Source organism: Lontra canadensis, unplaced genomic scaffold (assembly GCF_010015895.1).
Source record: "Lontra canadensis isolate GAN:19392208 unplaced genomic scaffold, GSC_riverotter_1.0 scaffold110, whole genome shotgun sequence".
Classification (NCBI taxonomy): domain Eukaryota; kingdom Metazoa; phylum Chordata; class Mammalia; order Carnivora; family Mustelidae; genus Lontra; species Lontra canadensis.
Genome location: NW_022631104.1, coordinates 1,480,447 through 1,612,340, shown reverse-complemented (window position 1 = coordinate 1,612,340; position 131,894 = coordinate 1,480,447). Strand labels below are relative to the sequence as shown.

The 131,894-nt window shown below is 59.9% G+C and overlaps 10 protein-coding genes and 1 pseudogene across 15 annotated transcripts; 6 read left to right on the top strand and 5 right to left on the bottom strand.

The window, feature by feature from the left end:
* Positions 1 to 10,252: 10,252 nt before the first annotated feature.
* Positions 10,253 to 12,705, top strand: GP1BA (glycoprotein Ib platelet subunit alpha). Its single transcript, XM_032840104.1, has 2 exons — positions 10,253 to 10,302; positions 10,544 to 12,705. The coding sequence occupies exon 2, from the start codon at positions 10,550 to 10,552 to the stop codon at positions 12,671 to 12,673; it is 2,124 nt and encodes a 707-aa protein (XP_032695995.1). The 5' UTR covers positions 10,253 to 10,302; positions 10,544 to 10,549; the 3' UTR covers positions 12,674 to 12,705.
* A 1,896-nt stretch (positions 12,706 to 14,601) lies between these two features.
* SLC25A11 (solute carrier family 25 member 11) lies at positions 14,602 to 17,452 on the bottom strand. The gene is made up of 8 exons (XM_032840107.1): positions 17,212 to 17,452; positions 16,506 to 16,658; positions 16,219 to 16,425; positions 15,949 to 16,039; positions 15,769 to 15,859; positions 15,590 to 15,689; positions 15,459 to 15,510; positions 14,602 to 15,350 (listed from the first exon to the last, which is right to left on the bottom strand). Exons 1-8 carry the CDS (start codon positions 17,304 to 17,306, stop codon positions 15,195 to 15,197), a joined length of 945 nt encoding a protein of 314 aa, XP_032695998.1. The 5' UTR covers positions 17,307 to 17,452; the 3' UTR covers positions 14,602 to 15,194.
* An 803-nt stretch (positions 17,453 to 18,255) lies between these two features.
* On the top strand, positions 18,256 to 22,093 carry RNF167 (ring finger protein 167). 2 transcript variants are annotated; one of them, XM_032840105.1, is made up of 9 exons: positions 18,256 to 18,389; positions 18,468 to 18,548; positions 19,701 to 19,826; positions 19,933 to 20,020; positions 20,210 to 20,300; positions 20,516 to 20,621; positions 20,748 to 20,841; positions 21,403 to 21,483; positions 21,590 to 22,093. In XM_032840105.1, exons 1-9 carry the CDS (start codon positions 18,306 to 18,308, stop codon positions 21,889 to 21,891), a joined length of 1,053 nt encoding a protein of 350 aa, XP_032695996.1. In that variant the 5' UTR covers positions 18,256 to 18,305; the 3' UTR covers positions 21,892 to 22,093. The 2 variants fall into 2 exon arrangements, with proteins under 2 accessions (XP_032695996.1, XP_032695997.1); XM_032840106.1 differs by lacking the exon at positions 19,701 to 19,826.
* Positions 22,094 to 22,607: 514 nt separating this feature from the next.
* On the bottom strand, positions 22,608 to 25,334 carry PFN1 (profilin 1). The gene is made up of 3 exons (XM_032840108.1): positions 25,043 to 25,334; positions 23,499 to 23,691; positions 22,608 to 22,899 (listed from the first exon to the last, which is right to left on the bottom strand). The coding sequence occupies exons 1-3, from the start codon at positions 25,172 to 25,174 to the stop codon at positions 22,802 to 22,804; spliced, it is 423 nt and encodes a 140-aa protein (XP_032695999.1). The 5' UTR covers positions 25,175 to 25,334; the 3' UTR covers positions 22,608 to 22,801.
* Positions 25,335 to 26,391: 1,057 nt separating this feature from the next.
* ENO3 (enolase 3) lies at positions 26,392 to 32,343 on the top strand. Of its 3 annotated transcripts, none has more exons than XM_032839919.1 (12): positions 26,392 to 26,419; positions 28,298 to 28,384; positions 28,638 to 28,733; positions 28,913 to 28,971; positions 29,171 to 29,240; positions 29,566 to 29,699; positions 30,523 to 30,745; positions 30,852 to 31,049; positions 31,228 to 31,429; positions 31,806 to 31,914; positions 32,041 to 32,099; positions 32,188 to 32,343. In XM_032839919.1, the coding sequence occupies exons 2-12, from the start codon at positions 28,300 to 28,302 to the stop codon at positions 32,255 to 32,257; spliced, it is 1,305 nt and encodes a 434-aa protein (XP_032695810.1). In that variant the 5' UTR covers positions 26,392 to 26,419; positions 28,298 to 28,299; the 3' UTR covers positions 32,258 to 32,343. The 3 variants fall into 3 exon arrangements, with proteins under 3 accessions (XP_032695810.1, XP_032695808.1, XP_032695809.1); XM_032839917.1 differs by lacking the exon at positions 26,392 to 26,419 and adding an exon at positions 26,825 to 27,049; XM_032839918.1 differs by lacking the exon at positions 26,392 to 26,419 and adding an exon at positions 27,539 to 27,646.
* Positions 32,344 to 33,108: 765 nt separating this feature from the next.
* Positions 33,109 to 36,683, bottom strand: SPAG7 (sperm associated antigen 7). The gene is made up of 7 exons (XM_032840080.1): positions 36,527 to 36,683; positions 34,405 to 34,472; positions 34,093 to 34,181; positions 33,897 to 33,981; positions 33,693 to 33,782; positions 33,454 to 33,610; positions 33,109 to 33,347 (listed from the first exon to the last, which is right to left on the bottom strand). The coding sequence occupies exons 1-7, from the start codon at positions 36,609 to 36,611 to the stop codon at positions 33,238 to 33,240; spliced, it is 684 nt and encodes a 227-aa protein (XP_032695971.1). The 5' UTR covers positions 36,612 to 36,683; the 3' UTR covers positions 33,109 to 33,237.
* Positions 36,684 to 37,252: 569 nt separating this feature from the next.
* On the bottom strand, positions 37,253 to 51,119 carry CAMTA2 (calmodulin binding transcription activator 2). Of its 3 annotated transcripts, XM_032840077.1 has the most exons (23): positions 51,002 to 51,118; positions 50,202 to 50,296; positions 49,904 to 50,007; positions 48,737 to 48,804; positions 48,522 to 48,657; positions 47,921 to 47,992; positions 47,584 to 47,737; positions 47,175 to 47,309; positions 45,714 to 46,648; positions 45,001 to 45,127; positions 43,431 to 43,565; positions 41,716 to 41,831; positions 41,029 to 41,213; positions 40,662 to 40,740; positions 40,343 to 40,565; positions 39,975 to 40,249; positions 38,919 to 39,115; positions 38,512 to 38,695; positions 38,304 to 38,375; positions 38,167 to 38,187; positions 37,822 to 38,009; positions 37,545 to 37,619; positions 37,253 to 37,439 (listed from the first exon to the last, which is right to left on the bottom strand). In XM_032840077.1, the coding sequence occupies exons 1-23, from the start codon at positions 51,004 to 51,006 to the stop codon at positions 37,376 to 37,378; spliced, it is 3,645 nt and encodes a 1,214-aa protein (XP_032695968.1). In that variant the 5' UTR covers positions 51,007 to 51,118; the 3' UTR covers positions 37,253 to 37,375. The 3 variants fall into 3 exon arrangements, with proteins under 3 accessions (XP_032695968.1, XP_032695969.1, XP_032695970.1); XM_032840078.1 differs by lacking the exon at positions 38,167 to 38,187 and having other exon boundaries at positions 47,921 to 48,007; positions 51,002 to 51,119; XM_032840079.1 differs by lacking the exon at positions 38,167 to 38,187.
* Positions 51,067 to 51,660, top strand: LOC116856499 (annotated as a pseudogene).
* Positions 51,661 to 51,996: 336 nt separating this feature from the next.
* On the bottom strand, positions 51,997 to 56,666 carry INCA1 (inhibitor of CDK, cyclin A1 interacting protein 1). The gene is made up of 6 exons (XM_032839975.1): positions 56,201 to 56,666; positions 53,831 to 53,944; positions 53,577 to 53,616; positions 53,126 to 53,319; positions 52,547 to 52,712; positions 51,997 to 52,352 (listed from the first exon to the last, which is right to left on the bottom strand). Exons 1-6 carry the CDS (start codon positions 56,482 to 56,484, stop codon positions 52,206 to 52,208), a joined length of 945 nt encoding a protein of 314 aa, XP_032695866.1. The 5' UTR covers positions 56,485 to 56,666; the 3' UTR covers positions 51,997 to 52,205.
* An 872-nt stretch (positions 56,667 to 57,538) lies between these two features.
* Positions 57,539 to 77,520, top strand: KIF1C (kinesin family member 1C). Its single transcript, XM_032839846.1, has 23 exons — positions 57,539 to 57,735; positions 59,310 to 59,430; positions 59,679 to 59,811; positions 60,244 to 60,320; positions 60,704 to 60,883; positions 61,439 to 61,504; positions 61,881 to 62,059; positions 62,146 to 62,257; positions 62,375 to 62,452; positions 62,580 to 62,645; positions 62,733 to 62,808; positions 63,208 to 63,286; positions 63,479 to 63,624; positions 64,487 to 64,656; positions 64,819 to 64,898; positions 65,012 to 65,087; positions 68,761 to 68,840; positions 69,601 to 69,695; positions 72,366 to 72,449; positions 72,780 to 72,966; positions 73,077 to 73,149; positions 74,568 to 75,185; positions 76,819 to 77,520. Exons 3-23 carry the CDS (start codon positions 59,706 to 59,708, stop codon positions 77,506 to 77,508), a joined length of 3,318 nt encoding a protein of 1,105 aa, XP_032695737.1. The 5' UTR covers positions 57,539 to 57,735; positions 59,310 to 59,430; positions 59,679 to 59,705; the 3' UTR covers positions 77,509 to 77,520.
* Positions 77,521 to 95,939: 18,419 nt separating this feature from the next.
* ZFP3 (ZFP3 zinc finger protein) lies at positions 95,940 to 104,843 on the top strand. Its single transcript, XM_032840099.1, has 2 exons — positions 95,940 to 95,980; positions 103,320 to 104,843. The coding sequence occupies exon 2, from the start codon at positions 103,328 to 103,330 to the stop codon at positions 104,804 to 104,806; it is 1,479 nt and encodes a 492-aa protein (XP_032695990.1). The 5' UTR covers positions 95,940 to 95,980; positions 103,320 to 103,327; the 3' UTR covers positions 104,807 to 104,843.
* Positions 104,844 to 131,894: the final 27,051 nt, after the last annotated feature.

The window sequence follows — 131,894 nt, the reverse complement described above, 5'->3', positions numbered from 1 at the left end:
AGTGCGTGCTCTGCTCGGACTAGAAGCAGCGGGACTCAGCCTTTTAAAAAAAGCCGTGGGTGCGTTTCTCTGTGTAAATCGTGACTCCATTTCTAAAAGTCTAAAAAAAAAAAAAAAGTAAGACGGACTGTTGCAGGGCTCCGCAGAGGACTAGCTCCAGGAGCAGACCTGGGCGTCCTAACGGTGAAGAGACCCTTTGAACAATCAAATACTCACAGGGACTGTCCGCTCACCGACATCGTGGGGCAGGTTTTGAGGGTCTTGTCTGTGTCTATGGAGGATGACAGTTGTGAAAGACACGAAACAGACACAATTCCTATCGTCCCTCCTCTCAGCGATGGGCGCACACCTGCGACACACAGGATGTGTTTTGGGAAAGGTTTTTGTCTGATCTCCCTGCCCATCCGTATTTTCCTTCCAAAAGTCCCCTCAGTCCCGTGCTGAGATCATGAAAAAGACCCTTCCTGAGAACTAGTCATCACGGACGTTTCTCCTGCCAACGTCAGCGGTAGCAAAAGAGTGGGTATACAGTGACGGTAGACGATTCAGTTCTGCTCGGGGGGGGGCGCCTGGGTGGCTCAGTGGGTTAAAGCCTCTGCCTTCAGCTCGGGTCATGATCCCAGGGTCCTGGGATCGAGTCCCGCATCGGGCTCTCTGCTCAGCGGGGAGCCTGCTTCCTCCTCTCTCTCTGCCTGCCTCTCTGCCTACTTGTGATCTGTCTGTCAAATAAATAAATAAAATATTTTTTTTTAAAGGTGAAATGTTTTTGACAGTATAATGGTCCATGAATGGCCACATCAGTTCTGAAAAATAAAAGGGGACGGGATCACCCCAGCAGATCTTAAAACACCCCCACGAAGTTCTGGCAAACAAGCAACGACAAACAAAAACACAAAACACACAAGGACACAGGGGGCCTTGCTTCGCAGCTGACAAGCGAGCGGTGGGAAGCCGGTCAGAGTGGAGAAGCCACCCGGGCACACACAGAGCGTGGTGGCGGCGAACAGTGGGGTGACGTCTGCAAGGGCAGGTGGGATCACAGACGGGGTGAGCCGCTGCCTCCCCCGCGGGGGAGCAATGCAGGAAGAAAGCCGAAGAAAGCCGCCTCCCTAAGACATGCCACGACACAAGGAAAGGGCAGGTGGAGGAAGGACTTTAAATCAGCGGGAAAGCTGCGAGGCTAAGAGAGGAAAACGTGGGAGAGTGTTTTGCGACCTTGGAGTGGGATTTTCTTAAACAAAACACCAAGACCACGAACCATGAAAGGAAACACTGATGGCCTGAACACATCACAATTAGGAGTTTCTGCTCAACAAAGGACATCACGCACGCGCGCGCGCGCGCACACACACACACACACACACACACACACACAGATCAGGCTGTTTGCAGAGCTCGGTGGGACCAGTTTCCCTCCTGGAATTCCCAGATCCGGAGCCATCGACTCCACCACGGTCCCCCTGAGGGGCACATCCTTAGAGCCCAGGAGACCCCCGCAGATGGCCCGGTTAGTGGCTTTGCCAGAAAACACTGCATGGGAACATTCCACACCAGACAACAGTCAGGACGGTTCCTGTGAAGTGAAACCTGCTTCCCAATCACAGGTTTGGTTTTTAGTCCAGTTCTGCCAGTTATGAGGAAAAGGAATACAGTTAAAGCACCTAGAAAGATTTTGGGGCACCTGGGTGGCTCAGTGGGTTAAAGCCTCTGCCTTCCGCTCAGGTCACAATCTCAGGGTCCCAGGCTCTCTGCTCAGCAGGGAGCCTGCTTCCCCTTCTCTCTCTGCCTGCCTCTCTGCCTCCTTGTGATCTCTGTCAACTAAATAAAATCTTAAAAAAATAAAAATTAAAAAAAAAAATAAAGCACCTACAAAGATTTTTTCAAGCTTCCCGGAAATGATGGAACCCCACGAGGGTCACTGAGGGGAGCCACAGTTTGCAGGCCAAAGTCTAATCGGGAACAGGGTATTTGCGCTGGATCCAAACATCTCCCCACAAAAGCACTTCTTAGCAACAAAAGGAAAAACAGGATCTTGATCGTGGGAAAGCGCACGGGGTCCACCTTAACCACTGGCAGAGCGAACCTTGCCAGAAATAGGTCAAATTGACATAAAGTGTTTGCTGATATGATTGGCCCAAGAAAGCCACAGTCCCCACCAGAAACACACACCCCAAGTCCAGCCATGAGAGACGTGGGACAAACGGAGGGAGATTCTGCACAGTTGAGGGAACTTCCATGTAACTACTCGACTGTGGCTTTCGAAAATGTCAAAGTCCAAAGAATAAAGACAGTTACAGGAAACCAGAGAGCTGCGGTCTCCAGCGGGATCCTGGGCTTGGGTGGGGGCGGGGGGGGCTTGAAAGGACATCTTTTTGGACAGTTGGCAAAATGGGAACGTGCACTGTAGATCAACTTCCTGAATTAGCAAGCGTACTGCAGTCATGTCAGAAAATGTCCCTGTTCTTAGGAAACACACATGGAAATGTGAGAGGCAGAGGGACACGATGTCTCCGCATTCGTCTCAGATGGTTCAGGAAAAAACACTTGAGAGAGATAAAGCCAATGAGACAAAATGTGAACAAATGGTGAGTCTGGGCCAAGTTGATACAGAAAATTAACCCTCACATGGCATGTTTGTTGCCGATGGTGAGAAACTGAGAAGTTGGCCGTGGGAAGGTAGCCAAAGCCACCGGGGAGATTTCCGCTTCTGGGAGGTGGGAGTGGATGTGCTTTTCCCCTGTGTGGCCCACTGAGTCCAGCTAAACTCCAGAACATTCTGTATAAACACGTAGGTGAAGGAGTCAGCAATTAGAAGCAGGCACAGACAAAATAATATTAATAATAATAATAATATCCCAACAAAAGCCTGCTTGCTCTAGCCAAAGGACCAGGGGAGGGGTAGCCTAACAAGGCAGACCTTGGACAATAGGGGGCACCTGGGAGCTCAGTGGGTGAAGCCCTGGCCTTCGGCTCAGGTCATGGTCCCAGGGTCATGGGATCAAGCCCTGCGTCGGGCTTTCTGCTCAGCGGACAGCCTGCTTCTTCCTCTGCCTGCTGCTCCATCTGCTTGTGCTCTCTCTCTGACAAATAAATAAACTCTTAAAAAAAAAAAAAGAACTTGGAAAATCGCCCCTCTATTCCTAACAAATATCACAGACCAAAGAGTGAGCCTAGATTTCCACCCTCCCCGGGCTCGTTATGAGGTGCCCCAACACCCCTGCTGGGGTCGGGGGGCTCGGGGTGAGGCAGCCGGTGACCACAGGGGAGCCTGGGTTTCCATCCCAGGCCGTTGCAAGGCACCCCTTCCCCTCCCCACTGCGGGGCCTCAGTGGAGGCAAGGCAGGTCGGGACTGGTACTCATCTTTGCACTTAGGAGGCCACAGGGAGCGCCTGGGGAGCTGGGACCCCCTACCCTCACTCCAGCAGGTGCCAACAGAACCTGAGGGGGGACCTCAACCTCTAACTCTGCCTGGCAGTGCCTTTCCTCGCCAGAGCGGTGTCAGGAAAATCAGGTGGATCAGAAAGGTTTTAGACCCAGACTCTCATAAAATAACACAAAAATGGCCGTGTTTCCATTAAAAATACGTATATATCATTTCTCATACCAAGAACCGCAAAGACCTCAACATGAATGGCAGAGACAACCAGCCGCTGCCAACAGGCGCAGGGCGGAGGTGTGAGGGTTCTGGAGAAGATCTTAAAGCAGCCAGACCAAAATGCTCGAATGAGACATTATGGACGCGTTTGAAGCAGATGCAGACCTGACTTCGGCAAAGGCATGGAAGGTCCGCAGACGAGCCAGAGGGAGACTGTGCAGCCAACAGGCAGGACAGTTGACATTAAAGCTCAGGGTGGGGGCCCCGCAACACAACGGAGGGAACAGAGAAATGAATCAGGGCGCCAGAAGATACAGCTACGGAAATCACCCATTCCGAACAACAGAGAGAAAACAGACTTCAGAAAGGTGGGGTTTGGGGGCTCCTGGGCGACTCCATTGGTTACGCGTCCAGCTCTGGATTTCAGCTCAGGTCATGATCTCAGGGTCGTTGAGATCGAGCCCTGCATCAGGTTCCTCGCTCAGTGCAGAGTCTGCTGGAGATTCTCACTCTCTCTACCCTTCCCCCTCCTCGTGCTCACTCTCTCTAATAAATAAATACAATAAATCTTAAAAAAAAACAAAAAAAGTAATAACCCAAAGATAGACTCCCCAAAATAAACACGGAATGACCCTACGACCAGCAATTGCGCTTCTGGGCATTTCCCCAGGGAAACGAAGACGGATGCTCACACAAAAATCTATACGCTGATGTTTAAGGCAGATTTATTTGTAACAGCCGACAACTGGAACCTTCTGGGGGTGAATGGTTACGCCGTGCTCCGTTCACGCAGTGGACTACCGCCCAGCCACAAGAAGAAATGTGCTACCGCTGGGTGCTCCGAACCACAGAAAAGTGCTGGGTGGAGAAAAGCCAAGTCCCCAAGGTCATACACTGCACAATTCCAACATGACAAGACTGCAGAACCGAGGGACAGAGCAGCGGGTGTCGGGGGAAGGAAGGGAGCTGAGTGTGAGTGTAAAGGGGCCACAGGAGGGACCCTTATGGTGAGAACAATGTCCATCTTAAGGTTGTGATATGGTCCTGTGGGTTTGCAAGACGTTGCCAATGGGGGAAACTGGATGGAGGGGCATGCGGGAGCCCTCCCTGTCTCATTTCCTATAACTGCACATGAACCTACAATGGCCTCAAAGAAACGCTAAGTGTTTGAAAAGCTACCTGAAATTTAAAAAATTCCTTTGCATGCAACTCTACTTAAAAAAAATGGAAAATATAATTTTTACCTCTTTTTTTTTAAGATTTTATTTATTTATTGGACAGAGAAAGAGATCACAAGTAGGCAGAAAGGCAGGCAGAGAGCGGGAATGGGGAAGCAGGCTCCCTGCTGAGCAGAGAGCCCGATGGGGGACTCGATCCCAGGACCTCGGGACCACGACCTGAGCAAAAGGCAGAGGCTTTAATCCACTGAGCCACCCAGGCACCCCTAATTTTTACCTCTTAAAGCTCATTATGTTGCAAGTAAATATCCCAATACCAACTTTTTTTTTTTTTTTTAAGAAATAAGCAGATTTTTGGCTCACAGAATGTCACAATTAGTTCGGTACAACATCTTTGTGATGCCAATGGTTTTTTCCCCACTTTTTTTTTTTTTTTTAATGCCTTTCCTGACATTAGCTTCATCCTAAGACCACATTCCCCTTGGGATCACAAGCCCGTCCAGGGTTACATATCTCCTGTCCACATCTAGAGAAAGCGTGCCTTCTCCAACCCTCCCACAGAAGTCACGGGCCCCCTTATGAAAGGTACCTGCTTGCCTTCTGTTTCCGTGCCTGGACCAGTCTTGCCTGACCACGGGATGCTCTGACCTGCTTCCGTCAGGCTCCTGGCTTGGGCCCTGGGGCCTGGCTGAAGTCCGCTTCTGCAGCGGGAATAGAATCATTCCCACCAAGAACCCTAAGGATGGAGGCAGAGTGATTTTTCAAGAGGTAAAAAAGAAATCTGAGTGGACCTTGAGTAGGTAGGCCTCCAGCTAATGTCTCCTGCACAAGCTCTTTAAAAATGAACCACAGGGGCACCTGGGTGGCTCAGTGGGTTAAAGCCTCTGCCTTCGGCTCAGGTTATGATCCCAGGGTCCTGGAATCGAGTCCCACATTGGGCTCTCCACTCAGCAGGGAGCCTGCTTCCCTTCCTCTCTCTCTGCCTGCCTCTGATCTCTGTCAAATAAATAAATAAAATCTTAAAAAAAATAAAAAAATAATAAAAATGAACCACAGCCAGAACACTGAATTGGATTCTTTGGCTGAGATCACCTCTGCCTAACTTAGTGTGACAGAGACTAGGTGGGAAGAAGCGGGACTCACTGGGCACAGGTGAGTGCGGACAGTCCAGGACGGCTCAGGGATCAGGCAGCAATGGGGCCTCAGTAGGAGGAACCGCTCTATGCTTTTCCTGAGCACTTTGCTGAAATGAATGCTGCCCAGTTCTATTTTCTCTTGCCTGTCGCCACACTCACCATTTGAAATCCTAGGACGAGAACAGTCGTCCATGATTAGGTTACAGCCAGGAGCTAAACTCGGGTGGTGACAGGAAGTAGGCAGTGGAAGGAGCTTCCGAAAGACATTTGGGTTTCCAAAGTGGGAGGGCAAGGTGCCTGCTTCTCTACTCCTGTCAAGTCTGTGCTCCTCTAGGGAGAGGTGACCTCCCAAAATGAAACTGGGGTCCTCTTATCCAAGAGGAATGGATGCTGAATTTAAAGAATTACACATATTCCCCTTAGGTATTACGTGATAAAGTATGTTAAATGGATCAAAGAATTGTTCAGATGAAAAGTATTGGGGCGCCTGGGTGGCTCAGTTGGTTAAGCGACTGCCTTCGGCTCAGGTCATGATCCTGGAGTTCCAGGATCGAGGCCCACATCCGGCTCCCTGCTTGGCAGGGAACCTGCTTCTCCCTCTGACCTCTTCCCTCTCATGCTCTCTTTCTCTCTCATTCTCTCTCTCCCAAGTAAATAAATAAATTCTTTAAAAAAAAGAGAAAAGTATGAATTAAGTGGATTTTCCTGAAAAGCAAGAAAGATTGAAAATAAGGGAACTAAGATTTCAACTCAAGAAGGTAGGAAGAGAGCATGAAAATAAGCTCAAAACATGAATTATTATTAAAAGTGGAAGCAGACATTCATCATCAAACAGAAAAAAAGCCAGCAATTGTCTAGTAAAAGTAATCAATCTGGTTCTTTGACTAGTCCAATAAAAGAGACTAATCTTTGGCAAGTCCAGTGAGGGAAAAAGAGGAGGTGGGGAGAGGGAGAGAGAGAAAAGACAAGGGCTCATAAGCGCAAAATGGAGATTTTAACAAATGATAAGAGTAAACATATTCAAACCTGCCAAATAAATTTGAATAGCCACATGCAAGATATTCTATGAGAAACTACCAACTACCAAAACTGACTCAAGAAACCTCGAAAGACCAAAAATCATAGAAATTGGAAAGGTAGTCCAGAAGCTATCCCCCAAATGGCATCCAGTCCAGATGGTTTTATAGGTGAATTCCACCAACCCTGCATTGAATGGAAAATCCCTGTGATCTCTAACTTTTCCAGACAATATAAAATTTTCCAACTTAATTATTAAAGCCAGCATAACTCTGGTAACAAAGCGAAACAAACAAACAGAAAAAGACAAAGCCCCTCAAAAGAAATCTACGAGCCACTTCTATTTTCTAACTTAGATGGAAAAACCTCTAAGTAAAATATGAGCAAACCAACATAGTATTGAAAGAATAATTCCTGGGGCACCTGGGGGGCTCAGTCATTAAGCGTCTGCCTTTGGCTCAGGTCATGATCTCCTGGGATCGAGCCCTGCATCGGGCTCCCTGCTCGGCAGGAAGCCTGCTTCTCCCTCTCCTCCTGCTGGTGCTCTCTCTTTGTCTGTCTCTCTCACTCTCTATCAAATAAATAAAATCTTAAAAAAAAATTCCTATTGGCCAAGTAGTGTTCATTCCAAGCATTCAAAGATGCAAAATTAGGGGCACCTGGGTGGCTCAGTGGGTAAAGCCTCTGCCTTCAGCTCAGATCATAATCTCAGGGTCCTGGGATCGAGCCCCACATCAGGCTCTCTGCTCAGTGGGAAGTCTGCTTCCCTCTCTCTCTGCCTCTCTACCTACTTGGGATCTCTGTCTGTCAAACAAACAAATAAAATCTTTTTTTTAAAAAAGGCGAAATTAGAAAAAAAAATTCAGAATGTTGCCATGTGAGGAATGTGAAACACAGATCACGCAGATCACATCAGTAGGTTCCAAACCAGAGGAATCCATTTTCTGCGTCTGCAAAAGCCTTCAATTTAGCAATGTTTGGAGCAGCCAAATCGGGCTCCTATACAGAAGCTAGTCACCAGACTTGGTTTCCCAGACTTCCTTGCAACCAGGTCACAGGCGTATGACTAATCTGAGTGACACCCAGACTTTGAACGGGAGCTGGCCCCACAAAGGAGGAGGGGGGTCCGGGATCCCCTCTGCGCAGGGAGGTCGTGGTGACACGGAGTCTCCATGGCTCAAGCAGTGTGGGCTTCGGGGACCTGGTCTTGGAGCAGGAGCAAGGTTCTGCTCACCCGACTGGTTCTCCCACTTCTGCTCCGGGCTCCGCAGTTCCCAGTCTGGTTCTCTGGCTCTTACTGGGAAGTCTGTGAACGCTGAACAAATAAATTCCTTTTCATCCTAAACTCGCCAGGACATTCTCTGTTGCCTACAAGGAGAAACCCTAATACCAGTATATCAACAATCAGCACCCCTAGGGCCCCACGCCCCCTCACGGCCTCTCTCTGCAGCCTCTCCCTACACTTCCCGATGCTCGCGTCCTCGTGTCGCCCTCATTCTCAAGGACTTCTTGTGGTCAGCAAAGTATATAAATGTCAAGTGTTTGGAGTAACTTACATTTGGTTCAAGTGTCCCCAGTGGGGAAGTGAGCAGACAGTGGCAGACTCACGTGGTTGTATGATGTCCCTTCCAGGGGACCGGAGGGGGGACATTTTAATCATTGGAAGGGGTGATGGACCAACAGACACAGTGGCTGATTTGCTGAAACAGGGCACCTCACTTGGTCTCGGGAAGTTTGGTTCTGTTTTCAAGTCATCTCTACACCCAACGTGGGGCTCGAACTCATGACCCCAAGATCAAGAGTCACATGCTCTACCGACTGAGCCGGCCGGCCAGGACATGAGTGGGCACCTTGTGGGCGCTGGGCATCATTCCCCCAGATTCGAGCCCCTGCTGCAGCGCACCCACCAGAAACCCAACCCCAGCTCCTGTCCTCCCCCGCTGCCCTCTCCCACCCTTGCCCCCTGAAGCCTAAACTGCTAGCCTAAACTGCTGCCCAGGTGCTGGGCAGTCTTAAAAGGCTTTCCAGGTAAGTACAGGTTGGGCACAAGGTGTGGAAGGGGTGAGAAGACAGTCCAGGCACAGGAAAGAAAGAAAAGGGTCTCCCGGAGTCAAAGGTGGAGTGGAGTGCTAAGAGACGGGGCTGGACACGTGGGCAAGGGTCAGATCACACAGGACCTCGGAGGCCAGGTCAGGGAGGCCCTGTACGCAATTCTGGAAGACCACTCCGGTCGGGGATGGGGAGAAGGGAGGTCAGGGAATCAGGAAACCAGCTGGGAGAATGTTGCCGTGAAGCCGGAGAGAAGAGCTGGTGTCCCAGACTTGGCATGGAGGCAGCGGGGACAGAAAGCAGCAGATTTGGGAGAGATCAGGAGGTAAAACCAGTAGGACTTGGTGACAGGTTGGATGGGGGGTGAAGAAGGGAAGGGGCAAGGATGACCGTCAGGGATTCTATTTGTACTGCCTGAGTGGCTGAGTGCCGGGGAGGGGGGTGACTGTGCTGTTCACGGGGTCGGACAACATGGGCGGGTCAACTATTTGGAGAGATGATGAGCTTAGCTTTGAACATGTTGTTTCAATGCTCTTGGGACATCCAGGGAATCCAAAATGCAGAGGGACCTGGGTGTTCCGGTCTCCGGAGAGGGGTCTGGGTCAGAGCAGAGGTGAGCCACTGGGGCGGGTGTATGGGGTTTGATAGCCAGGGAATAAACGAGGGCAATGTTGAGTGTTCGTGGAGCACAAGAAAAGGAGAGAGCCAAAGACCGAGCTCGGGGGGGAGCCTGGCTTTCCACGAAGGACAGAGGAAGGGGAATCTACAGAGACTGAGAAAGGCCAGAGAAGTCAGCGGGAGATGAGTGGCGTGAAAGCCAAGGTTGGAGAGGCTGTGGGTATGCAGTGCAGAAAGCGAGTAAGATCATAATGGGAAGTGTCCGGCAGCTACAGAGGGGTGGGGGGCGCTGGTGACCTCGACCACAGTGGAGCCAGTGGGTTGGGGGGACCCGTGCTAGAGAGGGGGAAGGTGGAGGGCGGTCAGGGTTAAAATTGGCAACTGTGAAGGGGAAGCAAGTGGCAGCCAGAGACTGGGCTCGGGGGTAGTTGGAGGAGTCCGCTCCCAATCCACCCCATGGAGATGGGAAGTGGGAGAAAGAGAGCCACAGGGAGGGCTGGGGACGGTTGTGGAAGGAGGTGATAAGGGCCTGTGTCCGGGAGGGCCACTGTTCCCGGGTCACAGGGGGGAGTCCCTATCGGGCCGGCATTTCCTCCCCATGCCCACCCCCTTCCTGCCCCTGCCTAGGCTCTCTGTGGAGCTGGAAGAGAGCAGGGCAGTCACACCCTGTGAGCAGCTCTGTGCCCTCGGAGGTCCTTCTGCCTGCCTGTAAGCTTGAGTTGGGGCCAGGGGTAGAGGCCGCTGAGGCACGAATAAGAATCTAGAACGTGGGGCCGTGGGGCCGTGGGGCTAGCAGTTTAGGCTTCAGGGGGCAAGGGTGGGAGAGGGCAGCGGGGGAGGACAGGAGCTGGGGTTGGGTTTCTGGTGGGTGCGCTGCAGCAGGGGCTCGAATCTGGGGGAATGATGCCCAGCGCCCACAAGGTGCCCACTCATGTCCTGCCGCCCCCAGGTCCCCATGCCTCTCCTCTTGCTGCTGCTCCTGCTGCCACGCCTGTCGTACCCCCAGGAGGTCTGTGAGGTCTCCCAGGTGACCACCCTGATGGAAGTGAACTGTGACAACAGGGGCCTGAAGGTGCTGCCCGCGGATCTGCCGGGAGACACGGCCATCCTCCACCTGAGCGCGAACCCCCTGGGCGCCTTCTCCACGGCCTCCGTGCAGTCTCTGACCCGGCTGGCGCGGCTGTACCTGCGTCAGAGCCAGCTAACCAGCCTGCAGCTGGAGGGGACGCTGCCTCGGCTGGAGAAGCTGGTCGTGTCCCACAATAAGCTGAAGAGCCTGCCCTTGCTGGGACAGGCACTGCCAGCCCTCGCCATCCTGGACGTCTCCTTCAATGAGCTGACCTCGCTGTCTCCCGGCACTCTGAGAGGCCTGGGTGGGCTCCGTGAGCTCTACCTGCGAGGCAACAAGCTCAAGACTGTGCCCCCGGAGCTCCTGCGACCTGTGCCCCAGCTGGAGAAGCTCAGCCTGGCCGACAACAAGCTGAATGAGCTGCCCCTGGGGCTCTTGGACGGGTTGGGGACCCTGGACACCCTCTACCTCCAAGGGAACTGGCTGCGCTCCGTACCCAAGGGCTTCTTTGGGAATGGCTTCCTGTCTTTCACTTTTCTCCACAACAACCCCTGGTCCTGTGACTGTGAGATCCTCTATTTTGCTCGCTGGCTGGACAGAAACTCCGACAAAGTCTACTTGTTCAAGGAGGGTGAAGACGCCAAGGCCATGACTCCTGACGTGGCGAGCGTGCGATGCGTCAACGTGGCCAACACGCCCGTCTACACCTACCCAGGGAAGGGCTGCCCCAGTCTTGGGGATGAGGATGACCTAAGCTACGATGACTACGATAACGAGGAAGAGATGGGAAAGGTCTCTGCCACGCGGGCTGTGGTCAAGTTCTCCACAAACACCAGAGCCCACACAACCCAGTGGGCCCCGCTGCACTCAGCATCCACGGCTCCCCCATACCGCCACGTGCCCCATCCGCCTTCCACCCTCGCGTCTGTGAAGAACCAGAGCCTGTTCCCCACCACGCCAGAGCCCAGGACGCCCACCGCGCCCCACCCCCCACCCCCCACCACCCTGAAGCCCACCATGTCCCACCCCTCCACCATGCCCCGGCCCATGACCTCGACCATCCCAGGGCTCATCACAACTTCTACCACGCCCCCGACCGCCCCAGAGCCTACCACGACCTCCACCATGGCCCCCACCACCCCACAGCCCCCCATCACAATTCCTACCACCCCAAGGCTCAGCACAACTTCTACCATGCCCCTGACCGCCCCAGAGCCTACCACAACCTCCACCATGGCCCCCACCACCCCACAGCCCCCCATCACAATTTCGACCACCCCAGGGCTCAACACAACTTCTACCACACCCCCAACTGCCCCAGAGCCTACCACGACCTCCACCATGGCCCCCACGGCCCCCACCACCCCACAGCCCCCCATCACAATTCCAACCACCCCAGAGCTCAGCACAACTTCTACCATGCCCCCAACCGCCCCAGAGCCCACTACCCCCACCACCACCCCAGAGCCCATGACGACTCTAATTCTCTCTGAACTGACCACATTCTTTGAGATCCCAAAATTAACCTCACTCCCTACCATTTTGGGATACCCGATAAGCCCCTCATCTATCCACCTCCCAGGGGCCCACGAGGGGGTTCGAGGGAATCTGGAGAGCTCCAGAAACGACCCTTTGCTCAACCCTGACTTCTGTTGTCTCCTCCCCCTGGCCTTCTATGTGCTGGGTCTCCTCTGGCTTCTGTTTGCCTCTGTGGTCCTCATCGCACTGCTGGCCTGGGCCAGGCATGCAGAGTCACGGACCCTGGCCACGGCCACACACACGACACATCTGGAGCTTCAGAGGGGAAAGCAAGTGACCATGCCCCGGGCCTGGCTGCTTTTCTTTCAAGGGTCCCTCCCTACTTTCCGCTCCAGCCTCTTCCTGTGGGTACGGGCTAATGGCCGCGTGGGGCCTCTGCGGGCAGGACGACGGCCCTCGGCCCTTAGTCTGGGTCGGGGTCAGGACCTGCTGGGCACAGTGGGCACTAGGTACGCAGGCCATAGCCTCTGAGGGTGAGCGGTTTGGGGACCTGCAGAGGCTGTGATGGCTTTTCTCCTCAGATCTAGGTGGGGGGGGGTGGGCAAGGAGTATGGGGTCGTGGGGGGAGGCCTTTGTCACTTTTCCTTTACCAGAAACCTCCTCTTCACAGCACACGCACAACCTCGGCGGAACAGCAGGGGTGGAGAGGAGCGGGTGGGTCACAGAACAAAGCTCCCGGGTTCCGGGACCACTAGGTCATTACTGTCACCTTGGGGGAAGTTTGAGGAAAAAGCAAAGGGAACAGAGAGGGATTCTCGCACGCATACAGGGGAGGGAACTGGGAAAGTGCCGTATCGAGAAGGGGGCCCTGATAGTCCCTGGGGAGCACAAACATGGTGGTTTCCTTTTCTTTCCCCGTTGGGCATTTCCTAGTTTTCCACCCTTGTATGGGATTTGCAGAATAAAAAAATTACCAAAAAACCCGTGTTTCCTCCGGAGACCAGAGTGCCCGCGGGGCCTATCACTTGCACAACTGAACCCCCACCTGCCCCTGCCCGAGTTGGCTCCCTCACCCACAAAAGCGCACCCGTGGCCTGGGGTGCCCCCTCTTCCTGGGGGGCCAACCACCAGGCCACCGCGAGCACTAGTACCAGCTCTAAACCCTAAGTCTTCCTGGAGCGGCCACTCCTGAGGCGCACCGGCCCCCTGGCATCCAGGAGCCAGGTGGGCACCCGCCCCACGCCTGCCTGCACCTGCCCAGCTCAGCGCCACCACACCGGGTCCTACCGACCACTGAGCCGCCCCGGCCAGGCGTCCTGCTCACACGCTGGATCCCACTTCTCTCCCGCTGCCCACCATCCGCCATTTTCCCTCACCACACAGAGTGGGCTGTCTTTCCTGCGGGGTCTCCAGCCCAAACCAAGGCTGGCCCCGTTCTCTGGGGCCCAGAGAACAGGAGTGAGAGCTGAGCCTTCCCAGCTTAAGACCCCCCACTTCTCCGGATGGCACGAACCTGAAAACCCACCCACCTCTGTCCTGCTTGGAAGCCTCCCGTGGGCACAGCACAAACCACAGCTCAGCCAGCTGACTTCTTACAGCAGATGCTTCTACCGCCGTGCTCCCGGGGCTGCAAGCTTCGAGATCACCTGCTCCCTGCACTGCCCCCCACCCCAGGGGTCCCCTCCGAGACTTCACTCTCTAGTCGGGCAGGTGTGCCGCCCCATCCATCCGACCGCCACCAGCAAGGCTCTCTCCTCCAGCCGGGCCAGGGCCCCAAGTTACCCTGCCGCGGTCCACTCTCTACTCTCTCCCCCACTGCCCCTGGGCCATCTTCCCCTCTGGACTTAGAACCCCTTAAGGACAAGGCCCAGGCTCCCGGTGTCTTAGAGTGGCTACTGTGGCCCAGGCTGACAAGCGTCCAGAGTAGATAAGAGAAGTGGCAGACACTGGAGGTCCCAGCCGGGGCGCTGGGCTGCTGGGCTCCTCCTCTCCTCCTCCTGAGGTGGCTCTGCCAAGGGGACAGCTCCCACCTGCCGCCTGCCTGTCCCCTGGCCTGGCTCAGAGGACTTCGGGCCTCACGCTGCCCAGCCCTCCTTCCAGTTGACCTTGCTGTGCCCTCTGATGCCCCACGAGAGTTTTGGGCTCCTTGAGGCAGGGCCTGGGAAGCACACATCAGTCTCCGTGGGGTGGAGCTCAGATCAAGTCTCTGGCCAACGCCCCCCCGCGCCCCAGATTCCCACAAGCCTCCTGGCCCTGGGCGTCTGCCCCCCCAGCTCAGCCTGCTCCCTCCCCTGCCTGAGTCGCCAGGCCGCGGAGGCTCTCCTGGGGATCCTGTGAGATGAGCCTTGCCTCTGAGCGAGTGGCCGGGAAGCAACACGCGGGGACTGCGTCTCGGCTGTCCTTACCTGTCGGCTGCCGCTGCTGCCGCCACACCAAAACCGACTGACCTGGCAAGTGCGTAAAATGGGCAAGTGCCTTCTCTTTAATACCTTCTCTTTAAAGCTCCAGCTGCTGTGTTCCGGGGGCCTCCACCTCTTTGTCCAGCTGCCTCCCCTCCCACCACCACAACTATCCAGATCTGGGGGTGATGTCATCAATCCAATTTATTGATCACGTCCTCAGTGAGGTGGAGGGAGGGTCACGTCCTCCAGCTGCAGACCTTCTGGCCATCCTGACAGCTTCTGCCGCCTCCTGTCCCCTCGCCCTGCCTTGGTTTACCCACCGAGAAGGGGGAATCTTCCGCTGTCCTACATGCCCTGAAACTAACGCCCAAGAGGAGGCCGGAAAGCTCGAGGCAGCTTCCCAGCTCCCCCAACCGCCGACGCACAGCCAGGGGCAGAGAGATCATGAGGATCCGGACAAGCAAGGCAGGGGGACGCAGGGGTAGGACAGACCAGAGTCCTTTGCCACAGAGGAGAGAACCACACTGTGGAGGACAAATAAATAGAGGGGCCCAGGGCAGTAGAGTCCAGGCCCCCAGGGGCGCACTGACTGCGGGAGCAGCAGGAGAGCGGGAGCCCTGGCACCCCGGGCCCCGGGCCCCTGGCCCGCCTCAGCCACTGAGAAAGACACGCTTGTAGGCCTTGTTCATCTGCTCCAGGAAGATGAAGGTGAGGACGGTGTGTGGGCCCAGGCGGGCGTAGTACGGCGTGAAGCCCTTCCAGAGGCTGAAGAAGCCCTCGTAGCGGACAACCTTCACCAGCACGTCCTGCACAGGTGGGCAGGGCGTCGAGGCTAGGACCTGGCTTCCAAGGCCGTGGCCGGCTTCCCCAGCACCCTCCCTGCCCTCCCAGAGCCCCGAGCCCCACTGCCTCACCAGCCCGTTCTTGTACTCCGGCTTCCCGTCAATCATTCTCATGTTCTGGATCCTGCAAGAGAGGCAGCGGCGTGAGAGACACACAGAGCGGGGCCTCTCATCTGCCTCCGGGAGCCGGCCCGCACACTCACCGGGTCTTGACGATGTCCACAGGCATGGAGGCAGCCGTGGTGACCAAGCCGCTGATCATGCTGGCGCAGAAGTGGCAGAGGATGTTGTCAGAGAAGTAGCCTGGGGGAGGCAAAGCAGGGGTGGCGGTCAGCGCGGAGCCGGCCGGGCCAGGCTGGGGTGCCCTCGCTCCAGGGCTCACCTGAGTCCAGTAAGAACTGCTTAGACTGGGAGTAGGAGGCGAGCTGGGCCGCGTTAACCACAACAGCGCGAGCCATGGTAGGGATGCAGCCCTGTGGGGGGTGGGATGGGGGGGGTGTGGTGTCAGAGACAGCCAAGAGCTGCCCCCTGCTCCCCCAAAGTCTCCGGCCCCTTCACTCACCCTCCATAGCGTGGGGACCCCCTCCTCTCGGGCGATTCGGATCAGAGCATTAAACACGTTTTTGTAGCCACGGCGCTGGTCAGGAGGAAGCCTGGTGAGAAGGCAGGGAGAGGCCAAGCTCAGGATAGCCCACCCTGCCCCACAGGAGCAAAGAAAGGGGGGCCAGAACATGGGCGTCACTGCTCTGCTCCAGACCAAGGATAAGGAGTCAGTACACTGACGCTGGATCCCAGAAAACGAAGCTGGTGCAGACTCAGACCTGGAACTCACCGGCCATCGGCGGTCATGCGGATAAGAGCCACCTCAGCAGGCGTGCCCACGAAGGCACCCGTCGCACCTGCCGTCATGCCGATCAGGGCCTTTAGCAGAAAGCCAGGCGGCGTGCCGTCCGCCCCAGTCAGGCGCTCAAACAGCACCGTGTAGATGCCGAGGCGGGTGGTGGTGTAGGTGGCCTGGCGCAGCAGACCAGCCGACAGCCTGGGGAGTGAAGAGGTCAGGGCATCAGGCCAGGGTCTGGAGCTGCCAAGCCGCCCTCTCCCACCAGCACTCCCCCGTACCCAGTGTAAATGCCCCTCAGCCCCTCCGCCCTCAGGATGCTGGTGAGGGCATGGAAGCTGGTCTTGTACTCCCGCGTCTTGGCTCCCTCCCCGCTCAGCTGCATCCGATTCTTCACCAGGTCCAGCGGCTGCACAAACACCGTCGCTCCCATCCTGGAGGAAGACAGAAGCGGAGTCCAGAGCCTGCTGGAACCTGGCAAGGAGGGGCCACCAAGCTCCACGCCCACCCCGTGATTAAGTAGGTGTCCAGAAATCTGGTGGTTATGTGTTTATGTGTCCGCCTGTGCCAAGAGCCACGGGTCTGAAAAAGTCCAGTGGCGGGGGGGCATGCAACGGCAAGTGCTCCACTCCGCTCCAAGGGGTCAGGCATGATCTGGAGCGGCCTGCAGCCCACCCCAGAGAGGAGGTGGGCGCTCGTGACCTGGGAATTCACGCAGCCCAACAGGAGCCGGGTAAGGATCTGGTGCCCCACAGGACCTGGTAGAGCCGGGCACCGGTCCGGGAAGCTCAAGTGGCCCGACGGGTCGTGCAAGGAGCCTGCACACAGCCCAGCAGGAGCCTCGCAACGGGGGAAAAGGAACTGGCAGCCCACCAAGGACCTCGGCGTACGCCTGGGACCGCGCTGGCCCCGTGCCGACCCGGGTCCCCGCCACCGACCCGCAGCCGTCCCTTCCTCCTCCCTCCCGACGCCAGGGCCTGAGCTTACCCGGCCAGACCCCCAAACAGGAACTTGACGGACTTAGGGGACGTGCGGGGCTTCGCGTCTACCCCGCCGGCCCCGGGACTCGCCGTGGCCGCCATCGCCGCTCAGGGGCCCTCGGCTCCGGGTCCTGTGCGCGAGCGGCCCCACTCGCGCCCAAGGTGACACCGCGCGCGCAACAGAGCCGAGGGCGCGCGCACGCCCCTCCGGCTCTCGGGGCCAGCCCCAGCTGGAAACCGGCGCAGGCGCAGGCGCGCGGCGCAAAGGCCGCCGGGAGCAAGTCAGAGCCGGAGGCGGAGCTTCAAGGAGGTGCTGCGGGAAGGGGTGTGGCTGGTTTAGGAAGCCGGAGTCCAGACGTACTTTTCGCTGAATTGGACTCGCGGGAAAACAGTGTCAGGAGATCTCGCGAGACAGAATGAGCTAGGGAAGCCGGCGGGAGCAGGGCTCTCTCGCGATAGGAGCAGCAGGCGTTCCCCGGCGGGAGGGACAGCGTGGGGAGGACTCTCGCGAGACCCGAAGGTGCCGCAGCCGCGGCGGCGGCGGGAGAGGGCGAGAGGTTTGTTAAATCGGACACCTCCCAGGTCCCGGGCATGGGGGGGAAGGACTGGATCGTTCTCTGGGGTGCGGCGCTCGCTGCATCTGCAGATGCACTCCCTCCGCCCTGACCTTCCTCCGAACGGCCCTTTTAGGACCGGAAGTCCTTTCTCTCGAGCGCCCAGGGCTGGAGGCCGCTGGACTCCTTCCCGGAAGCCCTTCCCCGGCCGCGAGGACGCCGGCGCACCTGCCCGGAAGTCCCGCCTCCGTAGCGCCCCCGCCCCGCCCGAAGTTTTCCTGTCACCTGTGCCTGCCGCCGTCCCCGTTCCCGGTCTTGTCCCTGTACCCGCGAGCGGCGCATTGAGTGCCTCCCGCCCCGCCGCGCTGACCGGGCTGGGCACCGCACGCCCGCACTCGGGGCCCCTCCCCCGCGCCCCCATGTAGCTGGGAAGCGGGGCCTGGGGGCGGTCGGACCCCCGGGATCCTGAGGGAGGGGTGGAGGGCGCAGAGCCCCGCTTCTGCTCCTGCTACGGGGCGCGGCCCGCCCGGCCTCTCGCGCCACTGCCATGCGCCCCGCGGCCTTCCCGCTTCCTGTGGTGGTGGCCGCCGTGCTGTGGGGGGCGGCCCCGGCGCGGGGGCTCATCCGAGCGGTGAGTGGAGGGCCGGGGGCGGGGCGGGGGCGGGGCGCGGGGCCGCGGCGCTGGGGAACACGGCTCTCTTGCCCGCAGACCTCGGACCACAACGCCAGCATGGACTTCGCGGACCTGCCCGCTCTCTTCGGGGCCAGCCTGAGCCAGGAGGGCCTGCAGGTGAGGGCCCCCCCAGATCTCTCTCTCTCGGGGAGGGGCTTGCGGAGCCTCGCCCCTGCGGAGCCTGGAGCCGGTCCGGGGTGGGTCCAGAGTCTGGAGTAGGCGGAAGACAGAGTCCCCCGCGGGCGCCCTGGAGGGGCGGGGACGAGGGCGACGGCGGGGCAGAGCGCCGCTTCCAGCGGGGTCTTACGACGTCGCGCAACTCAGTGACCTCCCCGCGGCTTGATTTGCTTTCCTGGGAAATGGGGCGAGAGGCGTTTTCTCAGGGTTTTGGGGAAGTCCGGTGCCGTAAGCAGTGCTGACCTGCTTCACCGTGAGGACAGCCGGCCGGCGAGTACGCCGGCGAGCACGCCCGGCCCGGCGTCCGTGCGCTGGTTCGTTAGGTGGTGGTGGATCACTGAGCGCGAAGAAGAGAGGACACGTGTACGTGTGGGAACCTTCAGGGTCGTGTCGGCTCTGGCCCACAGCTCATGAGCTGGGTAGCATCCCCTGTGGCAGGCAGGAGGAGCTTCTCGGAGTTGCGGGGGAAGAGAGAGGCTTTGGTAGGCACGAGGTGGCAGGACAAGTAAGTTACGCTCGGTTTAGAGCTGAGTGTGGCAAGACTCTCTCCAGCGGATGGCCTGTGGCCTGTCGGGCAGCTGGCCCTGCGAGTTCTGACCCGCTCGTTCCAGACGGGCTGCTTTCGGTGCCGTTCCTGGGGGAGGCTGGAACTAACTCAGGAAGTCAGTCTGGGTCCCGGGCTTAGCACAAGTGGCTCCATTTGGGGCCTCTGGCCGTTTTCTTAGCAGAGGGGACTGTGTTTTGTGGGAGTGTGTGCTGGAGACGGGGGTGGGACACGGAGCTGGAGAGAGAGTGACTTGGATGAGTGCAAACTTAGTTTATAATCTGAGAATCTGAAAGGCAGAATCTGAATTAGCTTGGTGTGTGGGGTAGAAGCTCCCCCGGGACAGGGAGAGGGATGGTGGGAGGTCTGGCCAAGGGGTGTCGTGTGATGTCCTTGCTTCTTGGGGAGGCAGACTTCTGACTTAGGTAGGACGCTCTGGGGTGAGGAAGTGAGGGACGGCGCATGCGCAGCACGGGGCAGCCAGTCTGCTTGGTGGGGCCCGTGGGGCGGTGAATCCAACTGTTGTTTTCCTTCTCTTCCTTTCCCAGGGCTTCCTTGTGGAGGCTCAGCCCGCCAATGCCTGCAGCCTCATTGCCCCTCCGCCCCCAGCCCCGGTCAACGGGTCAGTCTTTATCGCACTGCTTCGAAGATTCGACTGCAACTTTGACCTCAAGGTTGCTGAATGCGCAGTGGGAGCTGGGAGCTGAGGGTGACAGAGGTACCCGGCACGAAGGGAGGCAAGGGCCACAATGGCCCCTTACTCCCTGCCTTGTCCCCCAGGTCCTGAATGCTCAGAAGGCGGGGTATGGTGCAGCGGTGGTGCACAACGTGGGCTCCAACGAGCTTCTGAACATGGTGTGGAACAGCGGTGAGGTTGCGGCACCTGGGCGAGCTGGGTTTTCGCTAGAGCTCAGGCTGAGATGTGGGTGGTGTGGCCGCCAGCTTGGGAGAACAGTCCGTCCTTGGGGCAGGGTAGAGCAGGAGAGCCGAGCGCCAGGGTTAGCGCTGGAGCGGAGCGGAGGGCTGGGTTCGCAGCGTCGTGCACTGATCCCCGCAGAGGAAATCCAGCAGCAGATCTGGATCCCGTCTGTGTTTATTGGGGAGAGGAGCTCCGAGTACCTGCGTGCCCTCTTTGTCTACGAGAAGGGGTAGGACGCGTCCCTCTTTCCCCCTCTGTCTTCAGCCCTTCTGTGCCCACCTGGAGCCCACGCCTCCGTGCCCTGGCCATTCAGCCTCCAGTCCTTGTCACGGTGCCTCGAGACTTTCCTCCCACCTCCCGTTCTCGTCCGTGGGCCCCATCCAGCATGTTAACTTTGTCCCTTTACTTTTCCTGCTCCTCTGATCCTGGCCTTCTTTTTCCCAGGGCTCGGGTGCTTCTGGTCCCAGACAACAGCTTCCCTCTGGGCTATTACCTCATCCCCTTCACAGGCATCGTGGGCCTGCTGGTTCTGGCCATGGGAGCGGTAATGGTGAGTAGCTCGGGGTGGGGGACAGACAGCAAGAGCTGCAGCCTTTAAAGCCAGACTGGGTCTGTGCGTGGGAGGTTGGGGAGGGGGCTTGTACTGGATTTGCCCTGTTTTGTTCCCCTTCCCCAGGTAGTCCGTTGTATCCAGCACCGGAAGCGGCTCCAGCGGAATCGACTGACAAAAGAGCAGCTTAGGCAGATCCCTACCCATGACTACCGGAAGGGTGAGGGGCTCGGGCGGAGGTGGGGGCCTTTCCCACGGCTCACCTGGTGCTGAAGGAGCTGGAGCTCAGGAGACAAGGGGCAGGGATGGCAGGTGTCAGCCTAGGATGCCGGCTTTTTCTTTCTTCACCCGCATGCGCGGTGAGGTTGGGACAGTAGAGCAGGAGGTGGAAGGCACAGGTGGTTAAATGCAAGAGTTGGGGGGAGAGATGGATGACGGCCCTTGCCGGGAAGGGAGCTGAGAGCAGACAGACGGAAGCAGTGGGGAGGAGTTGGTGTGAGAAGGAAAAAACAGGTAAGGAGGGGTTGGGTCTCCAGGCCCTGGAGCCTCCAGTGCCCATATAAGGCTAAGCAGAAGCCCTGCCCCCCCACTTCCGCCCCTCCACTCCCTACCTCCCCACCCGTACACCTCCCCCCACAGAAACCCACTTCCCTAACCCCAGATTCTTTGGGTTCTACTGTGGCCAGGGAGGGTATCTGGAGGGTTCAGCGGCACCACTCCCAGAGTTCTCGGGGGCCTTGGTCCAGGATGGCTCAGAGACAGGACTTTCTTCCTGCCTCAGGAGACCAGTATGATGTGTGTGCCATCTGCCTGGATGAGTATGAGGACGGGGACAAGCTGAGAGTGCTCCCCTGTGCTCATGGTGAGGCCCTCCCCTCCCGGCCCCGCCCCGAGCCTCCCGAGCCTCCCAGCCCTGCCGACAGTAGGTGCCTCACCCCCCCCCCCAACCTCCCCCCCCCCCCCCTCAGCCTACCACAGCCGCTGCGTGGACCCCTGGCTCACCCAGACCCGGAAGACCTGTCCCATCTGCAAGCAGCCTGTGCACCGTGGTCCGGGGGACGAAGACGAGGACGAGACTCAGGGGCAAGAGGGTGATGAGGAAGGGGAGCCAAGGGACCACCCTGCCTCAGAGCGGACCCCGCTTCTGGGCCCCAGCCCCACGCCGCCTGCCTCCTTTGGCTCCCTAGCTCCAACTTCTCCTGTTCTGCCGGGATCTTCGACAGATCCCCCACCTGCACCCCCTTCCTCTTCAGCTGCCATCCTGGTCTAACAGTCCCCCGACACCCCCCCCACGCACCCCTCCCATGACCTATTTGCACAGCCCCTCATCCTCGCTCAGTCTTCTGTGTTGAGGGATGGGGGGCATTTCCACCCCAGGTTTCTCCCTCCCTCAACCCCATCCTTTTGAGGGGTTGGGTCTGGAGAGGGACTGGGTCTTCACTTACTGGGTCAATAAAGTTTTTGTGAACTAAGGAAGGGTGAGATCATTCTCACACACATGCACTCCTTTTTGGGGAATCGACCCCCCCTTTTTTTTTTTGCCATAAAGGGGCAGAGGTGTGCTGAGAGAGAACCTGTAGCTATGGGGACAACCCCAGCAGGCGATTACTGTGACTCAGAGAGGGGGAGCCCCACCCACATGGGGATGACTCAACCGGCCCTGCCTTGCCCACAGGCCTAAACCCATTCTCTGGTCTGGAAGACTCTCCCATTATCTACCAATTCAGCTAGCACCTGAGGACTTAGGACTCGGAAATGCCACCGAGTAAGGGCTAGCCCACCCGGGCAGGTGGACCCAGGCCGGTGCTTACCCCAGGGCAGGACTCGAGGAAGCCCAAGTTCCTAGACCCTCTCATGCCCTCAACCCTCTTCTAAGCCGAAGGGTCACAGGGACCATCCTGACACCCAGGCCAAACCACACAGCACCTTGTTAGTAGAATCTTTTTTATTCAGAAAAAAAAAACCCAAAAAACAAAAAAAGTCTTCCAACCACACACAGGAGGGGTTTGGGTAGGGGGAGGTGTCTGTCCATCCAGCCCCAGCCCCCAGCCCATGTGGTTTTGGCAGCAACAAGGGGTGTGGGGTAATGGCCCAAAAAATAAAAATGGTATATGTGTGTGTCTGGGAAGGAGAGGGGTGCAAAAGCCGTGGGGAGTGGTGGGGGGTAGGGAAGGACGAGGTCAGTACTGGGAACGCCGCAGGTGGGAAGCCATTTCATAACATTTCTTGTTGATCATACCACCATGGACACCTTCTTTGCCCATCAGCAGGACTAGCGCTGGAGAAAAGAGAAAGGAGGCTGGGACCCAGGTGTCACAATTCCACCCCCTGCCAGCTGTTGAGCAGCTGTCCAGCCCTGGGGCTGTAACCCAACCGCCTCTCTCCCAGCACCCCCCCCAACCACAGGCAGGCTGTCAGTCACTCTGGAACAATAGGGCTTTTCAAGAGGGGGAAATCAAGCTTGGAGCTGGAGAGGCTCCGCTAAAATTCAGGGGCTGAGGCTGGCAGGTTGGTGACTGGGACTCATGCTAGAAATAACCCGGTGGAGCCTGCCACGCCACATCTTAACAAAAGAGTTCAAAAGACAGAGCTAAATGCCAACTTCTGGCCACCCTGTCTACCTCTCCCAAGAAAATAGGGTTTCCCCTCTGAAAAGGTTCAGGGGCAGGAAGGAACTTAAGAGGTAATACAGTTCGACTTCTTTACATTTTTGAGAGGAGGAACTGAGAACTGGAGGAACCATCCAGAGTCCCAGCATCAGCAGGCTGGTGTGATCCCCTCATACTGGGGAGCCGCACAGAAGAAGAACCCAAAAGACCAACAGGAGGTACAGGAGGGATCCCAGAGCTGGGAGAAGGTTAAGAGCCAGAAACTCACTCTTGGCAGTCATGGTGACAGTGATGTTGAAAGTGGGGGCTCCACCAGTGCTCTTGGTACGAAGGTCCATGGTGAACTCCCCATCCTGCAGCAGTGAGTCCCGGATAACAGAACATTTCTGGCCCCCAAGTGTCAGCCCGTTCACGAAAAAACTTGACCGGTCTTTGCCAACCAGGACACCAACCTCAGCTGGCTGGAAGGGGAAAGGGGCAGCCATCAGGTTAGTACAGCAAGGTTCCCACCGGCTTCAAGGATCCACCCACCCTCCACATCTCCCCCCAAAGGAGCTCTATGTCCCCTGCTCTGTGCACATCTCCGGGATTTGAGAACCTCTAGAGGGGACCTGCTGAGCGACGGGGCAAACCTAGGAAATGCTTACAGAAAGAGACAACACGTTCCTCTGGACACCTCGATCTCACTTAATAGGAAAAGCAAACCCAAGAAATAAATGGAACCAAAAGCCAGGGAGCAGAGTGGCCCGGCATGGAATGGGGAGCCTTTGGATGCACACCACTCTCCTTCAGGAAAAGCAGAAGCGAAGAGGGGAAGGGAGGGGGCGGGCGAAGCAGGAGAAGCAACTTTGCCCTTATTTGGTCAAAGGTTCTGCAGGAGTTGCTAGGGGCCCGGACGCCTGGGTCTCCTGGTGACTTAGGGTGTGGGTCCAGGTAGCGGTGCCCCGAAAGGAGGAAGCAGATCCCCGGGGCCTTTCCGGGGAAACTGGAAAACTTGGGAAGGGGGCGCGGGGCCAGAGCCGGCCACCCCGCAACCAGGTCCAGACACCCCAGGGAGCCTCTCCCCCTCCCCCTAACCCCCCAAACCCCCACATCCGGTCCCCTCCCGCCCGGAAATCCCCTTCCCCCCCCTCCCGAACTTCCGCTCCCCCTCCCCACTTCCGGGCAGCGCGGACAGGGAGGTGGTGATGGGGCCGGCAGCCCTCATCCCTCATTCCTTCACTCGCGCGGCCTCCAACTTCTCACAAAGTTCCCCCGCTGCGGGCCCCGCCGCATGGCGGGAAGGGCGGGCGCGGGGACTTACGGGACGGGCCTCCCCGGAACGCGGGGCGCACAGCCGACCCCGGGGGGCGTGGGGCGGCCTCGCCCTCTCTCAGGGAGCCGGGAGCGCGGGGAGCCCCGGGCGAGCGCGGCGGCCTCCCGCGGCCCGCACGGGGAACAATGGTGGTGGGGCGCGAGCCGGCCGCCGGAAGCGGGGCCGGGGGTCCCCCCAACGCCGCCCGGTGCCCGCGCCCGCCCCGCCCTGGCCGAGGCGGAAGTGGGCCTCCGCACCGGGCGGCGCGCCCCTCCCCGCCCTGTGCCCCGGATGTAACGCCCCGTCGCGGGCAGCGGGGAGCGGGGAGCGGGAGGGATGGGCGCCGCCGCCCCGGGGCGCGGGTCTCGGGGCCGCGGGGGGCCCGCTCACGTGCGGCCGCCATCGGCGCCGCCTCCAGGGCGAGGACCCGGTCGCGGCCCGCGCCCGCCCCCACCCGGGTCCCTCCCTCTCCGCGTCCGCGCCGGCCGGTGCCCCGGGGCGCGCGAGCCTCGCACTACCGTGATGTTGACGAAGGTCTTCCCGGGGACGGCGGCCCAGACGGAGGGCGAGTCCTTATAGCCCACGATGGCCGCGTCCTGACAGGTCCCGTCCGCCATGAGGTTGTCGATGTAGGCGTTCCACCCGGCCATGGCGCTGCTGCGGGGGCTGCTCTCGGCGCTGCTGCTGGGGCGGCGGGCTGGGCTCGGAGGCCTCGGGCTGGCGGGCGGGGGGAGGCGGAGAGCTCGGGGCGCGCGCTGCCGTCCGGACCGCGGCTCCGCTAGGCTGTGCAGCAGCCCTCGCACCGCCACTTCCTGCTCCTCCCCCCCCCCCCCGGATTTTTATTTGCAAAGGGCGGGGGGCGGGGCCTGCTCCCCTTTCCCTCCCTCCCCCCCCCCGCCTGCCCAGAGACCGAACTTTGCAAAGGCGATTTTAAAAATCCCTCCCCCTATTGCAAAATTTGCAGAGTTGGGTGGAAAGCCCTGTGAAAGGATGGGGGGCGGCGGCGGCGGGGGCACTTAGGGTCAGGGCTCGCCCCGCTTCGCCCCGAAAATCCGTGAGACGCCGGTGTCGGGGAAGGCGGCGAGCCCGAGGCGGGCAGGGAAATGAAGGGAAGGCGAATCGGCGAGCCGCGCCGGTGGAGGCGGGTGCGGGGCGCGCAGGGTTAAACGGACCGGCTCCCCCTTCCCCCACCTCCGCCCCAGGGCAGGAGCGGCGGCAGCTGCGCGTGCGCCTGCGCCTGCGCGGGGCCGAGCCGGGCTGGAGGGCGCGGGGCGGTTGGGGCTGGCGGCCCGGGGCGCGGGCACATGGGGACGCGCGCGGGTGCGCGCGCGACGGGACCCCCCGCGGAGGCGGGCGGGCCTGGGACGTGTCTCCCGCCGGGCGGAGAGGGCGGGGGCGCGGCGCGCGCGGGCCCGCTGCTTCCCATCGGTTTTATTCAGTCCAGAAGTGCGGGAGCTCAGGGGGAGGTGGCCGGGGCCGGAGTTGAAGGCGCCCACCGGGGGCCACTCGTGTCCCCAGGATCTGCCCGAGGGGCACAAGCCGGGGCAGCTCCAGCCCCCAGGCAGTCCTTGGTCCCGCGTTCCGGCCCCGCCCGGCCTCTCCCCCAACACACACACACACACACACACACACACACACGGCCAGCAGTTCGGGTCACCGGCTGTGCCCCTTGGCCCGGCGCGGCAAAGGTCACTGAGCGCGGGAGACGGGGGCGGGACTACTTTTCCGGGCGGAAGAACACCGGGGGGTTGCAAGATTTGCAACTTTTCCGAAAAGGGGAAAGTCCCCTCCCGCTCGGGCCCCTCGGGTTCTTTCTTCTTTTCGGTGAAACTTGTGCTGAGAAGTCGTGCGCGCCGTGGCAGGGAGGGGCGGCCGGGGTCCCCACCACTGACCAGGTGAAGCCGCCCGCGCAGCCGCGGGGCTGGGCCGCTTCCGGCCCTGGGGGAGGGGCGCCCCGCCGGTCGCCCCTGGCCACCGACGCCCCCCGGGCCCGTTCCTCGACAGCCGCGCGACTGAGTCACCGGGCCGCCGGGTGGGGCCGCGCTCGGGCACGTGGCGGCTCTCCTCGCCCGCCGGCTCCTGAGCTCTGGCCCGCCGCGCCCGGAACCCCCGCTGGAGCACTCCGGGAGGGCGCGGCCCAGGCTGGGGCCGTGGACAGGGCGGGGGAGGGTCGAACCCCCAGGGGCCCGCGGGCCCGGACCTGAGCTGCGGCCCCCCAGATCCGCGCCAGGCTCAGAGGCGCGCAGGGGCCACCCCTCCTCCCGCCATTCATTTTGCGCCCCGCTGAGGAACCTCATTCACGGCTGGGCTGGGGCCGCGCCCCGAGGCGCCCGCCGTCGGCCGGGAAAGGGTCTCCTGGCTGCCGCTCCGCACCCGGGGCGACAAGTGCTGGCCCAGCGCTATCAGTAGGGAGCCACGCCAAGTCTGAGGGCCCATCTAAATTCGGCTCCCTTACCCCTCCCCCACCCCCTAGCTGGCGCGAGCCGGGGTGGGGCCCAGAGAAGCCGCCATGAGAACCCTGAGAGGTGAGACCCTCTCGCCTTCCGAGTGGGAGATTCCATTTGAGATCACAGCGCTTGCCCGGGACCGCGGCCCCTCCTCCGAGGGAGGGCAGAGGCGGCCGGCGCCTGCCCAGTGAGCTGAGCATGTGTGGATGTCAGTCCTGCAGCCCCTCTTCCAGGCCCCCTCCCCAGCCCAGCAGGGTTCAGGTTACCCCTGGCCTTTACTAAAGGGCAGTAGTCCCTCTTTAACCTTTGCAAAAGGGGAATATAATCCTGGTGAGGGGAGAGACCCCCGATCTGAAGGCCCTTCCCTACCCCTCCCCAGGGCTGGAATTAAAAGTTGGGGCTTTTATCGGGGGACAGAGAGGAAGGAGGGGTAGTCATTGACCTTTGGGAAAGGGGCAGGTGCCCGGGGCGGAAGGCTGCTGCTTTCGGCTGTAGTGGGCACTTGGCTGCCAGCCCAGGGTGGAGGGGGAGGATGGAGAGGGGGAGAGGCGGGGCTGGCTGGGGCACAGGGTGCTTAGGGGATAAATGCCCAGCCTGAGAGGGGGTGAGCTGACACTGTCCCAGCTGCCACCTAGACTCGGAGCTCACCCCGAACCCCTCTCGAAGACATCCCAGGTCTGGTGAATCCTCCAGTCCCAGAGGATGGGGTGGGGAAGGGTGGTGCTGGTTTGGACAAAGTGGGAGAGCTGTCAGCTCTCTCTTCCTCCCAGGACTGGGGGTGCTTGAGAAAGACATGGAAGGGTTGGAGCAAGCAGGATGGGGGGTGCTCAGGGCAGCGCGAAGAGAGGTGGATGAAGGAGAGTGAGGGTTGGAGCCGGATGGGGACTTTGGGGTCTCCACGGATTTGGAGGAGACCAAGGAGCAGGAAGAGGAGAACCAGCATAGCAGGAGAGGGTCTGAGGGCCAGCAAGCTCGGTCTGAGGGCCAGCAAGCTCGGTCTAAGGACCGAGCGCCCCAGCAGACGGGTGAGGGAGAGGGCCTCAGGGCACCTCTGCTGGCCACAGGGGTCCATGAGGGTCCCGGGAGCCGTGCAGAGGGCTCAGTTAAAGGAGAGGCCCCTGGATCTCTAGGATAGGGGTGGAACAGGAGCTGTTCTGAGGGGGGGGAGGGGGCTGTGCCAGCCTCTTTGGTCTGTGACCTTTTTGTGGGATATTTTTAGCTCCCGCACCTGCCTTCTTGGGGTGGGGAAGACTCTTAAAGGGCAAGGGATTTCGGGTTCCTTCAGGGATCAGCTGTCCACATGCAATCACACCTCCTGTTTTGCAGCCATGGCCATGCAGAAGATCTTTGCCCGGGAAATCCTGGACTCCAGGGGCAACCCCACAGTAGAAGTGGACCTGCACACGGCCAAGGGTAACACAGGCCCCTGGAGTGGCTTTGCCTCAGAAGATCCTGGCCCCAGGGGTTCTTGCCTCCCCCCCCAGTTCTGCCCCATATCCTCTTTCTCTGGGATCACCTTCCCCAGAGTTCTTCCAGCCTGGCTCCCCAGGGCGGAGAAGCAGGAGTCTCCCTCTGCACCGGCCCCTGGCCCTGAGCTCCAAGAGCATACTCTGGCCCTTTGAGGGTGCAGGGGACCGTGTGTGACCTTCCCCTTCAACCTGCCCAGGCCGATTCCGAGCAGCTGTGCCCAGCGGAGCTTCCACGGGCATCTATGAGGCCCTAGAACTGAGAGATGGAGACAAATCCCGCTACCTGGGGAAAGGTGAGGGAAAGTGATGGGGACAAGCCTCCGTGTGCGGGTGGGGTCAGGACCTGGGCACTTAGCAGCTTTGTGGGGTATGGAGGACTGGAACCCAGCACTCTTGAGAAGTTGGGATCTGCGGGAAGAGGCCTGATTGAATCAGAGTTCTGAAACCCTCCCCCCGCCCCTGGCTTCTTTAGGGGTCCTGAAGGCCGTGGAACACATCAACAAGACCCTAGGTCCCGCTCTGCTGGAAAAGGCAAGAGGGAGCTCGCTGCCCACCCCTATGTCTCTACCCCGCCCCCCCACAGCTCAAGCCTGGGAGAGGCCTTGCTTCGCCAGACCACCCGTCCATCGTCTCCCCCAAATACCTGTACTTCCTCCCACAGCATATGCCCTGACTCCTGACAAACATGACCTCTGCTCTCCTCTCCCCTGCCCCCAACCTCTTCTTCCAGAAACTAAGCGTCGTGGATCAAGAAAAAGTTGACAAGTTTATGATCGAGTTGGATGGGACGGAGAATAAGTGTGAGTGGAAGGCCTGGGGAAGGGATGGGATGTGGCAGGGGTGGGAGGGACCCTGGGCTGGAGGCCTGGTTGGGATTACTTCTGCATCCCACGATTTAGGGCACACCGTGGCTGGCTGGATTTGTACTCACTCCACAGGCATTTCCTGGTGCCTGCCCACCGCCAGGCCTGAAGCTGACACATTCCCCTGGGGTGGGGGCTCCTGGGGGAGACCGCTCTTAGCACACCCTTCGGGCCCAGTGGTTTGGCCTTCCGATGCTCCCTGGGGTGACCCCAAGCCATGGGGGAGAAGCCCTCACCCTTTTTTTGTGCTTGCCTCCTCTAGCCAAGTTTGGGGCCAATGCCATCCTGGGCGTCTCCCTGGCCGTGTGCAAGGCTGGTGCGGCGGAGAAGGGGGTCCCTCTCTACCGGCACATCGCAGACCTGGCCGGGAACCCAGACTTGGTCCTCCCGGTCCCTGTGAGTGCAGCTGCCCTCGCCCCAGGCCACAGTGACAGTGACGGGGCCACCCCATCCAGGGAGCCGCGCAGCAGGGGCCCCTGGAGAGTCTACCTTCAAGACCCAGCTCCAAAGAAACGGTTTCCTGAAAGGGAACCTCTCGGGCTGCAGCCCGGCCCCTCCCTCTTTCCCACAATCCCAGCCTCCCATTAAGCCTCTCTGCTGCTTTCCCTGGACCTAACCACCACCCCCCCCCCACCGCCCCGTGTTCCTTCGCATTCCAGCGCTGGGCTTGGTGCTAACTGGGGTAGCTCACTGTGCCCTGTACCCCAGTCCGCGGGTCAGACGGACAGCGGCTTCAGCCGAGGGTCTGGCGTCTCCGTCTCCTTTAATCTTTATCAAATCCAGGCCCCTGGTTTAAGCCTTCCCTGCCCAGGCTGTCCTGGAGGCAGCCGGCTCTGCCTGTTTGCTCACGGATCTTAGAGGAGGTTGCCTAACCGCTCTCTGCCTCGCTTTCCTCGTCTATAAAGCGGGGGTGATGACAGGGTCTCGATAACGCAGAGAGCGAGCTCACGGACCCCATGGAAGGCTCCGCAGCGGCGCCACTGGCTGTCACAGACCAGGCGCCCATGGAGGCCTTGTTTCCAGTCTGTCTGATTTTGAACTTCAGACCCTGCGAGAAAGCGGGTGGTACTCCCATCTTGTAGAAACAAGGAGAGAGACCCTGAGAAGTCAGAGTGCTCACTCTAGACCCTGCGGCTGGGGATTCAGGATGCCAGGCTTCCACCTGGATCCTCCCAGCTGGCCCGGGTCTGAGCTGCCCTCCCTTCCCTCCCCATGCCAGGCCTTCAATGTCATCAATGGGGGCTCGCATGCCGGCAACAAGCTGGCCATGCAGGAGTTCATGATCCTGCCCGTGGGGGCCAGCTCCTTCAAGGAAGCCATGCGCATTGGCGCTGAGGTGTACCACCACCTCAAGGGGGTCATCAAGGCCAAGTACGGGAAGGATGCCACCAACGTGGGTGACGAGGGCGGCTTTGCACCCAACATCCTGGAGAACAATGAGGGTCAGTGTGAGCGCTCTGAGGGGCAGAGCCCCCGTGTCCCAGCGGAGGAGGGGCTGCAGGGACCGCAAGCCCCGGACCCTCAGGTCCCCTGTTGCCCCTCCCCCAGCCCTGGAGTTGCTGAAGACGGCCATCCAGGCAGCCGGCTACCCAGACAAGGTGGTCATCGGCATGGACGTGGCGGCATCCGAGTTCTATCGCAACGGGAAGTATGACCTCGACTTCAAGTCCCCCGACGACCCCGCACGGCACATTACTGGGGAGAAGCTGGGGGAGCTGTACAAGAACTTCATTAAGAACTATCCTGGTGAGAGCCCCCTCCTGCCGCGCTGGCGCTCCTGCCCGGGACCCCGGCGCCGGCCCAGCACAGGGACTGGGGCGCCTCCACGGCTCCTAAGGCCCGCCGAAATCCCATCTCGGCTCTCCGGGCCTGTGCCCCGCGAGGCCCCGCTGGTCTTTAACTGGCTCTCCCCCCCACCCCGCAGTGGTCTCCATTGAGGACCCCTTTGACCAGGATGACTGGGCCACCTGGACCTCATTCCTCTCGGGGGTTAACATCCAGATCGTGGGGGACGACCTCACAGTCACCAACCCTAAGAGGATCGCCCAGGCCGTCGAGAAGAAGGCCTGCAACTGCCTGCTGCTGAAGGTCAACCAGATCGGCTCCGTGACCGAGTCCATCCAGGCGTGAGTGCCTCCCGGCCCCCGGGCGGCCGCAGCCTCCCTCAGCCCCGGCTCTGCCTGTCCAGCTTCGTCGGATGTCCCCCAGCTCCTGCCCCGTCCCACCCTCCCGGCCCCAGAGCTTTGCCCCAGCGACCCTGCCGTGCCCCACTTTCAGCCCGTGGGGTTCCTCCCCCAGATCCTGCCCTTCCTCCCCACCAGTATCTCAGGAGCTCATGCTCGAAATCGAAATTCTCCCCTTCTTTCCTGCTTCCCAAGGAACTTAGTCATTCCCTTCCCCGCCAAGAGCCCACTGCCCCAAACCGAAGGGTAGAGCCCCACGGTGCCCTGGGCTTTCCCTCTGAGGCCCCGGTCGATCTTACCAAGTGTCCTTCCTGCCCAGCTGCAAGCTGGCTCAGTCTAACGGCTGGGGGGTGATGGTGAGCCACCGCTCCGGGGAGACCGAGGACACGTTCATCGCCGACCTCGTCGTGGGGCTCTGCACGGGGCAGGTACGGTTCCCAAGTGTCTGACGGGCTTTCTTGGGGTCCCCGGATTCCTGCCCGGGTTGGACGCCCCCGCATGCCGCTCCTACCGCCAGCCTCATGCAACCCTGGGAACCCTCCTTTCCTCCCCAGATCAAGACGGGTGCCCCCTGCCGCTCAGAGCGCCTGGCCAAGTACAACCAGCTCATGAGGTATGGGGGGTTGCGCAGCGGGCCCGGATGTGGGGGGCCTGGGCTGGTGGGGTTGGGAGGTGCAGCTCTGACTTGGCCTGCCTTCTAGGATTGAGGAGGCTCTTGGGGACAAGGCTGTCTTTGCCGGACGCAAATTCCGCAACCCGAAGGCCAAGTGAGAAGCTGCAGGCTCCGAGCCCCACCCCCGGGACCCATCCAGGCCTTCAAGCCTTTCCCCGTGGAAATAAATGCTGGTGGCAAACAAGACAGTGGCCTGCTCCTTGGTGGGACAGAGGGGATGCCAGTCTCTGGGTTGGCCACGACAGGAGGTAGAGAGGTGGGGCAGGAGAGGAGGAACACGAGGGTGACCTGCGGGGACCCAGAGGAAGGGGAGAGACGGGCTCACACTTCGGAAGGAGGCTGGGGGGAGCAGGGTGGGGGCCGGGGGTCTGAGCGCCCCGTGAGGGGAGGCTCCCTCGGATCTGTCTTTCTACCCACGGGGCGCACTGTGGGTCCAAGTCCAAGGGCTCATGCTCACGAAGCTTTCACCATCGGGCACCCTTGTAGACACTTGACATCTATGAACCAGCGCTGTCAAAGGGTTACGTTCCCCCCCCATCCTACGTGTGAGGAAACCGAGGCACAGAGAGCCTCTCTGACTGGAGGGGCCAGGAGTCAAAGCCACGGGCCCTTCGTGCTCAGCGAGTACACTCTTTCAATGTGATCTCCTGTAAACCTCTCCCAGGAAGGTGGCGGCGTCTGGCCGTCCCTGACCGGCACTCGCATTTTACACAGTTCGACCTAGAATCCTCTTCCTCCCTGGGACCCACCTTTCTCTGGCCAAACAAACCGGGACATTGGGTCAAACAGTGTTTATTGAACGTAAAGTCATCCCAGCCCCACGAGGAAGAAAATTCCAAGGAAAAAGGGGAATAATACACGTTAAATACCCACCTGCGTGTTCGCACACACGCACGCACACACACGAGCACACGCACACGTCCAGGCTCCAACAGTGACGCGTCAAACACAGGCCCCCCAGCCCAAGAGACGTCGTCAGAGGTGGTGCGGGGGGCGGGGGGGCTCCAGGATGGGTTCTAGTAGCAGCAGCCTGTCCCCCCTGCCCCCTGCCCTGCCCTGCCCCGGGGAGCTGCGGCGCCTAAGAGGTGGGTGGCAACTCTTCCCCACTCTGGCGCAGCCGCTTCTTGGCCCGGATCTCATTCATGGCCTCTTCGATGGAGCGCGTGTCCCTCTTGTTGGCCACAGGCACTGCGGGGTGGGAGAGGAGTGTGGGGAGGACCCAGGAGCTCTGCTTCACAGCCTCCCCCGACCGCCCACAGCCCTGTCCCGGCCGCCCGCCCCCACGGGGCCTCACCACAGCCATAGGTCTTGTTGGCCTGCAGCATGTGGGCTGCGTCCTTGGCCGCCCCCTTGCCAATGAGGTGGCTGTACTTGTCCTTGTAGTCGCTCGTGGGGCTCACCACCACGGGGCCCTGCTGGGCCGCCTCCTCCTCCTGCCGCTGGGCCAGCTCCTAGGGGTGCAGAGACGAGGCACCAGCGCTCAGGGGCCTGTCTCCAACCCCTCCCAGGGCCGGGCTGCCGGGCGGAGCTCACCTTCAACTTCCGTTTCTCCTCGGCCTTCTGGGGGTCCCACTCCTCGCCACGACGGTAGGAGTCCAGCTCTTCGTCGGAGGGCGCAAACTCCTGAGGATAAAGGAACCACGGGGTCAGGCTCCACAGCCAAGCTGCATCCGGCCTCTCCCCCTGGGGGGCATAGGCTGGAAAGGAGAGAGGAGGGCGGGCACTTGGGCCTTTCACCTTTTTGAAGATCATGACATAGCGACACTCATCATCTTCCCCGAAGGAGAAGGACGTCAGGCCAGCCACTTCCACCACATCGTGTCTGGGAAGGGAGGCCAGAAGGGAGAGTCTGGAGGGCCGCTGGGGCCCAGCACCCACTTCTCGGGGGCCCCCGTGGGCCCATTCACGCCTCCCCCAGCCCAGAGACACTCACAGGATGCTCCTCTCTATCTTGTTCATCGGCTGGAACTTTTTCTTGACCTGGCCGCTGTCTTGGATGAAATCTGACACCTCTTTCTCCATCTTGGGAGACAGAAGACGAGGACGTGAGCCCACGGCCCCACCCCAGGACCCCTTTCCCGAGACGGGCCAGCGGGCCTCGCCCCCTACACCTTCCCCAGCCTCCATGCCACTGGCCTCCAGACTTCTCACTGCACACATCTGGGAAAACCTGAGACCTCAAGCTTCCAACCCTAACTTCTAGAAGTCCTCCCTGAGGCCGCCTCTGCCAGCCCAGCGGGCTCACCCTTTTACGGAACTCGGCTTTCTGCTGCCTGTCTTGCTCCTGCAGTTTCTTCAGCCGGGCAGCCTGCTCTGGGGGGGAGAAACGGCAGCATGAGCCCGGGGCTGCAGCCAGGGGTGGTGGCGTCTGCGAGGCCTCACACGAGGTCTGGCGTGCCCTGGGAGAGCTGGGCAAGTGTTTCTTCCCCAGACGTCCGTGCACTCATTCTGTGCCTGGCACAGACACTGGGGCGAAGCCTGCCCTTCAAGAACGCACGCTTTAGTGGGAGTGACAAGGAGGAGAACCATGCTTGACCCCATTTCCCAGCCCCAGTGGGGAACCCGGTTCACAAGCATTTATTTCATGCCCACGACGCATGGAGACCTGAGACCGCTGGGGCGCTGAGAACAGAGGCAGCACTGCCCTCCAGGAGCTTCCCATCATGCTGTCTCCCCAGGAAAGGGGAAATTATTGAACTTCCTGTATTCTGTAACACTCCTGATTCTCACTTGCACCGACAGGAGGGTGCCGCAGTGGCTGGTCTGACACCCAGCTTCTTTGGGACTGCGGATGTCCCAGGTGAGCTGCAAGGGTGCTCCCCCAACTCTGGTCTTGGTGCCTCCTCCCCTCTGTCCTGCCACTTGGAATCCCCTGGGCTTCCGGCCCACCCAGCCCACAGGCAGGGATCCGAGGCCCCCTGCTGCCCCATACCGCTTCCCGTTTGCCTAACCCCTTGGTGCCTGTGCACCTGTGGTTCCTCCTCATGCAGACCAAAACCCACCGAGAGTCCGAGCTGTCACTGCCCCCCCCTGGGGCCCGAGCACGCTTGGGTCACAGACGCACTCTAGCGTGCGCCGAGAAGCTTCAGTGCAACGCCTCATCTGCCTGCCCGACGGACTGGGAGCCGCTGCAGGCAGGGACCCTGTTCAGGCCCCGCCAGTCCTTCCGGGTGGACGCGGCCGGGCGGCCTGGGGGCTCCCCTCTGTCTCATCTCAGAGCCCTATCCCCAGGGCCCCTATGTTGACCACTAACTGCTCTAACTGGCCTGCGGGTCTCTCCCTGCGTCTGGGGAGGTGGCCTCCGACTAAGGTTAAGAACGTGAGCCAGAAACAGCGCAGTTCGCCAGTCCCGGCCGGTTTACGACCCCACCGCTTCGGAACCCTGGGACCCCAGGCAAGCGACTGGACTCTGCACCTCGGCTTCCGGGTCCGGCCGCGGCCGCCAAAGCGCCCACGTGCTGCCCGCCCGGAGGCCTCGAACACGGTTCTCTGCCCAAAGGGGCAGGCGGCTCCCGCCCCGCTGAAGGTCCCGTCGGCCCCCGGACTACGCCCTTCGGGGGCTGTCAAACTCGGGCGTAACCGCTCCGTGCGCTGTCCGAACTGCGCGCTCCCCCACGCAGGGCGCGGGCCCCAGCCCGCCAGGGCCCCTAGCGCGGCCGCTCCGGTGCGCCCCGGCCCGCTCGGGGAACCGGGCGGGGAGGCGGCGGCCACTCGGACGGCCGCGGCGCCCTCGTGCCTCCAGCGGGCAGAGCGGCCCTGCAGCACCGGGGACCCGGCGACAGCCCACGAGGGAAGGGCGGCGGGGCCGCGGGAGGGGCTGGGGAGAGCAGTAGGAGGGGCGCAGCCCGGCAGGCCCGGCCACCAATCGGAGGCGCCGAGGGCGGGGTGCGCCCGAGGAAGGTCGGGCCAGACGTCGTAGGCGGACCCCGAAAGGGGGGCCAATAAGAGCGAAGAGGCTGCGGACCGGCGTGCCGCGGGGCCAATCGCAAGGCGGTTGGAGTGTGGGCCGCCAACACGCCCCCCCACAGCCCACAGGCGGGCCCAGGAACGGGTGGGAGGGGGCTGGAGGCAGCCAGCCAATCAGACCCGGACAGCTGCGGACGGGCGGGCCCGCCGGCAAATTGGAGACAAGGACCGCGGAAGGCCAGTAAGAAAGAAGGCAGGAGGCTGGCGCTGGGGTCCGGGCAGCCAATCACCGGCCGCTGAGGACAGCGGGCGGGCCGGCAGCCCTTTTAGGGACTCCGGGGATCTCCGTAGGGGCCTGTGAGGGGTCTTTCAAGGTTGAGGAGGCGGCAGCGTCCGAAGGGGCGAGAGTGCGGCCCTGAGAACTGGGCGAGGAGAGGCGGCTGTGGATTTGGGGTCCTCACCTCGGGCCTTGCGCCGAGACTCCTGGTCCCCGAGGCTGGGCGGCTTCTCCATGGAGCTCAGGATGGAGCCCAGCAGGTCCGCCATCTTGGGAGTGACTGCGGAGGGGCGGTGCGTCTTAAAGGGAAGGGCGAGGCGCCTTTAAGGCCGGAAACACGTCGGAGGCGGCACGCTCCGCGGCCCCGCCCCGCCCGCCGCGGCCCCGCCCCCGCCCCCGCCCCCCGGCGCGCGCAGACAGAGGCGGGAGGCGGGCTGGTGCAGCGGAGTTTAATGGCAGCGCGTGGACACCGAGCCCATGCACACGTAGACTTGCTCGTGGAGCCGGCCGGGCCCCGCCGCGCCGTGCTCGCTCGCGCGGCGCCTTAAATAGACTCTTCACTCTCTTCTGTATGTTACAGTATGTACAGGCCCCTTTCCCGGGCGCGCGGGGCACCGGGCGACCCCGCCGCGCGCCCCCCGCGGCCCGGGCCCGGGCCCCCCGGCAGCCGAGGGAGGGGACGCGCCGACGCGCGGGGTCGGGCGGGGCGCGCGGCGGGGGAGGAGCCGAGGCGGGCACATTCAGAGACGCGTCCAACGAATAAATAAGGCAAGTCGGGAAGGGCCGAGGCGGGCACAGGCGGAGGGGGAGCGCGGAGAAGGGGCAGGCGGGGCTCCGGACGTCACGGCGGGAGATGCTGGGAGGCGGGGGCGCGGATGTGCGGGGCGGGGGACGCGGAAGCGGGGTCGCGACCCATGGGGGAGACCTAGGGACGGGGACAGCTGCCGACAGGGGCTCCCCTCCCCGGGAGAGGCCTCTCGCTGTTGAGACTGCCAGAAGCGGCCCCCAGAGCGCTGGGGAAGGCAGGGCGCAGTCAGGTGGCCAGTCCGGGCTGGGGGAGCCCTTCCAGCTCCTGGTTCTGCTTCAGTTCCCTCATCCTGCAGAGACAAGGGAAAGGAGTCAGGAGAGCAGCGGGGGGGCCGCCGGGAGGCTGGCGCGGGGGCGTACAGGTGCCCCAGGGACCCCGCCGGAAAAGGAAGCACCTGTGTCGGCAGCGCCGCAGGAATCTCATGATCTTCCGGGCTGCCTGGTCCTGCTTCTTGGTGAGGAAGGAGCCTCTGGTGGCAGAAGAAAGGATGAGGCGCCGTGGCACACCAGCATCCTCGCCCTCAGCTCTGTGACCCAGGATGGAGACGCAGGGGAGGGATGTTGGGCTCAGCACCCCCAGGGGCCCAGCAGGGAGAGGCAGGGGCGGGATGCTAGGCTGGGAGTGGGCGCGGGGCAGCGGGCCTGGGCGTGCAGGGCTGCGGGCGGCCGTACTTGTTGCGGGCTGGCAAGCTGCCCGTGGGCCGGTGGGGAGGCCCGGGCCGACGTCGGTAGGAGCGGTAGTGCTGCTGGATGAGCACAGCCGCCCGGCGGCTCTGCTGGAAGCGCTTCTGTTCGTAGTAGCTTCGGAACTTGCTCTGGATCAGGATGGCCGCCTGGGTCATCTTCTTATAGAGTGCAAACTGCAGACACGGAGGGGCAGGGGCTGAACTGCAGGAACAGAGCCCCGAACCCCTGCGGGTCACCCCCAGGTTCAGCTGCTGTAAGCTTCTAGTCCACACACTCGTGGGAAGCTGAATCATCATGGACAACCTCACACCCAGACCTCAGGCCTAATACCTTAAGCGCAATCCAGGTCAGCTTGTGGAGAGAGAAGGGGAGTTAGGGCTTCGGCAGGGCCCCGCGGTGGGGGTGGGGGTGGGGGTGCGTGTGCACTGGGTGCCTGCGGGAGCGCCGTCTGGAGACCCAGCTCTCACCTGCTTGTACTTCCGGTAGCAGCGCTGGATCACAGCCGCCGCCACCTCCTGCTGCTCCTTCAGCCTCCGGCCCTGGGGCGAGACAAGGGAGTCAGCACCGGGACCCCAGTGCTCACCTGACCTGTCTGTCCTGCCACTGGCCGGGAGCCCAGTCTCCCCACGACTCGGACTGCTGTCATGCACACCCTGGGACCCCCAGCCCTCTGACCTTGTACTTTCGGAAGGCCGTCTGGATGACGCGTGCGGCCTCGTACAGTTCCCGCTGCTCGTGATCCGACAGCGTGAGCAGGGCGAAATCACTCTCCATCTTGCCGCTGGCCGAGGCAGACAGGAACTCTGCCCAGGAGGGGGCTGGGGGGACAGCCGGGCGCCCACGCTCAAAGGGCAGTTCGCTGTAGGGAAACGGGGAGGGAAGTTACGGGGAGGGAACCACTGCGAAGGCAGAGCTTGGCCAACGGTGTGGAGAGGGACTTGGGAGCTCCCCAGCCGGTTCGGTCTCTCCTCAAAGGCCCTGGCGCCTGAGCTGCAGTGGAGCTCTGGCTCCAGGAAAGGCTCCTTCCCTGCTCCCATCCGCCCTGGACACATCTAGATGCTGCTCTCTCCTGGGCTGGTCACCTGGGGGGGCCTGAGTTGGGGAAATGGTCCACATTCTCCAGGTAGCTGGCCAGCCAGGACATGGTCTCGCTGAGCCCCAGGGCCCCTGTCCGCTCCCTCGTGGGCACTCCGGCCTCGGGCAGCCCCACGAAGTCCTCTCGCTTTATCCGCTCTGGCGTTGCTTCGATGATCTGCTTGGCCAGTGAGATCATGTCCACCTGCATGAGGGAGAAGCTGCTGAGTCCCCAGCCTCCCCCACTGCAATGGTGCTCCCAGCCAGCCACAGCTGTAGCCAATGTCCACCTCTTGTCACTCCCGTCGCCAGCAGAGCCTGAGCCCTCGCAGGTGGCTGTCCCGGCTCCCCACTTCGCAGATTTTTGCATTTATACTCCCTGGGCTCCCGTGTGGGTGCATGGCGGCCCTCTGTGTGGAGACGTCGTGGAAAACAGGACAGGAAGGCCCTGCTCCAGACAGGGATGCAGGAACTGAGCAGACGGAGCCCCTGGCCTTCCAGGCTGACTACCCACTGCCCCCCGCTTCCGGGCAGCCCCCCAGCACGCCCTCCCCACGGGCTTGGCCAGGCCCACAACCCCAGGCCCTGGAGGCCCCCTCCATGGCCCTGTGCACTGCTCTGGCCGCACGCAGCGCGGTTCTCTGTGCTGTTGTTGAAGCTGTCGGGAACTTTGGCAGCCTCTCTGGGGCAGGCATATCCTGGGTTCGAGCAGCCCAGGTGCCGCCAGCCTCCAGGATCCTCCTGTCAACCCAAGCCGCCCTCCCTGCTCCTCTCTCTGTCGTGCTGCCCAGCATCCCCGAGGACCCCATGTCTTCATGGATCAGGAGGGGCGGCTCCCCAGGATTTTTAACCTCTGATGCCTTGTGACTTCGGAGTCACAAGCTCTGAGCGGTGCTAAGCAAAGGGTTCCTGTGCCCGTCCCCAAAACAAGGGCAGCCGGCCCCTTCTTCCCAGCTGAAGCCAGACACTGCTTCTGCTCTGCGGGATGCTCGGTGTCTGCGCCACACCCCCCCCCACCACCCCGCACCCCTCACAGCTCCGTCCATTCGCAGACAGTGGCGTACCGGGATCACGTCCACGGCCGGCGGGCCGTCTGCTTCCTCAGGGGCAGCCCCACCTTCTGGGGCTGCTGGAAGAGGAGGCGGGGAGGGGGCTGGCCCGTGGGGGTTGATTTCACAGTCCATGAGGAACAGGGGGGCCTCGGGGCCACCGGCAGAGAGCTGGCCAGGGACAGTCTCGGAGGCCGGCAGAGGACTACCATCCGGGGCGCTGGAGTAGGCAGACGTGACGGAGAAGGTGCCCTCCGACAGCTCCGAGGGCGAGGAGACACTGCTCAGCCCTGCGAGGGGAGGGGGAAGCCAGGGTAGGGGGTGCCCGACCATCCTCCTCCCACCCGCAGCCTCCTCTTAGGAAGACCAGGGACGAGTCTCACCAGTGTCAGGACTGGAGGAGGGTGGCGACAGGGCGAGTGGGGGCTCGGCTGAAGCTTCCTGTCTCTGCAGTTCCTCGAGGCAGCGGGCAAGGCGCACGTGACCCCGGGAGTGCGCCACGGACAGGGGCAGCCGGCCCAGGGAGTCTGGAATGCTCAGCGCCTGCCGGTTCCAGCGGAAGAGGAGCACCGCGGCTTCCAGGTGGCCCAGGGCACAGGCCCACATCTGCAAGAGGGTGGGGAGCAGGAGGTGAGGCCTGGGGCCCCTGGCTGGGTCTCCCCTGTGAGACCCGTCCCCAGGCAGCAGCTCGCATGCGCTCACCAGCGGGGTGCAGGAGAAGTGGTCCACGTTGAGCGGGTCAGCCTCTTGCTCCAAGTCCAAACTCCCTGTCCCCACGCTCCTGGAGGATTTGGGACAGGGACACCGGAGCCCGGTCAGGGTAAGGGCAGGTGCTGTGGGAGCATGCTGTCCAGAAGCACCAAGATGGGCAGGGGGTGCTTGCAGAGACACAGAGCAGGAGAAGCCCCAACACTCAGCGTCCTAAGTCGTGGGGGGCGGGCGCAGTGTTGAAATTCCTGGAGTGTGAGCCCTCTCCCGGCCCTTCTAACCACAGTGACCGCAGCTCCCTCCTAGCGGGGCTCCAGGTGGCCTGGGCCCTCCCTGGTCGCCTCCCCGCGGCCCCGCTCACCGCCACTGGCTCAGCGTCTCGATGAGGCGTGCGTAGCCCTGGGCAGCGGCCAGGTGTAGGAGGCTCATGCCGCGGAAGGGGCTCCCGTGGGCCAGGCACTCAGGGCCCCTCTGGGTGGACCGTGGGATCATGCTCTCTACCAGGACCACCACCCGAGCCTCGAAGCCAGGCCCCTGGCTTTCATCCTGTGGAGAAGACCCCTTTAGGCAGGGACCTGAGCATCCGGCCCCTGGCTCGGCATGGCCTCGGCCGCCCCCACCTGTCCTCTCCCCTCCCCGTCCAGGCTCCCGCCACCCAGGCCTCCCCTTCCGGCTCCTGACGTCCCCCACATCACGGCTCGCTTCCTCCAGCAGCTGCGGCAGCCGGACCTCACACGGCCTTGCCCGCGTGTGCCCTTCACGCCAGCTGCGGTCAGTGCCATGCCTGCAGACAGCCCAGCCACGTCCTCAGAGACCCGGGCCCACAGGCTCCCTGTCCCCTCCCCCACCCGCTTCGGATCAGAAATAGTCTGTCGTCTACGGCCTGTCATGCCAACAGGACGCCCAGAATAGCTGCTTCTGCCACGGGGTGACGTCAGGGAGGAGGAGGCTGGGGACAGGAGGGACAAATGAGTCCCACAGCAGAGCCGTTTGCTCCAGTGGGACCCTCCTCGGCTTTCCGCCCAGACCTCCCTCCCTGCGGAGGTACCTGGATCGGAGGCACGTCAGGACCACGGCAGGGAGCCTGCCCAGCTGCTGCCATGTCCGCCATCCGCTTCTCCATCTGCTCCAGCCGCTCCAGAATGGACATTCGGAACTGGTTGTCTGAGGGGAAGAGGTATGGGAGGCTGAGAGGCAGGTGGGCGCGGGGACGCCCACGCCACCATGGCTAGACCCGGGAGGTGAAGACGAGGCACCACGGTCTTTCTTCTTCACCAGAACAACAGCCCCTGGGCCCCTCACCCTGTGTACAGCCCAGCCAGGATGCAGGCCTAAAACAAGGACCTTAAGCGCTACCCACCGACCGGGAACTGGAATCTGGAACCAAAACCCCGTTCTTCAAGACACAGACGGGGCAGGGGTCCCAGCGTGCGACCCCGAGCTGCCCCAGGTCACTCACGCGTGCACACGCTCACACGCACACACACCCAGCCCTCCAGGTGAGCCCTCCATCAGCTCTCCCTGCCCCAGAGCGATCTCTGTCCCCCGCGCTGCGCTGAAGGATTCCGGGGCCCCTCCTGTCGTCCACTGCCCAAGTGAGCTCAGGGCTTGTGATTTAAGAAGCACCACCCCCTCCTCCCGGCCCCCCGCAGCTGTCCAGAGAGAGCATGGCAGGGCTTGGAGGTGACAAAGATGGATCGCCATGTCCATCCTCCTCTTTCTCCCCCACCCGGGGCACAAGAACGCATGCACGCACGCACACCCCAAGCCATATCTGTTCCCTCCTGAGATCACGTGAGGACAAGGAGGGGAGGCAGGAGGGGATCAGAGCCACAGGAATACAGGTACCCAACGGGGTGGAGGTTGGAGATGTCCTGCTTGAGAGGCAGGACAGAAAGGGCTCAGGCCTGGAGCTGATGGCGAGGAAGAGGGTGGACGGTGAGGTAAAGGGCAGAAGGGACAGAAGAGGAAGATGTGGCAAACGAGCACCAGGAAGGAGGGGGGCAGGTGAGGGCGTGGGGCACAGGGAAGCGCGGGGAGGGAGGAGACCCCCCAGGGGGAGACAGGGTGGTAGGGCAGGGCTTTGGCAGGGGCCCCCCAAGGCTGAGACAGCGGGGGGCAAGGGCCCCTGAGGCAAAGCAGTCCTGTGACTGAGGGGGGCGGCGCAACTGAGAGAAACCCAGAGAAGGGGGACCCCCGGCTGGACGCGTGGGCCGCGGGGACACGGTGCAGAGAGCCCCAGGAGGGAGAACCAGGACAGGAACACGTGGGACTCTGTGTAAGTACGTGTGTGCACACGTGTGTGTTTCTACAGGAAAGCGTGTTAGAGCGTATTAAAGGTGAGCATCACAGGGCAGTGACATGGTCAGTCTTCTACTTCGTGCCTGTTACCCCAGATTTCTTGTTACCCCAGATTTCTTATTGCAAACACCTACCTCAAAGGCAGAGGCAGAAACAGAAAGGAAGTTGAAATCATGTGCCCCAGTACACGTGCAAGCTTGTGCACACTGACCCCCACGCACACTGCTCCAGACCCCGTCCCCGCTCCCACCTCCTGGCCTGGCTCCGTCCCATTTTTGGGGCAGAGAGGACAGGCCAAGAGCTGGGACAGAGATGGCTCCAGGATTCCCAGGGGAGGGGATGGGAGGGACACTGGCTGCCCCTTTAGAAGCATGAAGCAGGAGCTGGGAAAAGGCCGCTGGAGTCCTGGGGTGTCTAGGAGTGCGCCCCACTCCAGTGCTGGGCCCCACACGGGGTACTTACCGTCCAATGACAACCAGTCAAGCTGAGTACTTGGCAGTGACAGGAACCGGCGGGCTCGATACTCAAAGAGCACAGAGGTGGAAAGGGGCCCCTCCCGGCCTGCCACCTGCAGAGACACCAGCCCCACCTCATGGGCTGGGGGGGACAGGGTCAGGGACACAGGCTCTCTCCCTGGCTACTTCTCTGGCCCTGCATGAGAGCCACACAGGACTGTTTCACAGTCGGCTCTGCTGCACCCTTGCTGGAGGCAGGGACGCCCCTGGCTGACGTGGCCTTGGCGCCACCTGGGGCCGGCTTCCCATCACTCAAGAACTTAACACCTGCTGCGGGCTGGGCCCGGGGTGCCTGGGATTGCAGACCCTGCAGCTAAGTCCACGCCCAGGCCTTGGGGGGCTGAGGGTCCACAGATGCCCCAGCTTAGGAAGCAGCTGGATCCCCCAAGGTCTGGGGCAGGGTCATGAGCCTGTTACCAAGATTGGGGAGAGCGAAGCAGCCGCTCACCAGCAGGGTCCAGTGAGAGCTGTGTCTGGGCTCTCCATGTCTATGGCCTTGACGAAACCACCAGGCCCTGGTCCCCAGACTGCAGGCTGAGAGGAGTTCCAGCACCCAGCCTCCCTGGTCTCCCTCTGCCTTTCATGCACCCCTGGACCAGGCTGTCACGATAGGGCACACTCCCAGACAACCAATCTATCCCCGGTCACTCTGGTGGTCCCTGCGGCCCCAGAGCTGCACTGACTACTGGGTGCAGGTAAGGAGCAAAGCCGGGGACAGAAGGGCAGAGGCGAGCCTTGGCAATGATCTCTAGACCATGCTGACCAACAGAGCTTGCCTCCATGACGGGAACGTTCTGGATTGGCACTGTCCAGCAGGGTAGCATGAAGCCACATGTGGCTACTGAACCTTCAATATGTGTTTGCTGGGGGCGCCTGGGTGGCTCAGTGGGTTGAAGCCTCTGCCTTCGGCTCGGGTCATGATCCCAGGGTCCTGGGATCGAGCCCTACATCGGGCTCTCTGCTCCATGGGGAGCCTGCTTCCTCCTCTCTCTCTCTGCCTTGCTTCTCTGCCTACTTGTGATCTCTGTCAAATAAATAAATAAAATCTTTTTAAAAATCTTATTAAAAAAATATGTGTTTGCTGTGTTGGAGGAGCTGAATCTCACGTTTTCATTCATTCTACTGAATCTCCATGGGCCCACGTGGCTAACCCTACCATACTGGACAGTCCAGGTCTAGGAGACAATGTCCTTTAGTCCAAAACTGATCGAGGGAGACCAACGTGTCTCCCTTCTCATGCTCCGAGACTTCCCTGCACTGGAACTAGAAACCAACTCCAAGCAGCCAGAGGGCCTGGAGGGACAGTGGAGGCCCGCCGGCTCAAATGGCTGACCTCCCGGGAGGTCGGCCCTGGACCTGAGAAAGATTTCTCCAAGACTGACAGTCTGCTCAGGACTAGACTGCTTACGCCAGAGCCTAGACTTCTGACACACAGCCGATTCCTGTGCCTGTGGGGGAGCACGGGGCTCCCCTGCTCGTGAGTCAGCCCCTCCCCCGGGCAGTCCCCACCCCCGTACCAGGACAGTAGCAGCGTAAGACCCCGGGCTGGACAAGCGAGGCCGGCACAGCGATGTGATCGAAGACACAGGAGTAGTGCTCGGCAGCCTCTGTCCAGGGGCCTGTGATGAGCACCTTGACGCCACCCTGCAGAGACAAAGCCCAGAGTCCTGTGACTGGAGCTCGGCTGGGCGTTCATTTATCCTGACTTCAGACCCCGAGGGAGCATCTGCGATGCGGCAGGCCCTGTGCTAGATTCTGGGGTACAGGGATGCGGCAGGACCCAGAAGGGTGAGGTCAGCTAGCCTGGTCCCTCCTCCCAGCACTCCTGCTAGGAATAGGGAACTCACTGCTTCCCCCAAAGCTGCCAGCTGATTGGTAGATAGCGGTCATGGGCCAAAGCCCTTGCCTTGGGCTCCCACTGTCCTCCCACCGAGGCTCCTCCTCTAGCTCTCTGGGGCAGCAGAGAGCAGAACTTCACTGCAGGGGACAGACCTTTGGCTTCCCCAAGTCCACATCGAGGGCACCTGGGGGACTCACGGCCACACCCAGCATGTGGGGGGTGGGGCCCGGGAGGCAGGGAGAGGCTCCCTGGAGAGACAAGGGAAGCACCTACGCTCTGCTCTGTCTATAGAGACAGGTGGGATGAGAGCAAAGCCGCCACGCAGACAGGGAAACGCAGGTGGCAGCACTGGTGAGCGGGATGGAGGACGGGCTGGGGCCCAAGGCTCACCTCCGGGTAGGACCACTCTGGGGAGAAGTCCGTGATGGTGTTAAGAGCAGGAGAGAGCTGGGCGGCTGGGGCAGGGGTGCCTGAAGCCTCGTCGCTGATGAGCTCCCCCATGAGGTCTGGGAATGATGCAAGACTGAAGGGCTCCAGTTCGCTGGCCCCAGCAGCTCCTCCAAACAAGGCCTCCCCTCTACTTCCCCTGCCTGCCGGCTCCAGGGGGGCGGGTGAAGGAGGGGGTGAAGGAGGGGGTGAAGGTGCGGGTGGGGTGGCCCCCTGGGCCTTGAGCTCCTCCCCACTGCCATCATCTTGAATGAAAAAGCGGTTTCCTCTTCTCCCACCTGCTCCTGGCGGAGGAGGGGGACCCTGAGCAGCTGCCTGGGGCTCCAGGGCAGCAGCAGGCTCTAGGGCAGGGCAGGGGGTGTGGGCGGCCTCTGCCTCTGGGAAGTCTGGGCTTACCCCCTGCCCCCCTCCGTATGTCTGGCCCCTCTGGGGGCTGTTGAGGAAACGATCCGGGTCAAAGGCAGGGCTGGGAGGAGCCGGCGGGGCAGAGGCCTCCGAGCCTACAACCACAGCCAAGCTCATGGGAGGCCTAGGATCCGCCTGGGGAGCCAAGTGCCTGGCGGGCGTCAAGCCCCCGGTCCGCTGCTCCAGTCCCGTCAGGAGGAGGATGGCAGTGCCCCCTCTCGATGAACCCCCTCGAGAGGTGGGAGGGCTAGGTCTGATCTCTAGGGGTTCTGCAAAGCCAGAGGAGGAGGAGGAGGAAGAAGAAGAGGAAGGGGAAGTATGTGCCTTGGGGAGCTCTGGAGGAAGAGGGGCTATCAGCGGAGGGGGTTCAGGGGGATGGGGGACCGAGGTCAGGGTTAACGCTCGGGGCTCCACTTTCGGAGAAATGATGCGGTGTTTCGTGCTGCTGCATTTGTGAGTCAGGCTTCCGGAACCTGCAGTGGAAAGGGGCGGGAGGACCATGGTTCTCTACCACCAGGACCATCCCTTCCCAGCAGCCTCCACCCAGCCACCGGGCACTGGGTCCCGCATGGGAGGTGTACTACCGACTGTGGCCACTGGGAGGCAGGAGCGGTTGCGCCATGTTCCCCCTGCCGCCCCACCCCCCACCCCGCCCGGCCCAGTTAAACAGGAGAGTAGGGGCTCTGGGGGGCGAAGTTAGAGAAGCAGGTAAAGGCCTGAGGGACACAAGCACACGGCAAACGGAGTACCAGCGAGAGATAAAGCTAACTCTGGGCGTCAACGCTCAGACTGTTGCAGCGGGGAGCTGCAAAGGGCAGCAGGCAGATGGCGTCCGGGTTAGGCCTGTGCGCCCAGACTGGAAGGCCTCTGTGCACCCGCCCCTTGGTCTCAGATATGCAAAAGACACACAAACCAGCATGCAAATCCTGGCAGGACTGAGGTGCCGGAAGCGCCCTGCAGCCAGGCGGGAGCACAGTCCCAGGGTCAGGGGTCACTCACCGAGGCCCCCGCTGCACAGGCAGGCATGGGTTCGCGGCGCAGGCTTGGTGGGGTGCGTGTCCAGGATCTGCTGCACCAGCTGCTCTACAGAGAACTCCTCCGTCCCGTTCCCACAGCTCCACTTGATGCCATGAACTGGAAGACCGTTGGCGGGGGGGGGGGGGGGAAGGGGGGCGTGCTGGGGGACCCGAGCACCAGGGACTTCCGGCGAGCAGCCACAGCTCACCAATGTCCTCCAGCCCTTCTCCGTGACTGCAAGACCTCAGGACACGCCAGAAATCCTCATGTCCCCTCCGGGTAGCACCCCCAGCTCAAGGGAGCCACTCACCCCACGCTGCTGGGTACAGAGCCCTTCTGCCCCCAGGGGCCCGCCCCCGCCCCCCCTCCACACCCCCTGGGAGACCCTTACACATGGGCTTCAGCTGCCCCAGCAGCTCCTCCCGGGACCACTTCAGCCACTCTCGCCGGTCGCTGCTGATGGAACAGAAGATGGGGCTGCAGCCCTTCCCGCAGTCCTCCAGGGCCGGGACGTTCAGGTAGTGCACAAGCACTATGTCAGGGTTCTGGAGCACAGGGGCACACACGGGGCACGGTGGGGTTCCGGCTCTCTTCCCAGGCAGCTCCCCCCACCCCCCAGGCCCTGCGCCCTCCATCCTCCAGCAACCCCCCCTCCATTTCCCGGGCTCCTCCTCCCACTCAGAACCCAGTGGCCCTCAGCCCATCTCCCAGCCCCCAGCCCCCCTCACCTGCAGCAGCCAGTAGCAGCGCCGATGGAATGTGGGGACGATGGAAGAGTGAACGTAGCAGCCATAGAGACACTGCCAGGAGACAGGCTGGGGTGGGGGGAGGGCCCGTCTGCTCCCCGACTCTTCCTCTGTTCCGTCCCTTTGCAGGAAGCCCCATCTTTCCACCAGCGCCTCTTCCACCCTCGCCACCCCCACCTGCACGCCACACACACCCTCCCCATCTCGGCACTCGGCTGGGGTTGAGAGGAAGGAAGAGTGGGGCCAGGGCCTTACAAGGCGGGCCGACCGGACAGGTGGGAGGGACTGTCGTGAGGTCAGAGAGCAGGGCGAGGGCACACTGGAGACCAGGAGCAGTGAAACCCCTGTGCTCAGAGGTTCAGCACTTGAACCCCTGAGGGAAACGGGCCTGGGCGGCCCCCGGGGGAGCCCAAGTCCCGGAGAGCTGGCTGGTCAGAGGGAGGCAGCGCATGGCTGAGGCACCCCCGGGGCTGAGCCCCGGGAGTGAGAAGGGAGGAGCGGCCCGGAGGGTGGGAGGAGGGGGGCCGGAGCCCCGCTGAGGACGGAGGAGAGCAGCCCAGCTGCCGCTGCACACCCGCCTCACCTCCATGCCCTGGACCTTCAGCTTCATGTGGTCCTCGCGCGTGGTCTTCCCATCCCTCCGCTTCTTCCACAGGTAGCCATCCTTACGGTACTTCACCTTCTTGCGATTGTACAGGATGATGGAGCCGTTCCGAGGCCTGGCGAGGGGAGGGCTGGCCTGAGTCCCGCGGCGGGAATCCCGGGCCGGCCACCACCCGCCTTCACAGACCCACTCACCTTGTCTTTGGGGCACAGGACAGCCATTCGTCATGCTTCTCAAAGGTGATCAAGTAGGATGCGATCTCCTGTAGGACGAGGGGCGTTCAGCTGGGGGTCCCCGCATAGAGGCTGGGGCAGGTCCCTCCACTCCTCTGAGCTCCAGGGGCTCGTGGAGGCTCCCAGCGAGGACTGCTGCCCTCCTGGGTCCCAGGCTCCATCTCAAACCTGAGTCTAATCTCTCCTTCCTCCCTCTCAACCGCAGCCGTCCAAACCCTCCATCCTCCATGCATTTGATTTTGCTTTCCAAATCCCATTTTTGTGCCACTTCCTGGTTCAGAAAACCTCAGTGGCTTGACACTGCTAGGAATTCCGAATTCCTCAGCCTGAGTCCAAGCTTCTACCAAACCAGGGACAAAGCCAGCACCCGCTCCCACCATTTACCCTTATTCTGCCTGCCAGACCAGTCGCGGATTCTTCTCTGATCGTGCCCTGAGCCGCGAGCTCCTGAGTGTTCATGTCCCCCAGACCTGAATGCCCTGCACTCATTTCTCTGAGCCTGGACACCCTAGTCATCCCATGGACCACATCCCTTCCCGGATCTCCACCGAGCCCTGCTCCCTGCCCTGGCCCTTCCTACATCTGCAACAATCACACCCACACGTGCCCTCTTGCTGACAGTTCTCATCTAACAAAATACTCCAGCCGATGATGACTGAGCGCCTAGGACACACGAAGCATCGTGTGTGTTTGTGTGTGTGTGTGTGTGTGTGTGTGTGTGTGTGTCGGGGGCGCACGGAAGGTGTGTAGCACGAAGACCGTGCCTCCGTAAGGAGCCAGCCTCAGTGGTGGTCAAAAGCAGAGACTGCAGACTTCACTGAACCCCACGAGGGAGACCGTTTCCTCCTGCCAGCACAGGGGGAGCAACAAGGTCTGCTCCACAGGGTCGCTGAAGGACTTAGGTTGGGGACTTAGCACAGCACTCAGCTTGGGAAAAGTATTCTTTTGCTGCCTGCTATCACTTTGACCCAGGCAGATGTGCCAGTGAGTGCCTACAAGATGAGGTCCCTATACCCCTTCCGTGACCCCCAAGGAGCTTAGGGCAACTCTCTGCACTTAGGAAGACCCCCATTCACCCTCCTCCAGCGCACGTTGCCAGGCCCTATGCCCCAAGGCTCCCTGGAAAACCTCATTTGTATTCCAGCGAAGCCGCTCGGGAGGCAGCAGTGGACAGCGAGGAAGACACTCCAGCAGCTTCTTGGGGAGAAAGATCTTCAGGCGGTGGCTGTTCTCTAGAGACAACCAGACGGGAGAACGCAGTGACACCCTAGGCAGCCCAGGGCAAAGGGCTGAATCCAAAGCATAGGGTGGGGCGGGGGTTGGAGGGAAGGATCTGGAACCAGGACAAGGAGAGCAGGGACCCAAGAATTTGAAGATCACCATAGCCGGAAGAAAGAAGGGCTGAGAACCTAGGCTGTGAACTCACCGGCAACCTCGGTGGTGTCCTTGGTATTCATGGTGAGGGCTCCAGGGGGCAAGGTCACCCCCGGCCTGAGGGGCCGGGGGGAGGGGGAGTCTGTGCTGGGAAGGGAGAGAACAAGGTCATGGCATAAGCCCCCCCCCCCCCCCACCCAGGATAAGAAGACTGAACTGGGAAAAGGGGGAAAAACTGGGTTGTGATGTCCGAGAAAGATGAGGAGGCAGGGGGAAGGGGTCAGACTGAGATGTGAGTAGAGCTGAGCATGGAGGAGAGGGAGAACCCAGGCCCAGGTGCCAGGAGCCAGCACCAGTGGGGAGACACCAGGGACACTGCCGACAGTCATCAGGAAGAGACCGGTGCGGGGCGGGGGGGGGGGGGGGGGGGCGGGGCTGGCGCGTCCCAGGCCCTACACCAGGGACTCTCGGAGACCTTGGGGCTACGGTGGGGTCCGGGCGGGGGGCGGGGGGCTGGCACTCGGGTACCTGGTCTTTGGAGATTGGGTCAGCAAAGGGGAGCCTGGATGCTGTGGGGAGGGCAGGAGGGCCGGGCCTTACAAGACACACCCTGGGTTCCTCCTCAATTTGATATTTGCTGAGGGAAGGGCAGATCTGACGACTGGTCGCAACCTCCTCCCTGTCCTCCAGGTTGGTCACGGCCGGGCCGAAGCCCGGCCGGGTACCCAGGTCCCGGCTTTCCACCCCCAGGACAACCCATCCTCCACCGGAGGCTCACGGCCCTCCGCACCCCTCCCCCACCAGCGCTCTGCCCAAACGCCTCCGCTTCCCCCGACTCCGGGCCCAGCGTACCCCATCCACACTCCGGCTCCAGCCCGAGCCCCCACCCTCCCGCGGGAGCAGATGGGAGCTGGAGGATGCTCTCCGCGCGGGCTCCGGGCGCCGGGCTCTGCCAGGTGTCCGCGGTGGGGCGGGGGGGGAGAAGGCCCGTCCGCTCGAGCTGCGTGCAGGGCAGCCGGGTCGGGGTCAGGACTCCGCCCCAGGGCGCAGGTGCGCAGTCCCGGCCCGGCAGGCTGCCAGGCTGCGGAGCGGCCGGGCGGGGGTCCCCGGAGAAGCCCCGACGTGCGAGGGTCCGCCGACCGCACGCACGCAGCGGCGCTCCGGAGACGCCGCGGGACGGAGCCCACGGGCGCGCGGCGTCCAGGACCGCGCCGGGGCCCGGGGCGCGGGGTCCCCGGGCGGTGCGGGCGCCGCAGGTCCGCCGCGGGGCCCTGCGCGTTGCGGCGCCCCCTGCCGCGGGGGAGGAGGACGGGAGCCGGCGTGGGGGCGAGCCCCGAGGAGGGGCGGGGGTCCCCGCGCCGCGCGCCCGCGGCCGGGCCGGGAGCGGCGCCCCCTGGCGCGGGGGCGGAGAGGCGGGCGAGAGGCCCCGGCTCTTACCTCCCGGGGTCCCGCGGGTGACGGCGGCAGCGGCCATTCTAACCCACACCGACCCCCCCCCCCGCGCCTGCTGACAGCAGCGTCCGACGTCACTGCGCACGGGGCGGGGCCTCTCCGTTAAGGGGATTGCGGGGGGGCGGGTGCAGCCGGGCAGCCCGGGGCGGCGGCCGCGGGGGGGCGGGGCGGCGCGCCGGGGGCAGGCTTCCGGGGTCCCGGGGTGTCGGGGACCCCGGGGCTCGGAGGGACCCAGCCCGACTTCACTTTAGCTGCGTCCTGGAGGAACGGACGGCGGCCTCCCTCCCCGCGAGCCTCTCCATCACTGCTCCCCGGGCAGAGAGACACTCCGGGCTCGACTCGCTTTCTTTTTAATGCCAGAACAGAGGAGGGGGCACAGGGCCCGGGATCCGGCCTGGGGGCTGGGGGCGGGCAGTCGGCCCCGGGAAGACCCGCGAGGGGCGGGTTGACCAGAGAGGCCGAGGGGGCTGGGGGTGGGGGCAGCTGGGAGACGCTAAGGAGGGGGAACGCCTTGCTGTCACAAGTCGGGAGCTCCAGGGCCGCAGCCAGCCTGGGGCCCGCGGGGCGGGGGCAGCGGGGGGCAGCGGGGGCACGGCGTCAGTCATCACTCCTCAGACCGCACCTCCATCCCCCAGGGCTTGCAGAGGAGCGTCCTGCTAGCCCGGACAGCGCTGTAGGAGGCCAGGGAGCCCAGCCGCCTGGGGAAGCAAGACCCGCCCTGGGCCAGGGGGCTCCAGGGAGACCAGAGCAGCTGTAAGGTTGAGAATGGGAAAGGCTGTCTCTCCGGGTTTTCTAGCCCCCAAGCCCAGGCACCCCGGCCCCTCTGTGCTTTGTTCCTCTCCAGGCCAGCCACCTAACCTGGGGCTCCTCGCTCCCATGTCCCTCCACGCAAGACCAGACAGCCCCCTCCCCCCTCCTCCACCCCACCAGGTCCCTCCGCCAGACCTGGGGCTGGCCACTGGTGAGAGGGTGGCCATCTTCCTGTGGATAGGCAGCCCTCTCCTCTTCCAGACCCCGGTATTGGGTGGCTCTGGGGACTCCACCGCGGTCATGGGCAAGAGCCAGGGGCTCAGATGCAGCCCCAGAGCTGCCCCACTGGGCATTTTTCCGTCTGTGGGGACATGAGGCTTGGGAACGAGGTGCCTGGAGGCCAGGCTTCCTGTGTCTCTACTCTTCAGCCCTCTGCCCTAGAAATACTTCCTGCTGTGACCCAGGGATGTTACCACTGGACTTCCCCTCCTCCACCCCCAGCTTCCTGCTCCCCTCGGATGGGAGCACCCTGCGTCCAGGGACTCACAGGTGACCTGTGGCTGCCCACTACCATCCAGTTACGTGGACGCCTTTCCTGTCTTTGGTGACCCATTTCCACTCCTTGGGGCTCCTGTGGCTTATCCTCCTCCCCCAGGTCCCTCCCTGTTTGTACAGCTTCCAATTCCTTAAGGCTCTCAACTCCTTCCTTAGTTCAAACCCTCCTGCCCCCAAGCCCTGCTGGGCTCCCAGAGCCCCAGATGTCTCTCTCCTTACTCATTGATGAGTCTCTGTCGCCTCCTTAGATCCTCCAGGTGATAAGCGACTGCCCTCACCCGGGCTGGGATGCCCCCAGGTCCCTGCTGCATTCCTGCCAAAGGGGGCCTCCTTCTCTTTCTTCTGCAAAGCAGCTCCGGTGGTGGGAGCCCCTCAGGGGGGTACAGGCCAGGCTGGGAGCATCCAGTGGCTCTCTGTGCCCAAGAATGGGGGGAAAGGGGCTAGAGGGCAGAACTGGGCCTCTCAAGGGAGGGCTTGGACTGAAACAGGGAGTCGGGGTCTTGGGAAGCCCAGACTGTGGAAACGGGGACTAATGCAAAGAAAGGACGGCGTGGTCCGTGCACTGGTTGGGGGACAGCAGAGAGAAGAGGTGGTAAGGTCGGCTGAGGATAGGATGGCAGTGGGTACAATTTAAATCAAGGATCGTTTAAGGGCACAACGTTTGTCATACCTGCAGGGGTGGGGTGTACTGTTCTTCCATCCAGCTGGGGCTGAAAGCCACAAAAGGGGAGCTATGTGCAGAGGACACCCCCATCTGTATTGTTTCTCTGACCGCTCTCCCAACCACGTGTCCACCTGGCAGTAGGAGCTATGGTGGCCATCGGCCAGTGGGCCAGCCGTCCCCAGACAAGGGCTCATTGCTGTAAGGCTTAGTGCAAAACTCTACAGCCTTACTTCCTCCTTTTCTTTTCTGTGTCTGCCCACCTGGGCTTTTGGCTAAGGTTCTCCCAGAAGAGGTCTCCGTATCGCTGAGGCATCAGTCTGGGGCTCTGGGAAGACAAGCCGGGGGGTGCCGATCGGCGGACCACCCTGGAACACCTGAAAGGAGGAAAAGGGAGGCTCGGGGCTGGCTCAGCTCACCCCTCACAGCGTCCACTCAATTCGGGGATTCAGGGGTCCCGCCTTTCCATGGGGCCGCACGGCTGCCTGGGCCCCTCCGGCCACATGCTCTCCTAGCCACTGCAGCAGAGGAGGTGGTGAGATCTGATTTGCGAGATGAGACTGGCAGTCTTGGAGCCTGGATCTCGCCCAATCTCAAACATCTAAGTACCCCAACCAGAGAACATCACGTTTCGCTGTTAAAGAGGAAGGCCCCAGCGCTCAGCTGACGTGACGGGGCAGGTTCCCTCCAGTAGAACCCTTGTTCGCTTCTGCTTTGTGTCCCCTAACTCACAGAAACTGCTCTCCTTCTGGGTAGCAAGGGGTGTGAGAACAGGGCTCAGCACTTCCGAAGTCCCCAGAATGGATGCCAGCTGGTCTTCTGCTCCCCAGGGGAGTGTCCTAGGGCTTGGCCTGGACCCTCTGTCTTCTCATCTCCATCTCTCCTTATGGGACCTCACCCAGGCCCATGATTTTACGTACTACCGATGTGCTAACAATACCCCAAGTCCGTGTCCTCCCCTGGACTCCAGACTTGCACGCACATCTCCCCCCAGCCTGCCCCACCTCCCGGGAAGGCACCCCAGATGGCCAGATGCTGAAGCCCACAAACCTGGTTTGCCTCACTTTCCCTCAGCTCCCATATTCAGTTCATCAGCAAGTCGTGTCAGTTCTACATCTAAAATACACCCAGATTTTAATTAAAAATAAAAAAATTTAGGGCGCCTGGATGGCTTGGTCAGTGAAGCCTCTGCCTTCAGCCTGTGTCATGATCCCAGGGTCCCAGGACTGAGTCCCACATTGGGTTCCTTGTTCAGCAGGGAGCCTGCTTTTCTCCCTCTCCCTCCACCTGCCACTCCCCCTGCTTGTGCTCTCTGTCAAATAAATAAATAAAATCTTCAATAAAATAAAATAATTAAAAAGTAAAGTTTCATTTAAGTAGAAAAAAGGAGGGGGAGCTCAGCTGGCTCAGTAGGTACAGCATGTGATGCGTGATGTCAGAGTTGTGAGTTCAAGCCCCATGTTGGGTGTGGAGCTACTCAAAAAATAAATGAATAGATAAAAATTGTAAAAAGTTTCATTTAAATTTCAGAAAGATGAAATATACAATAAAGTAAAGTAAAATACATCTGATTTGAGCGCTCCTCGCCCATTCTGCTTCCTCCACCGCTATTCTGGCTCATCTGCCCCAGCCCGGACTATTAGGGCAAGGGGCTCCCCCTGCTCCCGTCCTCACCCGGCAATCATGTCTGCTGCCCCTAGCAGTGTGAGTAACCCTTTAACCACGGTCGTGTGAAATGACGGACGGGTGGAGGTTTACTTCAGAGTAAGCCGAGTGGGAGGCGGCTAGATGGTGGCACAGATGAGCAGATCGTGCCCGGAACCGTGATGTCGGAAGCTCCCAGAACTCGGACCCTGGCTCCAGGACGTGTGTTTCTCTACTTTGCTTTTTGACATTTTTCACAACAAAGAAATCGGGGAGGAAGGAAAAAGCTCTGCTTGTGTCATCTCCGTGCTGAGACCCTTCCACTGACTTCCACTGTCCTTAGCATGAAACCTGGACCTTTCCTGGTGGCCTGGGAGGTCCTGCAGACGCTGGCTGGCCCCAAATGCCGACGCCGGCCCCAAATGCCGACGCCGCTCTCTACTCTTCCCTGGGTCACCCAGTTTCAGTCTCGCTGGCGGGCTTCCCGGTCCTACAAGATCCTGCTCCTCTCTCTTTCGTGCCCCCCCCCCCATTCCTTCTTCTCCCCTCGCCCCGGCCTGGGCTCTTGTCAGACCGGCTGATTCCCATCTTCAGAACCGAGTTCAGACTCCGGTCACCAGAGCCACCTTCCGCAGCCGCCCCGTCCAAGTGTCTGCAGAGCGCCTCGGTTTCCAGCACAGGTCACTACTTCGTCTCTCCTGACACTCTAAGGGAAGTCACACTCGTGTTGGGACGTGCTGTCTCCTCCGCCCAAAGGCCAGCTCCGTCCATCCGTCCCGCGTCTTTCTAACCCGGGGGCCGGGCTTGACATCGCAGCCGGGACACCACCGTTCGGGACGGGACCCGTCGGCGGGACAGCCGAGAGCGTCGTGCGCCTGCGGAGACCAGGCTTCGAGCCCCGAGTCCCTCGTCGCGCTCCGGCAGGGGGGGGGGGGACGCCGGGTGCGCACCTCCCTCCATCCCCTCCCCACGGGGTGGGGACGACTCACTTGGCAAAGGGGATGAGCTTGTGTCCGTCATCCCGCACGGCCGGACGCGTGGCCGGGCCAGGTCTCCTCGCCGGTGCCGGCAGCATCGCGGGAAACAGTCGTCGCGCACCGCCCGGCGGGGCGGAGGCGGCCGTGAAGCCGTCGAGGGCGGGAGGAGGGTCTGCGGCAGGATGAGAGGGGGAGGGTCCTGGGGCGTCGGGGGCGCCGCGCGCGATCTGGGGCAGAGCGTGCACGCGGCGCGGAGACCGCGGAAGGGGTCGGACGCCCAGAGATGGCCGGGCCATGGGCCCTCCCGAGCGAGCGAGGTCCGGGGACGGCGGGGACGGCGGGGACGGCCGGACTGACGGAAGGAGCCGGGCGTCGGCGCGGAACCGGCAGTGCGGCAGCGAGGCGACCGAGGGCGGCCGGCACGTCAGGTGCGAGGCTCGCGCCGCGGGGGACCGGGCAGAGTGGGGGCGAGCGGGGCAGGGGCCCCGCGCACCGGGAAGAGCGGGCAGGGGTGCGGCGCGCAGGAAGAGCAAAGCAGGGCGCCGCGGAGGGGTCCGAGCAGGCGTCCGCGCCCCAGCGGGAAGCTGAGCTCAGGGGTCTCAGCGGGCGCCGCCGCTCTCCGGGGCGCGTGTAGCCCAAGGGAGTAGGACAGCACCCCGCAGCGGGCCTGAGCGACCAGGGCTGGCCGGGGGCCGGAGGGGGTGGGGGGGCGGGGTGGGAGGGGATGCGCGGCGGTGAGCGGAGGCCCGGCCTGTGGGGAGGGGGGCCCGGGCCCGAGACGGCACCCAGGCTGAGGCGGCGGCCGGCCTACCGGGCAGGGGACCGGGCAGCGGACCGGCCGGCGCCGCCGCCCGTTGCCGGCCCAGGCACCTGAGGCGGCAGCGCGGCGGGTTCTAGAACGCCCTGCGGGCGCTGAGGAGAGACGCGCCGACTGGAGCCGGAGGCGGAGCCGGCGCGCCGCGCACGCGGGGGCGGGGCCTGGGCGGGGGCTCCCCTGGGCGGGGCGCGACGGGCGGCTCCGCCCCTGGGCGCGCCTCCGACGGCGGCGACGTGCGCGGGTCCGGGGCCTGGGTCCCCTCCAGGGCCCGCCCCCTGCTCCCCCTGCCCCCCACCTCACCCCACCCCGGCCCGGTTCCTCGCGCGCCGTAACCCTCCCGCCAGCCAGCGTCCAGCGCGCCTTTCTGCGGCCGCACCCGAGGCGCCCCACAGTGCGAGGGCATTGCCCCTTTAACAGCCGTTCCCGGGGCGCTCCCGGGCCCCAGTCGGGACGGCGCGCGCCCGCCCCCCGCGTGCGCGTGCCCGCCGGTCCCCCGCCCCTCGCTCCCGCCCCAGCTCGCGCTGCCCGGGCGGGCGCCGGCCGCTGGCGCCGCTGCTGCTGCCGCCCCCGGGGCGCGAGTCCGCCGCCCGCCGCCCGGGGACCCGGCGAGGGGCGGGGGCAGCCCCGAGCCCGCTCCCGATCGCCGACCGCCGTCTCACGACCCCCCCGCCCCGGGAAGGTCGCCCCCGTGCCCTCCGCCGAGCCGCCCGGGGAGCCCCGCCGCGACGAGGTGAGCGCTGGGCGGGGGAAAGCGGGGGAGGGAGGGGACGCCCGCCGAGGAATGTGCCGGGCTGGGGGGGGCGGGGAGCCGGGGTCCCGGCCGGCCGCGGGAGCCGGGTCATGTGCTGTTTGTCCCGCGGAGGCGCAGAGAGGTGCCAGGCCCGGGGCGGCCGTCGGGCGGCCGGCCGGGAGGGAGCATCGCGTCCGCATGGCCGCCCGCGCAGGCCGGGACCGGGGTCGGCGCGGGGATCACCGGCGGGCTGGGGGCAGGTGCCCCCGGCCGACCCTCGGTCGCGTCACCCTCTTCCCTGCCCCATGAGCCGCGATGGCCTGACCACGCCGCGTCCCCGTCGTCGTCCCTGCCCTGGGCAGGGTCTCGGGGGTCAGGGCTGCGCTTCCCGACACGGCCTCTGGGATCTGAGCTCCTCCCTTCCTGTCCTGGGACACACCAGCCCTGTCCCCCTTCCCGTGCCCTGCCCGGGAAGGCTGCGAGGTGAGGCCCAGCGGCCGGGCGTTTAGTCCTTGGGGCCACAGAAGGGGCCCCCGGCATCCCCGTCTGTCTTGCCGGCCTCCACCCTCCTGCCCGTGGGCGTGGGCTGCTCAGCCTCTCCTCCCAGGGTGTGAGCACTGGAGCTCCCACATTCCTGGGCTCTTGCCTGGCACCTTCCCCAGGGCAGTGGAAGCCATAGGGCTGGCCCCAGGCTGGGGCTGGGACCTGCCTGCCTCCTTGTGGGGACACCGCAGTGCTTCCCTGTGCCCCAGTAAAGGCACAGGTGTTTTGCAGGGATCCCCCAACAGAGGAGCCCTGGGGGTTGGTGTGGATGCAGGATGTCCCCACCCTCCCCTGCCCATTGTCCAGGATCCTGAGGAGGAAGTGCTGGGGGCTGGGTGAGGGGTTTGGGGCCCACAGCCACGGTGGATCCCAGGCCTGGGCTGTACCTGCAGCCCTTGAACTTTGCCCACTGGCAGTTCCTCCCGGTGTGGAGGCTGTGGGCTCCGGGTGGGAGCTGGTTTCTACTTCTTGGCTGGCACTGTGGGGGAATTTCAGGGAAGATTTTATGTCTGCAGTTTTCTTTTATGTCTCTCCTGGGTTCCCAGTTTGTGGTGTCGCCCCAGAGCTGCTCTCCCTGTCTAAGACTTCTGTCTTTGCTATCTTCTGTGGCTCTTTCCTTTTGTCCTTCCCTTGTTTCGTCTATAGTATTACCTGGATCTTGTTTCCTCCTGTCTTGTTTGTCTTCCTTTATTGCTGTCTGTGATTTTCTGTCTCTCTGCTCCCTCTGCCCCTCCTCCAGCCACTGCCAGTGTTTCTGCCTCGGCTTCCCTCTCTCTGGACTGCCCTCTGTCCAGCCTCTCTCTCTCCCCTCTCTCTGGGTGTCCAGTGCACTTGTGAGTGACGAGGAATAAAAATATCGCCGTCCCTGCCCTTGGGTTCACATTGCCTTCAGCCACTCGGGAGGGACCGCCGTCCTCCTCTTTCCTATCCTTGCCCCCTGCCCCTGCCCCTGTCCTTGCCCTCCAGCCCTGGAACCCCGACTCATCTCTGGAGCCACAGGTGCCTCCTAACCACTCTTCCCCCACAACCAGGGTTTCCCCCACAGCCCCAGCTGGTGTGGCCAGGCCCCAAAGGTAGGATGGGGCTTCCCCTACGAGGGCCGGTGGCAGCCAGAGCTGATACAGCCCCCCTGGTCTGGGGCCAGGACGCCAGGTAACTGGGGGATGATGGCCCAGGTCCTGGAGAGCTGGGGTATGGCCGGGGAGAGAGGCAGGAACACCGTTGGGAGTCCCTGAGGAGAGTGATGTTTGGGAGGAAGGCCAGAGGGCCAGGAGCTAGGTCCTGGAGGGGCCGGGGAGCCGGGGAAGGGGGTGGAGACGCCGGATCCCGGGAGAAGACGCGAGGCGATGTCTGGGTGCCCCCGGCGGGCTCTGACCACTTCTCCTGTCTCTGTCCTTCAGCTGAGGAGGGCGAGAGTCTCGGGAAGCATGGCTGGGGCCTCTGTGAAAGTGGCGGTGAGGGTTCGGCCCTTCAACGCCAGGGAGACCAGCCAGGATGCCAAGTGTGTGGTCAGCATGCAGGGCTGCACTACCTGTGAGCGAGTCCCCGGGGCCGGCTGGGCACGGGCGGGGCGGGCGGGCCCACCACACTGGTCGGCTAGGCCGGACCGGGAGGACTGTCCTGGGTGTGGAGCAGGTGCCAGTGCAGAGGGCGGGGGCAGGGCCGGGGCAGGGTCAGGGCAGGCTGGCCTTTCCATGTTGCCAGCCGGGGGGGTGGGGGGGATGTTGGCCTGGAGCCTTCCATTGCCCAATCCGGGGAGGCAGCCCCGGTGAGGGGCGGGTCCTGGGAGCCAAAATTAGCCTTGGTGGCTAGAGGGGGGTGGGGAGTATTAAAGGGGAGAGATGAACTAGCACAGAGGTAAGGGGCGGGATGCCTGGACTCCCATGAAGGGACGCGGGGGAAATGGGCGGAGGTCGGGAGTACCTGACCCTGGCCTTCTTGCTTTTCCTTCTGCTGCCCCGTCAGCCATCACCAATCCCAAACAGAGCAAGGATGCCCCCAAAAGCTTCACCTTCGACTACTCGTATTGGTCACACACCTCGGTGAGGTTGCTGGGGTGAGAGGAGAGCTCCGCAGCGAGGAATGGGGGTTTAGGTCCCGGGGAGGGGGCCTTGCTGGGAGATAGGACCTCCGTTGGGTGCGTTGGTGGTGGGATGGGAGGACTGGAACCCTAGGGTGGCAGCGAGAAGGACCCTTAGGACGTGACTGGGACCAGGATGGGGCAGGAGGATCCCTCGGGGTGGTCAGGTCCGGCAGGAGGCTGCACAGGGTCCCGTTGTGGGCGATTGGAACCGTGCGTGGGGTTTGCTCAGGGCACGTATGACCTTTGGGTGGTCAGCAGCAATGGGGCGAGACTCTCAGGAGCCAGACCCCGAGGACCGAGTCATATAGGGCTCCTGCTGAGTCTCTGCCCCCACCTCCCTAGGCCGAGGACCCCCAGTTTGCGTCTCAGCAGCAGGTGTACCGGGACATCGGAGAAGAGATGTTGCTTCACGCCTTCGAAGGCTACAACGTGTGCATCTTTGCATACGGGCAGACCGGGGCTGGGAAGTCGTATACCATGATGGGGCGGCAGGAGCCGGGGCAGCAAGGGATCGTGCCCCAGGTACACACCCGCGGCCTGGCAGGGCGGCGGGGGCCGGGCAGCTTCCCCTGCCCCCTCCGGACCTTGGAGCTGAGACCTGGGCCTCGGAGGCTGTTCCGATAGGGGATGTGCTGGGGGCGAGGGGTGGGCAGCTATGTGGACTTCCCGGCCCTTGGGGAGGGGTCTTTGCCCCCATCGGAAGCAGCAAAGCTTCCTGAGAAGAGCCCAGGCCTTGTTGCCAGAGAATCCTGGGTTTGGAGCCCGGTTTTGCCACTTGCAGCCGTTTTATGTCGTGTCAGACTTCTCTGTGAGCGTGGTCCCCCCGCAGACACGTGTACGATGTAGAAAAGGCAGATGTGGATAACTGGGGGCTGACCATCATGCTCCCCGCCCCTGCGGCACAGCGGCCTTGCCATCTGATGTTGGGGTGTGCTTCCTGCCTCACCGCGTAGTAGTTGGTGACCCTGGGCAGGCATGAACTCCTTTGAGATGGCTTTCCCATTTGTATGGTGGGAACACCTGCCCCCTCAGGGCCGTGGTGGGGTTAAACAGCAGCTTCTCTGTGTCTCCTTCCAGCTCTGCGAGGACCTCTTCTCTCGCGTTAATAAGAACGAGAGTGCTCAGCTCTCCTATTCTGTGGAGGTGAGCCGGGGTCTCAAAGGGGCCCCGGGCAGGGGAGGGGCAGCAGGGACAAGGCTCCCCACAGTCTGAGGACTCAGGTGTGCTCCTCAGGCCCTTCCTATCACTCATGGAGGCTTGAATGTGTTCACCCCTGCAACCCACCACTGCAATGACAGTGACCCCCCCCCCCGCAATGATAGCGACAACCCCCCACCCCAACCTTGGGCTGTCGGGTCAGCGAGCCTGTGTGTGCCGAGTGCTCGGTACCGTGCCCGGGCGTGCGGAGTGCTGGTGTCCGCTACACGCCAGCAGCCGCGTGCCATCCCAGGAGCCGGGCGCGGGTGTCCTTCCCGCTTCGCTTACCAGCCCTGCCGCTCATTCGCCTCCCCCTGCTCAGGTGAGCTACATGGAGATCTACTGTGAGCGGGTGCGAGACCTCCTGAACCCCAAGAGTCGGGGCTCTCTGCGGGTCCGGGAGCACCCCATCCTGGGCCCCTACGTGCAGGACCTGTCCAAGCTGGCCGTGACCTCCTACGCGGACATTGCTGACCTCATGGACTGTGGAAACAAGGCTCGGTGAGGCCAGCGGCTGGAGCGTGGGGAGAGGGAGTCAGGCCAGGCAGGTGAGAGGCCGGGTGCAGTGACCACTCCCTTTCCCCCAGGACGGTGGCCGCCACCAACATGAACGAGACCAGTAGCCGCTCCCACGCTGTCTTCACCATCGTCTTCACGCAGCGCTGCCACGACCAGCTCACTGGGCTGGACTCGGAGAAGGTGGGGCTCCTCCAGCACAGGCTGCCTGCCCTATTCCCTTGCCGGGCATCCCCCTGATCTGCCCTCCCTGCCCACTGCCCACACCCTGTCACCTCCTGCCCTTCCCTCCACCCCCAGGTCAGCAAGATCAGCTTGGTGGACCTTGCTGGCAGCGAGCGGGCTGATTCCTCCGGGGCCCGGGGCATGCGCCTGAAGGTGAGGGGGCTTAGGAGGGACGGCTGACGTCAGTGCTGGGCGCTGCGGGTAGTGCTTCTGGCTTGGGGGAGGCAGAGCGGAACTGGGGAGGGGGCCTCCGTTGCCCGCATTCCTCATCCCTCTCTAGGAAGGTGCAAACATCAATAAGTCCTTGACGACCCTCGGGAAGGTGATCTCGGCCCTGGCAGATCTGGTGAGAAGGCAGCTGGGCAGGGAGCGGCTCTGGGACGGGCGGGGGGTGCAGGTGGGTGGCTCATGCTGATGCCCCCCCCCCCCCCAGCAATCGAAGAAGCGGAAGTCGGATTTTATCCCCTACAGAGACTCTGTGCTCACCTGGCTGCTTAAGGAGAATCTGGGTGAGGAGCCCCTCGTCTCGCTCTTTACGCCCCCACCCCTCTCCCAGCTTTGATACGTCTGACAGGCCCTATGCCACCCCTAGAATCTCAAATCCCACAGTCGTCCCCTGCGGGGGACATTCCTTGACAGATGTCCCAGTGCTGAGGCAAGCCACGGCCCTCTCTGACCCCGTGCCCACCGCTGGCTTCTTCCTCCTCCCGCTGATGTGTCCCGAAGATGTAGGAGGTGTCCTTGACCACACCCCTCCCCACATCTGACTGCCTGCGTCCGTGGGAAAGTTCCATGACTCCTAGCTTCACCCCATCTCGGATGGTGACCCCGTCAGACCCCTGACCCCAAGACCCAACCCGCCTATCCTTAGGCCGGACCAGCCTGAACTTTCCGCATCCCTCTTGCAGGTGGGAACTCACGCACGGCCATGATCGCGGCGCTCAGCCCCGCAGACATCAACTACGAGGAGACACTCAGCACCCTCAGGTGGGGCTTGGGCGGGAGTGGGGCGGCCAGGTCGGGGCCCGGAGCTTGGAGGCTGGCAGCTCGGAACCCGGGCCAGGAGATAGGCTGGGCCTTAGCCGGACCCAGTGCTTACCAGTCTGGGAGAGGGAGGGAGATGGGCTGCTGACCCAGGGGTGTCTGGGCCTCACCCAGCCTGCCCGCCTCTTTCTCCAGGTACGCCGATCGCACCAAGCAGATCCGCTGTAACGCAGTCATCAATGAGGACCCCAATGCACGGCTGATCCGAGAGCTGCAGGAGGAGGTGGCCCGGCTGCGGGAGCTGCTACTCGCCCAGGGGCTGTCGGCCTCGGCTCTGGGAGGTAGGGGTTCAGGGAGGGCCACTCAGGGACGCCCTCGCGAGGGGCTCAGGCTGGAGAGGGCCGGCCGAGCCCGGGGCTCTCCGTACACCCAGCGGTGTGGGTGCAGATACGCAGAGGGGCCATCGCAGGCCTTCAGCCGTTCCAGAGCCAGGGGGACGGACTCTCTGGGGGCCTCGAGGACTGCTGCAGTGACAAGTGGGGATAGACGGCAAGCCCTGCGTCTGTGGCTTAAGCAGTAAATCAGGCGAGGGAGGCCTTGGGGGCCCTGCCTGTACAGAGGGTCTCGTGGATCATCAGAGGTTCCGCCGGCTATAAGCGTGACGACAGTCTGTGTCACAGACGCCAGGTGGTATCCTGGTGAGGGAGTGCCTGACCCATGCCAGCCACGTCCCATGTGGACTCTGCATCCAGTCCCTGGGCCTTCCCACCGCGGACAGTTGGCGCCTGAGGGGCACGGTGGGGCAGGGGGCGGTCTGCTCTTGGGAGGAGCAGGGTAAGGTAGACGTGACATTTTCCTCCTGCATCTGGAGGGAATGCTTACAGAAGGGAGGGCAGTAGAGTCTTTCTTAACCAGAAGGCACCCGTGACGCGGGCAGATCGCGGCTCCCCGCAGCCGAGAACATTCTGATGGTGGGAGTTGCCTTGCGGCCATGTTCAGTAATGAGCTCTTCGTGCCTGGAGGAGAACAAGCAGACACCGGGTGCCCGTGGGTCAAGGGCGCAGTAGTGGAGGGCCCCGCTTGGCTAAGGTTGACCAGATATCTTTCGGAGTCCATAGGGGTGGGGCCCCACGGACAGCTTCTGTGCGTCTCCGATGAGCTCCATATCTTTTCTGCCTCCTCTGACTTGTTTCTTCCCGGCAGGCCTGAAGGCAGACGAGGGGAGTTCCGGAGGGGCCCTGCCGGCTTTATCGTCCCCTCCCGCCCCAGCTTCCCCCTCACATCCCCCTGTGCACAACGGCGAGCTGGAGCCATCGTTCTCCCCCAGTGCTGAGCCCCAGATTGGGCCCGAGGAGGCGATGGAGAGGCTGCAGGTGGGCGGGCGGGGCTGGCAAGGTGGGGAGCCGGGGGCTGCTGGGGTTCTAGTTCCCTGAGGCTAGAGTCAAGAAGGAAGGAGGAATCCCGGCGGGAGGATGGCCCCTGTGGCGGGTCCCTGTCCCCAACTGCCCCAAGCCCCACGCGTTGTGTGCCCCCAGGAGACAGAGAAGATCATCGCAGAGCTCAATGAGACGTGGGAGGAGAAGCTACGCAAGACTGAGGCCCTGAGGATGGAGAGGTACGGGGGTGGGCGGCTGGGGCTCTGGAGGGGGGTGCCGGGGAGCGGAGGTTGGGCCCTGCGGGGAAGGAGTTCACGGGCCCCCGTAAGACCATTTGTTTCTCTGCTTCCAGAGAAGCGTTACTGGCCGAGATGGGGGTGGCCGTCCGGGAGGACGGGGGAACCGTGGGCGTCTTCTCTCCGAAGAAGGTGAGTGAGGGTCTGCTGAGGCCCAGGAGACGCTGGAAGGGTTGGTACAGAGGCTTGGGGGGCACGGGGCGAGCCCCAGCGCTGATCTCAGTGTTTGTCCCACACCCGCTACCTCCTGCGCATGGTCCGGCCTCCCTGCCAGAGTGGGGTCCCCAAACTGTGTCCCCAGGATGCCAGTCTTGTCAGGCACCTGTGGCAGGAGCTGTAGGGACCGTGGACGGATGCTGGGATCCCTGCCCGTCCCTGCCCTACGGGGGGCAGGGGTTCCAGAGCTGGTTAGAATTTGTGTTCATGGATCGATGTGAGCTCACATGGAATTCATTTCTGATTGACAAGAAACAGGCTGTAGGGGTTACCCCAGGGGCAAGGGGAGGATGTGGGAAGCTAGGGCATGGGCTGGGATGGCCGTGTGTGCGCTGCCACTCTACTGTGTCACATTTTGTTCTCTGTGCGTGTGTTATGTGCTCAGACGTGCAGTCAGATATGTGCTCGTGAGAGAGTGACAGGAAGATGATGCTGTAAGGGGACAGGCAGGGACACAGGTGCTGAGCTCCAGGATGCAAGGGTCCGTGCCGCTGGAGACACGTGGAAACTGGCATCCTGGGGACACAGTTTGGCACATGGGCCCTGGGGGCCGCACAGGATGTGGGTGACAGGCAACCGCCGGGGTGAACATCACGGCCGTGTCAGCCGAGCAGGGCACCTCTGTCTCCAGCCTGCCGTGGGGTGGGTGCCCAGGGGAAGGAAGGAGGCAGGGTGGGCGCAGTCAGCCTCGCTGGAGGCAGGAGGGGCCCTTGGTCTTCACCGGCCAGCATGGCACAGGGACGGTCTGTAGACCCCTGGCACAGCGGAGGGTGCCACGGAGCCTGGCGTGGAGGCCCGCTGGAGCAGAGCGAGAACGTCCAGTCCTTCCAGGGAGCCGGCCTCGCCCATCTGGTCCATGGCCTGAGGCTCGCGGGATCAGGCCATTACCCATTCCTGATGCGTTCATCCAGGGGTGGTCTGTGCACAGACAGGCGTGAGCCATGCACACATGTCCCCACGTCCACGCATGCCTCCTCTCTCTGGACCGGCAGTGGGTCCCCCCCGCCACACGCTTCTCTGAGGACAGGGTGTTGGCGTCCTGTCTGTACTTTTTCTCCGCGTCTGAACACTGGAGTAGACGGGGGCCGCGTTCACCCAGCCTCCTCCCCACGGGCGGTTGGGTTGTCTCACGGTCTTGAACCCTGTAAGCCACGTGCCGGTGCGTGGCCTCATGGGTAGGTTCATCGTCTCGAGAACAAAGTCCCTGAAGTGGGGGTTTGGGGTCAAGCGGTTGCCGTGTAAATTTTGGTGTATTTTGTTAAAGTGCCCTCCAGAGATCATAACCGTGCCCCCTTCCTCTGCCCAGAGCACCGCAGGGGAGCCCACGCTTCCTCACCGCGTTCGGGGTTCTAGGGTTCGCAGGCCACGCCGGTGCAGGAGGTGCATTAGGGCAACTCACTGTCGCGCCACTCAGGTGGCAAGGCTGCACACGTTTGCCCGTGAAGTGGCGTGCATACAGCCGGAGGGGAGCTGCTAGGCTTGGCCTTGGGGGGGGCCGGCTCCAGCCTGGAAGGCTCTGGCGGGGATCGGGTCTTGTGGGAAGAGCTAGTTTGTCTCCGAGAGAGCAGAAGGTCTTCCTGGGATTCCCACCGCTGGCCCCGAGGATCTGATTTTCCAACCTGGCTCGGGGCCTCCTTTCCGGGGGCTGCGGGGGATGGACAGGGCCAGACTCTGGGTCCCCTGTCCCCAGCCGCGGCCCTGGCATCTCGCTGCTTATCTGCTTGACGTATTAGGCTCCCAGGTACGGTTTCATCTGAACAAAGGGTTCCAGGGCCGAGCAAAGATGGAAAAGCGCTGCCCTAAATCATGTCTCCTCTCCCAAGGGATAGATCGCTTTCTGCTTCCAGGGCCTGTCCGTGTCTGCTATTCCCAGAGCAGGCCTGAGGCTGTGGCGAGGACGTGAGCGTCTTCGAGCCGGCGGGAGGGTGGTGGTGACGGCGGGGTGCCCGGTTGGAGCAGACGCATTGACACGCATCGTATCCACCATGGACGACGCCGGGGGCTTGCTGTTTGCGATGCTCCTGGAGAGCTGTGGACCAGGAGCCTGGCTGTTTCCCTGCCATCCCAGCAGGCTGTGCTCTCCTGCCTCAGGGCTGTTGTCCTGAGTCTGTCTTCCACTGTCCTCGTCCCCCTCGTCCTCAAGGATGAGCTGCCACACTGTCCTTACTGCTCTCTGCTGTGAGCACCGCCTCAGTGCCCTAGGGACAGGGACGATGAATGAGGGAGCTGAGGGAGGGTGTGAAAAGGTCAGAAACTTCCATGGGGCGTCCATTTCCCACGTGTGTGGGTTCCACCCCACACTGACTCTGTTTACCGGGCCGAGGGGCCAGCAGCGTCGAGCTGGGGCTCTTGTGTGGGTCCCCAGCACCTCCTGGGGTCGGGCAGGTAGAAAGTCCGCAGCAAGTCCTCGCAGAGCACGGGCAGGGTGTCTTGTGTTGTGGTGGAAGGCTCCGGAAGCTCCGGGGAGGAAGTGGCACATCAACTTGAGACAGACCTGGGGGGACAGGTAGTGATGATTCTGACAGGTGGGGTCGGGCGGGGCCGGGACAGAGGCTGCTCCCTGCCAGGGAACCCGGGATCAGCTCCCGGGGGCGCTCAGTGATGCAGGAGCCTGCTTCTGGAGCAGATATGCAACAGTCCACAGGGCAGGAGCACAGAAGGCAAGGGGCGCCCTGGGACGGGGCTGCGATGCGTGGGCTGGGGCCCTGACATGGGGGCTCTGGCCTGGAGGCCAGGGGTGCTGCATCCAAAGCAGGCTCGAGTCAGGTGGCCAGGGGTGCCCCTGGAGCCAGTGGAGCGGTGGACAAGGGCCCCACTCAGTTGTGGTGTGTGCAGGCAAGGGGCCGGCCCGGGGCGGGGAGGGCTGAAGGAGGCCATGGGCACGAGGGGAGGGAGGGAGACTTCCCGGGGCTGGGCGGTCAGGGCCGTGGGGGTTGTGGAGGGACGAGGCTGGCTGTCCGGGCTGCCCTGAGTGCATGCCTGGGGAGGACGGGGGTGTCGGCAGAGAGACCATGGTTGGGAAAGGTGCTTCTGGGGAGAGGGCACGGGCTGGGTGTTGGTGCAGAACAGCGTCCTGCTCGGGCAGCCGGGAGTGCGGGATGGGTCAGGCAGGGAGGCCCTGGGTGAGGCAGCCTGGGCTGGCAGTGGCCGGGGGAGCGGGGACTCTGCTGTGGGCTGCGGGCCCGATGGTCTCACTTGTTCTTGTATCAAACTGGTGCTTAGTGCTCTTTGGTCATAAGAGTCGTCTGTGTTCGTAAGAAACTCGACTGGGGAAGCGTGGTTCCCTCACCCAGCGCCCACTTGCACTCTCCATGAGGGGCGAGAGGCTGAAGGGGACCAAGGTGGGGTGGGAGGAGATGGGGAGAGCAGAGGCGAGGGCTGGGGGGGTCTTGAGGTCTCTGATGGGGGCGCAGGTGGGTTGGCCTGTGCGGAGGACTGGGAGCTGTTGGGGGGCCGGACGGGTGGGGCAGGTCTGTGGACCCTGTGTGTGTGTGTGGAGGGTGGTGTTTTGTGGGGGTCAGAGGGTGGGAGAGCCCCCAGGGTGGGGCGCAGTAGGCAAACAGGGCCTGACCCTTTCCTCCATCCTCAGACCCCCCACCTGGTGAACCTGAATGAGGACCCTCTCATGTCTGAGTGTCTGCTCTACCACATCAAAGACGGCATCACCAGGTAGCGCGTCCCCCTGTCACACCCACGTCAGTGACTCCCTTTTCCGATGACCTTCCCGGAGACACTCCAGAGCTCAGGACGGCTGCCCGCCAGGCCCAGCTCGCCCTCCAGGCTTCCTGAGAAGTTGTGAGCTCGGCTGCACAGTGGCCATCCCCTCCGTCGTCACTTTGGGATGGCTGAGCCACCCCCGGGACCTGGCTTGGAGGGCGCACTCCCTGATTTATGGGGTGGGAGAGTGGGCGGGAAACTCGGACCACCACATTCTTGGCCCTTGGCCTCCCTTGGTGCAATGAAACCCCAGCTTCACGGTGGGGAGCCAGTGCCTGCAGGGCAGGGGGCTTTGGTGGCAAAGGCCAATGATCTCCTGGGGCCTGGGGCCTCCTAGGTCACGTCCCGCAGCCAAAGGGGTGGGGGTGCCCCTTCTCCCACCAGAAGCATGACAGCTGTCCTGGGTGATGACCCTGGACAGGGAGTGAGCCCTCAGGGTGGTCAGCCCTTGGGATGGGGGCGACCCTGTGCGCTCCAGGCTCCCTCTCCCCTCGTGTAAGATGGTGAGTCGGACACGGGCTCCCAAGTTGGGCAGGTTGGGGGTCGGACCCCAGCGTCACTGCTGCAGGGCTGTGTGACCTTGGGCCTCTGCTTCCCGATCTGTGAAGCGGGAACTCCGGCATGGCCGACGGAGTTGGGTGAACTCGCATTCCGAAGGGGCATGGTGAACGTCTGGCCTGTGGTCAGAAAACGTCGGCCGTTGCTTCCCCAGGGTCGGCCAGGTGGACGTGGACATCAAGCTGACCGGGCAGTTCATCCGGGAGCAGCACTGTGTGTTCCAGAGCAGCCCTCAGCCGGACGGAGAAGGTAATATTGGTGCGGGGAGAGTGGTGCGGCCGCCACACATGGTCCCGTCCCACACTGGATACAGACTCCAGGGAGGGTCCGCAGCCTGGGAGTGTGGCCGTGTGACAGGGGCCGTGTGCCTATCCTCAGAGGGGCTTCAAGCTGCGTGGGGGCCGGGGGGCGGCAGTGTCCCCGAGGCTGACCCAGAGCTCCATGCCATGTGTGGGCGAGAGCTTTGGTGAGGAGAACCTCCTGGCCTCTTCTAGTTTTTTTAGCCTCAAATAGTGCTGTGGTTACCTCCCAGGAAAAGTTGTATTTGTTTCAGTGGGAATCTGAGTTGATCTGTGCAAAAGCCGCTTCTGTCCAGGCCACAGAGCCTATGGCCTGCATATCCCTCTGGCCCTAAGACTCAAGAGATTTCTAGCCCTAACCTGGTCGTAGCAGTGAAGGCGTTTAGGAATCATGAGACCTACGGGTGAAGGCAGTGACAATACTCGTGCAGTTTGGAGTGATTTTTGGTTTTTCTGTTTAACGGTTTAGTTTTGAGAGAGTGTGCGTCTGCACACGTGCGCGACTGGGGGAGGGGCAGAGGGTGAGGGCCTCAAGCAGGCTTCGCGCTGAGCGTGGGGGCCGACCTGGGGCTCGAGCCTGTGACCCTGAGATCCTGACCTGAGCAGAAATCGAGAGTCCCGCGCTCAGCCAACTGCTCCACCTGGCAGCCCGGGCTGTGTGCTGAGGTCACCGTCTTGTCCTGGTTCAGTGACTGTTTTAAGAAACGGAACGATTTGGGTTTACTCTGGCCCCCGTGGACTCGAGCTCCAGGAAGCGCTCAGGGCAGGGAGGCAGGATGCCCAACAGGGGAGCACTCCCTTGGCTAAGCCTTGGTGGGGGCCCCTGAGGCTGAAGGAGGGGATGGGGAGATGGGGCGCCCGTGGTCGGTGCGCTCGTGAGATCAGGAAAGGCTCTGTGTGGGGCTGGTAGCTGAGGCGGGACCCATGCCCATCGGGCCTTGGCAGGGCTCGGAGGCGGCAGCTGAACGCGGCGGGCTGCGAGCTCACATCAGGACGGCCCTGAGGCCTTCTGCCGAGTTCCTGTTCTGGGGTCACCTCAAGCCACATGCTAGGTGATAGCCCAGACCACACAGGGCATGTGGAGTGAGCACAGAGCGTGTCTGGGGAGACGGGAGGTGGGCCTGGCCTGGTGGCTCATCTGCAAGTACAGCTCTGATTTTGGGGCCCAGGGGGTACAGGGAGTGTCAAGGTTTGGTTGCATGCAATGGATCAGAGATGGGAGCCAGGCAGAGGGGACTGGGCGGCCCAGTGGGGCGGTGGCCAAGGAAGAATAGTGACCATTCGGCTCGTGCTGCTGCCCCTGGCTGGGGGGACCCAGGCTCATGGGGGGTGGGGCACTCGCCAGAGTGCCACCAGAACTGGATCACATGTGCCATGGCCAGCTCGGGGGCACAGGCGGCTGTGGGCTCGTGGATGCAGATGGTGCCTCCCTGGCCTGGCGGGAGCAAAGCCGTCTCCTGCTGCCTCCCTGTGCCACCAGACTGTCTGCTGGTGGATTTGCTATCTGTCTCACCAGCTGAGGGAGCCCTGTGAGCTCTGGGTACCTCCAGGATATTTCTAGGACCTAAACTAGCACTTGGCACATGGTGGGGGGCAAAGCGCTTGCAGAGTGAGTGAATGAATTGGGGGTGTGACGGGACAGACCGGTACCTCCACGGCCACTCCTGCCCTGTCCTCTGCCACCACCTTCCTCCTCGAGGTGACGAGGTGACAGATGTGGGTCTGCTTCCGAGCTTGTGCCCTGAGATTGCCGCATCCCAACAGCAGCCCTCCTCTGCCCAGAGCTGTGTGCTCTGCTCGCTTTTCTCTCCCCCCGGCCTTGAGGCGCAGTCATCCCGCTTGCTTTACTGCCCGCGGCCCACCTAGGAACTCGGGCTCATGTGGCGCTTGCTTTGCGCCTTTCAGGCACCCTGTAGGGAAGGACTTGCTCGTCCCGGCTGATAGACGCCTCTCAGGTCGGTCAGCCTGCCTGCAGGCCTCTGCTCAGGCTGCGGAGGCTCTAAGGTGGGGCGCCGCGCCTGGAGGACAGGGAGCTACCCAGTCTCTGTGTCCCAGTGAGCAGCAGGTTCCGGGGCAGGTGCAGCCCGAGGCACCTCCATAGACATCTGAGCCGGCTTGGCTCTGTCTTGTCTGTGGACACAGTGCTCTGCTGGCTGCCGCTTGGGGAGGGCAGGCAGGGGGCCGTCCGGAAGGTGCAGCAGACAGTAGTGGGCTGGGGGCTGCGGCAGGAGCCTGGGCTGGGCCAGGGAGAGCGTTTGTGGGAAAGGAAGGAGTGTGCATCTTGGGGGACAGAAGTCATAGGCTTCCAGCTGCTGGACACGGAAGACCCAGCCCTCGGAGAGTGACTGCTTTGCGGAGCCCCTGCTGGGGAGGATGGGTGGGGGGCACCAGGGATCCCCTGCACAGGCTTCTGGAATTGTAGCTGGGGCTCTAACCCTCCTTCTGCTCTTCCTTTCCTGTGCTGCCTGCCACCAGAGGGGCCGTGGCACCCCTGCCAGGTACTGGGGGTGGGCCTGGGGGTGCATGCCTGTGTTTTGAGGGTCCTGCACGATGGGCATCTGTAACCATCACCCCTCTTCTCCAGGGTTTAATGGCCCCCTTTCCTCTCTCCCTCTGGCAGTGGTGGTCACCCTGGAGCCTTGTGAAGGAGCTGAGACCTATGTCAATGGGAGACTGGTGACGGAGCCCCTGGTGCTGAAGTCAGGTAGAGGAAGGGGTGCCAGACCCAGAAACAAGCAGGAGACAGCAGAGGGATGGGAAGGAGGAAAGGGCCAAGAAGTACGGGGGAGGGACCCTGCTCTCGTTATCTCTTGTGGCTCTGGAGAAGCAGGAAGAGGGTGCCAGGGTCCTCTGATTCCCTTTGGCCATCAGGGACGAGAATCAGCAGGGGACTGACTGCCCTCTGACTTGGGGTTGTGGGAGAGATGGCGTCAGGGCTCCTGGGCTTGTGGGCAGGGCCCTGGACCCTGTGGGCATCAGGATGGGTTTGCTGCTGTGGGGGAGTGAGACCACCTTTCTCTGCTCCCCTCTGCAGGGAATAGGATTGTGATGGGCAAGAACCACGTTTTCCGCTTCAATCACCCGGAGCAGGCACGGCTGGAGCGGGAGCGAGGGGTGCCCCCGCCCCCCGGGCCGCCCTCCGAGCCCGTGGACTGGAACTTCGCCCAGAAGGAACTGTTGGAGCAGCAGGGCATTGACATCAAGCTGGAGATGGAGAAGAGGTACGGGGAGAGCGTGGTCTCTGAGCCATCCCCTGAGCCCGCGTCGCCGGCCTCCCCACTGCGGCTCTGCCAGAGCCCCAAGCAGCTCCTCCTTCTCTGCCCAAACGCAGGCTGCAGGACCTGGAGAACCAGTACCGGAAGGAGAAGGAGGAGGCGGATCTTTTGCTGGAGCAGCAGCGACTGGTGAGGGCTGGGTAGGGCATGGGGGTGCGGGTGGGGGTGGGGGGCGCATGCGCAGAGGGGTAGGGGCAGGGGGCACGGGAGGGGTAGGGGGCGCAGGAGGGGTAGGGGGCGCATGCGCAGCGGGACCGGAAGGGGGTGCGTGTGCAAGGGGGGACAGGAGTGGGGGGCAAAGGGGGCGGGGCACACGTGCAGAGGGACGGGCTTGGGGGGCGGGGCATGGGAAGACACAGAGGGTGGGGGGCATGCAGTGGCATGGTGAGAACAGTGGGGCACAGGGGGCACACACAGGGCACGGGGCCTGTAGAGGCAGGAGATGGGCCGGTGGTGCTTCATCCCGACTCTGCTTCTCATTCATGCTGTCTGAGTCAGAGTAGGGAGCGGGCATGGCGTGGAGGGGTGGCCGAGGTGTTCAGGAGGAGACAGGACAGGACGGTGACTGGGTGCAGGGAGTCCCCTCACTGGAGTAGGGCTTCCTGGACTAGATCTGTCTGATTTTTACTGAATCCAAGTACCGCCTGTGCCGTTATTGACAAGATAGTGGTTTCAGCGGGCCACCCTTGAATGCGTGGTCTGGTCCTGAGCGCTGATCGCCGCAGGCCTCGCAGACTCGGTGTAACCCCCGCTTCCGCTTGCGGATGGCGCTGTGCCAGCTGCTGTCCACGTGTCTGGCGTCCTTAAATCCTCAAAGAGTGTCTTCGAGGGAGGCTTGTTCCTTCCCTCATGTAGCCGAGCAGGGAGGAAGCACATGGTGTAGCAGAGCAGGGGCCAAGCGTGGTGCACCTGAGCATCAGCCAAGCAGGGGTGAACCGTGGGGTACAGCCGGGCAGGGGTGAAGTGGGGGAGGGGGTGAAGCAGGAGGTGCAGCGAAGCAGGGGAGAAGTGCGGTGCAGTGGAGCAGGGGTGAAGCAGGGGGTGCAGCAGGCGGTGCAGTGGAGCAGGGGTCAAGCGCGGTGCATCTGAGCATCAGCGAAGCAGGGGTGAAGCGTGGGGTACAGCTGAGCAGGGGTGAAGCGTGCAGTGGTGGAGCAGGGGAGAAGCGCGGTGCAGTGGAGCAGGGGTGAGGTGGGGGCTGAAGCAGGCGGTGCCACGGAGCAGGGGTGAAGCGGGGGCTGAAGCAGGCAGTGTAGCGGAGCAGGGGAGAAGCACGTGGTGCAGGGGTGAAGTGGGGGGTAAGGCAGGCGGTGCAGCGAAAGAGGGGTGAAGCGGGGGTCGAAGCTGAGCAGGGGTGAAGCACGCGGTGCGGCGGAGCAGGGGAGAAGCGCGGTTCGGCGGAACAGGGGTGAAGCGGGGGACGAAGCAAGCGAGCAAGGGAGAAGCGTGCAGCGAGCCGGGGAGAAGCGCGGGGTGTGGCCGGCGTGGCTGTGGCGCCCCGGGCCGCCCTCCGCGCCCACCCTCACCGCCGCGTCCCTCCCGCGCAGTACGCGGATTCGGACAGCGGCGACGACTCGGACAAGCGCTCGTGCGAGGAGAGCTGGCGGCTCATCTCCTCGCTGCGGGAGCAGCTGCCCCCGACCACCGTGCAGACCATCGTCAAGCGCTGCGGCCTGCCCAGCAGCGGCAAGCGCCGGGCCCCGCGCCGGGTCTACCAGATCCCGCAGCGACGGCGGCTGCAGGGCAAGGACCCGCGCTGGGCCACCATGGCCGACCTGAAGATGCAAGCGGTGAAGGAGATCTGCTACGAGGTGGCCCTGGCCGACTTCCGCCACGGGCGCTCCGAGATCGAGGCCCTGGCGGCGCTCAAGATGAGGGAGCTGTGCCGCACCTACGGCAAGCCCGAGGGCCCCGGGGAGGCCTGGAGGGCTGTGGCCCGCGACGTCTGGGACACGGTGGGCGAGGAGGAGGCCGGCGGCGGCGGCGGCGGCGGCGGCGGCGAGGAGGGCGCGCGCGGGGCAGAGGTGGAGGACCTGCGCGCGCACATCGACAAGCTCACCGGCATCCTGCAGGAGGTGAAGCTGCAGAACAGCAGCAAGGACCGCGAGCTGCAGGCGCTGCGGGACCGCATGCTGCGCATGGAGCGCGTCATCCCGCTGACCCAGGTGCGACGCCCCGCCACGCGCGCCTGCCCACACTCCTTCCGCGCCTCCCCTGCTTCCCGGGAGGGCTTTGCGTCCTGCCCCGGGGCGCTCATCTGAGATGCAGATCCCCGAGCTGCACCCACCCTCATCTCCTCATTCCACGCCTTTGGGGACGACTCTGCATCTGTAATGGGTTCCCGGGGGGCTCGGAGGTACCCGAGCTTGAGAAGCCCTGTAGGAAGTGCACAGTCCTTAAGTTGCCGCTGGGCGCGCGTATGCGCCCCAGGGACCGGCCCCTCTCCTGTGGGGCCTGATGGCAGGTGGCTGCGGGAGCTGTCGCCCTCCCGCACTCCTCCTCTAACTCCGGACAACAGCCCTCGAGGGGCGCCTGGTCGCCCAGCCCTGGCGTGCGTGGAGTCACTGAACAAGTGTCCGGGGAGCGCGGGGCTGGCCGCAGGGGGTTGCTTGGTGCGGTGTTCCTGCGTGCCCTCCGGGTCGCATGACCCGCAGCCACTCACCGGCTCGGGATCACTGAGGCTTACTTGCTCCTGCCATTGCTTCCTTGCTGAACCTGGATCTCTCTGGGTACCTGCCGCCCACAGGCCTTCGAGAGCCTAGAGTGCTTTCCCCTCACTTCCCCCAGGTGTTTGCTGCGATGACAGCCTCCCACTGGCCCCCCCGGTGGCAGTCACCTTCACCCTGACTCCTGTCCCCTTCCCTGCTCTTCACCTGAATGTACACTTGTACACTTTTTTCCCTTTAAGATTATTTATTTAAAGATTTTATTTATTTATTTGACAGAGCAAGAGAGGGAACACAAGCAGGGGGAGTGGGAGAGGTAGAAGCAGGCTTCCCGCTAAGCATGGAGATTGATGGGGGCTCGGTTTCAGGACCCCGGGGTGATGACCAGAGCTGAAGGCAGATGTTTAAGGACTGGGCCACCCAGGCGCCCCTGAGATTATTTATTTGAGAGAGAGCACGAGTGCTGGGAGGAGCAGAGGGAGAGGGAGAAGCAGAAACCCCTGTCTACTCCCTCACTGAGCAGGGAGCCTGATGCGGGCTCAATCCCAGGATCTTGAGATGACCTGAGCTGAACGCAGACGCTTAACTGAGCCACCCAGGTGCCCCCAAATGTACACGTTTTTACAAAGCACGTGGGGTCCTACATTACAGATGCTCTTGGGAAACGTGGATAACATGTTAAGAGCATGGGTATGCCGTTCTGTTGACCTTTTCACGGAAGCGGGGTATATGATCGCACTGTGGAGCTTTCTCATTCATTGGTCCATTGCGTCTCTCCCCTTCAGTGCTGCCCGCTCCGTCCCTGGGGCATGGCACTTACTCGGCGGGATTTTCGGGGCACCTGCTCTGCAGGGGACCCCGAGCTACATGCTTTATGGGGTTAGCAATTAATCCTTCCCCCAGCCCTGTGCAGCAGGTCCTGTGCCCTGGCACACGAGGATCGAGGACGGGGGCATGGGAGGTTACTGGCCAGGGCGCAGACCACAGCGACAGGAAGTGGTCGCCAGGATCAGCTGAGACCACTGTCTCAGCGCCCTTGTCTCCAAGCCCCTCTGCGACCCCCTGCCCTTGGTGGCTCAGCACTCGGCTCTCCTCACGGCCCTTCTCTGTTGCCCTCTCCCCCCCACCACAGGATAACGACGATGAGAACGAAGAGGCCCGGGAAGCCGCCTGGGCCGCGTCCCCGGGGACAGAGGCGGCAGAGGAGGAAGCCCCCGGCGAGCGCGCGCCCCCGGCCCCAGCGCGGCCCGCGTCGCCGCCTCTGTCCAGTTGGGAGAGGGTGTCGCGGCTCATGGAGGAGGACCCGGCCTTCCGCCGGGGTCGCCTGCGCTGGCTCAAGCAGGAGCAGTTGCGGCTGCAGGGACTGCAGGGCGCAGGGGGCCGGGGCGGGGGGCTGCGCCGGCCCCCCGCCCGCTTCGTGCCCCCTCACGACTGCAAGCTGCGATTCCCCTTCAAGAGCAACCCCCAGCACCGGGAGTCGTGGCCGGGGGCGGCGGCCGGGGAGGCCCCCGCGCCGCCCCAACCCCCTGAGGAGGTCGCGCCCCCTCCGGCCGCCCCCGCGCGCCGGCCCCCGAGTCCCCGGAGGTCCCACCGGCCCCGCAGGAACTCCCTGGACGGAGGCGGCCGGTCCCGGGGAGGCGGGTCCGCGCAGCCCGAACCGCAGCACTTCCAGCCCAAAAAGCACAACTATTACCCCCAGCAGCCCCAACCGTACCCGGCGCAGCGGCCCCCGGGGCCCCGCTACCCTCCCTACACCACCCCACCGCGCATGAGGCGCCAGCGCTCGGCCCCCGACCTCAAGGAGAGCAGCGCCGCCGTGTGAGCCCGGCCCAGCCGGGCGGAGGGAGTAGGGGGGAGCCGGGCGGGGGGCGGGGGAGTTTGAGGAGCCGCCGCCGCCCCAGGAGCCCAGCGCAGGGAGGCGACAAGTGGGCAAGAAGGTCCGAGTAGGTGCTGGACGGCGTGGGAGAGGCTGGGCCGGAGGCTGGAGAAAGGAAGCACGCACGGAGTTGCCAGGAGCAAACCAAAGTGAAGGACGAGGATGGGAGCTGCCTCGGGGCGCCCCTCGCGTGTGTGTGGGGGGACGGTCCCACAAATGCTGCTAGGGGTGGGGGGGTGCTGGGTGCTGCGTAGCCAGGGTTTTGACTTCAAGCGGGGCAAAGGGAAGAGGACCTAGGGTGATGCATGTCCTCTTCCGGGCCCCTGTCTGTCTGTCTGTCTTGTCTGTGGTGGGCTTCTGTTTCCAGGGAGGTGGGGCGTGGATGGCAAGTCATTCACCTCCCCTTCCAGGCCTCCTGCTATATTTGGGGGATCTGTCTGTGTTCTGGTTTGGCTGGGGTCCCGGGAGGATGTGGGGCGTTCAATAAAGGTAGCAAATGCAGGGAGCTCGTTGCTGGTGGTGGTTCGGGTTGGGTTTTCACGGAGGTGTAGAGGGTCTAAGTGAAATGCACAGGTCCTAAGTGTGCGGTCCAGTGAGTTTTTACACAGGTGTGCACCCTCACTGTCACCACCCGGATCAAGATTCAACACCGCTGTGTCTTGGTCTCGAATGTTGCCCGTTATTTCCCTTGGTTTCAGCTTACCCAGCGCTCCGCCTCTGCCCCGAGCACCGCCCTCGGTCCTGGATAGAGAGAGGGAGGGATGAAGGGAGGCGGCAGGAGACACATGCGTCCATGCCCAGCCGGCTGTTCCAGCAGTGCGTGGAGGATCTGGGGGCCACACGGGGTCCAAGTCCACACGGTCAGCTCTCTGCCCGGACGGTCTCCCAGCAGCTGGGATTCTGATGGCTCTTGAACTCGAACGAGTTGGTCAAGTTTCCTGCACCTGATTATTTGCATCCTGTTCGTGTCCCTGCTTTTCGGCTGGGTGTGTTCAGCCTTCCAGATAGTATATTGTCTTATTACTGTCCAGGAAGGATGCTTCGGGCTTGCTTGAACGATCTGACTTGGGGGGAAACGAGCGCACAGCATGGGAAAGGCTTTGGAGGTTACATTGTATCCCTGCCCTGCGGCACCTTGCAGAACTCTGGAATCCCCATGCGTCTGTCCTGTTCTCAGGGAAACACTTCCACCCTGTGAAAAAGTGAGCTGTTTGCCCACAGCAGCCAAAACCACAGAAATATCCCAACTGCAGACCAACCACCGCTCTGGGCGAGGGCATGATATGTTTACTCTTGGTTTCCACACCCCGATGCTGGCTACCTTTCTTCTGGCAGCTGTGACTGCCAGGTCTTCAGGGACCCATTGGCAGTGACCCACAACCTGAAATGTAATGGGTAGGTTGGCGACACTGTTTACTTGAGCAGTTTATCATCCGGCCCGGGAGACGGAATGTGAGCAGGAAAATGATGGAATACAGGCTCCAGGCGGGTTGGAGCGAGCCGCCGGGTGGTACGGACACATGCAGCCGTGCCTGGCATGGGAGGGCTCACTACTCTTTTTTTAAAATTTACTTATTTGTTTTAGGGGGGAGGGAGAGCACCGGCAGAGGGAGGGGCAGAGGGAGAGAGGGAATCTTAAGCTGACTCCCCGCTGAGCGCAGAGCTGAAGGTGGGGCTGTCTCATGGCCTGAGATCATGACCTGAGCTGGAATCAAGAGTCGGCCACAAAACTGACTGAACCACCCAGGCACCCTGACAGCTCATTATTTTATTTTATTTATTATTTTTTTTAAAAAGATTTTATTTATTAGAGAGGGGAGAGTGCGAGTATGATCTGGGGAGGGGAGGAGGGACAAGCAGGCTCCCTGCTGAGCGGAGCCCACCGTCCGGGGTCTCAAACCCAGGACTCAAACCAGTGAGCCACCCAGGTGCCCTGGCTCACTACTTTAAAAATACAGTTGGGTTGTTTTCCCAGGAAAAATGCCCTATGTAAATGTGTTTTATCCACTTCGTCCTTCCAGATCAGTGTTTTAAAATGTGATGAACTTTAGGCTTAGAGAAGGGCCCACGGGTCCTACCTGCTGCACGTGCCTGCACTCCATGTGCCCGCACTCCATGTGCATGCCGTCCTTAAGACGACCCTATAAAGTTGATCTGTTTCATGTCCATTTTTCAGATGGGAAGACTGAGGTCTGAATAGGTTAATGGGTTGCCTGAGGTCCTACAGTTCTTTTTTTTTTTTTTAAGATTTTATTTATTTATTTGACAGACAGAAATCACAAGTAGGCAGAGAGGCAGGCAGAGAGAGAGGAGGAAGCAGGCTCCCTGCCGAGCAGAGAGCCTGATGCGGGGCTCGATCCCAGAACCCCGAGATCACAACCTAAGCCGAAGGCAGAGGCCTTAACCCACTGAGCCACCCAGGCGCCCCGAGGTCCTACAGTTCTTAAGGGACAAAGTTAGGGCTTCAACCCTGATGACTTGACTCCACGCCTCCTGGACGTCACATGTCACCTTTCTTTCCAGAAGCCACCATGACCTCCCACTTCAGGGGTCTCACGTATTTCCTGAGTCTGCATCCTCCTTCTGGCCTCCGCCGAAGCTGCTTCTGAAGACATGGGAGCCACTATCTGTGGGCCTACCCCAGGATCACGGGCAGAGGCCGCCCAGTCTGCCAGCTTTCTTGCCCACTCAGTTTGGACATTTCTTCACTTTCACCCTTGGTTTCCTTGGAAATGCCATTTACTTGTCTCTGTGTTCCTCCTTGGAGGGGCCTCCTTCCTTCCCTTATTTGTTCGTCAGGACTTCTTTTTTTTTTTTTTTTTCCCACCTGGAGTGTGGGGATCTTGAATACACTTGGGGATCCCAAAACTTTCTTTGAAAAACACTCTTTTCCAAAGCTTTTCTATACTTTCTAGCTTCTACTTTGATTTCGTTTGAAATCATTCTTTTCCCTTTTAAAGATTTTATGTGAGCAGCTGCCCGATGGCATGTGGGTTCGGGTGGATGTTGGGCAGCTCCTACTCGCCATCCCCAGAGACCGCCCCCCCCCAGCCGAATCACCATCTGGGTTTGCACCATTGTGCTCTTCGTGTGGCGTCTGAGACCCTGGGGGTGCCAGGTCCTGCTTCCTGTGCCAATAGTGTTTTAGGGGATGCTACCCAAGGGAGGCTGGCTTTATTAAGCTTTCCACCTAACCTAACTTGGCTCGCAGGTTCTCCCTATGGCCCCAATACTCTGTGGCCTTCGTCAACGTATCCAGCCACCCCTTAAAGGTGACTCAGTGTTTGCCTCCCTCCAGGCCCAAGGTCAGCAGCGTCTGCCTCACCGCACATATTCCCACGTCTGTCTCTCTTGGAAGCCAAGAGGGGACTGGCATCTGGGTAGGATGTCTCCTCTAAAGGTCTCGTCACCAGATGGGGGTTGTAGCAGCTGCTTCTCTCATCCTGAAACAAGCTCACAGCGTAGGAGCTGCCGTTAACCTGCAGTGTCCCTGGTGGGCTCATCAGCGGGCATGTCCCCTCAGCTCCCCCCACCACCCCTGGAATCCCTAGAGAAGAAACATGTTTCCAGATACCTGGGAAGGTCTTGCCCTGAGCTCCTGTGGCTCCAAGCTGGTGCCCCACGCCCATGGACTAGCCTAAAAAATGTTCTCCCTCCCTCCCTCCCTCCCTTCCTTCCCTCCTTTTCTTTCTTTCTTACGATTTTGTCAGAGAGAGACAGCACCAGCAGGGGGAGTGGCAGGCAGAGGGAGAGGCTGAGCGGGGAGTCTGGGGGGGGGCCTCATCCCACGACCCTGGGGTCACGCCCGAGCGGAGGGCAGAGCCCGAACCGACGGCGCCCCCGGGCGACCAGAGCCTGGAAGGTTCTCCTCGTAACCAGCTTCTCTGGACACGAGCGTGGGACCCTGCGCTCTTGGCGCTGAAGAAGCAGCTCGCCTTAGGCCAGGCTCTGGGTCCGCAGCAGGGAGGGCGCACGGCCCTGGGGCGCTCATTAGCCGCCGCTTCCCCGCCGGCCCGGGCCCGACCTCCGTGACGCCGCCGGGAAGATCCGTGAGATAAAGCATGGAGGGCGAGCACCTGCGGGGGGCCCGCGGCGGGCGCCTTCCGGTTCCCTTGTTCTGAGCAGGGAGAGGAGGGGGCGCCGCACAGCGAGGTCGGCTCCGGGGCGCCCGACGGCAAAGCGCTTCTTCAGCTCGGCGGTCCGCACCGCCCCCACCTGCGCCCGCCGGAACCGCTCCCTGCAGCCCTCCTGTTGTTCCCCCGCTGTCCGCCAGGGGGTGACAAGGCGCAGGCTCCCCCGCCCCCGGGGGCATCTTTCGCTTGCGCGTTCACAGAGCCTCGAGCGCGCGCGGCCGTGCGGGACCCCGTGGCCGAGCGCGCACGCGAGACAGGCCCGGGGCGGGGCGCGCACGCGCAGAAGGCTGCGCCTCCCGCGTGGCCGGACCCGGTCGGCGTGAGGCCGGGCCCCCGCGGCTCCGAAGCCGGCGGTGCGGGGATCGCTTCCTCGGGGGCCAGCCCTGCACGGGGACTTGCGGAAGGCGCGGGCAGACCCGGGTCTGAGTTTCCTTCCCGTCGGAACCTGCGCGGCTGCTCGGCGCCCCGGCCCCTCCGCAGCGAGCGCCCCCCGGGAGCCGGCGTCCTGGGGAGCGGCCTCCGGGCGGGGCGGGAGCGGGGGGCCCGCGGCTGCTCTCACGCTGAGGCCTGCGAGGACGGACGGACGCCCGCGCCCCTCCTCCTGCCGGTCCCGTGGGCGGGCTGCGGGCGGTGGGCGGTGTCCGCGTGTGCAGGCCCTGACTGTTCACGTCCTCCGCCCCGTCAGTGCCCCGAGCCTCGACGGCTGCCAGCAGCCCTGCCTGCAGGTCCCGCGAGGCCGCCCGAGTGTCCCTCGGCCATGAGCAGGGGCTGGCCGCGGGGACCCGGCCGGCCCACGAACGCCCTCAGCTTCTCCCGCAGTGCCCAGGGGAGGCCCGCCCCGGTTCGGAGCTGCCGCAGACCGCGGTCACCACGGATACGTCTTCTCTCTTCCCCGCCGGCCTTCTGCGCCCGCAGCAGCCCCACCTACCCTGCGCCTGCGGAGCTCCGGCCTCCCACGGCAGAGGCGGGCGAGCCCTGTCAGCCTGATCTTTTCCTCGCTTGTCTTACGCCTTTGCTCCGGCCTGGCCCGTCGGGTCCAGAGCCCCATCCCGCAGGCGTTTGTAGGGGCCGCAGCCTCCCTGCCCCGGGTCTGGGATCCAGGCCACTGAGAGCTCACCGAGGAGCAGGAAAGGCCAGCCAAACCGGACATTGTACCTTCAAGGTGAGGGCGAGGTTACGCCCTCTCCCCCAGAGGGATACTTCTGGGCCGCTGACTTCCTAGAAGATAAGCCCATGGATGAGGTTTGACACTTGTTTCCCCATTAGAAACTCACACTGTGTAAGGGCACGTGGGCGGCTCCGTCGTTGAGCATCCCACTCTTGGTTTCGGCTCAGGTTGTGAACTTGGGATCATGGGATCGAGCCCTGGGGGGGGGGGGTCTCTCCGCTCAGCACCGTGTCTGCTTGTTCTTCTCCCTCTGCCCCTCACCCTGCGTGCTCTCTCTCTCTAAAACAAAATAATAATAATAAGAGAAACGGTATTTAGAACTCAGGCCTCATAGAGGCCTGGAGAGCTGCTGGTTTGCAAGGACAGAGGAACTTCAGAGAGCTCCTAACCCACCCCTCCGCTGTACTTCTGTAGAAATATACTTAGGGGGGGCCCACCTGCATGGGACATGTTCAGCTGTGCGCTTCAGACAATGCCAAGACGTTAAATATCCACGTAAAATCCTGCAGCGCTTGGCCCTGTCCTTGATCTCCCATCTTCCTTCCGGCCCCCTGGGCCTCCCATCAAATCGCTCACGGTTGTTTGCGGACATCACCCTGTTTCCCGCCCTGTGCCTTCCCTCCTCCAGCCTCACTGAGCCTTTGACGGGCTGCCTCCGGCTTGCCTCCTGTGAGTCTCAGCCCAGCTGCTGTGTGTTGGGAAACCTTGGCCCCCCAGTCTGGGTCAGGAGCTGTCCTCTTCCTGTGGTTCCCCAGGGACACACGTCTGTGACTACGCTTACCATGTGACCATGCAATTATGAATTTCGGGGCTGGTCATCCCCCCCCCAATCCCCGCTGCCACCACCGACTCTGGGCTCTTTGAAATTCCAGGTTGCGCTTTTTCAGCCCCAGAATCAGACCCAGATTCTCCTGTGGGCAGCAGGAGAGAGAAGCCATCCTGAGGCCTCCAGCAAGGTGGGTGTGATCAAAACGGTGAGAGTAGTACAGATGGGACTCTGAGGCTGTTCCTCAAGCAGATCACTCTTCCAGGCAGCAGGCCAGAGCTAGAGGCATCTCCCGCTGACGGAGGTAGCCGGCCAGGAGGCTGAGACACAACCAGCCTTCATTCTCAGCGCCAAAGCCCTCAAGTGTCCAGGAGGTTATACAATGATCCGGAGGAGCCCAGGTCACAAATGTGAATATTCTTTTTTTTTCTAAAGGATTTTATTTATTTATTTGATAGAAGACACAGCGAGAGAGGGAACATAAGCAGGGGGAGTGGGAGAGGGAGAAGCAGGCTTCCCGTGGAGCAGAGAGCCCGATGCAGGACACAATCCCAGCACCTGATCATGACCTGAGCTGAAGGCAGAGGCTTTAACCCACTGAGCCACCCAGGTGCCCCCAAAATAGAAAAAAATCTTTAAAAAATCCCAGGTCTTAGAATTAGTAAAACAGCCCTTCCAACGTTAACGAGAAGGTCTTCGGTACTTCTAGAAAGCGGAAACAGGTAGAAAACCCATTTTCACAGCACGAGATCCGAAGTACAGATTTCCCTTATGTTTTATGGCCACGAGTATGTGAGTGTTTCTTTGCTTTATTTCTGATCCTAGGCTCCTGGGGAGAGCTCTCGCTCTGCAAGCATCGCCTCCTGTGTCCCAGGGACTCAGTCTAGAGGAGCCCCTCCCACAGGCCGATGCGTTCAAGAACCCTATTAAGGTGCTGAACAGAGGAGGCCAGTGGCAGAGGACAGACACGCTGGCTGGATTCTGAGTCCTGCCCTGAACCGTGGCCGAGCCGAGTGGCCGGTCGCGCACGCCTGGTCCCACCCCGCATGCGGAGAATTGCTCTCCTAGAAGCTTTCCTTACTGGGGGTCCTGGGTCGGAGTTGCATGGGCGCTGGAGGGAGTGTGCGGGCACGGGGAAGCTCCCCCAGCCCTGCTTTCTTTCAAGGAGGGGACAGACCCCAGACCCCGGTCTTGGGAGTCTTCCCAGGCGAGGACCCGAGTTTCCCTCCTGTCTTGGAAGCGGGAGATCGGAGACCGGAGCGGGGTGGGAGGAAGCCGGCCGGGCAGCGCCGTCTTCCCGACCTTCCCCGTGCGGCGGTTCCTCTCCTTTTAAGGGCATTGCTTTTGTTTCTGTTCTGAAAAACAAATAAGGTTTTCCATGTAGAGGCCTGGAGCGTCCCCGGAGCTGGGAGGCAGGAGACCTGCTCCTGGTTTCTGTGCAGCCTTGTAAGGGGGACGGGGAGGAGAAGGAAAAGGGTGGCTGGGGAGACTGGGTTGGTGCATCCCCGAGCCGGCCCGAATTTCCCTTACATGAACCGTATTCCACGGTTACCTCCGTGGGCAGGAGGGCCACCTACAGCTTGAGGAGTGCAGAACAGGGACCGTTGAGGCTCAGGTAGGGGTACCCCTCGTCCTCACGTGAACACTGTGGGAGGAGGGGCAGAGGGCTGACTTCCTTTGAGCGTCTGACGTTTGACTAAATCAGAGGTGTTGGGTTTAGGAAAGTTCTAAGGAAGCATTCCCAGCATCAGGTGTGGTCCCATTTATATGGAATGTTTGCAACGGGCAAATTCCTAGAGCCAATAAGTGGTGGGCTGGGGCTGCGGCGGCTGGTGATGGCGGGCGAGTGACTGCTAATGGGTACAGATGTTCTGAAATTAGGTCACTGTGGTAAAACCATTGAATTGTACTTTTTTTTTCCCCTAAAGATTTTATTTGTTTGAGAGAGGGAGGGAGAGAGAGTGCCTGAGCAGGGGGAGGGGCAGGCAGAGGGAGAGGGAGAAGCAGGCTCCCTGCTGAGCAGGGAGCCTGACACGGGGCTAGGTCCCAGGACCTCGAGATCATGACCTGAGCCAAAGCCAGATGCTTGACTCAGGCGCCCCTGAATTGTACATTTTAAGGGGTGAAATTTATGGTATGTGGATTATAGCTCAATAAAGTTATTAAAGGAAAGTTCCCCCATGCCCCCAAGAAAAGCAGGTATCAGTGCTGCGGTCTTCTGGGGCGAAACGCTCCCCAGTGGGTTTGGGTTATCATGGAAACAAGGTCAGGCATGAGCTGATGGTCTCCGGATGGGGGCGATGAATATGGGGGGTCCCTTGTATTGGCCTCTCGACTTCAGACTGTGTTTGAAAATTCGAATAATAGCGTGTTAAATGAATTTTGAAAACACCCAAACCACCTGAAAACGCTGTGGGACATGAAAAGACAGAACGGCGTGGTGGGAGAAGCTGGGTTATCGCACGCGTTGCGGAAGGTGACAAGGGACTGGAACCTGGTCCGCCCCCACAGAGGATTCTGGACTGGCCACATCGGTGTCCACGCTGATTTTGCAGTTCTTTGTTCGGGTCTTTTGTTGTTGGATTGTTCAGATGGGGAGGAGTGTGGCGAGGTGAGAATGAGCTCTGTCCAGTCAGTGAAGAGATTAAATGAGGGGAAATAAAGAGATGGAAACAAGTGTTCTGAGAAGCACACGGTAAAACATCGCCCTGTGTGAGCGGCGTGTGCACGCAGTGAAAGTGGGGCTCCCCGCTGCGGTGGCACCCAAGTCTTGTCCCCCGGAGACCGTCACCGTCAAGACCAGCAGCTCTTATGCAGGCAGAATCTATGCGTGTGTTCCTGTGTGTGCTCATATACACACTCATCTGTTTTCTTTACACACATGCCTGTACACCCCCCCATATACCCGTATGCATGCACACACACCCATATGCACACACACGTATACCCATATGTACGCACACACACACATATACCCGTGTACACACACCCCCATATACCTGTATACACACATGCCCCCATATACCGATATGCATGCACACACACATACACACACATATACCCGTGTACACACACACACACCCATGTACACAGGCACACACCCATGTACCTGCATACACACACATACCCATTTACATACAAAATATCTTTTTTATATACACACACGTGTATGCACACATATATATGAAACACTCTTGCTTTGCTTTTTTCCCCAATTATTTTATTTTAAAGGGAATTTATTTACTTAGAGAAAGTGCAAAAAAAAAAAGAGAGAGAGAAAGAGCATGTAAGCAGTGGGGTGGGGGTGGGGAGGGACAGAGGGAGAGAGAGAGAATCTTAAGCAGATTGATTCCCCACCCAGCATGGGGCCCCATGCGGGGCTGGATCTCATGACCCTGAGATCATGACCTGAGCCAAAATTGAGACTGCTTGCTTAACTGAGCCCTCCAGGGACCCCTCTTTTTTGTTTTAAAGATTTTACTTTTAAATGATCTCCACACCCCACATGGGGCTCAGACCCCGAGATCAAGAGTCTTGCTCTACTGACTGAGCCAGACAGTTGCCTCTTAAAAGGAATATCAAGGTCTGTTTTTAAATATCACAAAAACACACCCCCCGCCTGGACCAATCAGAAGGTGGTTTTCAGTGACCAAAGGGAAGCCTCAGCCTTAGTGAAAATAACAGCTTGTAGTCGGGTGAAGGGGGCTGTCTCCTTGCCCCCGTAAGGGAAAAGTCAGTCCCCAATCAGACCTAACCACCCAGAAGATTGCGGGCCTCCCCACACGTGTGTGCTTCAACTCCTGGGAAAAGTACACCATTTCTGAACGTGTAGGCCCTGTTTCTTCTCTGTCTCATTGCAGGAGCCGTCGAACACCGCTGGCACACTTTGTCCCCATGCCAAGGGAAACTGTCGCCTGCATGGCCCAGGCGACGAGTGTGCACGCGTGTGAGGTCGCCTTTGTTGGGAAGGATTTTCCTTCATGCTGCCATGATTCCCTCCTTCCTCCCCTCTCCCCTCCTTCCTTCTTTCCAGTAAAATGTTGACAGTTTCCCACTCCAAAGTCTTTATCTGACAAAATTAAAAGACCACAATTTAAAAAAAAAAGACTTTATTTATGTATTTGACGGAAGACACAGTGAGAGAGGGAACACAAGCAGGGGGAGTGGGAGAGGGAGAAGCAGGCTTCCCGCTGAGCAGAGAGCCTGTTGCGGGGCTCGATTCCAGGACCCTGAGATCATGACCTGAGCCAAAGGCAGAGGCTTAACCCACTGAGCCACCCAGGTGCACCAAAAGACCACAAATATTTTGAAATAATTTTTAAAAAAGATTTTATTTATTTATTTGACAGAGAGAGAGATCACAAGTAGACAGAGAGGTAGGCAGAGAGAGAGAGAGGGAAGCAGGCTCCCTGTTGAGCAGAGAGCCCTATGCCGGACTCGATACCAGGACCCTGAGATCATGACCTGAGCCGAAGGCAGCGGCTTAACCCACTGAGCCCCCCAGGCGCCCCTATTTTGAAATAATTTAAAATGAAAATATTTCGAGAAAATAAATCTTGTGGGGCACCTGGGTGGCTCAGTGGGTTAAGCCTCTGCCTTTGGCTCAGGCGTGGCCCTTAATCCACTCTGTCCTCAGGGCTCAGAGGCCTCGCGATGCTCTTCCAGCCTCCCTTTCAGTCTAACCCGTCGAGGATTTCTAGCCTCCAGAACCATGAGAAGACACACGTCTGATATGTAAGCCGCCGGGTCGTCTTCTGGAAGCCTTGGCCGACTCCTGTACACAGACATCAGATTGTTGTTAGCTCCGCAGGTAATTCTAAGAGGTGCCTGGGGGAGCATCAGGGCACAGTGAAACGGTGCCACCACCTCTGGTGGTAAGTCCGGGACCAAATCCAGAGAGATAAGGGCACCTTAGATGCTGGGGTGAGAGCGGGGCTAACCAAGCCTTAGGACACGTAATAGAATTCCAGTGGCCCTGTCAGTAATTCTGCCCGCTCCTCATTCTGTCTTCTTTTCATTTTACTCACACAACATCAGCACTCCAAGTAAATATTTCTTATTTATTTCCTCTTTGCTCGATTTACTCATTTCCTTATTTATTTATGAATTCCGGTATAATTAACACACAGCGTTGTCTGAGTTTCAGGTGTACAGTGGAGTGATTCGTCAGGGAATGAGGACTCTTCGTTGCCCACCCAGCTCCTTTCTGGATGCGATCAGTGTGTTCTCTGTATTTAAGAGCCCGTTTTTTATTTTTAAATCTTTTTTCTTTGCTTGTTTTGTTTCTTAAATTCCACATGTGAGTGAAATCACATGGCTGTTTGTCTGTCTCTGACTGACTTACTTCACTTAGCATTAAACTCTCTAGCTCCGTGAATGTTGTTGAAAATGGCAAGCGGTCATTCTTTTTCACGGCCGAGTAATATTCCGTTGTAGCTTTACCGTTTCCCCGTTATCCATTCATCGGTGGAGGGACACTTCTGCTTCCATAGTTGGGCTGTTTTAATTACTGCGGCTATAAACACGGGTGCATATCCTTTTCCAAATTACTGTTTTGTATTCTTTGGATAAATACCCAGTAGTGGGATTATTGGATCATAGGGTAATTCTATTGTTAAATTTTTTGGAGAGGGAAACATCTGCTGTTTTCCAGAGCGGCTGCACCAGTTTGCACGCCTACAACTGTACACGAGGGTTCCCTTTTTCTCCACATCCTCACCAGCACCTGGTGTTTCTTCTGTTTTGATTTTAGCCATTTTGACAGGTGGGAGGCCATATCTCGTGGTGGCTTTGATTGGCGTTTCCCCGATGGTGAGGTGCTGCTTGCCAGCTGTATGTGTTTGCAGATGTCTCTTCCTGTCTTCTACCGTTTTTTTAACTGGATTGTTTACTTTTTGGCATTGAGTTTTGTCAGTTCTTTGTGTATTTTGGATAGTAACCCCTTACTGGGTCTGTCATTTGCAAATATCTTCTCCCGTCCCTTTGTTTTGTTTTATGACTGCTCTGGCCACAGCATCGTTTTATATTCCTAGTCGCAAGGGGAAGTTATCTCAACTTGTGTTACTGGATAAGTACATTTTTGTGGGTTATTAGAACATATCAATATTCACAACAATAGGGGCGCCTGGGTGGCTCAGTGGGTTAAAGCCTCTGCCTTCGGCTCTGGTCATGGTCCCAGGGTCCTGGGATCGAGCCCCGCATCGGGCTCCCTGCTCAGCAGGGAGCCTGCTTCCCCCTCTCCCTCTGCCTGCCTCTCTGCCTACTTGTGATCTCTCTCTGTCAAATAAATACATAAAATCTTTAAAAAAATTAAAAAAAAGGTTTTATGTATTTATTTGACACAGAGAGAGAGAGAGACCCAGCGAGAGAGGGAACACAAGGTGGGGGTTAAGCAGGCTTCCCGAGGAGCAGGGAGCCTGATGCAGAGCTCAATCCCAGAACCCTGGGATCATGACCTGAGTCGAAGGCAGAGGCTTCCCCGACTGAGCCACCCAGGCACCCCTCAGTAATTAATTTAAAAACCTCTGCATGGAGGTTTAGGGATATCCCTCTACTGTGTCTTGGCACACGTTCACTGAAACAGTCATCATTACTTCTCTCGCGCGTGAATTTTGGTATCCTCTCCCGTGTGCTCTGTGGGTACTGACTTCGAACTGACAGGATTTTCCCCAGGGTGGAGGTGATGTGTGCATTTAATGGTGCCCTGATGCATCAGAATGATCTGGGGGTTTGCCATGTGAAAGCTGGAGAAGGACGCTGCGTCGTTCATGCTAATACCTGGTTAGCGGGCGCACACATGCTGACATCTTGTGTGAGTGTTGTGGGAACTTGGGAGTTGTTTTGTTGTTTTGATTTGCTTCTGCACGTCCTGTGGTGACGTGCTGGGTTGTGCTGTTATTTTTAAATGTACGGTTATGTCACAGACAAGGAGAGCCAAAGGAACATGCCTACCAAATGAAACGTGGTGCCTGGATGGGATCCCGGGTCAGAAGAGGACATCCGTGAAGACCAGCAAGAGCTGAGTGAGTTGTGGACTTCAGCTGGTAAGAGTGTGTGATAATAACAGTGTATGAGCCACTAATCGTAGCACATGTATCAGACTTATGTCGGATGCTGATGGGGGAAATCGGGGGTCGGGATGTGGCACTCTGTATTGCCTTTGTAACTTTTCTATAAATTCAAAACCGTTCTAAAATTAAAAGCTTACTTGGGAGTGCCCGGCTGGCTCGGTCAGAAGAGCATGGGGCTCTTGATCTTGGGGTCGTGAATTTGAACCCCACGTTGGGAGTAGAGATTACTTGAAATGAAATCTTAAATAATTAGAAAGATGGCAAAAATGTACTATTATAATTTTAAATGTTCTTATAATGTTTTCTTTTTTTGAAAAAGATTTTATTTATTTATTTGAGAGAGGGAGAGAGAGAGAGAGCACAGCAGGGGGAGCAACAGAGAGAGAGGGAGAAGCAGATCCCCCGCTGAGCAGGGAGCCCGACGCGGGGCTCGTTCCCAGGACCCTGGGAACATGACCTGAGCTGAAGGCAGACGCTTCACCGACTGAGCCACCCAGGTGTCCCCCTTATTCTTTTTTTAAACTGAAATATAATTAACATTTGATGTTATGTTAGCTTTAGGTGCAGAGCACTGATTTGGCAATTCTCTACACTCCTCGTCCCTGATACCCAGCACAATTCGTGCCGTCTTTTGGTTTTTAAGTTCTAGTTCTCAAAGCCACTGTGAACTTCCCGGTTAATTGTGGCAGACTTTTCCGGGAGCCCGTCTCCATCAGCTGCACACATGCTGTGGTCAGTGCTGAGTGACAGGCACGGTCACAGGGGGCAGGCGGGGCTCTTGTCACCCGGCGGGGAGATGGAAAATGTTCTTACAGGAGAGCACAAGCCCCGACGCCCAGGGTCAGGACGGGCAGCGCTTTGCATTGCAACCGGAGGGGAGGAATCAGAGGAGGTTTGGGGTGTGTGTGTGTGTGACGTTCTCTGAGTCAGATGCCGGGAGGAGGGGAGCCAGAGAGGTGACCCAGACTCCAGCGTTGTGCAGGGATTTATTTTGGTCGATGGGAGAAGCTCTGCACGTGTCAGGGAAGTGAGATCTTGTGAAAGCTGGATTTGATATGTCCTCCCTGGAGCTGACTCATGCAGAAAAGAGGGACAAAACAGGGCACGCTTTGGGGCCCCTGTAAGGGTTGGAGGCAGGTTGCGTGGGACTCCGGGAAGGCGGTCAGATTGGAGTGACAAGAGTCTGGGGAGGAGAACGAAGGTGTGGGTGCTCATCCTGGCCTCGCGGTGTCTGACCTGATGACCCTTGGACAAGTCCCTGACTCCTCTGGGCCCCCTCATCAGGGAGAGCCTCATCTACACCTGTGGTAGACAGTCTAAGCTTCGGGACACTCTTCCTGTGGCCAGTCTAGGCGAGGGGCCTTTGCAAACTGTGTGAGACACTTGTACGGATCGGATTTGTTGTTCTGTCGCCTCCAGACCCATATTTTGCCGCCTGGGTAAGATGTATGCCTCGTGATTTCTTCTGCAGAATTAACACTGTAGCCCTATCCGTGGTCATGGGGCGACTCACTGCAGGGAGGGGACAGCCAGGAGCCCAGGATGAGTCTGGAGAGAGTCGTGGGTGTTGGCAGCAAAACAAAGCCTTGGAAACAAAGGGACCCTTTTACTCGAGAGGGGCCGTGAGGATTTCGGCAGTGTTGGGGACGAGGACGGTGTTGTGGGCAGGTGTGTGGCGTCTGGGAGAGCACGGTTTGGAGAGTGAGTTAATGGCGTGGGAGTTGGCAAATGGATCACGTCAGCCTGAGGAGAAAGTTGGTATCACAGAGAAGGGATGTTTTTTGGAGGAATAGTTCGTCCAAGATTTTTATTTTTAAACATTTCAAGTAATCCCTACACCCCATTTGGGGCTCGAACTCATGACCCCAAGATCAGAGTCACATGCTGCACCCACTGAGCCAGCTGCGAGCCCCAACCAAGACTCCTTGATGGGCTGCGGCCTGAGCACAGGAGTAGAATTAGATGCCTTCCGGGCTCCTCGGGGATAATGACGAGGTCTGCAGCTGCAGGCTGCCTGCCTCGTCATCGCTGGAGGACGGAGGGAAACACAGAAGACTTAACTGAGTCTTGACTCAACTTTTGCTGTTGCTTCAGTGCGTGGAGGTGACACTTGAGTGTTTTAGCTTGGCCAGTTTCTACCGAACATGGGCTGGGCACGGCCAGCGTCTCCCGGGACGTGTAATGCAGTGTGGGCTCTCAAGGAACACCGTCTATACCGGGGAAAGGCACGTTTCCTGGGAAACAGTGGAATCATTTGTGCCCAGTTACATCTGTGCCATGCTGCGTGAGACTCTGGGCATCCCCGATATACTGTGAGGTTGGCCTGGTTGAAAGAGGGGCAGAAAGGCAGGTTTGATGAGGGAGGGGACAGGTCACACAAGACATGGATGTAGAGAGGTGAGAAGTGGGGAGGTTTCCAGGGAGAGAAGGCCATGCAAGCCAGCGTCTTGTGTTGGAGCCGTTCCTGGCTGGCTTACATGTCTGGGGGGGTGAGCAGTTTGGAGGGACCCGGAGGTGCACAAGGTAGTGCTCGCAGTCCTGTATCTCTAGGAGCCCCACCATGGCTGATATGGTGCTGCTGAAGTGTGGGCGGACATCCAGTGCTGTTCCTAATGGTTTGGTGATACTTTGGAATGTGGTCTGCAGACAATTAAAACATAATCATGATGAGCCGTAGGTCTAAAACAGAGTCGTAAGCTTCATCTGAGATGATGTGATCTAACAAAGTCTAACAAAGGGCTGTGGCCCGTGCTGGGAGCTCTCCTCACGTTCTCCACGGATGGGAGAGAAGGGGACATCGGAGAACACGACTGGGATGTCTTTTATTTTCCACGTGTCTGTCCCTGCATGAATTCAAGAGGGTGACCGAGATTCCCACCCAGCAGAGAAACTGCTTCCCCTCATCTGTAAAAAACATCCTGTGCAAGTCCTAAGCCTGTAGGGAGACCATGAAACACCAGCTGTATACATCCTCATGCCCACTGAAAATGGGGATGGTATTTGGGGACCATTTGCCTCGGTCTCCTTCCCTCATGAATTTCCAAATTTCCAAATTCAGGGGCTCCAGATGCCCCTGAATTTGCTAGTTTAATAAAGCAGAGGGTGGGCCGGGGAGGAGCTGGGAAGATGCAGCTTATCTTTTTTTTTCCTCTCCAACCCACGTTCAAGGGCTGATTAAAGTCAGTGCAGCTGATGTCTGGGCCCTGACAGGGAAACGTTAGTGGGCATCAGACCCCCTGAAGGGCCCGTGAAAACAGACTGCCAAACCCTAACGCCAGAGTTTATGATGCAGAAGATATGTGAATGGGGCCCAAGGATTTGCATTTCCATCAAGTTTCCAGGAGATGCGAACTCCATCCGTTTGGACACTCTGAGAGTCACTGACTGGGGCTGCTGGTTTTCAACTTTGTTAGCTGCACGTTCAAATCATTCAGAAAGCTGAAAATCACAAAGCACGTGAGTGTGTGTATGCGTGTGTGTGTGTGCACGTACACACACACACACACACACACACCCTGCCTGGAACCTGTGGGGTTAGCATCAGACATCAGTAGTTGTAAAATCCATCCACCTCCCCATTCCAACGGGCAGCCATGGCTGAGTCCCTTGTCTGGGTTCTTTTCTTTCTTTCATTCTTTTCAAGATTTTACTTACTTATTTGACAGAGAGCGAGCATGAGCCAAGGGAGAGGGAGAGGGAAAAGCAGGGCCCCGCCTGAGCAGGGAGCCCGATATCGGCTCGATCCCGGGACTCTGGGATTGTGACCGCAGCCGAAAGCAGACACTTCACCGACAGAGCCACCCGGGTGCCCCTCATCTGGGTTCTCGAGGCGGATGCCCGCTAATGCAGGTGACCTGGATAAAGTCAGTCAGCGGGGCCAAACGTCCCCCAGCCTTTGGTCCTGGGGCAGGGTACCTGCGTGGCCGGGCATCCTTCCTTGGGGTGCCGGGTGCGCGCAGTGGCTACCGCCGCGGCCCTTGGGTGGGTGTAGTCCTGGGGAGCGCGCAGGTTGCAGCGGGGGTCGTGCGAAGTGCGGGCGAGCCGCTGGGGAAGCGGACGCGACGTCTGGGGGTGGGAAAAGGCCTGCGGGAGGGAGAAACGACACCGGGTCTTGGGGCTCTTCTGGAAATGTCTTTCCCACGGGCTGTGCGCAGCCTAGGCGAGGAAGACGGGCATCTCGGCCGGCCCACGGTCCACGCTTCTCGGCCGCCGCTGGTGGGAGGGCAGAGGGGCTGAGGGTGCTGGGGTGGGGGCAGGAGCGCGGACCCCGGGGTCTCGGGCCGAATTCCAACGAGCAGCTCAAGGGAAAGCTCCCCGCTCTACCGCGCACCGGCTGCAAACATCGCGGCCTCCCCCGAGGGCAGCCGCTCCTCCGACCCCGCAGGACAGCGTTGAGGCCAGCGCGGAAGCCGCCGCGGCCGGGCTGACCCTCCCACCGCCGCCAATGCACGGACGCGGACGGGGCCCGTCACGGCGCTCCCCCGAGGAGCGGCGTTTGCGAGCAGTGCCGCCGGCCGGGCCCTCCGCCCCGCGCGCCGAGGCCCGCGCACAGAAGGCCCGAGGACCGCACGGGAGCTCAGAGGCCGAGGCCCGGGGCTGGGGCGAGCCGGGCCGGCGGAGGATACGGAGCGCACGGTGCCCGGCGGAGAATAAGCGCGGCCGGCGGTGGCCCGCACGCTGACCCCAGGGCGCTCCCGCGAGCAGGCCCTCCGACCTCCGAGCGGGCTCCCTGCTCGCCGCGCTCCGGGATGCAGGGGTCCGCGCCCGCCAGGCCCTCGGCGCTCCGGGAAGGGGCCTGACGGGCTGAGGGCCACGGGGGTGGGGCGCCCAGGGCGAAGCGGCCGCCGCCCGCTCGGGCGCAGGTGGACGCGGGGGCAGCGACTGGGTCGCGCAGAGCGGCCGGCCCCGCGGCGGAAGTGCGTCCCCGGGGCCGTTCTAGGCCGGCCGGAGGACCCTGCTCGTCGGTGGTCCCGCGGGGTGCGGGGGACGCGGGCGCCGGGGTGACCTCTCCGGGGAGCAGACCCCGCGGGGGGCGGCGAGGCGGCGCTTGGGGTTCCGGGACGGTCCGGGGGAGGGGTCCCGGGGAGGGCGGGGGGGGGGCGGGTCGGTCGGAGCGCGCGCCGGGGCGGGACGGACCGCCCACCTGCTCCTCTGCCGCCGGCGGCGCGCGCTGATTGGCCGAGCGCGCCGGAAGTGAAAGCGCCGGCCGCCGCCGCCCGGGACGCGGAGAGCTCGGCGGCTGGGAGCGCGGCGCGGGGCGAGCGCGGAGCGAGCGGCCGCGGTGAGACCTTCCTCCGGCGCGGCGGGGCGGGGGCCGGGCCCCGAGGCTGCTGCGGCCCGCGGGCCGGGCGGACGCGTCGAGCCGGCCTGTGACCTTGGGCCGGCCGGCCGCCTCGCTCAACCCGCCTCCATTTCCCCACCTGCTCCGCGAGGGCCGTCCCCGCGCGCGCCCTGCCCCCGGCCTTCCGACCCAGCGACCCCGAGCGCGGCCGGGACGGTCACCCCGCCGGACACTGGCTGCCGGGTTGGGGCGGGGGCCGGACGGGAGCGGCTTTGAGCGCGGGGGTTCGGGAGCCGTCCTGGCGGGGGGACCGCGGGGGGACCCGGGAGAGCCGGGAGACGGCGCTCGACAGACTGGTCCGTCGCCCATACGGGCGACGCGCCTCCACGCCCGGCACCGGTTTGGGCCCCTGGGGTCCGAAAGGGAATGAAATACCCGCTTAGTCCTCGAGGGCGCCGCAGCCCCGCGGTGTAGATAGCGCGCTTAGATGCTCGTGAGCCGTCTCCGTCCGCTGCCCGGGACGCTCCAGGCGCTGGGTGGGGGGTGCGCGTAGACAGACGGTACGGCTGCGTGACTGCCAGCAGACCGAGGGCCGTCGGGGTCAGGGAAGAGAGTGGGACTGCGTGTGGCCGAGCCCAGGCCCGTGCATGTTGGTGAAGCGCACAGTGGGCGGTGGTATTCCGGGAAGTGGGAACACCTGTTCCCAAAGGCCACAACGCTGGAAAGAGTAGCCGGTGTTTGGCCCGCAGGACCCTCCCAGCAGCTTCCCGGTCCTGCGCCTGAGCGAACACCCCGGGGAGGAGGAGATCCTTGTACGGGATGCTGGACACTTGGTAGGATTGGGCGTTTCAGAAGTTAGGGGAAAGGATATCCCTTAAGATGCTTTTTGTCTGTAAGTAACATAATGCAGCTCACGCTGGCTTCGGCCTGTGCGGGTGTGTAAGCTTGCACAGTTGGAGCCATGCAGGAAAGTGCTTCCCGGACGAACTGAACCTAGTGGCTCCACGGTCCCTCGATTTTTATGAGCTCTCCCTGACGTCATCCACAAGCTGGGCAGGATGGTAGGAACAATTCCCGGAGGCTCCCAGCAAGCCTGCTCAGAACATCATTGACTCAGATGAAGGCATATGTCCGTCCCCAGATCCGTCCCTGCTGTTCTGAACAGTCCCTTGCAAGGGAGGTGGTCTTGCTGTCTGGGTTAGCTCGGTGGGGGCTCACTCCCAGAGCTCAGATCTCCTGCAGAGCCTGCAAGACCACTGCCCACTTCTTTGCTCAAATGCTCCGTAAAAGGATTGGAGAAGCGTTGTGTCCCCATACCTACGCAGAAGTCAACTTCTAAAATGTTTCATCATAAATTTGAATAGTTGCAAAGGATATTCTGAGTGTATCATGAATTTTGGAATTTCAAAATTAAACCTTGGGCCACGTGCCAGGATCCTTGCCCTGTGATTCTGTGTGCTGTGTGCTTAACACATTTCCCCCCTTTCTGAAACCTCCATCTGGGCACACGCTACGCCTCCCTCCCTTCCCCCACTCCATCCACCTCCCTGTCCCACTCTCCCATCTCCACTGTGTCCTGGCTGACATCCTCAAGTCCCTCATTCTTCCACCGCCATGTCCCCAGATTCCCAGCTGCTTTGGGGCTGGAGAGGGTGGGGAAATGAGGTTGATCGGCTCCTCCTCCTCACACGGGCATGCTTATCTCCTGGGGAGGCTGTGAGGGTTTCCCAGGGTAACGTCTGTGCGTCACTTTGCACCCAGCACATAGTAAGCGCTCCCGGTCCCTCTCCGCATCAGAATGCCAGCCCTCTCACCGACTCTGGGCCTCCTTGTCAGTCCACATGCTACGCCGAGGCCACAATGCTCCCTCTGTTCCTTTTCTCTTTACTCTGGTGCTCGCCTCGCGCGCTGCCTGGGTGCTGTGTGTAGTTCTGTGGGGATGGGGGTGGGATGCGCAGACACCATCTGTGACCTCTGTGAGCCCGGGGACCGCTGTCTGGAAGCCCGTTTGCACCCCTGCCTTGCCCCGTCTGCGTCTGCCCGGCAGCGGACCCCGTGGACCCCTGGCCCGCAGCTTTCCCTTCCTGCTCCTTCAGCTTGCTCTCGTCCTGTTACCAAAGGGAGACCTGTCTCTCACCATGCCCTCCCTACAGTTCCTGCTGTGTGTCCCTCTGGGCTGGAACAGCCTCTGCGTGCAACCCTGCAGAGTCTTTTGGAGACGGGAGTGATTCTTGGGCCTTTTGTAGCTCTTTCAGAAATCTTTGCTTTCAACAGACATTTTAAAAAGACCTAAGCAGGGACGCCTGGGTGGCTCAGTTGGTTAAGCAGCTGCCTTCGGCTCAGGTCATGATCCCAGCGTCCTGGGATCGAGTCCCACATCGGGCTCCTTGCTCGGCAGGGAGCCTGCTTCTCCCTCTGCCTCTGCCTGCCATTCTGTCTGCCTGTGCTCGCTCTCTCTCCCTCTCTCTCTGACAAATAAATAAAATCTTAAAAAATATATATATATATTAAAAAAAAAGACCTAAGCAGAGTGTCAGCGGCCAGATTAGTCAGTGTTTATGACAAATCACATCATGATTTTGGGCAGATGAGTTCAAAGGATGGAGTGATGTTGCTATCCCTGGAGATTGGTGTGAACTCGGATTTAGGCAGCTGGGGGCAAACTCCGTTCCTGTCCCAGCAGCTAAGGCCTGATGGGTGCACAAGTGTGGGTTTCCCTCCATGGAGAGCCTCCAGCGTGCGGGACTGGATCTGCCCTGTCTGTTCTGCGAAGCGGAGGGGAGGGGAGGGGAGGGTAGCCCAGCCCAGTCCAGCGGGAGGGTCAGAAAGGAGAAAAGAAGTCGGAGCATTAGCCGGCCATGTCCGCGCATTCCTGCTGCTGCATGCATGTGGCGGGCGCAGTGGGCCAGGCCTTAGGTAGAGCCGAGTGTCCCGGACTGAGTTTGGGGCAGCTCTCACCCCTGCTGGGGCATCAGGATCCCCCAGGGTACTTGTTAGACCCCCAGCGCCCTGGGCCCGCCCAGGGGATTCTCGGAGGCCTGAGGTGGGACCTGGAATTCGTCATTTCGAATTTCCTAGTTTCTGCACATTTCCCAGTGGACTATCGCGCATCCTGCCTCATTCCAGGCTGAGGATTGTTGTTTAAGAATCAAACAAACAGTCTTCCCGCTCTAATTGCAAGCTGTGACGCAGTTCTCAGGGTTTCCGTGGCAGCGTGGTCCTTTCAGAGTCGAAGGTCTTGTTAGTGGCTACATGGGTAGCTGGTGGGTGCATCGGGACTCTGTGGGTGAGGCTTTCTGCGGGTGCTTTCCTGGGGTGCAGTGAAAAACAAATCTGGGTTTGCAGAGCTGTAGACCCTGTACTGAGCTGTGGTGAGCTAGGAGAGGTCTGCGTGTCCCCCCCCCCCCCCAGAGCGAGGACCAGGAGCCGACCCCCTCCTGCTCAGGTGACACCGCCATCCTCTCTATCCAGAAGCAGCCAGTTTCAGGGTTAGGAGAGTGAGGACATGAGAGACAAAGTTAGGAAATTCCGGCTGGAAGTTTGAATCTAGGCTGGAGGAGGGGAGTGTTTCTGTATGAGCGTGAGGCCTACCACGTGCCCTTGGCTCTGACGCACACATGAGGAACTGCCAGAAAGGCATACAGCAGTGCGACCCGCCAGGGACGCTAGTACCATGTCGCTGGCAGAAGACAGAGGGGAGGAAGGGTCAGGGGGTCACGTTCCGTTGGGGGAGATGTTCTGGATTTGACTTTTGAACCAGATCTTGAAATGGGGGGCAGATAGAACGCTTGTCCTGTTGTACCGTGGACAAGTGCTTTTCCTTGCGGTTCTGAGAATTCCGACCTTGCGAGGCGCCGGACGGTGGACTGTAGGAGAGACGTGGGTGACAAGGGGACAGGAGAGGGGTGGGGCGTTGACGGGGACCGAAAAATAGCAGCTTGTGGGACTGGACCGCGGCTACGTGTCAGACATCTCTCTAAGGGTGTGCTTCCCAGCCCACGTGCGCCACGAACGAGGGTGCAGTTGAGTCCCAGCGCCGTGGACCCTTACTCAACCGCAGTTTGCAGAAATTTCAACAAAAAGGAGAAGTCCAGCTTTTGGGGGCTGCCCTTGCTCTGTGGGAAGGGCAGAGCCCGTGTTGCGGGCAGAGCTGAAGATTGCGGGTCCTCTCGGGGGAGCCCAGAGATTCCATGTCTCGGGGACCCCACGAGGAGGTCAGGCTCCTTCTGGGTGTCCCGGGCTGGGTGGCGCCACGCCTTTTGTACCAACATGTGTGGGGCGTGGGCGGGGCGCTCCCTTCGGGAGGTCCTTGGTCCTTTCATCCAGACTCTTGGAAAAAGCAACAGACCGGTCCATCTGTCTGCTGCCACTGGGCTCGACTTCTCCAGCGAGTCTGCTCCCACAGGCCCCTTTGACCGCCGGACTGTCCCCATAGGCACTTTCCAGGTGGCCCTGTGTCATTCTGTCCACCCTGGCCCAGTGACCCGGTCACTCACTATCCCTTCTTTTGTTGGCAGGCTTCCCTTCATCCTCCCACTCTCTGCCACGAGGGTCCAGACAGGAAGCTACTCATTCAGATTAGGGTCATTGAGGGAGGTTAGTTACAAATGATCCAGGTGTGGATCCGGGAGCCGGGCCTGGGGGTACCAGAGGCTGGGGAGGCTGCTGGCTCCGGGGCTGTGAGATGATTGGGTCGGACAGATTCCCCAAGAGGAAGAACGGCCTTTGGTGAATGAGGGGACACCGCCAGCCCAAGGCTGCCTCACAGGAGGGAACCAAGGGAACAAATGCCCCGACCTGAGTCCTCCCTCCCTCTGGTCTCCGTGGGACCTCCCCACGGCTGCAGTTGGACGCCAGGGGGCTGTGAATGTCCATGCTGAGTGTAGCCTCCTGGGGCGGAGAAAGGCGGGAAGCCCCAAAGGGAAGGATGGTGGGTGACGGCAGAGCCTGCACGCTAGCTTTGACTTCTGGGTGTCTGTGCCCTGTCTGCAGTGGCCATCACACGGTGCTGCTACCAGCGATGCTCAGTCCGGTCCGGGCCGTGTCTCTGGTCTTGGCCAGGGCATCTTCAGACCGGGACATTTTAGCTGACTCCTTGGTATTCTGTATGGATGCCTTGAAACGTGTCTTGTGCAAAACAACGTTGATGGGTCCTCTTGCTGCCCGAATGAGCTGCTGCCGCCGGACCCCCGGCCATTGGCACTGCTGGTCATCTGATGACGGGCAGGGAGGGCTGGGCATCGTCCATGACTGTGCTCCCCTCCTTACCCTGTGTCCAGCCCCGGCAGCTCCCAGCCGAGCCTTACGGAGTTTGACCCTGAGCTCTTTATGCAGCTGTCTCCTCTTCGTTCCCTCTGCTGCTGTTGCCCTGGTCAGCTCACGCCCCCCACCCTGATGCGTGCCTCCGCCTTCTCATAGGTCCTACGTCCTGGCCTGCTGCTTTCTGGCTACGAAGTGGTCGTTAGTGTGCCTTGGCCTGAAACGCTTATCTGGCCGTGGTCTGTGTCACTCCCTGGCTTAGAAACCATTCCATGACTCTGCGGTATAGGGTGAGGGCCCTCGGCTGCCCGTGCCCCCTTGAGATTCAGCTGCCACAACTTCACAGGCGGAGAATCCTATTCCTCTGATTGGCCACTGTGCCCGTGTGCCCTGCCCCAGGCTGCTTTCTCCCTGGACAGAGGCCAGGCCCGTTCTGGCATTGACCCCGCTTCTCTGTCCAGGATAGCTCAACCCCCAGGGCCATGGTGCCAGTTAGGAGAAGGTCTGGCTTCCTAAAAACAAAACAAAAAACCACAATGGCTTAAGCAAGGCAAAGGCATATTTCTCTCTCAGATGGAAAAGTTCTGGGGGTGCCTGGATGGCTCGGTCGTTAAGTGTCTGCCTTTGGCTCAGGTCCTGGGGTCCTGGGATTGAGTCCCACATGCTCCTTGCTCTCTGCCCTGCTCATGTCTCTCTCTCAAATAAATAAATAAAATCTAAAAAAAAAAAAAGTCCAGAGGCAGGCATTCCAGGGCTGGGATGGCAGCTCCGTGGAGCCGCCAGGGATCTGGTTCCTTCCAGCTCTGCCCCGTCCTAGGGTATGGGGGGGGACACTGCAGTGCTCACGGCCCCAGATGGCACCCGTCTACCACCTGTCTCCCCAGGCACAGTGTGGAGAAGAGTGAAGAAAGACAGTCCCCTCAGGAGACTTCCCAGACATCCCACGCATTTTCGTCTGCTTTTTCCTGTCTCACCGACCAGAGTGCGGTCGTGTGGCCACACCCGTCCGCAGAGAAGGCTGAGGGATGTCCGTCTTCAGCCAGGTTCCATGCTGCAGTAAATACGTTCATTATTCTGTTGGTGATGACCTGTGGAAGAAGGCATAGTGGGTAACAACTAAAACTTTTGCGGTAGCCTTTTAGAAGTTTAAAAAAGTGTAGGTTTAGATCTAAAATAGTGTTAAAAAAAACTCTCTGAAGAGGCTGTTTTATAAACAGTCTGTAGAAGTTGACATAGCTATGTATAAAAAGAATTAACTCATTTGAAAATAGAAGAAAACTCGCAAAAAGGAAAGAGACGTGTTGGACCTAAAAACATCAGGATACGTTTGGACATTTCACAAAACAAACTTATTTGAAGAAAGGTGAGCGTTGACAGGAAGCATTTGAAAAAGAGCGCGAAGCTCTCTCACTTAGTGAAGACTTCAGGGAGCTGCAGTGAGCCGGAGCTTTGGTCCTGGGGCAGGGACGGGTCTGCGGAACTGAAGGGAGCCCAGTGCTGGAGCCTGACTCAGCGCCAGACTGCGGTGTGGGCTGCGTTTCCATGGGGGGGGCGGGGAGAGCAGGTGTCCATAGGGTGGCCACCTGGAGAAGACGAAGACAGGGCAACCTCGCCCAGATGGAAGGGAGCCAAGAGGACTGACTTCTGTTGTGGTTCTGGCCCTGGCCCAGCCCTGGGACCCTCTGGACAGTCCGCCCTGCCAATCCGGCGGCAGACCTGTGTCCTGCTGAGCGCCATGGGTCAGCACCAGGGAGGGGCCCTGTCTCTGGTGAGAAGTGTGTCATCTCTGCTGCTTCGCCCAGCCTTTCCGCAGTGGACCCTCTGTTCCCACTTTCCTTACCACGCCCAGGTCCCCGGCCACATTTCGGGAGCATCCCTCTCCTTATATCTCTCCCTCAGACAATCCGCGTCGCGCTTCTCAGGCAGGGCCCGGCCTCCGTTTGGCGTGCCCGCCATCGCCCCTGGTCCGGTCCTGTCCCCCGACCCCCAGGCCGCCGTGGCATGCGGTCCACCGCGCCAGCTCTCGCGGGGGGTCCTGTGCACTGCAGCCACTTCACGTGCCTGCCCTCTGTCATTTCAGATTGTGAGATGGGGACTGAGCACGTGGAGGTAATCCCCAAGGAGGAGGCTTCTGAAGACCCCGAGCCACGCGCGGCCACGTCGGAGAAATTTCCCCAAGTGGTTTGCCAGGGCCGGGAGTTGGGAGCCGCCCGGGCGGAGGACACGGTGGCGAGGCGTTCGGGAGTGTCCGCAGACGGGAGCGCGCAGCGGGCGTCCCCTCGCGGGAAGGGCCTCCCGTCGGGGCCGGCCGTCTGTAAGAGGTCCCCGTCGGGCGAGGAGTCCAGGGACAGCGACGAGAGCGAGCGTGTCCGGGGTCCTGGCCCGCACCCACTGGTGCCCCGGACCGTGCCCTGCTCCAGCCCCGCGGAGAGGGCTGCAGCACCCGGGGCGCAGAGAAGCCCGGTGGGAGGAAAGCCTCACGCGTGCAAAGAGTGTGGGAAGGCCTTCAACCAGAACTCGCACCTCCTGCAGCACCTGCGCGTGCACAGCGGGGAGAAGCCGTTCGGCTGCGAGGAGTGCGGGAAGGCGTTCGGGACTAACTCGAGCCTGCGGCGGCACCTACGCATCCACGCGGGCGAGAAGCCGTTCGCCTGCGGCGAGTGCGGCAAGGCCTTCATCCAGAGCTCGCACCTCGTGCACCACCACCGCGTCCACACCGGCGAGCGGCCCTACAAGTGCGGCGAGTGCGGCAAGGCCTTCAGCCAGAACTCGGCGCTCGCCCTGCACCAGCGCATCCACACGGGCGAGAAGCCGTACGCGTGCGGCGAGTGCGGCAAGACCTTCCGCGTCAGCTCGCAGCTCATCCAGCACCAGCGCATCCACACGGACGAGCGCTACCACGAGTGCGGCGAGTGTGGCAAGGCCTTCAAGCACAGCTCGGGCCTCATCCGCCACCAGAAGATCCACACCGGCGAGAAGCCCTACCTGTGCGGCCAGTGCGGCAAGGGCTTCGGCCAGAGCTCCGAGCTCATCCGCCACCAGAGGATCCACACGGGGGACAAGCCGTACGAGTGCCGCGAGTGCGGCAAGACCTTCGGCCAGAACTCGGAGATTGTCCGGCACGTCCGCATCCACACGGGCGAGAAGCCGTACGTGTGCGCGCAGTGCGGGAAGGCCTTCCGGGGCAACTCGGAATTGCTGCGGCACGAAAGGATCCACACGGGCGAGAAGCCCTACGAGTGCTTTGAGTGCGGGAAGGCCTTCCGGCGCACCTCCCACCTCGCGGCGCACCAGCGGGTCCACGCCGGGGAGAAGCCCCACCAGTGCGGCGAGTGCGCGAGGACCTTCTGGGACAGCTCGGAGCTGCTCCTCCACCAGAAGACCCACGGCGGCGGGAAGCCGTACGTGTGCGGCGAGTGCCAGAGGACCTTCGGCCAGCACTCCCAGCTTGTGCTGCACCAGCGGGTCCACACTGGCGAGAAGCCGTACGCGTGCGGCGAGTGCCAGAAGGCCTTCGGCAGGAGCTCCCACCTGCTCCGGCACCAGAGCGTGCACGGCGCCGACTGAGCGCGCCGAATGGGGGTCCCTGCCGTGCCCCGCCCGCACGACCCGCGGGAGGACGGCCCTGCCGCCTGCCAGCCCACGCAGCGGTTGGATAGGAGAGGCTTTTAGATACTGTTCCCGGAGAGGTTTCAGGATCCCGAGTTCCACCATAAAACTTGTTTCAGGCCTCAGTGTTTCCTCTGTCTGCCTTCGCACCCCCTCCCTGCACCCCTGGGGGATGCCATCGCCTCTGGGTCTGTACAGGCCACATAGCGTGGATTATTTCTAATCAGGAACTGTGGGGGCCCACAGTGCCGCCACCTCCCAGGAGAGTTGTGGATGATTTTCCTCTGTGGTGTTAAAACAGTTGAGCGGAGGACACCCTCCCTGCCCTCCCGCCCGCTGCGGAGCCCTGGGACCCCTGATGGAGTTTCTTGCAGCTTTGACATCTTGCAGACGTGTGCCGAGGAGCCTTAGACGAGGCTTCCTTCCTGGAGGCAGGAAGCTTGGGGACTCCCCACCTGCCGGGCCTCCTTGTTCCTCTGCAGAGCGTGCAGGATGGAGGAGGCGACAGCCACCTCCAGGATGGCGAGCAAGGCCCTGAGCATCCTGAGGGGCTGGTGGGTGATGCTGGGGGCAGGGGGAGGGCAGAGAGCCTGGGCCGCCCAGCAGGGCAGGAGCAGCCGGTGGGCAGCTGTGCCCGACGTGGGGGCTATGCGGATGGACGGATGGCCGGCCTGCTGTGTCCCGTGCCAGGACGTCGCACAGGGACTACACAGCCTTGCTGTCAGCAGGCACCTGCCCCCACGCTGGGCCAGTTCTCCTGCCCAACCAGGGCCTCACCCTGGAGCTGTCTGCTGTGTGCAGCCCCCTTGTTCCCTCCACGCGAGTGTCCTGTGTCCTCCTCGGGTGCGTGCAGGTCTGAGCGTCGGAGGCACCAGGAGGCAGCAGGCCGCACGCAGCCGGCCTCCAGCAGGTAGAGATGGCTCTGACCTTGAGACGAGGGGACATGAACTCTGCGAACTCCAGGGTCCAGCCGGCCCCACGGTTCTGGACTTCTTACATCTAACGAGACACGTTCTCAGTGCTCTGTTTAATCTTTGTCACACGTTACTGACCCCTAGTGTTTCCCGAGTGTTCGCTGTGCCAGGCCCAGTGTCAGACGCCTTCCGTTCTTCCTTTCACGGCATCTCTGATGTGGGTCCCCTGTAAGCGGCTGAGTGGGTTCCATGTTCGGACCATAAAATCCACCTGGTTTCCGTGTTTGTCGAAGGACTTTTAATTCACAGAGTTGTGCAGCCGTCGGCCGACAGGGTGGCTGTGGGTGCTCCTGCTGGATGTCGAAGACCAGGCAGGTGGGAGGGATGTCAGGTGACTTGTCCGTGCTCCCAAGCCCCGGGCTGTGCCGCAGACGGGCGGATTCGACCGCCGTGTGTGTGCAGGCCGTGCACGTTGATGTTTGTACTGCATGGTTTGAATATCGGAGATTTAAGGCAACATCTTTGGAAAGAACTGCTCACAGCCAAAACCCATTTAGTGGGTTTATGCTGAGCCCCATTGTGTTCCCCCAGGTTCAGACCCTTCCCTTGAGAAAAGGGCCACCCGAGGCAACAGTAGGCCACACGGCCCCCGTCTTCTGTCCCACCTCTGGTCTGGCGGTCGGGCCCAAGCAGGAGGGATTCTCTAAATTCCCTCGTCCCTACTGGGATGACAAGCGCAGTGTGCTCTCTTACTTGCTGCTCAAGTTCAAGCTGAAAAATGCTACCGGACTGTGTCTCTGTCACATGAAACCTGGAGGTTCCTGTCCCTCCAACTCCTGGTCCTGTGTTTGTGGGTTTTTTTCCCCCCCAAAGATTTTATTTATTTGACAGATCACAAGTAGGCAGAGGCAGGCAGAGAGAGAGGGGGAAGCAGGCTCCCTGCTGAGCAGAGAGCCTGATGTGGGGCTCGATCCCAGGACCCTGATATCATGACCTGAGCCGAAGGCAGAGGCTTAACCCACTGAGCCACCCAGGTGCCCCCTGTGTTCTCGTGTTTGATGTCCACACTCATCACTGGCCAGCCCTGGCCAAGAACTTGACCCCGATTTAACCTCACCCCCAAGAGTCCACTCCCACTGACACGTCCACGGGCAGGTGGAGAAGGCACTCACATTGTACATCCTCAAATGCCCCTTGTTGACCAAACCACCGCTGGTTTTTCCCTCTCTCCCCAAACCCCCCACCCCGGGTCTTAGCACCTCACAACACCCAGCTCCTCCCTGCGGCCCCGCCCCAGCTGTGCCCCAGCTCAGAAAAGGAAAAGGCCCTCAATCCGCAGTCTGCTTCCCGGAGCCTGAGAGGGCAGCATGGCTTCCCTCTTTCTCGTTACTCTGGAGCATGTGGGTAAAGTGGGGGAGGTCTCCCCCATCCCAAGGAGAGTCCTTGTTTCCCAGGGGGAATTCTGGTGAATGAGTCTCTCCTCCTCGACCACACACTGTGTGCACAGCTGGTACCCTCGCTCCCTGGCCGTATCTGCCTTGCCCCCCTTATCTCAGGGAGCCCCGGACCTTCCCCTTCTGTCGGCCTCCCCTCCTCTCTGTGGACCTGGGAGTCAAAATCTGCCCGTTATTATGGGCGATATTCATACGCTCATGCAAGCAGGAGTCCATTGAGGAAAAGAAACATGAATTTTCTTAGTTTTAGAGCTGTGAACGCTGGGCCTTGTAATCTCAGAGACCTCCCTAAATGCCCAGAAATAAGCCTTGAGGATTTTTGCAGGCTGGCCGGTGTACATTCTCACCCTTCCTGTTTCCCTGGTGGTAAATAAAGTGTATCCTTACAGGTTCACTCACTTGACGCCTTCCTGATGTTTATTATCCCAGAGTACGTTGTTCTGCTGTCATCATGTGACCTCCTAGGCCAGTGTCATCCCCGTCCCATGCGGGGTGCTCTCTCCCTCGGGCCACAGCACCTGCTCTGTGCCCCTCCTTCAGCAGAAACTTGACCCTGTCCTCCGCTCTCTGCTTGGCCTCGTGAGGTCTTTATTGTTCACAGCGGGCCGTGTTACCGGTTTTGTGCATCGAGCGTAAGTGGTCTGTACGTGCAGTCCATGTTTTTCCTGGCTAACGAGGTAATGTTCTGGATCATCTGGAGTCCAGCTTTTTTTGAAGGTCACCTTCCCACTGAGATTTCAGGGCTGGCGTTCGTAGTTGTTACCACTAAGATTCACGGCGTGTCCTCTGAGGTGACCACCGATCCGAGGTAGGTTCCTGTGCTTGTGAGGTCAGGGATCTTTGAGACTCTGGAAGGCTCTGCCTAGAGAAATGTACGCAGGACCTCAGGGGACTCACGGGCCACCTGAAGCCCATGCATGGACCCTGCCTGTAGTCCTTTACCTCGCTCCGGAAAGCCAACTTTGACCTTCGAAAAACGTTAACCTAGAAGGCTTCAGTCGCCGCTCCCTCATTGTGGGTCTCAGCTTTGGGGATGAAACTCTGTGCAAACAACCTGCCTCGGGGTGCCCCTGAGATGGAGGGAGCCAGAGCCTCTGGTGCTGACCCCAGGGAAGAGCCCCAGGAGAGCGGGGGTGGGGGGGTGCACAGTCACCCAGCACTTGCTAGCGCCGTGAATGCGTTACCACCTGTGTGTTGACCCTGGCCCCCCCTCCACCCACCCAGGACAGATGGGAGACGGGTGGGGACTGGAGGTCTGAGCACTAGGAGGCCGGTGGGGACTGGAACAGTCCAGTGGCGGGCAGTGCCCCCAGAGATTCCTGGAGCTCTGAGATGGGAGGAGGGGTGGGGGCTGCCAGCGGGCAGGTGAAGCCCCTCCATGAAGCCTGGGCTCCTCCTGCATCCTCGTGTCCAGCCTCCCCGCAGGTGTGCAGACCGAACGCTCACTTGTCCTTGTTTGTAACACACTTTGCAGGCAGTGTGGACCAGACTCGCCCCTGGCACCCGCCCCATCTCCAAAAAGCCACCTTCTGTACCTGGCTGCCACCTTGCCTCTGGGACCACGAGGTAGGATCCCCACCGAGTGAGGCCCCGGTCCGAGGGGCTCCTAGACCTCCGGGGGTGCCATGTCCCTGGGGAGCAGTGAGGTCGGGGTACCGGGCATTCAGCTGACTCACATCTGGAGGCTCAGGTGTCTGTTGTCCACATCCCGGGGTGGGTGTCATTCGCGGGTTCTCCGGTGCTCCCACTGCCATCCAGGCCCCTTCAGATAGTTATATTTAACAGCCATTAGATTTTGTCTCGGTTGCAGTGGGAACGGCTAGACTGAAGTGGGGAAGGCAGGGCTGCTTTAGGAGGAAGGTGCTGTCGTCCTAGGCTGCGGGGCGGGAAGGCCGGTGTGGACGTGTGAAGGCCCATGTGGGGACTGACTGCTAGAGGCCTTTTGTGCAGAAGGTTGGTTGTACACCAGACGGGTCGGGTCTGGGCCGGCCCTGGGCCAGTGACCCCAGTGATCACCAGGAAGGGAGCAGGGCGCATCTACACCCTTGGTCTGCTGGTTTTGTGGGGCGCTCTTTCAACTGGACTGCGGGGAGCACAAGGGGGAGGCCCATGACCACGTTCTGGTCCAGTCCCCACGTCAGGGAGCCCCTGGGCCGCAGTGCATGGGAGGAAGACCTTGGAGGTCTTGAGTGGAGCCTGGAGATGCGGCACATGGGAGATGGTCACACCAGGAGGCCCCTTGAATACCAGTGAAGAGAACCTTCTGGTCTCTGCTCCTTTAGCGTCACGGAACAGGCACTGTGCACAGCCATCTGCGGCTGGACGGACGGCAGGCTGCACGCGTTCCGAGCCAAAGCCCGTTCTCCCTCCTCCTCCCTGGGGTCAGTAGACAGCACACACCCCTGTGGCGGCTGCTGGGTCTTGTTCCTCGCGGACAGGTTAGAGAGGGGAGTGTGCCGCGTCTGCCCAGGGGGACCAGCCCGATGTGAAGACACGAGTGGCTCCCACGAACTAGAGGCCACAGAGGCGAACCGGACGCGTCCACTGTCAGGGGCCGACAGGAGCATCGTGATGGCTTGGCTGCCCTTCCTCTTCCCAGGCAGATCCTTTATCCCCAGGCCATGCCGGTGGCGTTGGTGTGAGAGTGCCATGTCGCCCATGGCAACCTGGCAACCCGTTATGTGGGGTGGGGGGGACAGGGAGGCGGTTGCCCGCGCAAACCGCAGGCTTTCTGGGGCCGCAGGGGCTGGTCCACGACACCGTTTTTCAGAGTTCAGGTGGCCCCGGGTGCCCGAGCAGCTGAGATCTCACTGTGCCGGTCTGAGTCTCTTCTGTCACAGCCGTCGCTGCTCTCCTTCCTTTCTGGTTTTGCACGTTCCTCCCGTCTTGGGCACCTCATTGCCACACGCGAGCTGGCCCCGATGTGTCCGCTGGGACTTCTACCCTCCCGGGTGCGGCTTCCTCGTGTCATGGGCTTGTGCTCTCACATGCGTTCCTCCGCCCAGGACAGCCCACAGCATGGCTCTGAGATGGCTTGTTCTTGACTAGAACAGATGGCGAGACGCACTGTGTCCGTCCTCTGGATGTGGTGCGGACCCCCAGCCCTGCCCCTTCCCTCTCGCTCTTGCCAGGTTGGCTGGGCACCCGTGAACGCTTGTCCTTTTCTCCTTTACCCCGTCTCCTCCTCTGACTACCCTCCGTTCAGGGCACCTTCTCGCCAGCAGCAGGGTGCGAGGACAGTGCTGACAGCACCTTCGCCTCTGCACCGATCGTATGGGCACCTCATGCCCTCTGCATTAGAGCTGCTGGCAGCCCCTGGGAGCGGACGTGGGGACTGACGCCCCTTCCCACGCTGTGTGTGTGTCTGGTCTCCCCAGTGGGCTTCCCGGTGGGCCGCGAAGGCGAGGTGTTCGGAGGTCTCTCCGGTAAGGTTCTTCCCTCACGGATCCCGCCGTGCAGGTGCTCTGTTCTTGGGGCTCCCGGAGAGCCGGCGCTCCCTTCTACGCACCGGCGGCGTCCTCGTCCCTGCCATGGATTCAGCATCGCAGCTGGCCCCGCCACCCGCGTGCTCACTGGTGCTTTCCGCCAGTCTGACTGCGGGAGGCCATCGGGGTGTGCGTCTCTGTGCCTGCCGCCCTGTGTTCGTCCGTGCCCCTTCCCTCCGGGGGCTGATTCTTTCCGTCGGATTTAGAAGCCATCACCCCCAATGGCCTGAAGGACTTTCCTGCTTTCCTCTTCTTCCCCCGGGACTCTAACCGTGTGTATACTCGGGTGACTGACAATGTCCCACGGCTCCCTGGTGTGCTGTTCTTCTTCTTCTTCTTTTTTTTTTTTCAGGTATTTTGGTAGTTTCTATCCCCATTTTTCACCTCAGACATTATAATTTATTTATTTTTAAAGATCTTATTTATTTATTTGATAGAGACACAGCGAGAGAGGGAACAGAAGCAGGGGGAGTGGGAGAGGGAGAAGCAGACTCCCCGTGAGCAGGGAGCCCGATGCGAGGCTCGATCCCAGGACCCTAAGATTGTGACCTGAGCCGAAAGCAGACGCTTAGTGACTGAGTCACCCAGGCACCCCTCAAACATAGTAATTTAAATTCTAGAATTCAGTTTATGTCTTTTTTTTTTTTAAAGGATTTTATTTATTCAAGAGAGAGCAAACGAGAGAGTGAGTGGGGAGAGGGGCAGAGGGAGAAGCAGATTGCCCGCAGAACACTGAGCCAGCCCGAGTCAGGACTCGATCCCAGGACCCCAAGACCATAACCTGAGCCGCTTAACCAACTAAGCCCCCTGGGCACCGCTTTTTATTTTTATTTTTCGTTTTTTAAAAGATTTTATTTATTTATTTGACAGATGGATAGAGAGAAAGCACAGGTAGGCAGAGCAGCAGGCAGAGGGAGACACAGGCTCCCCATTGAGCAGGGAACCCAATGCGGGGCTTGATCCCAGGACCCTGGGATCATGACCTAAGCCGAAGGCAGACGCTTAACTGACTGAGCCACCCCGGTGCCCCTATTTTTATTTTTTAAAGAGTTTTTATTTTTAAGTCATCTCTGTACACAGCATAGGGCTCAAACCCATCACCCTGAGATCAAGACTTGCAGCCTTTCCCGACTGAGCCAGCCAGGCACCCCAGTTTATGTCTTTCTGTGTCTTTCTCTCCGTGCTCATGTTTCCTTTCCTTTCTGGGGCATGCATATGGAGCACAATAGCTGTGTTTAGTGTCCCGTCTCATAGCTACCATCTGCGCCATTTTTGGATCTGTTTCTATTGGTAATTTCTCTATCATTACAGTTCATATTTTCTTCTGTTTCTTGGTCTGCTTTGAGTTTTTGACTGTGTCCCAGACCTTGTAAATTTGATACTGTTGGTGGTGTGTTTTTTTTCTTTAGGTTTTATTTATTTATTTGAGAGAGAGTGAGAGAGAGAACGCACAGAGTGGGGGGACAGGGGGAGAGGCAGGAGAAGCAGGCTCCCACTGAGTAAGGAGGCCGACACAGGACTCGATCCCAGGACTCTGGGATCACGACCTGAGCCGAAGGCAGATGCTTAACCCACTGAGCCATTCAGGTGCCCCTCCCCCTTTTTTCTCAATTTCTTTCCATATTTTGAGCTTTGGACTGGGATGCAGGTAAGTTACTTGGTAACAGTTTGGTTCTCTTGAGGCTCGACTTCCTGCGTGGCTGGGGGGGACCGAGCAGCCTTGGGGCCCAGGGCTAATATGCCGATGCCCGCAGTCAGACCCTTGCATGGCCCTGCGGAGCGTGTGCCCACGCAAGGGTTCTCCTGTCCAGCCATTCCCAGACATGTGTGAGCCCCAGGAACGCCGCCCGTGCCTCCCACGGGTTCTGTCCCTGGGTCCAGGCGGGGGACATGGTTCCAGCACATGTGTTCGAGGTCTGGGGGCAGCTAGCTCTCCCATCTGCGACTCTCAGCTCCGTCCCTTCAGCTGGGCCGATCTGGGACTTGCCTCCCCGTCCCCTTCTCTTGGGGCTCCCTGTCCGGCACCTCTTGTGGTCCATTGCCCTGTCTGGCTTCTTAGTTTGGTAAGGGGGGCCGTGGATGGTAAATCCAGTCCTCGTGACTCCTTCATGGCCAGAAGCAGACGTCCTGTCTGTGTACGGAGATGCACGCGTCTGCTCCGTAAGACTCTTCTTTTTGCTGGTTTTGTGGGTGACAGAAGTCTTCCCAGGTTTGAAAGAAAAGCCATCACTTCTCATGTTCTGTTCTGCAGTCTGGGGACAGAGCGAATATAATTCCGTGTGGCTCCCTGGGGCAGCAGGGGCAGGCGGGTCTCTGGGACCAAGAACCCGTTCTGTGACCAGAACGAGGAGGCTGGTTCTTCCTGCCCCACACTTCCAGTCATAAATGTGAAAAGCCGCCTTCCTCCTCCTCCTTGTGGCTCTGTTGGGCCAACCGGGAGCCATGTGAGAGCCTTAGATGTCATACTTAGGCTCAGATCTTGGCTCGGCCACTGAGGCATCCGTGACCTTGTGCAAAATACTGAACCTCTTAGTCGTTTTCTTCATCCTTAGTGTAGAAATGTAAACCCTATTTCTCTTCTTTTCTTTCAAGATTTATTTATTTTAGAGCGCACATGCGTTGGGAGGGGCAGAGGGGAAGAAAGAACCTCCAGCAGACTCCCCACTGGGCACAGAGCCCGACACAGGGCTCGATCCCATGACCCTGAGATTCTGACCTGATCCGAAATCAAAAGTTGGACTTTCCACCGACTGAACCACCCAGGCGCCCCTATAAGGCCTATTTCTTAACGTTAGAAGTGACCGTGGAAGACAGCTTCATTAACTTGGAGGTGTCCAGGAGAAGAGAACAGGGCTCCCGGACTGACGGGGTCCCTCAGCCCCAAGCCAGCCCCCTGCCAAACCCCACCTGTGAACAGATCCCATCCACACAGAAACAGGGACAAATGCCGATCATACAAGGACAGCCCCGCTGACCCCCAGAACCCCTCGAGTGTAAGGAACAGTTCCTCTAACAGAATCAAAGGAAGCACACAGAGCCTCCATTCTTTTGTGCCAACATGTCAAAAGGGATGTTCTCAGGTCAATATTTTGCTTAGGAAGGATGTCTACGGCTTCAGCTCTTCTCAGAGTCCCCACGATGGGGCACAGCAGCTGGAGCGGTGGCCATTTCTGGAGTGGCCACCGAGCCCAGCGCTCTCCTCCACCCCCCTGGGCTCTGGCCCACATCCTCTGCTGCCTGGTCCCGCTCCACCCTCTTTCTGGAGCCAGGGCTCCCCCGGTCAGGTGGCAGCACCCGGCTGCAGAAGCGGGAGCTGTTCCCTGGGGGCGGAGTGCCGGAGTAAGATTTCTAACTGGGCAAGTGGCCACTCCGTGAGAGGTGTTTGCAGCCTCCCTGGAAGACAGACGTGGCCGTGTAGTTAAGTGTCCACAAAGGGGGGGGGGCCCTTCCCTGACCCTTGCCGAGAAGGAACCTGTCTGTCCCTTGGACTGCAGCTCTGCTTTCCATGAGCTGCAGCAGACCTGGGAAGGGGGGTCGAGCTTCAACATGCAGAGTAATGGTGTAGCCCGCGGGATGCGGGAGCAAGAGGGAGCATGTGGGTTCCTGGGGTGTCGGTGGGATGACACCGAGCTGCCCCTTTGCCCAGGCCTTGGCAGGTCTCTCCTGTAAGGGCTGGAGAGTGAGTAGTTACCTACATGGGCCTCATATGTGCCTGTCAGCTGGTCTTCCTGCCTTTCGGAGCACTTAGACGCTGCAAAACCCTTTCTTAGCTCGTGGGCTCCAAAAACAGGCCACAAGCTAGATGTGCATCCAGCCTGCAGGCCGTCGTGTGCTGACCACCTGTGTACCTCCGGACACTTCCAGTCGGCCCAGAGCTGTGAACTCCCATTTCCCAGCTGGGCCGATCTGCCCTTCTGTAGGTGGCCTGCTGGTTCCCCGCTCTTGGGAGGCCACCGTGCTGATGGACACCTGATCACCCTGGACACCTGAGCTCACGCGGTCCTCTCGCCTCCCGTGGTCCTCAGGCTCCCAAGGTGCGTGAGCTGCTGTGCCCGCCCAGCTAGGTGTGGACATTTGTGTGAGCAGGGATAACCCAGTATCCTAGTGGGAGGGGAGGCTTCTCAGAAGAGAGGACATTGGAGCAGAGATCTCAAGCAAGCGTGACACATGTTCCAATCTGGGCAAAGAGCGTGTCACCTCCGAGTCAGAAGACAGACTTTATGCCTGAGCTCTGCCCCCTGGTTACACTCGGGTTTCCCATCCGGTGCAACACTCCGATGTCTTCCTGCCTCCAGAGGCTTTCCAACAATAAACAGCTCCATGGTGCAGTAAGAATGGTCTCCCTTAGGTTCTGTCTCCTCTGAGTCTTGTCTGCAGGCTCTCGCCAGCCCCCTGGCTTCTCTCTGGGTACAGCCTCTGGTGTTTAAGGAAGACCATGCACCCCCTGAAGGCCTTCCCACAGGCGCCGCATTCAAACGGTCTTTCTCCAGTGTGGATCCTCTGGTGAGTGACAGGTGGGAGTTCTGACCGAAGGCCTTCCCACATTTGGGGCAATCACGGGGTTTCCCTCCCGTGTGCACACGGTGGTGTTTATGAGGTCAGAGCTGCCCCTGAAGGACTTCCCACATTTAGGAGTAAGGCTTCTTCCCGCTGTGGGCGCTACGGTGCCTCGTGAGATCCAAGCTCTGCTGCAAGGATTTCCCACGCTCTGCACATGCCTGGGGCTTTTCTCCATCGTGAGCCACCGGAGGTCGCATGAGGTCTGAGCTGCCCCGGATGGTTCTAGCACGCTGACCACGCCAGTGTGTTCTCACCTCCCCGCGAGTTCCCTGCTTGTCCCCAGGCACCTGGTCCTGGCTTGGCGTCCTCCCACGTCCCCAGGCACCTGGTCCTGGCTTGGCGTCCTCCCACGTCCCTGGGGTTTCTCTGCAGCGTGAAGCCTCTGGTGTTTGAGGAAGGCCGTGCGCCAGATGAAGGGCTTCCCGCAGGTCCCACACTTGTAGGGCTTCTCCCTGGTGTGAACTCTGTGGTGCTGGACGGGGAGTGAGCACTGCCGGAAGGCTTTCCCGCACTCACCGCACGGATAAGACTTCTCCCCAGTGTGGATTTTCTGATGCATCATCAGGTGTGACCTCTGGCTGAAGGTCTGGCCACATGCATGGCACTCGTACGGGTTCTCTCCAGTGTGCACTCTATGGTGGATGTCCAGGTCTGAGCTCTGGCTGAAGGCCTTGCTGCACTCCTGACATGCGTAGGGGTTCTTGCCACTGTGGATCCGCCAGTGCCTGGCCAGGTTGGAGCTCTGGTGTAAGTCCTTCCCACATTCGCACACAAGTAAGTTTTCTTCCCCGTATGAATTCTCTCGTGGATGATCAGGTTCGAACGTTTCCCCACATTCCTTACATTGATAGGTTTTCTTCATATTCCCCGTTTTCTGGTGCTGGGTGACTTCTGACTTCTGCTGGAAGTTCCTGCCCCAGATCTCACGGCTGCGGGATCTTTCTCCTTCAGAAAGTGTTCTTTCTCTCCCATTACATCCGCGGCCTCTCCCTCCTGCGATGGCTTTCTTGGGGATGAGATCTGGTTCCCTGCTAGCTCTCCCTTGGGCAGGAGGGAGCACCCCTGCATCCTCTGAGGGGCTCACCTGACACCTCAATGACCCGGCTGCAGGGTCACCAGTTTCAGCCAACCCATGCTCTTGACGCATCTGTCTCTGGTATCCTTTGGATACAAACTTTGCTGCATCTTTGTCTCCAGGAAGGTCCAACTTCAACTTCCGGCCCTTTATGTTGTTCCTGGTCTCTGGATCTGAAATGATAAGTAGACCATGCTGGCATTCCTAAATACCAACATCTCCATCTCCTTTTGGAGACTGTGGTCACCACTGGAACACCCTTGCCCGTGCTCACTCTAATAAATATATACAATTTTTTAAAGTAATTAACTTTTTAAAGTTTTTTTAAAAAATTATTTGACAGAGAGAGACAAAGAGAGGGAACAGAAGCAGGGGGTGGGAGAGGGAGAAGCAGGCTTCCCACTGGGCAGGGAGCCTGACGTGGTGCTCAATTCCAGGACCCTGGAATCATGATCTGAGCTGAAGACAGATGCTTAACAAGTGAGCCACCCAGACGCCCCTTCTAAAGATACACAGTTTTTAAAAGAAAAAAATAATGACGCTGCACACCAGCACCGGGAGGAGAACTCCCTTCCTTTTCCTGTGGCCTTGCACTGTCCCTCCAGCACTGTCCACGGACAAAATCTAAACCTTGTGCCCGCTGGCCAAGGAGAAAGTTACAGATCCAGTAACACAAGCAGGACAGAGAAGGGTGGAGGAGGAGGTGGGAGCCCAGTCCTTCCAGAACACCAGGGCAAACCTGGAACTGTGCCCACCCCCCCCCACCAGATGAGGCTGGATGCTCTTTGGCCCAGACCACAAGCACCCTCTGCCGCCAGGTGTCAAAGCCACTGGGAATCCTGGATGCTTGGATGCCACTGGTCCCTTTATGGACTCTCCTTGTCTGTATGTTTCAGTGCTCTCCTGGTGGGACGAGCTGGGCCTCCTCCGGCGTCTCCTCCCCACAGACCTTCCATGGGGCACAGGCCTGCGGCCCAGCATCCCCCCGTGACTCACTCACGGCCACATCCTGCAGCATCCTGAATTCCTGAAACAGAAAGTCCCGGTCAGGGACCATCCAGGAGAGCAGCAGACACCTGTGCCTTCCCTTCTCTCCTTGGAGCTCTGCTAGGTCACACATGACCCTGGCTCTCCACGGCCAATCCTGTCCCCGCTTTAGAAAGGTGTGAGACCACGTTGAAACCCCCACATTACCCTGTCTTGTCAGCAACTCCTTACCTTTGCTGGATTTCTGTCTGCCGCTCCCCAGGGCTGATCTGCCCCCTGAGCCTTGCTGTGGGCCTTGCACTGCACTAGGTGGGAAGTAATGAGGACAAGGCAGGACAATACTGAGGACAGTCCCTCTCCTTGAGGAGCCCTTGCTGGGCTGGGGGCTCAGGAAGGCTGTGCATGGGGTGCCATGGGACCTCACAGGAAGGGCACATTTTTTTTTTAATTTATTTGACAGAGAGAGATCACAAGTAGACAGAGAGGCAGGCAGAGAGAGAGAGAGAGGGAAGCAGGCTCCCTGCTGAGCAGAGAGCCCGATGCGGGACTCGATCCCAGGACCCTGAGATCATGACCTGAGCCGATGGCAGCGGCTTAACCCACTGAGCCACCCAGGCGCCCCGGAAGGGCACATTCTTGAGGGGGAAGAGGCAAGGAAACTTCCGGAAGGATGAAGCTTCTAAGCCGAGGCCTCAGAGACCATGTGAGACAACCAGACTTTCCATGAGGCTGCAGCACGTGCACAGGTGGGACATGAGAGGAGCCATGGGCGTCCCACACGTCCCCTGCGACCGAACCCGGGGTGTGCGACAGCAGAAGTCAGAGCTGGGAAGGACTGGTCAACTCAAGGAGGACCAAGAAGTTTGGGCTTTCTCCCGAGGGCCACAGGGAGCCCCTGAAGGGATTAACGCGGGAGAATAGTGTCAGCAGATTTACGGTCTTAGGAGCCTGTTCTGATCGTTTTCCGGAGGACGGATGGTAGGTTAAGGCTGCAAGTGGGGTATCAGGCAGGCGACCCCAGCAGTGACCTGCCTTGGAGCCAGGAAGCGCCCCAGGGAGCTCCAGGCAGGGGGCACAGTGGGGGACCGAATTCGTATGTAGAGAAGCCAGACCTGGCACTGTCCTAGAGGGGCTGGGGGCCAGGGCACGCATTGCGGATGGCGTCCACATTCCCAACCTGGGCAGCCGGCTGAGCTGAGTAGCTGGAGGCAAAGACGGGATGAGCGGGAGGCAGAGAAGGAAAATCCCAGATGTGCCGGCGATACCCGTGAGGCATCCAGGAGGAGAGTGCAGAGCCGACAGGTCAGCAGGTCAGGAGCCCGGGAGGAACGTCTAGAACGCAGACAGATTGCGGAATCGTCAGCACGAAAGCAGCGTCTAGATCAGAGAAGTGTCACTAGCTGGGGTTTGGCGTCCTGAGCAGAGGCGGGGCGTGGGAGCGAGAACGCAGCGCGTGCCCAATAAAAAGCTACAGAATATGGGAGCAGGTTACCTCTTGGCCCAATAATTCCTGAAATTCTTTTCTCCCTCGGCTTCCGCAGTGGGTGATATTTCAACCGCTTTTGTACTGTCTTTACCCATTTCTCCGTGTATTACATGCGATACAGAGGCTCAGTCCCTAGTCCGTTCTGTGACATCTCAGTGATCACATTGCCTCTTGCTCCTGTGACCTCCTCCGTCCGAGATGAATCGTGATCTGGAACTCCTGTTCCTCATCCACATGTTTGTCTATACCCGCTGTGCATCTCTCATCCCGTCTTACTGGATTGTGAAGCAAATGGGTAAAGATGAACTCGTCATTTTACACTTGTTCCCCTTTCTTACTATCCATTTCTGCCAAATGACCCGTTTTCACCTAACAAGTACTTACCGTGATCCTACGGAGTCCAGGCACTGTTGTAGGCCCTGGGATGCCATGGTGAACAAGACAAAGTCCCTGCCCTCATGGAGGCTAGTGTTCCGGGAACTTCTAGGCCAGAGACGCAGTCGTTTATGCCACCTAAAATGCGGTCCACACACCAGCACCGTCAGCTTCTCCCAGGGGCTTGGTAAGAATGGCAGTTCTCCAGCAGCGTCCCACACCCACTGAGAGCGGGTGGGAGGGGGCCTGGCCGTCGGGACCTACCAAGCCCTCCTGGTGCCTCTGCTGGTCTGTGGTTTCATCTTGGAGTCCCCTCTTTCCACACCTGCAAACTCTGGAAACCCCTCCTTTGGCCCTTTCCAACCCCATCAGAGTCCAGAACCTTCTCCCCTCAAGTTTGGATTGCTTGGAAGATCCCTGACGAATCTTGTTTCCTGGCTCCAGCTGGTAAAGCTAATGCTGTTGGACAAAGTACTTTTCTCAAGTCCTGCTTTCCCTGATGACAATGATCGAAAACTGAATTTTTAAATCATCTATTAAGGGAAATAATGGCTCCTCCTGACTTCCGAGCTACATCATTCCCTAGGGCTGCTTTCTAGAAGTACCGCCGATTGGGTGGTTCGAGCAGAAATTTGTTCTCTCGAAGTTGGAGGCCAGAAATCTGAAGGAAGGCGCGGGCAGGTGGCTTCCATCCGCGGGCTCAGGGATCACCTGCACCCCACCCCCTCACCCCCCAGTATCCGGTGCCAGGACGCAGTCCTTATGTCCCTTCTCTGCACGGCTTCTCCCTGATTTGGGCTCCTCACGTGGGCCTGTTCTTATAGGGACACCATTCATGCTGATTCTGTGGCCGGGGGCAGGGGAGCTGTTTTATTCCAGTAGACCTCACCTTAACTGATGACACCTGCAATGTTCCTATTTCCGGGAAGGCCCCCTTCTGAGCTACTGGGGGGAGGACTTCAATATACTGAAGGGACACGATTAGGGTGTGTGTGTGGGGGAGACAGCCCTCCTCTATGAAAAACCTAAGAGCAAACCTGTGCTCCAGTGTCTCCCCAAACTTTCCCACACACTGTGCTTCTCCCCACGCTGTCCCTTTGCCCCTTGCGATGGCCTTGTCTACACTGGGAATCCAGAACCCACACAGCTGCAGGAGGCGAGGCGCACCATCAGAGGGTGTGAAGGGAGCTGGGTGATGATACACGACAAAATGATACATTGCTTTCGTGTCAGGAGACGGTGCCTGGTGGGGACTGGGGCTCTGGAAATCAGATGCTGAGTCTGAAAGCGGGGCGCCTCATTTCCTGCTCAGCGCACCGTGTAGACATGCGGACCCCCTGTGCACGTGTCTGAGATCTCAAGACATGCTGAAGCCTCGATCTTGTGTGAGCAGATGGAAAAGACGTTTCTGAGTTTTAAAATGTTGGTCAAATTCAAATAAAACCCAACGGCATTAGCGGGGGAAAGGCTGTCTGCAGTCCCCAGGGGCCATCATTCTCCAGCCGGCGACCTTCGCAAATCCTTCCCGCAGCTGCCGCCACCTGTAGCACCTTCGAACCGTTCCAGTCCTTCTCAAGCCACATTTCCCGTGCGTTACAAAGACAGCGCCGCTGCCTACAGACGGGGCGGAGACGACCCACTCAGGCACACGGGACACAGGTTCGCGAGCACCAGTTCAACTGGCTGCGAGACACGAGCAGCTTGGGGGGTGCGGGGGCGACTCGGGGGGGGTTCCCCAGAGGAACGGGCGTCTGAGGCTACTTGTAGGAGGATGTGCAGCGCTGGTCCGAACCCCGCCCCCTCCTCTGATCTCCCAGGGCAGGACCACTCCAGGTCAAGTAAGGCCACGCGTCCGGCCGCGCAGCTCATTCCTGTGGCTCGGTCCAGTCCCCCATCGGGGCCCTCGGTCACCCAGGAACCAGGTGTTGTGCAAAGACGCCGGGCGCAGGGCAGGGAGCAGGGTAGCCTGCTGCGGGGGCTGGGCCTGGGGGACCCGCAGCTCGCGACCCCCGGGAGCGAACTGGAACCCACCGGGGCAGGGGGAGGCAGCGGAGGGTCGTGGAGGCGCGCGCCGGGAGTCAGCAGGGGGCCCAGCCCCGCCGTCCCCGAGGCCCCGGGCTCTCCCCACTGCCGGCCTCCAGGGGTGTGCTCTGCGCCCCGCATTCCCGGGGGAGGATGCCCCGGCGCCGGTTCTGCGCACGCAGCGGGTCTCATGTCCAGGCCACCCCAGCCTCCCGCTCGGCCGCGGCCCCCTCCACGGCGGCCATCGCGCAGCTCCCGCTCCGCCCGCGTCAGGGGCTCTCCCAGAGCCGGCGATCCCCCAATCCCCGCCGCCCGCTTCCGCGCCGAGCGCCTCCAGCCAGCCCGGGGGCCTCCTCTGCCCATACTCGGGCGGCCCCGCCTCCCGCCCGCTCGGTGGGTCTCCTTTGCGCAGACGCGGGCGACGCCCACTCGGGGGTCTCCTCCGCGCAGGCTCGGGCAGCTCCGCGGTGCCCGTCCCCGCCCGCCCGGGGGTCTCCTCTGCGCAGACTCGAGCAGCTCCTCCGCGCCCGTCCTCCGCACGCTCGTGGCCTCCTCTGCGCAGACTCGGGCAGCTCCGCGGTGCCCGTCCCCGCCCGCTCGGGGTGATCCTCTGCGCAGACTCGGCGGGTCCCGCGACGTCCGCCGGGTCTCGCGCGAGTGGACGCCGGCAGGCGCCGTGGGGCGGGGCTGGTGCACGTGCGGGTTGTCCCGGGTGCGGTACCGGCCGGCGGCGTGGCTGCGGCCGGTGCGTGCGGGTGGGCGACCCACGCGGACGGTTTTACGTTTTTGTTCCAAGTTTCCCTTACTCCTTCCCTCACCCCCGCAGGCCTCTGTGGCGGTTCGCGGAGGTTCGCGGAGCCCTTCCCTTCGCGACGCCCGCCGCGGCCTGTGCAGGTGCGCGGGGACAGCTGGCGCGGAGCCCGCGTCGCTCCGGCCGCTCGGGGCCGCGCGACCCTGGCCCGTTACGTTCTCCGCGTCGCCGCGCTGGCCGCGCGCGCGGTCTTCCTCTGGGCCGGGCGCGCGCGGCCGGGCTGCTCCGCGGACCCGCGCCCTCGGCCCGAGCCGTCGGCGTGAGCTGCTTCCGCAGGTCGGTTCCCAGTCTCCGCGGTCCTCGACGCCGCGCGCGCCGGCCGGGGGAGGGGAGCCCCGATGCGGGCGCGACCCCGGGCCCCTGGGGCCTGCCTGCGCCGACGGCGGGAGCTTCCCCGCCGAGCGCCCCGGTCGCCGCCGCCGCGAGCTTCTGATCCGTCCTCGGGTCCTTGCTGTCCTCCGCGGAAACACTGGGAACGCGAACATGTTCCCGCGTTTCTTACGTTGTCTTTAAGTTAACAAAATAAAAGGGTTTTGTTCGATTTGGGGGTGTTTGTTTTAAGAACGAAGATCTGATTGAGGCAGGAAATGAAAGTGGGCCGTGAAAGGAGGGGCAGAAACCCTCTTTTTGTTGAGACACAGCCCCGTGCGGACTGGGTTTGTTCTAGGGTTTCAGTTTCTTCCCTGCCCCGCTCCCCTGTGTCCCTCCCCCACCTCCTTCTAACGGGAGGAGCTCTTCTTTTGATTCTCCGGGGGCTGAACATGCGCCCCCCGCCCCGCAGCAGCGCGGGTCCATCCTGTGACTCGTCGGTGCGGCAAATGTCTATGGATGCCCACGCTGCCAGGCCCTGGGATGAATGGGCAGCCGGACCCGAGGCCCTCCTGTGGAACCGAGGGCCCCGCGGACGAGGTTCGCAGACAGGTCCACGGGTATCTGTCACGGAGAGCTGTCGTGGGAGCGGTGCACAGCGCACAGCCCCAGAGACTTTATAAGACAGCATGTGACGCGTGCAGGACGGACCCGGAGGCCTCCGGAGTCGGGCTTTCTCCAAGAGCCAGGCCCACGAAGGACAACGAGGGGACGATCCCGTCTCTTAACTCCGCACCACTCGGCTCGTGGAACAGGCGAGTGTAGAGGCCGCTTTCGGGCCAACAGGCTTGAGGCATGGAACGCAGAAAGGCCCACACTGACACCCTGGGTGGACACAGGCCCATCAGGGGACCCGCCTCAAAATAGCCACAGGCCCTTCCTGACCAATGGGCTGCTCACAACCAGGCACAGTAACCAAAAAGGGCAGAATTCCATACGTCCCCATGCCTGCTCACTTTTCCTCCACTTAAAAAGCCACCCCTCCCTTCCTTACAGATGGCCTCTCCTCCGCTGCTCTGCCCGAGCTCCCTTGCCCTCTGGTCAGTAAACGGCCATCGCCCTTGTTCTCTCTCAGGTGAATTCGTCCACTGTATGGATTTCCACCGGATCCTCACCCCAGCTCTGGGGGCCCCCATCCGACTGAGAGAGACCCCATTTAGGCCCTATATTTGGTGGCCTGTCCAGAGACTTTGTGGCTCCCGTACATTTGGGGGAACCCCGCACATGGAGGCTTTGCCTGTCCAGGACTCTTCCTGTGTCCTCTGGGAATCTCTTGGGACTTACTCTCTGGGGACCGATTCTATGGGGAACTGATGGCCTCCAGCCTCGGTGACTCCTCCGTGAGGCTCTGAAGCCCCAGGGGGAACCAGCCGGACCGCCCTTGCCCCCAAGGGTGAGGGATGTCTCCTTTTCCCTTTGGAGGGTCTCTTCCCTCCCCTTCCTTGCTCTTTTCGGCCCTTCAGGAGTCTAAACCTAGGGTCCCTCAGAGGAGGAAGGCCTGGGTGAGCGGCTCCCCAGTGTGGGCAGACTGGCCACGCCCAGAGCACAAAGGGCCCCTTCCCTCTGCTTTCTGACTCTGACCGGTGGTCTGCTCCTAGAGGCCCGTGCCACTGGCTTGAGCCACCATCTAGTCTTCCGGCCACAGTTCCCACGCGGCTCAGCAGTGAGTCCTCCCTCCTCTTTCCCACTCGCTGGGGCCAAACGGGGCTCCAGCTCTCCCTGTTGCTGGGGGGACACCCCTACAGGAAGCACCAGGCCACTTGTCTCAGCCCTCTTCTTGGTGGGACCCCTGAAGTGGTGGGACACCCCAAGAGTCCGTCTCCTTAGGTAGATCTGGTCCTTTTTCAGGTCAGTGGTACACCCTGCCTGAAATCATGACCACGAGTCTGAGCTCCATTCCATGTGGCAGTGCCCCACTGGGGATCGGCAGCCCATCTTTCCTCTAGGGGACCCTCTCTCTTCCTTCGGAGTCACCCTTGGGCTGTGTCCTTCAAAGCTGGAACACATCTGGCCTCTGATGCTTGAGGAGGAAATTCTCCACATTATGTGTTTCCTGGCCTCCTGCGAACTCCCAGATCAGGAGGTACGGCCGTCCCTCGGGGCTGTCCTTGAACACTGTTCTCCAGTGGGACCTTTGGTGGAATGCCTCCCTGTGGTCAGTGGTCCTGTGGTTGTCTTGCTTGGTGTCCCGGCCCTAAAACAGAACCCAGGCCTAGGAGCTGCTTGGGGAATGTGTGTGGCCATCAACCAGGCTAAATAACCACCCCCGGCCCCCGACCTAAAATTTTGTTTGAATGATAAATGGGGATTGAATTTGTTGGACATCTAGGTCTTTTCCAAATGGAATGGAGTGCTAACACATTGATTACTGACTGTAGGTTTGTGCTTTTGGCTTCTTAATGCAGAGAAACAGGTTGTTTGAGTATTGGAAATTATGCCTTGGGCTTAATTGATTCATAAATTTGCCAAAGAATTCTGGGGTAACAATTCACAGTTGGTTACTGAGACTAAAGTTTCTAAGAGTTAAAATTCTGCTGAATGTTATTAAGACTGACGGGAATAAAGGAAGCAACTCTGTCTGTAGAAAAGTAGGAGATAGGTAAAAAGATATAAGAAGTGGGAATGCATTTTTGTTGAAGGTTTAGTAAAAGAAGGTAATTTTGTCCTAAGAGACTGGTTGTTTGGAGAGAAATGGCTTGGGACAAAATCTGAATGCAAAAGAAACTTGTAGAAGGTTTCTGAAGAGAAAACTTTGGAAAGGAAAGATTTGAAGGTTGAAATGAATGAATTTTTTAAAAAATTTTAAAAGATTACTTATTTATTTATTTGACAGAGATCACAAGCAGGCAGAGAGGCAAGCAGAGAGAGAGGGGGAAGCAGGCTCCCCGCTTAGCAGAGAGCCCAATGGGGGCTCGATTCCAGGACCCCAGGATCATGACCTGAGCCGAAGGTAGAGGCTTTAACCCACTGAGCCACCCAGGTGCCCCGAAATGAATGAATTTTATAAGTACACTGGTATAAGATTGAAATTTTGGGGGTGGCTGGGTGGCTCAGTGGGTTAAAGCCTCTACCTTCGGCTCAGGTCATGATCCCAGGGTCCTGGGATAGAGCCCTGCATCGGGCTCTCTGCTTAGCGGGGAGCCTGCTTCCCTTCCTCTCTGCCTGCCTCTCTGCCTGCTTGTGATCTCTGTCAAGTAAATAAATAAAACCTTAAAAAAAAAAGACTAAAATTTTGCTTTCTCTCTTAAAAAGATGAAGTTCTCTTTGGATTGTTGGTTTGCTCTTGGTAAAGAAATGGAATCAAAGTTGTTTTCTCTTTACCGGAAAACCAGAGTTTCTGTGTTTTGTCTTTACTGGATCTCTGTCGAGCTGTAACCCTCTCTAGGCGTGTGCTTTGTTTGTTTATTTATTTATGAGCACAGAAAGGCATGTGCTTTAAAACGTTCTAAGGTTCTAACAAATTTCCCCAAGATTTGAATTGTAAACAAAGCCTCTTTGACTAATTAGGCTTGTTTGTTGGCAGGATTTGTCCTGGTGTAAGGTCGTCAGTCGATAATTCTGGTTATTGAAGTGTTTGCTGTCACCGAAATGACTGAATGTGCTTGCCAGTTGCATTACAGTCTTGTCACTTGCAAAATGTGTTTCATCATCAAGGAAATTCATGAGGGCTTTTTTGACAAAAAAGTTTTTGATATCTTTAAAGTCATAAAATTAGGGATGCCTGGGTGGTGCAGTTGGTTAAGCATCCGACTCTTGGTTTTAGCTCAGGTCTTGATCTCAGGGTCGTGGGATCGAGCCCCACATCAGGCTCCTCACACAGCACAGAGTCTGCTTAAGGCTCTATCTCCCTCTGTCCCTCGGTGGGCATCTTCACTCTGAAATGAACAAATAATCTTAAAAAATCATAAAATTAAAAGAGGTAAGAATTTCCAGAACTAACTAAAAGGTTGCATTCAAACTGAATAAATGGGACTAAATCAATTGAGGAAGGTGATTATACTTTTGTGACTCTTGCCTGAAACATTGCTGGCTCTTTCAGATTAAGAAAACTTTCTCTTAAGATAGTTATGACTTGGGGCGCCCGGGTGGCTCAGTGGGTTAAGCCTCTGCCTTCGGCTCAGGTCATGGTCCCGGGGTTCTGGGATCGAGCCCCGCATTGGGCTCTCTGCTCAGCAGGGAGCCTGCTTCCTCTTCTCTCTCTGCCTGCCTCTCTGCCTGCTTGTGATCTCTCTCTGTCAAATAAATAAATAAAATCTTAAAAAAAAATAACTATGACTTATGTCTTCAACTTCAGCCGCAGCAACTTCTTCTTGGAAACATCACCAAAGGCGAGGGAAACAAGGGCAAAAATGAACTACTGGGACTTCATCAAGATCAAAAGCTTTTGCACAGCAAAGGAAACAGTCAACAAAACCAAAAGACAACTGACAGAATGGGAGAAGATATTTGCAAATGATGTATCAAATAAAGGGCTAGTATCCAAAATGTATAAAGAATTTACAAAACTCAACACCCAAAGAACAAATAATCCAATCAAGAAATGGGCAGAGGACATGAACAGACATTTCTGCAAAGAGGACATCCAGATGGCCAACAGACACATGGGAAAGTGCTCCCCATCACTTGACATCAGGGAAATACAAATCAAAACCACGATGAGATCCCACCTCACACCAGTCAGAATGGCTAAAATCAACAAGTCAGGAAATGACAGATGCTGGCGAGGATGTGGAGAAAGGGGAGCCTCCTGCACTGTTGGTGGGAATGCAAGCTGGGGCAGCCACTCTGGAAACAGCATGGAGGTTCCTCAAAGAGTTACAAATAGAGCTGCCCTATGACCCAGCAATCGCACTTCTGAGTGTTTACCTAAAGGATACAAACATAGGGATCCGAAGGGGCACGTGCACCCCAATGTTTATGGCAGCCATGTCCACAATAGCCAAACTATGGAGAGAACCTAGATGTCCATCCACAGTTGAAATCTTTCCATTTACAATGATGTGGATGGAACTCGAGGGGATTATGCTGAGCGAAATAAGTCAATCAGAGAAAGACAATTATCATGTGATCTCCCTGATGTGTGGAATCTAAGACACAAGGCAGAGGATCATAGGGGAAGGGAGGGAAAAATGAAAGAGGACAAAACCGGAGAGGGAGACAAACCACAAATGACTCTTAATCATAGGAAACAAATAAGGTTGCTGGAGTGGAGGGGGTTGGGGGATGGGGTGGCTGGGGGATGGACATTGGGGAGGGTATGTGCTATGGTAAGCGCTGTGAATTGTGTAAGACTGACGATTCACAGACCTGTACACCTGAAACCAATAATACATCTATGTTAATTTTTTAAAAAGGGGGAAAAAAGATAGCTACAACCTACAGAAATGTAATAAAGTATTCATTTGTGAACAGATTGAAGCATTTGACTTTTCTGTCTGAATCCCCTGAAATTCAAAAGGTCTCAGCGAGGGAGACATTAGTCATTTGCATAAGTTCAATAGGAGTCTGTTCTCCATGTAACAGGACACCACTGGAAACAGTGGCCACTTACCAAGGCTTTGACTGGAATGTTGTATTTGAGAGACGCATGCAGATATGACCAGCTTTAAGGAACTAAGGTTGACTTCATGAAACCTGGATCCATAAAGCCCCTTAGAACTGTTGGCCTGGTAGCTTGCTTACAGAGTTCCCAGCAGCCTCACCAGGTGAGGAAAGAGTGTCAACTTCCTGGCAGGTGCAGGAACCTTGGGTTATTTGGGGGACCGCATGAAGAGGAATCCGCCCACATCTACGGGTACGGCAAGTCTGATGGCAAGTGCTTAGATTGGCTTCTGGCCTGGAGAGGCTACGAAGAGTTCAATCGAGATTCTTTAGGAAAAGTTCCAGCAAAGCAAATTTTAGATCTATATGGCCAATCACTGTTCTTATGAGGTCATGCAAATAATTAGGCCAAATTTATTAAAACTAGACTTGTTGGGGTGCCTGGGTGGCTCAGTGGGTTAAGGCTCTGCCTTCAGCTCAGGTCATGATCCCAAGGTCCTGGAATGGAGCCTCCCATCAGGCTCTCTGCTCAGCAGGGAGCCTGCTTCCTCCCCGCCACCCACCCCACCCCGTGCCTGCCTCTCTGCCTATTTGTGATCTCTGTCAAATAAATAAATAAATAAAATCTTTTAAAAACCCCAAAAATCTAGACTTGTTTTTTGAACACATTAGTCTTGATTTAGCTATCTCTGAAAATAAAGGTGATTTTATTTATCTATTTTTTATTTAAAAAATATTTTAAAGATTTTATTTATTTATTTGACAGACAGAGATCTCAAGTAGGCAGAGAGGTGGGCAGAGAAAGAGGGGGAAGCAGACTCCTTGTTGAGCAGGGAACCTGATGCGGGGCTCGATCCCAGGACCTGGGATCATGACCTGGGTCAAAGGCAGAGGCTTTAACCCACTGAGCCACCCAGGCACCCCAATAAAGGTGATTTTAGAGAGAAAAATTATGTTTCAGGAACACATATTTTCAGGTTAAATTCTAGTTCTGATTGTCTTGGAATGTTTCTTGCTCCCGAAGCTAGACACCTTGAGGTAGACTTCAGAGAAATTGCCCCAGGAGCTCATGTAGGGACAGTCTTCATGCTGGTTATTCTGTGGGGATAACAGGACCCCGTGGGCATATGATTACTTGAACAGCTGGAAAATGGGATGGATTCTCCAACAATTGTATAACTCAAATAGCACCTTGACCGATTCTCTGTGGCCGGGATTGTAAGTCATTCCTTATAAGCTGGAGCACTTCCCACTCTATGGAGTTAACCATGGATTTGTGGACATAAGGGATGACCCCTTATGATTGCATTGGCTGATCCACCTGGGGATGCCCATATCTCCCAGAAAAGTCTTCCCCCACCTGCCAGTCATTCCTCATAATTAGGATATTGTTAAGGCTCAACATCAAACAAGAGGGCTTCTTGATGGCTTTATCCTTTTGCCATATCTGTCCTAGGAGTCATCTCTGTCGATGTAAAATTGCAAACAGCAGCCACCTTTAAGAAAACCCATCTCAGAGTCACCCACAAGTTCAAAAGCTCGCCCTCCAAAACCGAATAGCTCTTGCTATCCTGACCTCAGCTCAAGGACAAATCTATGCTTTATAAAATGTTTTTTTTTAATTAAAAAAACCCTGAGCTTTATATGAGAGTGTTTCGTATATACTGCAGACTACCATAGAAGTGAGACAGGTCTCTAACTAACATGAATGTTCCCACTGGCACTTTGCCCATCCCTCTCGTCCGTGTAATGATTGGTTAAACTCCTAGAGTAGAAGAAGATTTTGTCAACTATCAGAGGACTCTAGTTGGGCTTCTTTTTCTTTTTGTCCTTCCAGTCCTACAGTATGTCATATCTCTCGGGCAGACTGTCTCCACCATTACTGACCAGCACAACCAGGACAGTCGGGAACCTGACCCCTCATTCTCAGGTAGCACACATCCAGTATGTACATCTGGAGATCGAGTACACCTCCAGACTCTTTGCAGGACCTGCAGTCACCAGAACCTGTCTGGACCAGGCCCTGTTAAGTTCTTTGGACCACTCCAACAGCAGTAAAACTTCACGGCTTATCCCCTGGGGTCTGTCTTTCCCAAATAGACCCCGCTGGCCACAGATGGGGAGCGTTCCCCCCCATGAGCCCATTTTGCCCAGAACGTCTCGAGCACTAGGTGGCAGTCGTGTGCTGCGGGTGGTGATTGCACAGCCGGAACCTCTTAATTGTACCTTTATTTTTAGATGGTAGAAAATAAGCTTACCAATTATAGAAGAATCACATGACTTTTGGCCCTGCCTACCCTTTGGCCTAAAAGTGTACCTTGTGAAAAAAAAAAGTCCACAAAATTTTATTTTAAATAATTTTAATAATTTTAGTAATTATTAATTCCAAGACAATCAGAACTAATAATAATTTAATAATTTTAAAATAAAGTTTAAACTTTAAACTTTAAAGGGAACTGCAGAACAATATTCATACTTCCTCCCTTTCTCCCTCGCTGCCCCTCTCGCTTCCACAAATGTTTCCTGCACACCCACCACATGCCCACGCTTTCTAAGTCTCTGCAAGCACTGTGGTGGGCAGCCGCTCAGGCCTGCAGCTCCCATGGACCTCGTGGTCCCAGCAGGTGGACAGACGCAGAGATTCCACTTTTTTTTTCTTTTAAAGATTTTATTTATTTATTTGAGAGAGAAGAGAGAGCGAACACAAGCAGGGGGAGCAGCCGGCAGAGGGAGAAGGAGAAGCGACTTCCCGCTGAGCAGGGAGCCCGACGCGGGTCTTGATCCCAGGACCTTCTGATCACGACCAGAGCTGAAGGCAGACCCTTCACTGACTGAGCCACCCGGTACCCCCAAAGAACATCTTTAGATGTGTGTGTGAGTCTTGTTAGGGCAGTGGTTCTCAAAGTGTGGTCTGGACCATGAAATCGAAACTAGTTTCATAATAACATTAAGCTGTTGTTTGCCCTTGTTCATGCTTAGTCTCTCATGAAGGTACAGCAGGGCCTCTCCAAGGTGCTGTGACATTGGTGCTGCAATGGGCCGACTACAGAAGCAGATGTGAGAATTTTTTCTGTTAAGCCAGACCTCAAAGAGATTTACAAAACTGTGACACCATGAGGTTCTTCTCACTCATTGTTTTTGTTTGAAAAAGGTAGAGCTTGTTTCATAAAGATGTTATTTATATCAATGTGACTGGATTTACTGTTATTCTAAGTGAATTAATAAACATCTTGAATCTTTCTCAGTTTTAATTTCCAATAAGGTAAATAGCAGTAGTTTCTGTATGAACAAAATCTCTTTGGTGGCCTCATTTTTTAAAAAAGATTTTATTTATTTGACAGAGAGAGAGATCACAAGTATGCGGAGAGGCAGGCGGGGGTGGGGGAAGCAGGCTCCCCACTGAGCAGGGAGCCTGACTCGGGGCTTGATCCCAGGACCCTGGAATCATGACCTGAGCCAAAGGCAGTGGCTCTAACCCACTGAGCCACCCAGGCGCCCCTCATTTTTAAGAATGTAACAGAGAACTGGAACCAGAGTGTTCCAAAGGCACCTTCCTGGGTCTGTATATGCAGGTCAGGTTGTCTGGTCCTGTGTGGTGTTTGCATTTTCGCTTTTACTAGTCACTAACCTGTTGTTCTCCAAAGGGGCCAAAACTGACCTATAAAAAATAGCTATATAGCTGGGTTTTGGGTTTGGTTACTTGTTTGTTTTTTCCTGGGCAAATCGCAAATTGTGAAGAATTGTGAGATTATTTTAAACTGGGTTAGTGAGGCAACAGAGATTTGAGCTATGAGATACTGATTAGGTATCTTTTCTAAGCAATAGTGGGAAGGCAAGGGTAAAATTTATTTTTAATGTCCTCAGAGGAAGTTTGTCTTGGGTCACTGAGAATAGCATTGTAGAGCTTTGACATTAAATGTATTGGAAAATTTATTTTTGTTTGGTACGTTTGAGAGGTAGAAGTGTA

Coding starts and splice junctions, on each gene's coding strand:
- ENO3 (XM_032839917.1), top strand. Junction 30,746..30,851: donor CATCCTGGAGAACAATGAGG/GTCAGTGTGAGC, acceptor CCCCTCCCCCAG/CCCTGGAGTTGCTGAAGACG. Junction 31,915..32,040: donor TGGGGCTCTGCACGGGGCAG/GTACGGTTCCCA, acceptor TTTCCTCCCCAG/ATCAAGACGGGTGCCCCCTG.
- SLC25A11 (XM_032840107.1), bottom strand. CDS start 17,306: ATGGCGGCCACGGCGAGTCCCGGGGCCGGCGGGGTAGACGCGAAGCCC. Junction 15,860..15,948: donor GGGTCCCCACGCTATGGAGG/GTGAGTGAAGGG, acceptor CACCCCCCACAG/GGCTGCATCCCTACCATGGC. Junction 15,690..15,768: donor GCAGTTCTTACTGGACTCAG/GTGAGCCCTGGA, acceptor TGCCTCCCCCAG/GCTACTTCTCTGACAACATC.
- RNF167 (XM_032840105.1), top strand. CDS start 18,306: ATGCGCCCCGCGGCCTTCCCGCTTCCTGTGGTGGTGGCCGCCGTGCTG. Junction 19,827..19,932: donor ACTGCAACTTTGACCTCAAG/GTTGCTGAATGC, acceptor CTTGTCCCCCAG/GTCCTGAATGCTCAGAAGGC. Junction 20,842..21,402: donor TACCCATGACTACCGGAAGG/GTGAGGGGCTCG, acceptor TTCCTGCCTCAG/GAGACCAGTATGATGTGTGT.
- ZFP3 (XM_032840099.1), top strand. CDS start 103,328: ATGGGGACTGAGCACGTGGAGGTAATCCCCAAGGAGGAGGCTTCTGAA.
- CAMTA2 (XM_032840077.1), bottom strand. Junction 50,008..50,201: donor GGACACCACCGAGGTTGCCG/GTGAGTTCACAG, acceptor GGTTGTCTCTAG/AGAACAGCCACCGCCTGAAG. Junction 40,741..41,028: donor GAGACGCTGAGCCAGTGGCG/GTGAGCGGGGCC, acceptor CAAATCCTCCAG/GAGCGTGGGGACAGGGAGTT.
- PFN1 (XM_032840108.1), bottom strand. CDS start 25,174: ATGGCCGGGTGGAACGCCTACATCGACAACCTCATGGCGGACGGGACC. Junction 23,692..25,042: donor AGACCTTCGTCAACATCACG/GTAGTGCGAGGC, acceptor TTCCCCTTCCAG/CCAGCTGAGGTTGGTGTCCT. Junction 22,900..23,498: donor TGTCACCATGACTGCCAAGA/GTGAGTTTCTGG, acceptor TCTTTTCTCCAG/CGCTAGTCCTGCTGATGGGC.
- KIF1C (XM_032839846.1), top strand. CDS start 59,706: ATGGCTGGGGCCTCTGTGAAAGTGGCGGTGAGGGTTCGGCCCTTCAAC. Junction 64,657..64,818: donor AGGCGATGGAGAGGCTGCAG/GTGGGCGGGCGG, acceptor GTGTGCCCCCAG/GAGACAGAGAAGATCATCGC. Junction 72,450..72,779: donor GCCCCTGGTGCTGAAGTCAG/GTAGAGGAAGGG, acceptor TCCCCTCTGCAG/GGAATAGGATTGTGATGGGC.
- SPAG7 (XM_032840080.1), bottom strand. CDS start 36,611: ATGGCGGACCTGCTGGGCTCCATCCTGAGCTCCATGGAGAAGCCGCCC. Junction 34,473..36,526: donor GTCTCGGCGCAAGGCCCGAG/GTGAGGACCCCA, acceptor TCTCCCCCCCAG/AGCAGGCTGCCCGGCTGAAG. Junction 33,982..34,092: donor AAGATAGAGAGGAGCATCCT/GTGAGTGTCTCT, acceptor CTCCCTTCCCAG/ACACGATGTGGTGGAAGTGG.
- GP1BA (XM_032840104.1), top strand. CDS start 10,550: ATGCCTCTCCTCTTGCTGCTGCTCCTGCTGCCACGCCTGTCGTACCCC.
- INCA1 (XM_032839975.1), bottom strand. CDS start 56,484: ATGGCCCGGCCATCTCTGGGCGTCCGACCCCTTCCGCGGTCTCCGCGC. Junction 53,945..56,200: donor AAGCTCATCCCCTTTGCCAA/GTGAGTCGTCCC, acceptor TCCTCCTTTCAG/GTGTTCCAGGGTGGTCCGCC. Junction 53,617..53,830: donor AACCTTAGCCAAAAGCCCAG/GTGGGCAGACAC, acceptor TGTGGCTTTCAG/CCCCAGCTGGATGGAAGAAC.